The 115,351-nt window shown below is 30.7% G+C and overlaps 7 protein-coding genes and 2 long non-coding RNA genes across 13 annotated transcripts; 5 read left to right on the forward strand and 4 right to left on the reverse strand.

Moving 5' to 3' along the window:
• Window positions 1–13,335: 13,335 nt before the first annotated feature.
• Window positions 13,336–23,873, forward strand: LOC106768156 (RNA polymerase II C-terminal domain phosphatase-like 1). The gene is made up of 17 exons (XM_014653137.2): window positions 13,336–14,130; window positions 14,791–15,261; window positions 15,630–15,840; window positions 16,049–16,206; window positions 16,314–16,384; window positions 16,609–16,714; window positions 16,842–16,931; window positions 17,041–17,622; window positions 17,722–17,785; window positions 19,138–19,268; window positions 19,374–19,427; window positions 19,861–19,957; window positions 20,650–20,885; window positions 20,968–21,057; window positions 22,439–22,504; window positions 22,615–22,688; window positions 23,047–23,873. The coding sequence occupies exons 1-17, from the start codon at window positions 13,876–13,878 to the stop codon at window positions 23,153–23,155; spliced, it is 2,865 nt and encodes a 954-aa protein (XP_014508623.1). The 5' UTR covers window positions 13,336–13,875; the 3' UTR covers window positions 23,156–23,873.
• Window positions 23,874–24,811: 938 nt separating this feature from the next.
• Window positions 24,812–29,955, forward strand: LOC106765615 (pentatricopeptide repeat-containing protein At5g14770, mitochondrial). The gene is made up of 2 exons (XM_014650297.2): window positions 24,812–28,640; window positions 29,039–29,955. Exon 1 carries the CDS (start codon window positions 25,033–25,035, stop codon window positions 28,120–28,122), a length of 3,090 nt encoding a protein of 1,029 aa, XP_014505783.1. The 5' UTR covers window positions 24,812–25,032; the 3' UTR covers window positions 28,123–28,640; window positions 29,039–29,955.
• Window positions 29,956–32,093: 2,138 nt separating this feature from the next.
• Window positions 32,094–34,741, forward strand: LOC106766833 (clathrin light chain 1). The gene is made up of 3 exons (XM_014651596.2): window positions 32,094–32,549; window positions 33,851–34,004; window positions 34,091–34,741. Exons 1-3 carry the CDS (start codon window positions 32,218–32,220, stop codon window positions 34,520–34,522), a joined length of 918 nt encoding a protein of 305 aa, XP_014507082.1. The 5' UTR covers window positions 32,094–32,217; the 3' UTR covers window positions 34,523–34,741.
• Window positions 34,742–35,395: 654 nt separating this feature from the next.
• On the reverse strand, window positions 35,396–40,530 carry LOC106767226 (cold-responsive protein kinase 1). 2 transcript variants are annotated; one of them, XM_014652068.2, is made up of 7 exons: window positions 40,220–40,530; window positions 39,472–39,575; window positions 38,846–38,958; window positions 37,795–38,005; window positions 37,454–37,691; window positions 35,956–36,106; window positions 35,396–35,874 (listed from the first exon to the last, which is right to left on the reverse strand). In XM_014652068.2, exons 2-7 carry the CDS (start codon window positions 39,545–39,547, stop codon window positions 35,560–35,562), a joined length of 1,104 nt encoding a protein of 367 aa, XP_014507554.1. In that variant the 5' UTR covers window positions 39,548–39,575; window positions 40,220–40,530; the 3' UTR covers window positions 35,396–35,559. The 2 variants fall into 2 exon arrangements, with proteins under 2 accessions (XP_014507554.1, XP_014507555.1); XM_014652069.2 differs by having other exon boundaries at window positions 39,472–39,580.
• A 16,090-nt stretch (window positions 40,531–56,620) lies between these two features.
• LOC106765864 (bifunctional 3-dehydroquinate dehydratase/shikimate dehydrogenase, chloroplastic) lies at window positions 56,621–64,703 on the reverse strand. 4 transcript variants are annotated; one of them, XM_014650631.2, is made up of 12 exons: window positions 64,584–64,679; window positions 64,283–64,500; window positions 60,056–60,161; window positions 59,716–59,943; window positions 59,237–59,583; window positions 59,091–59,154; window positions 58,890–58,998; window positions 58,644–58,787; window positions 57,796–57,944; window positions 57,402–57,564; window positions 57,255–57,299; window positions 56,621–57,097 (listed from the first exon to the last, which is right to left on the reverse strand). In XM_014650631.2, exons 1-11 carry the CDS (start codon window positions 64,602–64,604, stop codon window positions 57,259–57,261), a joined length of 1,590 nt encoding a protein of 529 aa, XP_014506117.1. In that variant the 5' UTR covers window positions 64,605–64,679; the 3' UTR covers window positions 56,621–57,097; window positions 57,255–57,258. The 4 variants fall into 4 exon arrangements, with proteins under 4 accessions (XP_014506117.1, XP_022639303.1, XP_022639302.1 ...); XM_022783582.1 differs by having other exon boundaries at window positions 64,590–64,677; XM_022783581.1 differs by having other exon boundaries at window positions 59,725–59,943; window positions 64,283–64,703.
• Window positions 64,704–75,543: 10,840 nt separating this feature from the next.
• LOC106768233 (mediator of RNA polymerase II transcription subunit 16) lies at window positions 75,544–92,690 on the forward strand. Its single transcript, XM_022783583.1, has 18 exons — window positions 75,544–75,697; window positions 76,050–76,347; window positions 76,833–76,901; window positions 77,964–78,052; window positions 81,165–81,277; window positions 81,618–81,719; window positions 82,092–82,182; window positions 82,968–83,561; window positions 84,144–84,762; window positions 84,929–85,008; window positions 85,143–85,225; window positions 85,981–86,217; window positions 88,059–88,230; window positions 89,446–89,939; window positions 90,059–90,235; window positions 90,605–90,979; window positions 91,386–91,833; window positions 92,304–92,690. Exons 2-17 carry the CDS (start codon window positions 76,061–76,063, stop codon window positions 91,530–91,532), a joined length of 3,729 nt encoding a protein of 1,242 aa, XP_022639304.1. The 5' UTR covers window positions 75,544–75,697; window positions 76,050–76,060; the 3' UTR covers window positions 91,533–91,833; window positions 92,304–92,690.
• A 1,489-nt stretch (window positions 92,691–94,179) lies between these two features.
• Window positions 94,180–95,640, reverse strand: LOC111242068. Its single transcript, XR_002668685.1, has 2 exons — window positions 94,763–95,640; window positions 94,180–94,629 (listed from the first exon to the last, which is right to left on the reverse strand). It is a non-coding gene; the product is annotated as an uncharacterized LOC111242068 (long non-coding RNA).
• A 1,127-nt stretch (window positions 95,641–96,767) lies between these two features.
• LOC111242067 lies at window positions 96,768–97,871 on the reverse strand. The gene is made up of 2 exons (XR_002668684.1): window positions 97,616–97,871; window positions 96,768–97,208 (listed from the first exon to the last, which is right to left on the reverse strand). It is a non-coding gene; the product is annotated as an uncharacterized LOC111242067 (long non-coding RNA).
• Window positions 97,872–98,060: 189 nt separating this feature from the next.
• Window positions 98,061–104,723, forward strand: LOC106765407 (trafficking protein particle complex subunit 13). The gene is made up of 12 exons (XM_014650016.2): window positions 98,061–98,545; window positions 98,643–98,727; window positions 99,707–99,837; window positions 99,966–100,068; window positions 100,220–100,234; window positions 101,857–102,002; window positions 102,092–102,287; window positions 103,098–103,172; window positions 103,423–103,539; window positions 103,716–103,760; window positions 104,052–104,150; window positions 104,295–104,723. The coding sequence occupies exons 1-12, from the start codon at window positions 98,256–98,258 to the stop codon at window positions 104,313–104,315; spliced, it is 1,323 nt and encodes a 440-aa protein (XP_014505502.1). The 5' UTR covers window positions 98,061–98,255; the 3' UTR covers window positions 104,316–104,723.
• Window positions 104,724–115,351: the final 10,628 nt, after the last annotated feature.

Genomic DNA, 115,351 nt, shown 5'->3' on the forward strand with positions numbered 1-115,351 from the left:
AGTCGTTGTTAATTTATTTTTTACTTATATTTATTTTGTCACATGTGTATAAAATTATTTTACTCTTTTATTCAATTATTTTATTTTTAAACTAATTTTTCTTAAAAATTTCATCACCAAATCTAGAAAATAGAGTATTAAAGTTGATAGGTGTTTTAAATTAATTAAATAAAAATATTTTAATGTTAAAATAATCTGATAATATAAATATAATTTTATAAATGTGTCTCATTATTTAAAACATTTACTATCTCTCTAAAACTTTTTCTCTAAACTTCCTCTCTCTTCTCTATAAGCTTTTTAACTCCTGAGTTATCTCTTTGACGATCAAGAGATGCCTAGGAGATCACGACAGTGAGGTATATAACTTCATCTGATCAATTTCTCTAAAAGAGTATGTTAGTTTCCATTCTTTTCTTTGGTTAGTTTTGTTTTCCTTGCATGCTAACTCTTGTTGTTTGCATGTGAATTCCTAGTCTTGTATAAATCTCTATGCTGATAAGTGGTTCTAATGGTATACCTTGATCATATTTTTGTGAGTTATTGTGCAGATAGAGTTCCTTGAGTTGGTGGAGTCGTTTTAGCTTTTGTAAAGTAGTTGGATCCTTTGTAAGGGAAGGGAAGCTAATATTTGCTTTATTTTGTGTTAATAAGCATGAATTTATGTTTGATCATATTGTGAAATTGATGTTTGAGTTAATAGGTGATTGTTTGAGATGAGTATTTAGTAATTGTACTATATGAAATATACCGATCTGAGATAATAATCATTTATAGGCAGTTAGCAGATATATTAGCAGGTATTAATGGGTCAGATTAAATTATGCTTTACAAATATACGATATTAATAATTGATTATTGGGTTTGATTGCTTAAAACTATACTACATTAATGGTTAATCAAGGGGTTTGACTGCCACAAGTCCTATAAATATACAATTGATGTTCAGGTAAAGACATCTTTTTCTATCCTAATAAAATAGTGACCTATTTATGAAACATATCTAACTTGAGTGTCAGAGTGTCTTCTACAGGTTAACAACCCATCGAAGTGGATTGCGTTCTCGGAGAAGATTGGACGATCGAAGCATAAAGCAGAGTAAGGAAGAACCACTGACCCTCGGACCAATTCAACTGAAACAGTAATAGTCATGGTTTGATGTTTGAAATTGGATTATTAAAGAATTATTGATGTGAATGATTGTGAATTTTTACTTGTATGATCATTTGAATGTTGTTATTTTTTAGTGTAAATTGTATAAAATTGATGTAGTATTAGGACGTAAAGAGTAGGTTAAGTTATATGTTGGTTTTTGGTTTAGAAAGGAGATTTTGATAGGCGAGAAGTTAAGTTGATGGTGAAATGGAGAAACTGAGTTTTTGGGTCTGTTTTATGGTCATTTGAAACTTGTTTAAGCTTTGAGATAAATAAAATATGATGTAAAACTGGTTGATAGTTAATATGTTGAGTTTTATATGGTTTTTTATTCATTTTTTGGGTTTTGACTGGTGAGATTCTCAAGTAAAGGGTTTGTGTTAAAGTAGAGGGTTTTGGGTCTCTTCTTGGGTCAATTCTAACTTGTTTAGACTCCTAGGTTGCCAAGCTCTGTGTTAGAAAGTGTGGGATTGAGTTTACGCACTTTTAAGTGGTTTAGTTGGTTTAGTGCACCTAGCTTCTGGTCTAATGAGCAAAGTGATACTTCATTTTAACCATAAATATATTACAACATCAACTCTAGTAGTTAAGAAACCTATTTGATTTGTTGGATGAGTCACGGGTGCAACCAAACCATGAAAATCATGTTAAATGTCAAAAAAGATGGGGATAATCGATTATTTCAGTCAGAATGTTGTCTTTTCTACAAAACTCTCTAAAATAATCAATTATCATGTGTGATAATCTATTACTTCAGTTAGAAGGTCGTCTTTGTACGAATTTGTTGGCGTTTTGTTTCTATGTTCTTATATGTTTTCTTTGTTTTGGATTATTTATTTGGGAAAGTTAGTTTATAAATTTCTTATACTTAATTGATTTGAATAAATGGATATTTATGGTTTGTGAACATATTTATGTATATGTTTATGATGGATGAGTGTGGTTGTATGCATGATACTTCATGAAATGAAATATTGAATAAAGAATATGAAAGTTGGAGTTTATAGATGAGAAAGAAAAATAATATCTCCATAAAGGGACATTTTTGTCACTTCATCTCGTCCAATTGCATTCCAAAATTAAAATATTTATTACGTTTCTACTCTTCTATGATAAATGAGCGCTATCTAAAAATGTTTACATAAAATTAACTACAATGACCAAATTGAACATTTTAAAAAAATTGAACGACTAAATTAAACAAAAAATAATAAGGAAACCAAACCAATCAATCATATTACTAAATCACTAATTAAGCCTATAATAACAATATAAATTTTTTATATAATGTTAAACAAGAAAGTTTTGATAGTTACATTCATCCATCTTTTTTCCTAATTCTTTTCCATTTATATTTTCTTTGTCTATTGATCAAGATTTTAAAATAGTTTGGAGAAATTATTCAATCCATAGAGAAGTAGAATTTTATTTGGGCAAGTTGTTTTGAGATAAAGGAAGCAAAATATTTATCATTTTATATATTTTATTTATTTATTTTATTTTAATGTCTTTATTTTTATTTTATTTATGTGTTTATTTTTTTTAACATCGTGATGGTTAATTGTTGATGGTTAGACACTACATACTTAATAAGTTACCTTGCATCAATTTGCGTTTTGTCCATCAATGCCCTTTCACTGGTAGCATTTATCAATTACTTGTCCATGAAATTCAATCCCTCAAAAAAGTATTGAATGAGGAGTTACTCATGTATTTGGTGATGAAGACAAGACTTTCTCTCCCAATACACATAAAGACTTTCTCTTTCTTGTTGCCTTATCCTATAAATTTTCTTAACGAATAGCAACCACCTTAGAAGCTGAGATTTTTATTTTTAAAGAAATAATCTTTTTAGAGTTTCTCAAGTGTTAATGGATCTTAGTATAAGGTACGTATAACCATTCTTTACTATATCTTGTAGTGAAAATGGAAAAGCTTTAAGCTTGATGTATTCCTCAGTCATTGTTGTACGACTCACAGATGAACAACATGGAATTCCTTTAAATGATTTTTCAAGCCTTCTTCTACTAATCCATGGAACTTAGGTAAAAGGTGGATTAACCCAAATTTTAGCTCGTATTCTTCATCTGGGTATTTAATGCACATGTTTAATGTAGTCACATCTAGTGCAACGAATTGTCTCAATGTTTTTTTCGCCATTCTATTTTCTTAAATTTTTAGTTCGAGCGAAGGATCATGAGATATGTTAAGATACTGGTGGTACAGTTTTATTGGTATCTTCGGATGTTGAAGGTGCTCCCTAAGTAGAACACCCAAAATGAAATCTTCTAGGAACTTTATGCAAGTTCCTTTTAATTTTTGGATCATTAATTCACTCGGGTTGGTGAAAGTCATGGATTACATAATTTACTTAGAGTTTTTCTTTGTTTCTTTTATTATTTTTTCTTGTTATTTCTTAAGAAATGTTTCTAGAAAGAAATAAGTTAAAAGGTTGTTAAGTTCACTCTAAGAAAAAAAGGCACATCTAAATATAAAGTCTTTCTTAGTCAAAATATTACCCAACTAGTATGAAATATTTCTAAAAAGAAATTTTGAATGAAAACAAAAACAAAATTTTTTCTAGAAAATTTAAATAAATAAAGACTATATAAAAACACAAACTAAATTAAATACATATGCGTTAAAAGAATTAAATAAAATAAAATAAACTAATTAACTTTTAACTCAAAGAAAATAAATAAGAATCAAAATACTAAAAATACTAATTGTATTTGTCAAATTTGATAAGGTTTCCTTTATACTATCAAATTAATACTACTTGACGAAAGCATGATTAGTCTCAAGCAATTAATTAACAATTTGGATATGGTAAAGTTAATCCTAAGTCATTTTCCAATAAATACAAAATTAATTTTATGAATTTGATTGTTATTAAAACCTACACATATTGTTAAAATAACAAGATACAACTAATAAAAGATAAATATAAAAATCTAACCTGATGCAAATAGTTACTATGAATTATATGCAAAAATATAGAAGATAATATGTCTAAAAATCTATGGAAATGAACTTAAAACAATTGACACACAAATGCTTATGATATGATAACATGAAAGTGTACTTTTATAAAAAAAAATGGAGTTTTGATATGCAAAAAGTAAATGAAAGATTGTAAAAATAATAATAGTAAAATAAGTAAGTTTCACTCTTTTTTTCAAAAATAGATTCGTCGGCTATCTAAAAATTATTGTTAGATTAATTTATTATTATAGATTTACAAATTAATCAATATAAAATCTTAATTAATTTATTGCTATTTTTATTTTTAACTAAAATACACTTTTAACTAAGAATAACAACTTTTAAAATATTTATAGTAATTTCAACCAAAATATATTCTCGTCCATTTTTTATTCTAGTTAGAATTAGAACCGAAATAGAAAATATTCTTTTATTTATAATTTTGCTACCACATCAGTTATTATACCGGATAAATATCAATCAATATAAAAACTCGTTATAAAAAAAATTAAATTTTGTGCTAAGACTCAACTGAAAAAGTAATTAGAGTTACCTTTTCGTTTCATGGCAAAAATTTTATAAGACTAAATTGTAATACTGTTCAAAACATTTATCTTATAATTAAAATCACATATATATTTTTAAAAATTTTATTTAACTTTGTCATTGTTCACAACAATGTTTTTTGAAATTTCATAGTTTTATTTAATTATTATATTCATATTAAAGTTACGATGATGCAATGAACATGATAATTTTATGATTAAAGTTTAGTTTTGTCATTCCTAAAGTATCATTAATTTAATCGACAATTTGTCATTATGTTATGAAAATTGAGCAAAGATAATTAAAATTGAAAAACAAAAACAAAATTATATAATTGACAAATAAGGAAGAATAGTAATTTTCACTTATCGGCATAATTATTCTACATTATTTATATCTAATTAATTACCAGACATTTATTACATATTTTATGATAACAAATTATAAATCATTAAATACATTATCACAAATATAGATATAGTCATTATTGGTTTATATTGAAGATGAAATTTAGTTACTATGATATATTGGTTAATAAAATTTATCGTGAATGAAATGACTATCCTTGTTTTATATTTTTATAAGACTTTTATATTGTTAATTTCTTACTCAAAATAATTTATTTATTTGAAGTAATTTCATTATTACGAAATCTACTTGTAATACATTTGTTTGATCACATTAAAGCTTCATAAGAATATTAAATTTTATAATTAATTTATAACTACCACAAGATTATTATATATACTAGTGGAAGCAATGTGTTAAGTACAAATGTGTTTAAATTTTTTTATGATAACAAAAAATAATAAAATTACAATTATAAAAATAAATATAAATAATATTTTTTAAGTATTTTATAAATAATTTTGTATTATAGATAATTATTTTTGTTTAAAGAATAATTAAATTTAAAAAAGTGTCAAATAAAACAATAATTACATTTTACAACTAGTATCTAGTAACTACTGAATGTTAATTCTATCAGCTACTGCATGACATGTTTATAAACACCATTTGTATATCACATTTAGTTTCTCCAACTCAAGCATGCTTTTCTCTAATATTTTCAATTTTAACATGACATTCTTCAATGGTTGCTACCACATAATCGAATTGAGTTGAAGTGTAGGTATGATTTTCTCCATAACTTCTTTCTCCTTTATATCATGACTATTGTTTTTCATCTTATTGACCTTGTCCAATTATGAAAAATAATCACGAATGCTTTCATATCTTCTTTATTCCATAAGCTCAAATTGATGTTTTAATCCTTCCAATCACTTTGGTTTGGCTGGATCAACACCTTTGTCTCTTTTGAGCAAAATTTCCTTGGCCTTTTTGTTGATTCAGCATGGATTTTATTTTTATTTTTATTTTTTTTTAAGAATAAGCAACTCCACATGTTGGCAAATTAGAAATAAAGCTTTTTCATTCATAAGACTATCTCTCTCAAACTTTGGTGTCAACTTTCTCTTTACATTATTCACTTGGCTAAAAAAAATTTGGTTATTAAACACAACTCCATTAAATTTTTCTACTTGAAAACCTTTCGTTTACTGTTATACTTGAAAATAGTTGTACACGAAAAATCATTTATCTTTTAAAAATATAGATAATCAACCTAAGAAACAAAAAATGCAAAGTCTTTTTTAAAAAATTCCACCCCTCAAATCCAATCATCTCTCTTAGATTTTCTCACTTAAGTCTTATTTTCTTCTTGATTAGAAACTATTTTTACACCATGACGGACTCTACAAGACTTATTGTTTGAAATTTCAAATAGAGTAAGTTTCCTTCTCCGTAGTTTCTAAAAGTTCAATCTGTGTGTTTTAGTTTTATTGCATTTTCTTAGTTGCATGTGGTCCATCTTTGCTAAAATGGACTCTTTGGATGTTGGTGAGTCTAACTCATGTTCAAATAATGTATTTGATTTCATATTTTGTATATGTGTAGTTTTGGTTTTTTGTGGTGCAGTTTTGAGGAACTTTAGAACATCAAACCAAGTGAGGAAAGCTAAACTTTACTTTTTGCATAATGATTTTGTTTGAATGTTTGGTTGTGTGTTGATGTTGTGTTTTAGTAGCTCAAATTGATTTGTTAATTTTGTTCTTTGTGGGTGTGAGATGAAAAATCCCTAATTTCATGTTTAGGTATGCATGAGATTTGAAAATTTTGGAGGTTTTGTTGAATGCATGTGATACGATACATTTGATGGAAATTGAGGTTGTAACGTGGAATTGGAAATGTTTTCAACTTATATGAAACTTAGAATTGGTTTTTTTGGTTCATTTGGATCCGTCAAACGGTAGAATTTGACTTTTTGCATGATGAAGACTCTTTGGACGATCCATATAGCTTATTGGGAAAGTAGCAAGTGCCAAAACTGACTTTGACAGAGAGGAAATCTCGTTGGGCGAGCTGAGTTTTCCTGTTCTGAGTCATCTCGAAAAAATTGGGATTTTCGCTTGGTTAACCATTAGGTCGAGATTAAATTTTTATAGTTGATCCTAAACATATTGTTATGTACTTTGACTGTTCAGATCTTTAATTGAAGGTCTGTAATTAAAGTAGTTTTTCATGTAAGACTCCAGTAGTTTAGGTTGTTGATAACTTTGACCTTTATTGCTTGTTTGGTGCATAAATTTTTCCATTATTACCCAGTTGGGTTGATTCTTTTTGCATTACATTTTTTATTGAATTATATTTAATATGAATCTAAGAACATAATTTTTTGAGTTTTATGAAATCTGCAATTTTGTTTTTAAAGTCTTAAATAGTTTGTATGTGTTGTTAAGTTTGTGCAACATACTTGAGAATCTATGATATGAAGTGTAAAGTATGTATGATGATGATGTACGAACTAATGAGAATGTAAGGGATTGCATGGAGGAAATCTTTTTAATGTATGTTTCTTTAGTGTATGCATTTATGTATGGATCAAACAAGGAGATATTTTGACACTCTAATTAGCATTCACACTCATAAAGTATAGTGAGTTATGTGATCAGAGTGGTAGTGTGTCCTAGTCTAAATGCAGGATAATGGCCTAAGACACAAAGGGGACTAACCTTGTGAGTGACGAAACTATTTGACAATGAATCTGTAAAGCAGTAGAAGCTACCACAAGTGCAAGATTCAATGAATCTGATATCAATGCATGTATCCAAATAATTGAGTCTTATTTTACCTTATTTGTGAAATAAATGTTTTTGAATGTTTAGTGGTTAGTTTAAGATGAATTGTAATAATAATAAGGTAAAATAAGTGCATTATATTGTGATACAACTTTATTCATTAATTTACAATATTTCTTTTGTAATTTAGTTTACCCTCGCATTGTTTGTGGTTTGCGTTATTTGTGTTCTTTTTCTACAATGATCACCATTCTTTAATACGAGTAGATAAGAATACATGGTTAGAAACATCTAAAGAGATGGTGGATCAACTAGTTAGGCATTAATATAGAAGTTTTGAACTTTGTAACCTTTTTGAAAAACTATTTTCTTGGAGTTGTAATTTTGGTACTTGTTTTATTGTTATGGTTATATTTTGGAACTACTGCAATAGAATTTTCTAATGTATAAATAAAGTATTCGTCCTAAACAATTAAATGTGATATTTTATTTTAATAGACATGTTTTTTTCTAATGTATAAATAAAGTATTCGTCCTGAAATGTGATATTTTATTTTAATAAACATGTTTTATTAAGATGAGGTTAAAGTAAATGTTGAATTTGATTTGCACCTATACTTGCTACCATTTTGGTATAACTAGATCTTAATACTAGATCTTGGCAAAAAGTAATTGCCTTGTTGAAATTGATATTCTATATACACTAAAATTTGGCAAAGCTTTTCTTTTAACTTTCTACCTCTTAATTGTTATAATTACAAATTGACATATAAATAAGGCAATTTGTAGTCTTTTATAAGTTTATTTTACTAAATATATAAACAACTTTTAATAATAACTAGTATTCTTGGATTTTTTTGTCTCAAAATCCAAATTAATTTTATATCTCACTTTGAATAGTTTTGTAGGAACCTTGCACTATTGTTATCATATTAATATGTCTTCTAGTTATAGAGAAATATAAGTTTAACATCTAACAAGATCCAATTTATTACTACAGATAGAAAATTAATTAAAAAATGAAAATACAACATATTAAAATTGTTTTTAATATACAATGAAATTAAAGTATGCAGAAAATGTGTCATACATTTTAAAATCATAATAATTTCTAAAAAAAACTCAACTAAAGAAGTCAATAATGGTTTTGTTTCATTGAAAATTTTTATATGACTAAATTGTAATTTAGGATTGAAACATTTATCCTATATTTAAAATAACATATACATTTTTTTAAATCTTTGTCTTTAAAGACAAGATGGTCTAAGTAAATCTTGTTTTGAAGTTTAACAATTTATATCTAAAACGAAATAATGAGTAATTGTTTAGGATAATATGCTAGAAACGTTATATGTTACTCTTTAAATGTTTAAATGATACAATAATATCTAATAACTAAGAGTGTCTCTTATTGTATTTTCATGTTATTTGAATATTTCATGGAGTGCTAATTCTCTATGGTTGATTATCCTGTAATTTCTTAATTGGATTCCGATGTTAGATGAATAAACTTGTTTGTTCTTTTGGTTCTTGTTGTGATTTATTTTTATCTATGTTTTTTATTACTTAATCAAGTAAAAGTAAAGACGTTTACATTATAGCAAGTTAGCATGGTCTTAAATCTAAATAACATATCAAACATATGAGTCCAAAGATTTTTATTTTTAATTAAGAATTTACTTTGATTAAAGTTAGAAACTTTCATGTAATTAAATGAGTTTTTACCAATAATTGAGAACGTACTTTGATTAGTGGTAAAAACCTAAACAAGAATTAATCAAGAATTTAATTTGGTTAATTAACTTTTTACTTGATATAAAAGGTAAAAGTATAGACATGATTAGGCATAATAATATTTAATTGAGAATGTACTTTGATTAAATTTATTATGATTAATATATAAAGTTATTGCTTTTAATTGAGAATGTAATAGTGGAGTGAGAATGCTAACAAATTAATTGAAAATTTACATTGATTAATTTGAAAATCTAAGACAATAATTAATTTAACAATAATATTTAGATAACTAATGATGAATCGTATCTTGAAAAAACAATGAAATCAACATATTTTCTTTGTCATTGTTTTTATCTTTTTATAAATTTATTTCTTTTCATTTTTTTTATTTTGTTATTTAATCTTTTATTGATTTTTATCTTTATTGTTTTTGTTTTACTAACCCTTTTGTATAGTTTTTATAAGAACTAATTTGTTAGGAATCAATTCCATATTCATTGGGAGACGACTTGGGGTTGAATTTACCCGTTTCATTTGGTTTGATACTATCGTATAGTTTGATAGTATTAATTTGATTGCGTCAACGACAACCTTATCACTTCACCTTAAAGGCTATATCCCTAAAAGAAAGTTAAAATCTCTGCGTAACAGATCTTTTTTGAAGAAGTCTATATAAAGGAGTTTGCATGAAGAGAAGAAAAAAACTTTTGTTATCAATAATATTGTTATAAGCTCTTTGCTCTCTTTCTTTGAGCTCTTAAGACTTATCTTTGAAAAGATATTCTTACAAGTTTTTAGAAGTTCATTATATAGATTTTATTCCTTTTTATGAGAATAATCTTTTGTTTTGTAAGATTTCAAAAATACTTAGTTGTTTTAAATTCAAAAGTAAATTTAAACCCTTGTAAAGTTTAAACCAGTGAAATTAAAAATTCTAGAGAGTTGGTCTAGTGTTTTTATTAGGAGTGGTGAAAATCGTCTAACTAATTTAGTTAGCTTGTAAACTAAGAGTGGTTAAATTCATTTTTATTGAAACTCTTTAAATGATTTTAAAGGAGAATTGAATATAATTAGGTTTAGAACGAATTAGTATAAAATATATTTTTTACTTTTATGTTTAAATAAATTTTTCATTTAAAACCTTTTCTTAAACCTAAGTGTTTAACTACTATTAACAATAAACATTATTTATAAAATGAATTTAAAACACTATTTAAATTCTCCTTGTATTTTTCTATGTTTCCTTACTATTTTGAACATGTTTTGAAATTTCTTAACTTTATTTAATTATATTCATATTAAAGTTTCCATGTAATGGAAGTTGTCATTCGTATGGTATCATTAGTTTTATCATTATGAAAATTTGTCATTTAAATATTTCTGTATGTACAAGAGAGTAAGATAATAATAAGATTCACTATGTTATGAAGGTGAGAATTGAGATAAGATAATTAAAATTGAAAAAAACAACAATACAATCATGACATATAAGAAAAACTGGTAATTTTGATTTATCAACCTAACTATTCTACATTAATTATATCTAATTAATTACCAAACATTTATTACATATTTTATAATAACAATTTGTAAATCATTAACTACATTGTATCCAAAATTATTAGTTCATATTGAAGATAAAATTTAGTTACTATGAGAACATATTATCTATACACAACAAATCAAAGTAGGTTTGTCTTTAATGCATATCATAATTTGTTGATTTTTTTATTTATTATAAAACATAACTTTTGTTGTTATTGTGTTTGATTAAATTTGGTTAATAGAATTTCTTGTGCCTCGAAAAGAGGAAACTTAGTTATAAATGAAATGACTATCATTTTTTATATTTTTATAAGACTTTTATATTGTTAATTTCTTATTCGAAATAACTTCCTTATTTGAAGTAATTTTGTTATTATAAAATCTACTTGTAATACATTTGTTTGATTACATTAAAGAATTTCATAAGAAAATTAAAATTTATAATTAATCTATAACTACCGACAAGATTATTATATATATACATATATTAGGGGAAGCAATGTGTTAAGTATAAATGTGTGTTTATTTTTTTCATAAAAAAATAATAAAAATATAATTATTAAAATAAGTATAAATAATTTTTGCTTAATTTATAGATATATATTTTATTATTGATAATTATTTTAGTTTTAAAAAATAATTAAATTTAAAAAAGAGTGAAATAAAATACAATTAAATTTTAAATAATAAGATAATCATTTTAATTTTAAAAAAGTATAATAAAATTAAAAAATGAAATATCTATATCGATATATAGACACATTTATTTTATAATTTTACCTTTTAAATAAATACTTTTTATATTAAATAATTATTTTTCCAATTTTATTTGTCGAGTGACTATTCTTTTTTTAAATTTAAATTATTTTTAATTTGATCTTTTTTAAAATTAATTTCTTTTTAAATAAAACAATCATCTACAAAATAAATAAAAAAAATTTACAATAAAATTGTGAAAATTATTTATATTTAATTTTATAATTATAATAATAACAATACCAATAATTTTCTTATTTATTATTTTCATAATCAAATAGAAAACAAAATGAACGTAATATTTATTTTCAATCGTATAGATTAAAAAAAATAAATCTCCTTTATATATATATATATATATATATATATATATATATATATATATATATATATATAAAATTTGGTAATATAAGGGTTTTTTAGTTAGTACATCTTACAAATTTTAGATTAATTTTTTTTATTAAAATAAAAACTAATTTTAAATTCAAGAATATTTTAATAATTTTAAAATTTAATTTAAAATAAAAATAAAAGATAGTTATATATTATATATTTTTTAAATGACAGTTATTTTTAAAAATAAAAAATAAAATAAAAGGTAATAATTATTTTTTATTTTATTTTTTAAATTAAATTTTAAAATTATTAAAATATTTTTGAATTTAAAATTAGTTTTAATTTTAATAATTTTTTTTTATAATATAAAACTTGATATATTTTACTAAAATGTGCTACTTAAAAAAATTCTGTGAATTAACAAATCTTTGTATATATTATATTTCCATCTTATCTTATAACTACATTTTCAAATTACAATATCTTAAATATTTATCAATTTAATATATATGCAACAAATAAAAAAAAATAGTAACCATAAAAATATCCACATTCAAAAGACCGTATGTACTGCTACTTCAATTTTAATAGAGTTCTATTTTTTTTCCCTGTTTATAGCAAATCTTTGATTTATATCGTTGTTTCTTTTATCACTATTTTTCACGTGAATTATAAATTACGTATATACATATAGAAAATAATAAATATGCAAAATAAAAATAATTTAAATATGATATTTTAACTTAAGATAAGATGTATATGTAATTCCGTGTGTTTCCGCTAATTCACTGTAAAAGTATTTATTTAGCCACTTTACTTAATGAAACAACATTTTTTTTATTATTCATAATTTGAAAATATGATTTATTTTTGTGTTAATAATAACTTGTTATACGTGGATAGTTAATTTAAAATTACAGTAATTTGTGGAGAATAAAAAAAAAATTGCAATATTTGGATAAAAAGGTCTTCTCTTGATGTTACATAGTACAAGCATGATTAATTAGTAACATCATTAATTAAGCAGATTATTATGATATAAAAGAGGATGCGCCTGGTCAAATAGAAAAAAAATATATATATAGAGTTTATCTGTAATTAATCATTTATGAAATTAGAAAAAGAAGGATATACTAATTTTTTATTGCTGTGTTATTTATTGGGAGTGGCTTATGCATTAGGAACCCCAAGTACAGTTTTTGACCTTTCGTTTTCCGGATCTAGGGTTTCCCTCTGTGATCATCATCATCTTCCACGCGCACACCCATCATCAAACCCTAGCTACCACCGAAACAATCGCATTTCTCACGCGCAAAGAAACCTTTTGCCGGCCTCCGCGTCGGAGATTCACGATCCACACAACCCAGCCAGAGTCGCGATTCGATTTTTTGGAATATTATTTTTTATCTGCCATCACCTTCAATCACGGATCTAAAACTTTCTCCTGAAACAAAACGCCCTAATTTTCATTTTTGTGTTATTTTATATGTACATTCCCTTTCTGGTAATGCAAAAATCAGACGAATCTTTAAAGCGTTGTTGACACGGCCATGATGACGGTGATGATGATGATGTTGTTGATGAATACTTTTTCCCTTACTTACACGGAATCTTGACAGAATTTTCAAAGACTTTTTGTGTGTTGTGGTGATTTGATTTGAAGGAACAAAAAAAGAGAATGTATAAATCGGTGGTGTACCAGGGGGAGTTGGTGTTGGGTGAGGTAGAGGTATACCCGGAAGAGAACAACTACAAGAACTTCCATGTGAAGGAAATCAGAATAAGCCACTTCTCGCAACCAAGTGAGAGGTGTCCCCCACTTGCTGTGCTTCACACTGTTACCTCATGTGGTGTTTGCTTCAAAATGGAGTCAAAGACTCAGCAGCAGGACGGCCTCTTTCACTTGCACTCCTTGTGTATCAGAGAGAACAAGGTATATAGTAACACTTCAAACAATTAAGAGGGCACAAAATAAATTAACTATTAAAGCACTATCTTCCATGACAATTTGACTCTGGACTTAATTAATCTCAGAGGACTGCACTCAAATCTTTGGATAACCCACTTATGACTTGTGTGTTAATTTTGTAATAATTTGCCTGGACTTAATGAATCTGCTGTTTTGAACCCAGATGATGAAGGAACTGGCTAATTGGTTCCTTAACAGGGACCCAGGATTAACATTACTTCTGAATTGAACTGAGTTTCATGGTATTCAATGAGACTCTTTTATGAAAGACTATTGTTTCTGGTTAATCTTATGACAATTGCTGCTAGGGTTGGTTGTCAAGAAATGTATGTTAACATGGTGAAATGTAGTATCTATGCTGACTTGGGTTTTAGTTGAAGAAAGGATCTTAAAATCTTTGAAGATTACTATTGTGGTCTAGAGTGTATAAAGATGACCTTTATATTTTGAACAGAGTTGCGAATATGTTAATGCACCATTAATTAAGATGATATGTAGTTTTCTTTTTCTTTTTGTGAACATTGTCCATTTATCTCTTAAATATGCCAGGTTACCAGTTGTATATTTTTGTTTCCTACTAGTTCTCTCTGGATTTTAACTATGTTATGATGTTGGACCCTGCAGACTGCTGTAATTCCACTAGGTGGGGAAGAAATACATTTGGTTGCTATGCATTCACGAAATGATGATAGACCATGCTTTTGGGGATTTATTGTTGCTTTGGGACTTTATGATTCATGCCTCGTTATGCTAAATCTTAGATGTTTGGGTATAGTGTTTGATCTGGATGAAACACTTATCGTAGCAAACACAATGCGGTCATTTGAGGATAGAATTGATGCACTCCAGAGAAAAATAAATTCTGAGGTAGATCCACAACGAATTTCTGGCATGCAGGCAGAGGTCAAGCGGTACTTAGATGATAAGAATATATTGAAGCAATATGCGGAAAATGATCAAGTTGTTGATAATGGGAGAGTGATAAAAGTTCAATCTGAGATTGTCCCGGCATTATCTGACAATCATCAGCCTATAGTTCGGCCACTTATACGGTTACATGATAAAAACATTATTCTGACACGCATCAATCCACAGGTATTTATTATTGTACCCACTACTTTTGTTGTATCTATTGCCAAATACTAGGGTTTTGTATTTTCCTGTTAGATTTATTATTATCCTTCAGACCTATTTTAAAATGTTTTTTCTAGACATTAACTGATTTCATTATTGGTTCAAGTAAACACTTGATTGAGACACTTTCTCGTTTTTAAGACTGCTGCCTGGTTTGGATGAGTAACGTGATTTTCACATCAGAGTGCATTCATTATGCTATCATATGCCCAGATGTTTAATTCTATGATATAGACATAGATGATCTGTTTTTATGTATTTTGTTTAACTTATTCAAGCTGATAGATTTGTCAGGATCATCAAACTAACAAAATTTTGTGTTTGAAAAGATTCGAGATACAAGTGTTCTTGTGAGGTTGAGACCTGCATGGGAAGATCTTCGGAGCTACCTGACTGCAAGGGGGCGCAAGCGTTTTGAGGTTTATGTGTGCACAATGGCTGAAAGGGACTATGCACTAGAAATGTGGAGACTTCTTGATCCAGATTCAAATTTGATAAATTCTAAAGAACTGTTAGGTCGCATTGTATGTGTTAAGTCTGGTAAGTTGCCTTGCATGGCTGTTTTCTGTACTATTAATTTTGTTTTCAATGACAAGCTGCATATTTGTAATGAAGCACCTAAAAGAAGAAAACTGTGAAAATGAGGACAGCTTGTATGTAAAAGTTCACATATCTGTGCAGATTTAATTCCCCGCTGTTTCATTTACTTGTAATACTTCTAATATGGTGTTTCTATAATGCAATATAGGTTTGAAGAAGTCATTGTTTAATGTCTTCCAAGATGGTTTATGCCATCCAAAGATGGCGTTGGTAATTGATGATCGCTTGAAAGTGTGGGATGAGAAGGATCAACCCCGAGTGCATGTTGTCCCTGCATTTGCTCCATATTATGCTCCTCAAGCGGAAGTAAGTTTTCTTTCTTGTGTAGTTGGAAGCCTAATATCTTCAATTGCATCAATGGAATTTTGCCCTTTTTTCACTATATGAACTTATTCAACCTGTTTGTCTTGTAGGCAAGCAATACTATCCCTGTCCTGTGTGTTGCAAGAAATGTTGCTTGCAATGTTAGGGGTGGCTTCTTTAAGTAAGTTAGAGTGTTAAACCTTAAGAAGTAATTTTGACTTGTTATCTCTACACCTTTAAGAAAGAGATTTGCACAGATTGACCATTTTTCTTTACCTATCTGGGGGACAACTCTGTTTAATGGTTATAGGTTGCCCTCAGAGTAGTTTACTTATCTTAAATCAGTATAAAAGTAAATACGCAACTGGATTTTTGAACCTAATTAAGTCTTATGATTTGGTGCAGAGATTTTGATGATGGTCTTTTACAAAAGATTCCTCAAGTTGCCTATGAAGATGATATCAAAGATATACCTACTCCTCCTGATGTGAGCAATTATCTAGTCTCAGAGGTTAGTGTATATTGATGTACAGATATACATATTTGTTGCCTCTTATCAGTTGGGCTACTTGTTGATGTCGAAGTAATATTTGTATCATTTCATCGTGTTTTACTGTTTATGTTTTACTTGAACTCAGGATGATGGTTCTAGTGCCATTTCCAATGGAAACAGAGATCCATTCTTGTTTGATGGCATGGCAGATGCTGAGGTAGAAAGAAAATTGAAGGTATCAACCCCAAACTCTGAATGAATATATGAGAACTGTGATATATTTATGATTGAACTTGAAGCTTGTCTCATTATTTATTTATTTATTTAATTGTTCTTGCTGCTAGGATGCACTATCAGCAGCTTCAACTATACCTGTGACAACTGCTAACCTAGACCCCAGACTCACTTCTCTTCAGTACACAATGTCTTCTGGTTCAGTTCCTCCTCCAACAGCACAGGCATCTATGTTGCCATTTACCCATGTACAGTTTCCTCAACCTGCAGCACTAGTAAAGCCAATGGGTCAAGCTGCCCCTTCTGAATCTAGCTTGCATGGCTCTCCCGCCAGAGAAGAAGGTGAAGTACCTGAATCCGAATTAGATCCAGATACAAGGCGAAGGCTTCTCATATTGCAACATGGACAAGATACCAGGGATCATGCATCTACTGAGCCTACGTACCCTATCAGACATCCCATGCCAGTCTCTGCACCTCGTGTGTCATCACGAGGGGGATGGTTTCCTGCAGAAGAGGATATTGGTTCGCAGCCACTAAACCGGGTAGTGCCTAAGGAATTTTCTGTAGATTCTGGTCCATTGGGTATTGAAAAGCACCGGCCTCATCATCCGTCCTTTTTCTCTAAGGTTGAAAGTTCCATTTCATCTGATAGAATTCTCCATGATAGCCACCAAAGATTACCAAAGGAGGTAATGGCTGCGTTTTTGGTCTATCATTGAGGTTTTACAGTAGGATTAGACTTTTGGCTTATTTAGTCAATTAATTGTATTAAGATAATTTTTGTGCAGATGTATCATAGAGATGATCGCCCAAGATCAAACCATATGCTCTCAAGTTATCGATCTTTATCTGGTAAGCTGTAGTACTTGCTGTTACATTTATGATTGTTTCTTTCTAGTCTGCCCCTCTCGTATTCTCTTGTAAGGATCAGTTTTTGGATGCAGTTATTTGGATATCCCGAAATGTAATTTAGAACTTGAGTATGTTTAATTTGGTTCTTTGAGCTAACCTGTACACACACACACACATATATATGCATAAGTTTGTTTTTATTATTAATGTTTCATAGATTTGTTTTTTTTTTCTTCCATTAAGTATCTCGAGAGGATTGCCTGTCTTCATTCATTTTCTATTTAACTGGACATAGTAAGCATTCAAAATGCATTATATGAATTTCAAAATGTTTTATTTGGAGTTGTCTGTCTCAAGATATATGTTTATATTCCCAAGATCACTATAGGCAGGAATGTTATGACTGAACACCAATGGATATTTTAGAGAAGAGTAATATTAAATCACATAGAAGACGCAAATAAAGCAGAATTTTCTGTCCGGAGTTATGGACTCTGTAGAGAGGAGTTTTCTGTCCAAATTACTCAAAAATACGACACACATACCCCCATTCATTGTTACACATTTTTCAAAATATACAATCGCTCCTAACTTTCTGCCGTAGGCTGGCAACATGACATTTGTAATGGATTTACACAAATCAGTAAATATAAGTCAGTTGGTTGGTTTTTTAAAGTTATAACTAATGTGCCAATTTTATCATTGTTAATTATCATTAATGTGAAGACATCTGAAAGTACCACTGTCAATAAAGGAAAACAGAGAAGATATAATAAATGCTTCTTAGCAATTGTAAAATTCGTTATAAAAATGATCATTGATATCTTCTAAATGGTGCCTTGTATTAAGAGTGAAGGGAGGGTACAAATACTAATGACATTTATGATTTATTACACCTATTTAATATCTAACTACTACTAGTTTCTGCCAATAACTACCTCTGATTCTCTGTCGCACTTATGTTATTATTGGGTAAATTACAAACTATGGGTTAGCATTTAATGTTCCAGAAATGTTTTCCTATTTTGGTTAGTCAAAACAAAAAGGATAATTTGGTAGATGGAAATAGGGAGTTGAAGTTAATGGTTGTTGGGTTTCAGAGTGACTTCTGTTCCCCTAGAAAGTAATATGTCTAGTGGGAGTAAAATGCTAGTAAAACATAGGCATAGCATAATGATCATGCATACCAACCATATTTTGCTACTTTTATTGGAGTTTTCCTACAAAACTTGAAACAAACATGCCTTCATTTTGCTTTTTGTTTTGGTATGAGGTTTATACAATTTTTTTTTCCTGTTCTATTTGTTTTAGTTCTAACATTAGAATTACATAATTTTATTGTTGTTGTGAAGGTGATGAACTCCCTTTTAGTAGATCATCTTCCAGCCACAGGGATCTTGACTCTGAATCTGGCAATTCTGGTTTTCATGCGGATCCTCCAGTTGTAGTGTTACAGGAAATTGCACTGAAGTGTGGAACTAAGGTGAGTACAAATGTGTTTATTTGCTAGTAAATAATTAGAGGGCATCATTGGATATAGTAATTTCTCTGTGTGATGTTTCAAGTTTCTAAGGTTTAATGTGGACAGGTGGAATTTATGTCATCTTTGGTTGCAAGTGCAGAACTACAGTTCTCCATCGAGGTATCTCTCATAGTGACTATGATTCCCTTGTTGACTATTATATTTGCATGCATTTTTCCGTTTTATATTTTCTCCAGGGATTCCTATGTATGATTCATTAGATATAATTTTTAGAATTGGTTACTGCGTGGGATTTCTATTTTCCCCTATTCTTTAATTACAAGACAAAATTGATTTTGCATGCAAAGTGTATGCATACCAATCTTTTGAAGTTTATGTATAAAACACAAGGTTGGCTAACCTTGATGAATGGATGTTGTTTCTTCTAGAAACAAGTTTACAAATTTAATGTGATCTTTAGGTTAGAGACTTAAAGCTGATTTCACGTTGCTTGTTGTAGAGTGAAGTCACTTGTTGAATTATGTTTTTGGTTCTATTTTATCAGGATTTGTTGATTTGTCTGTGTACTCATAATTGTCATTTTTATTTCTAGGCATGGTTTTCTGGAAAAAAAATTGGTCATGGATTTGGAAGAACTAGAAAGGAAGCCCAACATAAGGCTGCTGAGGATTCTATCAAGCATCTGGCGGGTAAGATGTTCTAGTTTTTTTATTGACTTTATCAAAAAAATTTCTTGCATTGTATTTTTGGCGACCCCCACCACTGCAAAATTGAAAGAAGAGCCTGCCTTCTTAACGGGTGTTTAGCTTGATATTGACCAACTCAATGGTGTATTAAGCTCATCCATGGCCCTGCTATCAATAAAAGTTCAGCGTAAATCATGTCAGAGACAAATCATTTTAGGGTCTCCTCCTTTCAGTTTGTGAGTGTTGATCTTTTGAACCAAATGGTCAAAATAAGCCGTGTTGCCTGTTCTTTATTATTAACTTAAAATTCAGTATAAGGTATGGTGGGCCTATGCAGTATCCATGCTTCAAGCTTAGAAGGCTCTTGGATTAGGATATATTTAGTGATCTAAAATGGTAAAACCATTGTCCCTTCCAATAATTAAATCTTTTATAACAGTTGGTTCAAAAGATATTGTGTGAACAATCGTTTTATTTTTTATGAAAGAAAGTTAGTTGGTTGCAGTACATGAATAAAAAACTATGATTTATAATTTGATTCACAAATTTTAATCAGGTTCTAAACCGCCTAAAATCTCTTGCTAGATCCCAATGTCAGAAAAATAATAGCTGATAATGATTATACAAGTTTTTTTCCTTTTTTCTCAATTTTGTTTTCATAATGTATATTTTGATCACTTTGGCTGTTTTTGTAGATATATATTTGTCTAGTGCTAAGGATGAGCCTGGTTCTACATATGGGGATGTGGGTGGGTTTCCTAATTCAAATGATAATGGTTACATGGTTATCGCCAGCTCTCTTAGTAATCAGTCATTGGCTAAAGAGGATTCAGCTTCCTTTTCAATTGCATCTGATGCATCAAGGGTTTTAGATCCTAGGTTGGAGGTCTCTAAGAGGCCAATGGGTTCAATCTCTGCCCTAAAAGAATTGGTAAGATTTTTTAAATTGACCTACCTATAGTTAAGTGTTTGTGTTATTGATATGCTATAACTTGTGCACTCAATTTCTTCAGTGCATGATGGAAGGTCTTGGTGTCAATTTTCTATCTGCACCTGCTCCAGTGTCAACAAATTCACTTCAGAAAGACGAAGTACATGCACAGGTTTGTAATAAAATACTTCAGTGGTCTGAACCAGTTGAGTTAAAATTATTGGCTTCATTCCATTGCAAAAGGTTATACTTTGTTTCTGAACTGTCTTATTTATTTATGTTTTAGTTCTTTGTTGTTTTTTTTTTATTTTTTTGTCAGCAAAAAATTAATTAATTAAAGTAGAAGGTAATGACAAGGGTTGGAAAGTATATGAAAAGGAGAAGAAAGATAGGAGGGAAGTGAGGCCGAACGGTATTGACCGTAAAGGCCGAACGGTGGAAGGTGTGGAGAGGTCTAGCCGATCAGTGGAAGGCGGTGAAGAGCTGGGGCCAAATGGTAGGAGGTAGGGGAAAGCAAGTCGAACAGTGGAAGGTGGTGAAGAGTTGGAGCCAATCGGTAGGAGGCAGGCAGAAGACCAAGCCGAATGGTGGAAAGTAGGGAGAGAGGCCAGACCGAACAGTGGAAGGCAGGGAGAGATAAGGCCGAACGATGGAAGACGGTGAGGAGTTGAGCCGAACGACCCAGGGTGGCGAGAGCTTGAGCGGAGCAATGGGAAGCAATGAAGAGTTGGAGTCGATCGGTTGAGGAGTGACTATCCTAACTGGGACAACAATTAGGATGGGCGGGAAATAATTATAGTAAATAAGAATATATCCTAGGGAAATATTCAGTATAAGATAATTACCGTAAATAAGGATGTATCTTAGGAAAATATTCAATATAAGATATTTATAATTAAAGATATATGTTAGAGAAAATATGAGGGATATTTATATTAAATATAGATATATTTTAGGGAAATATTTAGTATAAGATGGGCGAGAAATATTTTAGTATAAATAGAGCTAGGGTCTATTGTTAGGGTTATGATTTGGATTATTAAGTTTGTTGACAGCGGTTACGTCGTGTGAGGGAGGTTATGCTCCCAAGTAATTGAAAGAGGTTATGCTCCCAATTACCCCTTGTTTACTTTTGTTTATCCACATATTACCATCAATAAAAGAGATTCATTTATCCACTATCATTCGTTCATTGTTCTGTTATGTGTTGTGAGTGTGTGAGAGGTTGTTTTGGTTAGGTTTGGTACTCAGGTACCTAACACTGACACTTGATGTTTTTAAAGAGATAGTTCAAGAAGAGAGACATTATGCTGCTGGTGTTTTGGCCATTTTAGTGTCCCCAGGATGAAATATCAGAAATAGTCACTTTCATTCTATTTATGTGGTTTATTCTTATACTTTCAAGGGAAGTTGAAGGATGTGTTCTGTAGTATTCTGAACATTTCTGTCACGTTGTTTATTCCTGCATTTTGACTTTTCCTCTTTAATTCCGGCATTTTTTTAAGATAGAAAAGCTCAGGCAGTATCTGAATATTTCGTTTTTCATATTTTAGGTGGAAATAGATGGCAAGGTCTTTGGTAAAGGTATCGGATTAACATGGGATGAAGCTAAAATGCAGGTCTGACAATTTTTTTAATTATGAAATAATATTTATGAATATATTTGTGTTCTTCCATTAACTTCTTAACATATGGTGTTGGAGCACTAAAGATGCATTCTTTTGTTTAGGCTGCCGAGAAGGCACTAGGAAGTCTAAGGTCAAAGCTTGGCCAAAGCATTCAGAAACGTCAGAGCTCTCCCAGGTCCGTTAGTTTATATTTAATATTCTTTACATTTTCTATTTCATAACGTTTTAGAGTTGTTCAGCTTTCTTGATCTGGCTGGTTGTTTGCACCCATTTGATTTTTGGGGCTGGCTGCATCTTTACAAGCTACAATTGGTAATGAAAAACCTCTTATGGTGCAGTGCGAGATGTCTTCTCTGCTTTTGGTCAAAACCATAAATAAAATAAAAGAAATAGACAGATCAAATACATATGGAATTGGTCCCCATGTTCTAACAATGTGTTGGTTTTCAAAATTTGTTCTTTCTTACCCCCCTTTCTGCGCTCCTTTTAATAACTTTTTCTTACATCACGTAATTTTTGTTTTTGTGAATCAGGTCACATCAAGGATTTTCAAATAAACGTTTGAAGCAAGAATACCCTAGAACAATGCAGCGGATTCCCTCTTCAACTCGATATCCCAGGAATGCTCCACCAATTCCTTGAAAAGAGTACTGGACTTAGATCCTGATATGACTGTTGTTGGGGCATGTGTATATGTTACTGATTCAACAATACGGAGAATGGTTGTTGGGTTGGACCATTTCCATTTAAGTGGGTGCTTGGCCTCAGTCATTATGATACTGAGCCCAAAGCCAAAATAGAAGGCCCACTTTTTGTACCAATAGAAGTTCCTCACTGAAGTGGGGTGCTATACTGGTCAAAGATGTTGTAAGATTCTCTCATCTTGGTCCCTCCCAAATCCCAAGCAATGCAGTATTGGTTGTGTATCCTGGAAATGCTATGAGACCGGTTTCACAAGACGAGATGATGAGGCAAGTCCCATGGTTACTTGCATTTTTGTGGTTTATATACATGATGCAGCATACTCAGACAGAGTAGTAACCTTATTGAAATTGAGAATTGATTCACCTTTTTTCTAACTGAAGTAATGGTACAATGATTTAGTACAGGTCTTTTTTTCTTTTCTTAATGCATGGAAGTCGGTTTTCGCTAACCTATCCGGCAAATAGTTTTCATTGCACTAATTCTGTCACCATTCGCTCCTCCGAGGATTCTGTTATTTGCGGAGTCTGAGGTTGGCGAATTTGCATAGTTTTGTAACTCACTGACGATGTAATACACTTAACAATTGTGATTATCTGTGAATTTTATTCCCACTCATTTGAGGAGAGTTGTGCTGCTATAAAGATCTTTTTTAAAAGAAAAGTGTTATATATACAACACAGAATAGAAATGGGGAAAGGTTTGTTATATGATGAGTCCTAGGATAAAGGGAGACATATGTTTCATAAATGACAGTTCATTGAAAGAAAACAGAGATATGTGTGTGAGCTATCTTAATGGGATAATAAAGTATGCTTAGATGTTTGACCAATTCGTAATTTTTAAGTCTTTGTTTATTTGTATGGCAATAAGAGCTTAAGTATTGAAAACACCAATTTAAATTTAAAAACTAGCTAACAGTAATGGAGAGTATCTATTTGATTTCACAAGACATATATCAGTTTCCTATCATTGTCGAATTTTACAACATTATCAGATCATGTACTCATCACACGCTCTTTAATTTTGTGTCTGTTCTCTTTCTACTACTAATTTATCCGTCTTTTCTTTCTTTCATTTTACTGGAACACGCTTATTGATGCTTTAGCAAATTCTAGATGATAAACTTTTTTATTTAACAAATACTTGATGTGGATCAATGTTTATTTCAACATAAAATGTAATAGCCATGAGAAAAATTCTTTACAGAGAAATTTCTTATTGAATTTTTCTCTTCGATCCTTCACTCAACATATAATACAGTTATTTATTAAAAAGAAATCAATAACTACTATTATGGAAAAAAAATGCATAAAGTCAGTTACAATCTTAGTCATAGATTTTTAGTTCCACTATAAGTATATTGATTTCACTTATTTATATATTTATACTATTACTTAAAATATTTTACAACTTATTTTGGTTTTTAATTAGATAAATTTATTTTTTAATAAATATAAAACAATTTCTTTATTTAATAAATTAAGAAATTCAATAATTTTGTTTAAATAACCATTAATATTATTTTAACAATATATATATATGAAATATCTATTTTAAATAAATTTGGGAAATAAAAATGTCCAAACATAGTCTGTAACATATGATACAGTCCATTGTTGTTGGTTTCCTGGTAGCAAGCCCTAGGAAATTGAGGATTAATACAAAAATGCAGAAAACATAATAATAACGCGGTAACAATCTGTTTCTCCTTCGTGTTCTCTCATAGTCCACTTGATTGCAGTGCAGCAACTTGAATTGAGATTCTGAGACACCACCATGTTCTTGAGTGCTTGAAGTAACTACGTCGTGCAGAGATGATGCACCTCAAGAGCCTGCAAAGCAAGGCCCTTGTGTTCGTTTTCTCATCCTATAGAACTCTCCACCCTCCTCACTGCAGTCCCCACTACCCTCTGATCCGCGTCAGAAGATTCTTCTCCCTCTTCCCCAAAGATTCGATTTTGATTCCCCCCATGAAGACCCATCTCTACGCTTCCTTCTTCTGCACACTCATTCGGCTCTACTTGGCTTGTGGCAGGTTCTGCATTGCCTCTCACGCTTTCTCTCGCATGCGTGCCCTTTCTCTCGTTCCCTCCTTGCCCTTGTGGAATGACCTTTTGTATGAATTCAATGCCTGTGGCTTGGTTTCCCAGGTAAAAGTGCTGTATTCTGAGATGGTTTTTTGTGGGGTTGTGCCTAATGTTTTCAGTGTTAACGTGTTAGTTCATTCGTTATGTAAAGTGGGGGACTTGGGTTTGGCTTTAAGGTATCTCAGGAACAACAGTGTTTTTGATCATGTTACTTATAATACTGTTCTTTGGGGATTCTGTAAGCATGAATTGGCTGATCAGGGTTTTGGATTGTTGTCCGAAATGGTTAAGAAGGGTGTGTGTTTTGATTCAGTTACTTGTAATATACTTGTTAAGGGGTATTGTCAAGTTGGATTGGTTCACTATGCTGAGTGGATTATGGACAACTTGGTTAGAGGGGGGGTTCCACTAGATGTTACAGGTTTGAACACCTTGGTTGACGGGTACTGTGAAGCGGGGTTGATGAGTCGTGCGTTAGCATTGGTGGAGGATAGTTGGAAGAATGGTGTCAAGCCTGATATTGTTACTTATAATACTTTGCTTAATGCTTTTTGTAAGAACGGGGATCTTGCGAAGGCGGAGTCTCTTATCAATGATATTTTGGGCTTTAAGAGGGGTGAGGAATCTGGTGTATTAAATGACTGTGGTGTTGAAAGACTGGATGAGATAAGAGATTTGCAGCCAACAGTTGTTACGTGGACAACCTTAATTTCTGCTTACTGTAAGCATCGCGGATATGAAGAATTCCTTTCTCTGTATGAGCGGATGATTATGAGTGGAATCATGCCTGATGTGGTTACTTGTAGTTCTATTCTTTATGGACTTTGCAGGTATGGTAAATTACCTGAAGCGGCAGTATTGCTGAGAGAGATGTATAAAATGGATTTAGATCCTAATCATGTTTCATACACTACAATTATTGATGCTTTATTAAAATCTGGGAGGGTGATGGAGGCTTTTAGTTTTCAAAGTCAAATGATGGTTCGAGGTATTTCTTTTGATCTAGTTTTGTGCACAACTATAATGGATGGACTTTTCAAAGTTGGAAAATCTAAAGATGCTGAGGAAATGTTCGAAAGTGTTTTAAAGCTCAACCTTGTCCCAAACTGTGTCACATATTCAGCATTGCTAGATGGTCATTCTAAGTTAGGAGACATGGAATCTGCAGAGTTGGTGTTGCAAAAAATGGAGAAAGAACATGTTCTTCCAAATGCTGTCACCTTTTCTTCTATTATAAGTGGATACGCCAAAAAAGGAATGCTAAATAAAGCAGTTGAAGTGTTAAGGAAGATGGTCCAAATGAATATTATGCCAAATGCTTTTATTTATGCTATTTTGATGGATGGCTATTTTAGGGCAGGTCAACATGAGGCTGCTGCTGGTTTTTATAAGGAAATGAAATCATGGGGATTGGAGGACAACAATATTATACTAGATATTTTTTTGAACAATTTGAAAAGATCTGGAAGCATGAAGGAAGCTAATTCATTAATTAAAGACATTTGCTCCAAGGGTATTTACCTAGACATTTTTAACTACACTTCTCTAATAGATGGCTACTTTAAAGAAGGAAATGATTCTGCTGCTCTTTCCTTAGTTCAGGAATTGAGAGACAAAAACATTCAGTTTGATGTTGTTGCTTGCAATGCTTTGATTAAGGGGCTCTTAAGGCCAGGAAAATATGAACCAAATTCCGTGTTTTCAGGAATGATGGAATTGGGTCTGACTCCAGACTGTGTTACATATAACACTGTGATTAATACGTACTTCATACAAGGTAAAAAGGAAAATGCCCTGGATGTACTGAATGAGATGAAGAGCTATGGAGTAATGCCAAATATGGTCACTTATAATATTCTTATTGGTGGTCTTTGTAAAACAGGTGCAATTGAAAAAGCAATGGATGTTTTGGATGAAATGTTGCTTATGGGGTATATTCCTACGCCAATTATTCACAAGTTTCTGCTTAAAGCATATTCAAGGGATAGAAAAGCAGATGCAATTTTTCAAATTCACAATAAGCTTTTAGCTATGGGCCTCAAGCTTGACCAGATAGTGTATAACACGCTAATCACAGTATTATGCAGATTAGGGATGACTAAAAAAGCAAATGTGGTGCTCAGGGAAATGGTCACGAAAGGAATTTCAGCTGACGTTGTTACTTATAATGCCCTTATTTGTGGTTATTGTACAGGCAGCCATGTGGAGAAGGCTATTGATACTTATTCACAGATGTTGGCAGATGGAATCTCTCCTAATATTTCTACTTACAATATCCTTTTAGAAGGTTTTTCAACTGCTGGTTTGATGAAAGATGCAGATAAATTAATTAGTGAGATGAGGGAAAGAGGACTTGTCCCAAATGCCAGTACTTATAACATACTGGTTTCTGGCCATGGTAGGAATGGAAATAGACGAGATTCTATAAAACTATATTGTGAAATGGTAACCAAAGGTTTTATTCCTACAACAGGAACCTATAATGTGCTTATTCAAGATTATGCAAAAGTAGGAAAGATGCACCAAGCTAAAGAACTTTTGAACGAGATGTTCACAAGAGGAAGAATTCCTAACTCTTCAACATATGACATTCTAATCTGTGGATGGTGCAAATTATCTTGTGAGCCAGAGATGGACAGGGCACTTAAATTGTCATATCAGAATGAGGCAAAAAAATTGCTGAGAGATATGTGTGAAAAAGGACATGTGCCATCTGAGACCACTCTCTTATATGTCAGTTCAAATTTTTCCATGCCAGGAAAAAGGGCTGATGCCAAGAGGTTATTGAAGGTATTTACCCAGAAGAAGAACTTGTAATAAATGGTCTAATGGATGATGAGATGATACAAAAACTCAAACTCTGACCAATCCTATAAAAAGTGACTCTTCATGTCTTACAAAGTCCAATTGGGATGAGGAAATTAGTGGACTGTAACCATCTTCTTTGTTTGGAAATGAAGGTTATGGTGTTTTAAGCAATAACACATAAGTTTAACAAAGACAATCCGCATCTTTATATGATAACTACTGTCTTGTGATGCTAAACTTATGTGATTGGAATTGGAAATTATGGGTGAAGTACTCATGGTAACAAATCCATTACATCACTGAAAGATTGGAACTCATGAGAAAAATCAAGGGTGAGATGGATCAACAATGAATTTATGTGATGGCCGTGGTCAACTGCTACTTCTTTGCCAAGAATATATTGATGTAGCATACTCAATATGATCAAGTCATTGACAAACCCATCAATCTCAGACAGTCATTGGGATATATACACCAGCTGAAGTAAGGGAGAAAAGAACACAATTCTTCTATGAACAGTTTTTTAGGTATGTAACCTTCATCCATGTATTTGATTGTAATATTGTATATGCACTGGGATATCTGGAGGATTCTGTACCTTCTCCTGGAGTTATTATCCTAGGTTGATGTTGGTTTCTCTTAAATCATATACGATTAGTTATTTCTTTATTTAGTGTAGGAAATATGTTTCAGTCTTTAGTTTCTTTTAGTGCAAAGTATGGCTTTATGGTTGTTCAGAAGCAGAGACTAGCCGAGCAGAGTGTTATTTCCATAATAGTTCTTTGTTGTCTTGTAATGACTTATTAATGTTTTCATAATAGTTCTTTGCTATTTCCTTGATGTCTGGTTAGATGTTGTAAATGATTTTATTTCTATCTGATTTCTTGACACTGACCTTTCTGCTTTTTGCTTATTATTTGTTCAGGTACTTTTATGAGGCCAATTCTGGCATGGAAATAAATGCTATAAGTAGATAAGGTTTATTTTATTCAAGTTACAGAAAGCGAGCTTTCGCCAGAAACTTAAGCATCTTTAAGCTCAATTCTAATAGAAGTTACAAGGAAATTTCAGATAAAATTGTTGTGTCTAGTGTGGTGGTAAGTGGTGTTCCTATTTTACCATCTCTTTTTCCTTTGATGGAGCAAAAAAGTCATTGTTTAAAACCAGAAACAGATAATTAGTGTTAACTTCCTCTCAGTTATAAACAAAATTACAGGCCTATGAAATCATTGTCATCACATTAAAAATATTTAAAATAATAGAAGGGCTCTAATCTAAGATCTAAAGCAATATTCTTATATAATATTAGAATGTGAACTTGAGACCGCGTCAGTTCGTACCTTAACCATTCTGCCTCTATTTACAACCATAACTATCATAAATTTGATACATCTTTTGGATACATTTATATTAGTTAGTGTTATTAAAAGGTTAAAACCACTTAGGCGTCCCTGTTTTCGTAAGGTCTTCCCATTTTGGTCCTGTTCTTATAAAACTTTCCAATTGGGTCTTTAAAAGTGCCAATTTCGTTGAAATTAACCCCTGCCGTTAAAATTGAGTAACGGTGTTAAATCTGGGTAGAGTTGGATGGAGGACGTGTCAACCATTAAAACGTGGCAGAATAACTGAGTGGTACGTGACGTGATTAATTGATAAATTGAAATTAAAAAGGGGATTAGGGTTAGTTAATTAAAAAAGGGGATCAGGGTTAATCTTCTTCTCCATCCAGAAAGAGAGAAAGCCTAGGGTTCCCTCTCATCATCTGCGGCAATCATCTGCACTCAAAAAGGTGATGGAATCTTAGATTTTGAAGAGAGTGTTGTTTCCNTATCGTTGTCTTCGGACCCAGCTTCCAGTTCCAGTCTNAGACCTTCCCTTTCAATTCACTCCAAATCAAATTCATTTTCATCATTCGATCAGACCCTTCTTTTTCCACCAAGCCAATCCATGAGTTTCCATTGACCCACGTCTCCGTCACCTGCCAAATCCAACCCCGCTTCGCAAAATGGTGGAGACCTCCACGTTAGGGCGCTTCCACCACCAAAGGCTCGACCTTCGTCGCTGGCTCCCCGCCTTCCTCACCTCGCACAAAACCCTCTTCACCGTGATCTGGATCCCCGCCTTCCGCTGCCGGCAACACTGGTCGTGCCTCTCTTTTCCTTTTTCAGTTCTTTTTTCTCTGCTCATCAAAAGCTCGTGTCTTTTGCAATTGTTACTGTTCAGTTTCACAAACATTCACATAATTCATTCATTCCCTCGTTACCCATCAATATTTGCTCTGTTAGCATGTCTCAGACTATCTGGGAAGCTATCTTCCCTTTCTTTTTCTTTTCCCCCCAAACCTTGGGTGATAGATCTGTGATCCCTAAAAATTATTTTTTTTAATCCAAAAGAAAAAGAAATTCCTTGTGGATGGTGGTGTTGCAGGGACCTTTGAATTTGATTTTAATTGGTAGGTTTTGTGTTGCAGGTTTGAATCAAAGGTCAAAAACCAAGGTTCCCGTGGTCGAAACTGTAACTTTGAATCTGGCTGAATCTGCATTGTAGTTGATCAAAAGGATTTTGATTTAAACATTCTTATTACAATTTTTGTTGGTTGTTTTCGTAATCAATATTTGTGTTTGTTATTTTTGTGTTCATCTTNTCTCTCTGGTGTGTCTCTCTNGGAAGANAAGATTTCTGGGTATGATGTCTGGGTATGATTTCTGGGTAGGATTTCTCTGTGGTGTTTCTAATGGAGGATGATTTTCTTTTTACATTTTTAATCAAATATTTTCAAGTCAGAAAATTCCACCTAACACCCAACTTATGCCACGTTTTAAAAAATTGACACATCATCCAATCACCTCTGCAAAAATTTAACACCGTTAACAATTTTTAACGACAGAGATTAATTTGTTTAAAATTAGCACTTATAAGGACTCAATTGGGAAGATTTAAAAGAAGGGGACCAAAATGGAAAGACCTTACGAAAATAGGGACGCCTAAGTGGTTTTAACCTTATTAAAATGAGTTAAAACTCGTGAGTGAACCCCGTTCATCATAGATTCGACGAGATTGGGTTGAAAGTAAAATTAAATTTTGATACGCTAGTGAGAATCTAACTTATCAAAATTGAGTTAAGTTAACTAACCAATCCACTTAACTTTATTTTTTGTGTTTGTTTTTAAATTATATTTGAAATTTAAGATTATTTTGAATTATATTATATATTTTTTTTTTTATTTTGAATTGATTTTTAAGTTTAACATTATTTTACATTAAAATTTATTTAGATTTCAATTAGAAAAATATTATTATTATTTTTAATTAAAAAAGATTATAATTAAGTGAGTTAATTCAAATAACCAATTTATTAAGTCAATTAGATTGACTTAATAAGTAATATCTCATAATTTTTTTATTTTCCAAGGAGGTGATCGCATTTTAACGTGTATATTTCTCTCTAGTCTTTGCATTGGAAACTATTTTCTTAAATTAAACAAATTATAGAAACTCAATGGACTTTTTTAAAGGATTTGAGCTAACTATTTGTTTTACACGTAACAAATGATATTAACTTTCATATGCTTTCAACTTAATTTTTCAATATTTCATACTATAAATCGAAATGTATTTTAATTAATTATTTTTTAAGATTTAAAAAAGGGAAGATAATTATCTTTACTTTTTAAAGTTATGCTCATATTAAAGTATTGTTGTCGTGTCCATTCACGCTCTATTGAATAGGAGATTAGGAAATTCAATTTCATGTAAACTAATATAAATTTTAAGTATGATTATAAAGATTAATAAATTCATTAAATAAGAATTTATAATTAAACAATAGTAAAAAAAAATAAGTCACACTTACTGTTAGTATATATAGATTAATAATCCGTGTAATTGAACTAAAATATAACTGATAAAAGAGATTTCAATTAAATTCCACATTATGGCAGATATTTTGAATACTTTTCTTTTCTCCGTTAATTATTTGAAAAGTCAAGCAAAAGTAACAAAAGTGTTTGCTTCTCACTGATCTCTCTGTATTTCGTTCAAAGCGCTTCACAGAACGGAGAAAACGAAAATACCCATTTCTTCAGAGAGAAAAATCCACGAGACATGTCTTCCACCTTCGACGTTTTCACCGTCGACGACGACCACTTCGCCGCCCCTGCCGCTGCAGACACCTTCTCCGGCTACGGCGACTTCTCCACCTTCCCCGCCGAAGACGTCCCCATCGACCATGTGGCGGCGGCTTCGCCGGAGATCTTCGGCTTCACCGATCCCGATCCAGGCTACACTCAGTCTCCCTTCGACGTAGTCGAGAATGGGAACGAAAATGGCTCCGAAAACGGCTATAGCAACGGCGTCTTTGTCTCCGACGGACCGGTGCTGCCGCCACCGGGAGAAATGGAGCCGGAGGAAGGCTACGTCCTTCGGGAGTGGCGCCGGTAACTCTCTCTCTCTGTCTAAACCTGTTTTAAGTTTTAAGAGTTCGGTTCGTTTTGTGAATTTCTCAGATCTTGTTTGCGTTCGCTTAGATCTATTCGGTTAGGATTAGGGATAGGAAGAAGCAAATTGATGTAGTTGTTTAGTCCAATTTCACTTGGAACGGTTACTTGAGTGATTGATTTGCATGATTCCTCTTAGTATAATTTTTTGCTTTGGTGGGAGTAAATGATTTACATTCACCAGTTTTTATCTGGCATGGTCCCTTACCGGTAATGTGGACGTTGGATCCAAGTGGTTAGTGTTTTTGAGAGTAAAATTTGTTGCATTAAAATATAAGGTGTTGGATGCTGTACTTCAGTCAGAGCTGATTCTACAGTTTGGTTGATCTGAATGGTGAGCTCATTTTCTTGCATTAATAAAATAGTGGAAGGATCGAGTATCATTGTTGAGCGGTTGAAGTGAGATGATCGTATTCCAGTTCACTACCTTGAGTGTTCCATTTTCCGTTATCGTCTCTTCCCCAGGGAAACAATTTACAAATGACCTGATCTGATGATGATCAAACCAGTGTACATAAGATTCATCTTGTATGAACTTTGATACTTACGTAACATTGACACTGATTCTATCTATTTATAAGTGTGGTACATTATTTTGCATTTCTAATGTCTGATTTCTCTCTTTAGGTCATGCATTGAGCGTCTACTGTAGTGTCAACGAATATAAACTAGCGATTTTTTGATTCATAAACTGCAGAATTCAAGTTTACCTTTAATGTTAAGTAGCCGGTGGTGAAATTAGGATTCTAATTTAATACGAAATATTCATATTTGCGTTAATTTTTATGTGGTGAATAACTTCATACGCGACTAAGGTTGGGGGTTCTTTTTCTAAAATTTATTTCATAAACTGCTGTCATTTCAATTTCGTATAATTTCAAGTTCATATTCGTAAATAACCTGAATTTGAAGTTGGTAATTACTGAAGAAACTCAGAGAACCAGACAATTGTTAACAATACAATTTTTCTTTTATGAATATTGGTATCGAATGTGTTTTATTTTGCATGGTGCATCCTGGAAGATGATAAACAAATATAATGCATAAAAAGGAATTTTAAAATATAATTATGTTATTAATTAAAAATGTTAAATGTGTCGATTATTGTTTGATTTTTTGACGAAAAATATTCTTGAATCTACGGTAACACTGTCTTGCTTGCACTTTGATATTTTCCAGTTAATATTTAAGATCTATTGCATGTTTGCCGAAATCGGTTAACAAAAGTGAATTCATTGCAGTCAAAATGCCATTCAGCTTGAGGAGAAGGAGAAAAGGGAAAAGGAGTCGAGAATAAAGATTATTGAGGAAGCCGAGGAGTATAAGGTGGGTTTCTATGAGAAAAGGAAGCTTAATGTTGAAACCAACAAGGTTCAAAACAGAGAAAGGGAAAAGGTAATTTCTACACCCAACACATATAATATATATTCGCAATTCTCTTTTTATGTTCCTATAACTTGAGAAATAAACTTATGGAGCAGTTATACCTGGCTAATCAAGAGAACTTCCACAAAGAGGCTGACAAAAATTACTGGAAAGCTATAGGGGAGATAATTCCTCGTGAGGTTCCCAACATTGAGAAGAAAAGAGGCAAAAAGGATCAGGATAAGAAGCCATCAATCACAGTTGTCCAAGGCCCAAAGCCTGGCAAACCCACAGATCTTTCTAGGTTGAGGCAGATATTGTTGAAGCTTAAGCATACACCACCACCTCACATGATTCCCCCTCCCCCTGCACCACCCAAAGACTCCAAAGATGGGAAAGATAAAAAAGAAACAGCACCTAAAACAAATGGATCTGCACCAGAAGCTACACCTGAATCACAACCGAAGGATGCCACCACTAATAACGCTTCTGCGGATTTACCCCAGAAAGAAGCTTCATTACCCCCTGAGGATCAGGCTTCTACATAAGCCTGATTTTGCACTACAGCCCTAACAATCTTTCTTTTGCTATCCTTATTCATCTGGCAATTCGTTTCGGATCCTTGTCATGCTTCTGTGGCTTTTTTGGTGTGCAATTTGTTTTCAACTTTGAGGTTTTGTATCTTTTATTGACCATTATTTGACATTGGAAATTCATATCTTGATGGGGTCATTGAAAAATAAATAGTATTTTTTCTCTTCTATGATTATTGCTTTGTATTCTTATTTTTCATTGTTTGTGTGTTTGATCCCTATCTCTCTATATTTTATTCTCGAGCTTAGATATATTTTTATTATCTTAGTTCTTCGTAGATCGTAAACAAATTTGACGAATATATTATATAGATCAGCATTTGTTCTATGAGGAATATTATCGTGTTTGACTTCTATTGTCATGTGAAATTTAATGGCAGAATTCACAATTTGGTTAGTCTAATTCTGGTTTCACAATCGATTCGACCTTTCACAACTGAGCTTGACATTGTTTATAGCTTGAATATGATATAGCTTTGGAAAATGTTCTCCAGTCAAAAGAAGTAATAAGTTTTTAAATTAATTAAACCAAACACTTAAAAAAGGCCGGCCTTCAATTAAAAATACAGGAAATTTGTTCTTTTAAGAAAATTGTTTTAATTATATATATATATATATATATATATATATATATATATATATATATATATATATATATATATATNATATATATATATATATATATATATATATATATATATATATATATATATATATATATATATATATTTTTCGTCAGTCAAAAAGGGCAATTACTTCGAAAAATCTATTATTACAAGAAAATAAAAATCATAAAACCCTATTTTCAAAAAAGAAAACTTATCCAAGCCCACCTTATAAATTAAAATACATTTATAAAAAATAATATACAAAAAAGAGAAAAATGTAAAATAAAAAAAGACAATCCCTCTTTGTTCTCTTTCTCTCTCACTTTCTTTCCTACTATTTTTTAACTATGCAGCAATTCACACATCAGACGTTTAGTTTACGGTTCAACGTGGGGCCAACTGCGTAATACTGGAAGGGTTAGAGCTAAACTGATAGCTGGTGGATTCAAAGGATGACTTCTTCTGAGAAGATGTTCCTGAATCCTGGAAAAATCCTGGTGCACTTAGTTCCTTTTCATTCAGCCTCGTGTTCTTGGACAGCATATTCACAACTTGAGACATCATTGGCCTTCTACTTGCTGCAGCTTGTGTGCAGAAAAAAGCAACCTTCATGTATCTAACTACCTCTTCCTCAGGGAATTCAACCATGTCTGGATCCACAAGTTCCAATAGTTTCCCATTTTCATATAGTTGCCAGGCCTGTGTTGTTGCCACACCAACTCACATTCAGAAGAATTTACACATAGGTTGCATATATGTGGGAACATGAAATATACATACCCATTCCAAGAGGAATTTGTTGGACCCTCCCCAGTTTGTCCTTGCACTGCTTTTGCCACTGATTATTTCAAGAATAAGAACACCAAAACTATATACATCAGCCTTCAGGGTTAACTGCCCACCCATTGCATATTCTGGTGCTAAGTAACCACTGCATTTTCAAACCAAAGCAGGTCAGAACACTATTCATATCCACTGTCCAAGTATAGGTTGAACAATTTTGAAAATGCAGCTAACTGTCTTTTTTGGTTCTTTGTGAGAATTGTAGAACATATAAACATAAAAATTGATGTTGTAGAGGATATGTGGAGGAACCAGTGAGCAGTAATGCTCAGGTCTAGGAATGTTTTGACCTACATTTCCTTATAACTGTGAAGAAATTGGATATGCTACCAGAGTTTCTTGCCATTAATACCATCCAAGTTTTAGTTAATTCAAACAAATGAGGTTGTGAAGCTCTTCACTTTTCATAAAAAATACAAATAAATTTTTCCATGATCATATCTTTTGAGATACAAGATCCTGTAAGGTTTAGGATAAAATCTTTGTATATATTCAGACTATATTTATAAGGTTTAATTATATTTTAATCCCTGAAAGTTGGGATAAATCCTTATTTAGTCCCTCAAATTAAAATATAACTAATTTAAGCCCTCAAATTTAGTAAAGTATATTTTTAGTCCCTAAACACTAAATTAAGATACTAAAAACAGTATTTAAAAAATTCATTCTAGTCTCTTATTTAGTGTTCAGGACTGAAATCATATTTTTTCCATTTTGAAAGACTAAAATGAACTTTTTAAATTTGGATGACCAAAATCAAAATTATCCAAAATTTCAAGAACTAGAAACATAATTAAATCTATTTATAATAATTAGGATTTATTTTTTATACCTTTTGTCTTACCCTTAATAGGTTTAGCCTATTCATACTTTCAATCTTTCCCTTAATAAGTTTAGCCAATTCATACTTTCTATCCTTCCTTTAATAATTTAGCTTTTAAACACGGATTAGAGCTTGTATTGAGAAATCAACTAAAAATATTTAGTTCTTCTCTTTTCCAGTTCCAGCTTTCAGTTCAGTGACTGATGTCAAGAATACAACATAGGCATCCAAGATCCATACTAACTTTATAGAACATGTGCCACTTGAATATTGTTTGAGTCATCTGCAACTAAATTCAACTGACTTACGAACATTCTATAACAAAAAATGGCACCTAGTAACGTTCAGAAAACATTAATTCAGATATCCTGATAGACCCTGAAGTTTTATCACTAACATATTGCTAATTCTGCTGTCATAGCCAGATGGTGACTGGTGAAGAATCACCAAATATGAAGAGTTTTTTCTACTTCTAATATCTTACTAATTAATATTATCTCCAGAAAACTAGATAGTAGCAAACAGAGAGAAAGAAAACTAGGTGCAAATCTTCCAATGCAACAGAAAATTAAAAACCATGAAATATAACCATGAATTTGAAATACAACATACGTTGTTCCAGCAATCCTTGTGCTAATATGAGTGATGTCATCTGGAAATAATTTAGCCAATCCGAAATCTCCTATTTTTGGCTTGAAATGTTTGTCAAGTAGTATGTTGCTTGCCTTTATATCTCTATGCACAATGTGTGGCACAAGTTCTTCATGAAGAAATGCAAGACCTCTAGCAGTGCCCATGCAAATATCAGATCTTTTTCTCCAGTCTAATCTGATATTCGAACCTCTTGCACCTACATAAAGTAGAATAAAAGAAAAACAAAAAGGTTATCGTTTCATTCTATCATCTGCACATTAGTGATTCCATAATTCACACCAAAGCATTTGGAAATTTACCAAGTAATGCACGATCAAGGCTGTTATTTTCCACATATTCATACACTAATATGCGATTAGTTTCTTGAACGCAGCAACCAACCAATTCAACAAGGTTTGGATGTTTAACATTTGATATAGTTTTAATTTCAGATAAAAATTCACGAACTCCCTGCTTTGACCCAGCAGAAAGTGTCTTCACTGCTACTTGTCTTCCATTTTTTAAGGTTCCCTGGCAAATTTCAACATGGCTATTTAGTACAGGCTTAACAACCAAGAGGAGAATAAAATAATAAAAATGTGATATTATTTCTTGGTTCCTCAGCTTAACTAAGCTAAACCAGTAAAGAACCCTAATAAATTCTAAATTTGTCTTTCTATGACAAAGGAGGTTTCATAAGGCTTCCGATGAGGGAAAGGGTAAGATGAAGAAAAAGTATTTCTTTTGTACCCAATAAAAGAGTGGTAAGGTTTACGATTTAATGCTAAAGTAATATGTATTTATGTTGAGTAAGCACAAAATAGAAGCATTGTTTCTACCCACATCAGAAAGCCTCTCTCACTGTCTCAAGGAAAATTGACAGTGCTCAAATCTTATAACTCATAATACAAAGCATTGAAGCAAGATTCTATGATGTCAATAATGGGGTACAAGAAAGTAATATGATGCAATGTGTGCCCTAGTAAGCGGAGCATGTCAAGTGAGAGGAGCAAACAATTCCATTTGATCATGTGTGCGAGTTCAATGTAAGACACAAGTCACATGAATAGTAATGAATATCTAGATCATGGAAATAGGGTTTTGAACTCCATGATGGTTTTACTGCAACAAGAACAATTAGTAATGTCTTCCTTTGGATAATACCCAATTGGTCTAAGATTGGCACTTGTATAACAAACGAAATCTTATTTCAACATCACAGAAAGATATAAGTGAAAGGAGAAAATCACAATAGCCCTCTTGTACCACAGACACCTCAGAAAGAATATTTTGGGTAATGTTACAACTTATGAACAGGCATATTAACTCGCATAATGTTACAACTTATACTAGAGTCTGTGACTTAAATACCTGGTAAACAGTTCCAAAACCTCCTCGTCCTAGCTTTTTGCTTGGATGATAGTTATCAGTGGCCAGTCTCAGGTCTTTATCAGAAAAATTCTTAACATTATCAAGCGGAAAGCCTGAGAAACAAAAGATTATGTATATCCCAATCAAAATGGTGATGAATATAGAAAAAAAAAAAGTAGTTATAAAAGTATTCTTAAAAACATACCAGAACTCTTTTAAACATCATTATTTTACCACATATCAAAACCAACCAAACTAGTAAAAATCCCCAAATTATGCCTGTGTTCCAACTTCTGATTATTTTGGACCTATGTATGAACTAAATGGACACATCTATCTTTTGAAGTCTACAACTTAAAGAACTGTTGCTCTTGTCAGACCTGCCTATCATAGTGACCAAAACGTAACTATGCAAGATGGCTTGATTAATAAAACTCAAGTCGAACCAATATTCAATGTATCACTGTTCTATACATTAATGATAAAGGTAAATTGCCAGTCAGAAAGTGCAGGCTCATTGGTAAAGATAAAGCCAATAAAAGGAACATGAAACTTGCAATCAATAGTGTCTAGTCTTATTGAAAGGCTGCAGAATATCGAAACAAGTAATCAACAACCACCCTCACCATCAATCTCATTAGCAGTATGAGAAGGATTGCTTTTCTTCTTGAGAGTTGAGGCTCCAAAGCAGCCACAACTCATAATGATCCTGGGATGTGACTGCTGCACTCTGCACTATTTACCATATTTCAACGTAAGTGAAAAGTGCCAACTATACATTTTAATTGCAAACACTATAGATATAGCAATGCAAAGGCATGGAAAAAAAGCACACACTTTAACAAGCTAGAAAAAATAACATGCTCAACTGAAATGATTCACGACTTTGTCCAACAACCTGACACCGATTGCTGAACTTGGTAAATATCACGAATAGGAATATTAAAATTCTCACAAACCGAACCGAATTGCATGGACTCAATAACAGAAATTTCAATAAAAATCAATTGTTTCAATTTTCATATCAATCGTTTCATTCTTATATTTCTTTGCTGCTGAATCGGTGAGCAAACTTAGATCCTTCAGACGACTCTATACAAACAAAAAACACCAAACTATACTGAAGGATAATCCCAAGTTTGCAAAATTTTCCAATTTCAGCAACCCAAAAAAAGAAAGAAAAACAGAAGAGAGAATGAAGTCCCAAGACAAAACCCCATTTCCAGATCAGCTCATAATCGCAATCTGACTTGAGCATTGAGCTTATCATCCAGAAAGACTGCAGCTTTAACATGTAAAACACAGGAACTCCATTTGGGACAAGAACCCCTTTTGGGAAACAAGAAAGAAAAGTAAAAGAAAAAGTATGATCACCTTTGGGAGCGAAGAGAAAAGGCTAAAGTCTAAGGAGAGTTAGGTAGTTAAATAGGAAGGAGTTGAAAATGAAAAAGATAGAGGGGAAAGAATGGTATTAAAAAGAAGTGGTTTCTGTTGTGTGCTTGGTCTTGCGGCTATAGCGAGTAATGCGCGTTTGTTTGTTCATGGTTCTTTTCTTTTTCATGGTTGCGTTGTTGTGTTATTGTATTCTCACTTGCTTTGGTCCAAACGACCGTTTCTTCTTTCGGTTCCACCAGGCTGCCAAAGACTCTCTCCAACTAACACCAATCACTCTTTTCTTTCTTTGCATCCAAATAAATGTGTTATTCAATGCATTCCTTCTAGTATTCTATGTGGTCCTTTTTTAAGGATTTCTCCATGTCAAGAAGTCTTATGTTGCTTAAAAATGCTTAACTGAATAATCTAATTAAGGTCTGAAATCGGTACCCTCAAACATTTATGGATAATCATACTTAGGCAACATTTATTTGCTTTTTTATCATTCATTCTTATTACTATTTATTTTTTAAAAATATTATTAAGACTGTTGCAGTTACGGGGTATGAGACTGAACTCTCCAAACTTCCTTCGATTTCCCGATCTTCTAACTAGTACGTTAAAGGTTTCCACTGAAATGCCGATGGTGATCTGCAGGGAAACACTCTGACGCTCAAGTCAGCTAGATCACAAGAAGATAAAAGTGAATATGATTAGACCAAAAGTAGTTTACCTGGTGATTAACTCTGTATTTATAGGCACTAGGCTCAATAATTAACATTAATTACCTGTAGATATTGTATCTTCCCTTTTTCTTTTATAAATATTATATCTTCAGTTTTTTCTTATAGAATATTCATCCATTAAGACCATTAATTTTCCTTTGACGTTGTTATAGAAGAAAAATTGTCTCATTAGATAAAGTTTTCCTATTGGGTAATATTTAAAGTCATACAAACCTTTTTATTTAGTTTCTAATTTAAAAGTTGTTCTTTTTATTGCCATGCTACTATTTTATCCTCTTTTAATCATTCTAATTAATATATATATATATATATATATATATATATATTAACAAAAAAAAAATATATCATGAAAGTGGGTAGTTAAATAGGTGTATTTTATTTTAAAAAGAAAAAACTAAAGAGGTCAATCTTATTCAACTATATGACTAATTAAGTAACATTTTTTTTTTGTTTTATAAATAGTGATAATAAAACAAGATTTTTGAAGAAAAAAATGAGTTTATATATATAAATTAAAAATAGGGTTTTAGACAAGTTAATTTGAAAACGGCTGTATTGTATCAATTGAATGATATATAAATTAATTTAATGATTGAGAAAAAAAAAAGTTTTTAGTAAGTCCGCGTAAAGAAAATTATTAACAGGTCTTAACTTTTAAAAGGGTTATTAGACTCAAAACTTGCATTCCTAAAAAGGATACTCGAAACTTGTTACATGTCAAACATATAAAATCTTATCTTAGTTTACTTCACCAAACTCTGTCAACTCTTTGAAATTATTTAAATTGCTATACAATTTCACCTTTCTTATACTCTTCTTTTTTCTTTTAACAAGGTAAAAATGATTAGCAAGATTTCGTATGTTAGTTAAGTAAACGAAGACAAAACAGTCTTAACTAACTAGCTGTTAAATACTCTATTGTAAAACAATATTAACTTTTGCTGAAAAAAAATATTAATTAAAAATAAGAACTAATATTCCATAAACATAAAAAAGAATCCAAAAAGTTATTGTTTAATAGTTTGAATTGTGCTTATATAATATTCCAGAAGAGTTTAAAGTTATTTCATTAAGTAAACACTTACATTCATTCTTAAAAAAGTAATGGCCGAAATTTAAGAATGTAAAATTATTAATTTTAAGTCATTAGACATTTACCGTTGTTAGGTTATAAGTGATGAAATTACTCGCAAAATTCGATTCAAGTTAAATATTTAAGTAAACCACGTTTAATTTAGAGAAATTAAGGAAAAATATATTTTGTTGGGTTAGTAAAATAATCACAAAAAGAAAATACAAACAATAAGAATAAAAAAAATAATTGTATCATAACAAAATGTTATACATAGAATATGTTTTCATATAATGTTTCTTTTATATATATATATATATATATATATATATATATATATATATATATATATATATATATATAAAAGAAATAATCTAAAACTCTAAACATTATCTAATAGAGATAATAGACGATAGATAATTTAACTAATAAAATATTGTTTGATATGTTTTATTAGATTCTTTCTTCATAGTTCATAGTGATATATGGTTAATGCATTACTATTATTCATCTTAATTTTAAATTATGAGAAAATTTTCTTATAATTTTTTTATCTTTAAATGAACATTTAATTTGTTCCAACGATGTTTGAATCTCGATTTTGGTGAAGTCTTTATAAATGATTCTCCTTCTAAGTTATCTTCATAATTATAACTTTTCTATATACAACATCTCTAATGAAATATAATCTAACATTAATGTGTTTAGTTCCTTCATCATATATCTATCTAATGATCAACTAAAAGTATGATATTCTGGCTATCGCAAAAAGTAGTCATGTATGCTTAATTCTCCTGTCACCAGAGTCTCCTTCACTATTCTGAGCATGACATGCCCAATTTGAGTAGTGAGTAAAGCCACCATTGATTGCAAACTAGCTTTTTCAACAAATTGTAGTTTCAAACCAAAAAACCTTTTTATAACTTCTTCATTATTGGTATATAGTCTTACTCCAATCTAAATGATAATATTGTTTCATTCAAATATCTTAACACCTACTTCATAGCCTCTCCATGAGCACTTCCAAAATCTACCATGATTTATTAACCACACTAACATGTGTCACATATGGTTTGCTTCACATATTCCATATATACATGATGCTCATTACTCCATTATATAGAATATGAAATAGTCTTCATTTTTCACCTTTCTTGATGCGATCTCAATACAAGAGGAGCTTGTATCACCAAAAGGAGGAAGGGTTCAAGAAAGAATAAATAACAATAAGTCACAAAATATTATCAAGATTATGAAAGAAGATATATAAAGAAAATATACAAAAACTTTAGGAAGACACTAAAAGTATTTTTCTTAACATTTTTTGTATTTTTCTTATAAATAAAAATATAGTTTGATTGGCAACATAGGAAAACCAACCAAAGAAGGCTTGGACTCTTCATTGTAAAGGCCTTGTTTGGAGGGGATAAGACAACAACCAAAATGCAATATAGGCTTTATATTTCATGGTTATGCTTATATAAGCATGCAACACTCTCACTTTAACACAACTTACATAAATGGAATAGATCATGACCTTTCTCTCTTTTTGTGAATTTAAGAGGTAATTCATCAATCTTAAAATCTTATATTTAGTTTTTAAATTCAAATGGTGATCGTCTTATGTCACTCAACTTTCTCTTTAGAAAGTGAGGTCTTTTCATCTTTTTATCTCTTTGGATAAAACATCTTTAAGACTCCAAGAGACTTATAAAATGGCATACCTTACTACAAAATTAGCATATTCTCTTTTGAGATGAGAGTTTATATCCCTCTCATTCCTCACTTTCTCTAAACATTCTACCTTATAATGACATCTCTTATGGTTATATAGTACTCACGCTTTTTTTCACCATATTGTTTTATGAATGCTTTGATTTCTTCCTTTGAACATTCCTTTTATTCATATTCTTTGACTTTGAAACATTCAAACTCAAATTTTATCATTTATCTTAGATTACTGAAGCTTATGAAGCTCCTTAATTTGTGGGTTATACCACATCTAAACTAATTACCTTTTCCTTCCTAGACAATATAACATTTTTAAAATGACAAAGCTTCTTAGGCAAGACATTAAGAAGAAGTAAAGACTTATCTTCTTCTTTGAATTTCGCTTCAATGTTCTCAAGATTGTCTATTCTTGTTAAAATTTGTCAGTTGTTTTATCTCTAATTGCACTTTTGACTTTGTGATCATGTCAGTCTTCTCTTTTTGAGACAAAGACATTGGCATGTTTGTCTCATCCTTTTACATAAACACATCATTACTTATCAAAAGAGATCATCCATAATTTGGAGTGATTCTTACTAGAAAACTTCTCAATATCAAACTTAGTATCATATACTTAAATCTTACTCTTTCTTACTATCATTCTCTTGTCTCGACAAAAAAATGTCAATTAAGATTCACATACCAATAATAAGAACAAAAATAAATGAGAATAATTTTGTTATAATAGAAGACTCTATAGGGTGTGAGTTTTAATACAATGTATATCACTTGCTCAAAAAGTTTTACATGTTCTCTATATATAGAACTAAGGAAAAGGAATAACACATTAAGATAATTAATAAAACATCATCTAATACAAGTAGTAAACTATAAATGATTACTTAAACTTAACATTATTAAATGTTTTTTAATAAACTATTTTTTGTACTCTTCATATTACAAACATAATTTAAATTCAACACATCACATATTCTAATATTAATATTGAGTAATATTGCTTAAAATTATTAATTATACATGAAATTGTAAAATCTAAAAAATTAAAATAAATGATTTATTTAAATAATAATGTATTATGATTTTTTAATAATATTAGTTCTTTTAAAAAACTTACAAATTAATGAGTTTTGTCGATTATTACTACTGAAATAAAAAAATACGAATAATTTTTTTTTGTTTTTAATTACTTTCTTCTAATTTAACAGTTTGTTCTATTTTTTTTCTTATTAAAAAGATTTAATAATTGAAAATATTTATGATTAAAATAATTTGGGAAAAATATATTTTAAGATATTTTATTTGATATTGTCAAGTAATGACCTTATTTAACTGTATCAATAAATATTGAAAGATAATATTTACCAATTTTTTTTAATTTAGCATATATCTTCTCAAATATTTTTAGATTTCTACAACAATCAAATATATTTTGAAGATATTGGATTATTTAGAAGATAATTGGACGATATTACATTATGAGAAAAAAGATTACAACAACAGAAATGCATGAAACAAAGTCCAATCCAATTTCTATATAAAGAGACTTACGGAAACATGTTAAGGAGCTTAAAAACCCTTTGGGGGCTTCAAATTTCGTCCACCCTCTCTTCTTCTATTTCATGTTATTTTAACATTTCATGGAGTGTTAAGCCTCTAGGGTTGATTGTGTTGTAATTTCTTAAATGGATTCTAAGGTTAGATGAATAAATTTGTTTGTTCTTTTGATTCTTGCTTTGATTTATTTATCTATGTCTTTTGCTTCTTAATCAAGTAAAAATAATGATTTTTACATTATAGCAATTTAGCATGGTGTCAAATCTACATAATATATCAATCATATGAGTTTAATGGTTTTTAATTGAGAATTTACTTTGACTAAAGTTAGAAACTTTGATATGATTGGATAAATTTTTGCCAATAATTGAGAATGTACTTTGATTAATGGTAAAAACTTTAGGAAGAATTAATCAAGAATGTATTTTAGTTAATTAGTTTTTTACTTGGTATAAGAGGTAAATAGACATGATTAGGCATGGTAATATTTAATTGATAATGTACTTTAGTTAAATTTAATATGATTAATCTACAAAGTTATTGCTTTTAATTGAGAATGTACTTTGGTTAAGAGTGAGAACGTCAAAAAATTAATCGAGAATTTACATTGATTAATTTGTAAGTTAATTGAACAATAATCTTTAGATAACCAATGACGAATCCTATTTTCAAAAAGCAGTGAAATCAACTTATTTTCTTTATCATTGTCTTTTTTCTTTTTAAATATCTTTATAATTTTTTTCTTTCTATCTTTTGTTACTTCATTCTTTAATCTTTTCTTTATCTTCTTTGTTATTTTACTAATTCTTTCGTATAGTTTTTATAGGAACTAATTTGTTAAGAATCAATTTCATGTTCATTAGGAGACGAATTAAGGTTGAATTTACCCTTTCTATTTTGTTGGCTACTATCTTAGCAATACTGAAGTTGCTATAGTTTAGTAGTATTGATTTGATTGTGTCAACAACAACGTTATCACACACCATGCAAGCATAGATCAATGAGTTACACCGCATAAGAACCAGAGCATATCTACAATCTGATAAACACCTCCTACACAGACTTGCCGCGTGACTCATGTATAAATTGTATTTCAATCGCACCTCACATGACATAACAACACGAAGATTTGAAGTATGCCAACACAATGCAATCCATTGTGAGCATTCATTGAGCCACGTGAACACCAACTATGAACTCCTCTACGGATCTAAGAGCACACTTGCCATCAAATGCGACCTCCACTACAAATCCAACACAATTCACCATCCTTGTAGCTCGTCGAACCTCCCTGAACCCCGCTGCAACAATATTCCTTCAAACAAATTTCTCTATGTCACATTTGATAGCACTTTCAAATTTCATTGCAACTTTAATAACTAAGGATGATTCTCCAAAAACAAGAAATTAATCTTTTCTTATGTGGAAAATTCAGACTAAATTGCAATCATAAAGCATATTAAGAATATCCTATTAAATCATGAGCTCTTAATACCACTCTGATGGGAAAAAATGTGTCATCATGAAGAACATCAACGTGTTTAATTACCCTTGAGAAATAAGATCAAAATAATCAACACAATAATATAACGTGGAAACTATAAAAGTGGAAAGAAACCACAGTCGTTGTATAATGACAGTTGGATAATAACACTGTGAAAATTTATACAACAAAGTGTCTTTGACTTGTGACGACTAAAACTATGAATTTAAAGTGCATTATATAGTCACTAACACCCACTCCATTACTTATCCTATGTGATGTGAAACTTTTCAAGATGTATTATTTTCATTAACTCAACATGTTGGGGGTCGCTTTTCATCTTCTTAGAGGTCGTTCTTGTTAACTTTGAACCTTAATTTGTTTATTGGTATATATTGTGTTTCTTAGGACAATATTACATTGTGTTTATTGTATTTACTATGTCGAAACCAGAATTCCATGATGAAGAAGTACATAATGATAGTGGTATTTAAGACGAAGAAAGGAACTCTGAAAAACCAAAACCTTGTCGATGTGAACAAAGAGGCAGAGAAAGTGGAGTAAGAAGTGAATGACAACCGTAGTAAACATGAAATCAAGATAAAGCATGTTGTTTATGATAGAATTAAAGTTTTATAAAGAATTTGGAAATGAAATTATAATGAAATTGCACGTACCAATTATAATATAATCGACATATAAGGTAAAAACTTTACATATATTAATAATTTTTAGTTATATATTCTCATGTATATTAATATACTTTTTATTTATCTTTTAAACTACATTAATCATAAATTCCGTTATTTGGATATTTCCTGATTGTTTTTTATGTATTGCATATATCAGGAAATAAAAGGTGTTATAAAAATAGTTAGACGAAAAATATTTAGTAAAATTAGCTTCAAATTAAAAATAAATAAATAAATAAATATATAATAAATTATTTAATAAAATTTAATTACACATTTTCAATAGCTAAGAATATATAAATTCAATTTTAAGTAATATTTGTGTAAAGTTTTTCTTACAATACATCGGTTACATTTTAAAATATTATAAATACTTGTAGATACAATTATATTCTAATTACATTCATTTTAACCATTGATTTTATTAAATTTAATAATTCAAATGAGTTCATTTAAAAGCAAGATTAAGAGAGGATGGTGGATATTTTATATATATTTTTTTAAGGGAACCAATTAAAGTATTAAATTTGAGAAAATTAATAGTTGAGAAGTCTTAGGTAGATTCTGACAAATATTAAATTTAATATTTTGCATATTAAATTATTGTGAGAATGTGTTAGTTCATTAATTAATTAAGATGTGTCTAAAATTAGAATATATGTCATGTTGGTCTTAATTTAAAGCATTTGGTTGTGAAGAGTGGAAAATCAATGGAAGTTTGAACGAAGGTGATGTCAGCATGACGCATATGCATCCAATAGTCATGGTCGGACAAAATCTAGAAGCTTGAATTCCTACGTATGGGAATCTTAAAATCTAAATAGGAATACATTTCTTCAAAAATTGACCAATTATATTTTATTACTTCATCATAATATCAATTACTATTGAACATGAATTAATTAACATAAACGTTTTTTAGTTTAATCAAAGATCTCCAATTTAAATATATTAATTTTGTATCAAATAGTTTTATCTAACTTTAACATTTTATAGTCATTGGATAACATAAATACGAGTAAAAAAACTTATATTTTAAAAGAAATAAAATTTAATATAAAACTGTTATTATATAAATTATACGTAAAAAATAAACAAATTATAATTACATAATTTTCAAAAAATTTGTTTAGTTTTAAATATATGATAAATTTAAATATTTTTAATTACGTTTTTATTATTTTTTATTGAGTTCATACTATTTAAATCTAATTAATATAAAACGATATTGAGATTAATATAAAATAATATGTGATTTGTATTTTTATAACCCAAAAGTGTTGAATATTGATAATGGTGATAATAAAGATAATCATTTGATTCTTATAAATGATAATCATAAAATAATATAATAATTTCATTATTTAATATATTTTCAATTAAAAAAATAAAAACTATTTACTATTTTAGATTAACTGTGATATAATTTTATATTAATCACGTAATTTTATATTTCTTAATATTTGATAAGAGGTAAAAAAATGACGATATGAAATAATAATCACGTCACTCTGTTAATAAAAAATTAAACATGAACACAATTAAAAGTATAAAGATTTTAAACACTTAATAAATGAACAAAATTTAATAAAAACTCAATTTTTTTTTAATTTATTATAATTTAAAGCTTAATTATACCAATATAAAAATAAAACATGAAATGAACTAAAGTTATTTTAATTTAAAACCAGAATAAATATTATGATACAATCAATTTGTATAATCATCATAGTTACCTATTTATTGGCAACCATGATTTATAAAAAAAAAAAAAATCCATTGAATTGATTTTTCCATATTAAAGTCATTCAAAATTTGATTATATTCACTGAGTCAATTATCTGTATGTGGACAGCAGATAATTCTGGACAATACGTAATTTCCAAATTGAAAAGAGACGGCAAAGATAATTAAAGCTTCTTAACTTCTAATTAAGAATGTTTAATATATACTATTAAACATGACTTTTGCTGCCACGTGTCAACATAATTACACTTTGTCACCAAGTGAAAACTATAACTAATAATAATCTAACAATCATGCTTTTCTACCCGAATAACTATTGGTATCAATGCATTGTTGTTTAGTTTAAATAAATTACTTAATAAATATTATTTACAGATAAAGAAGATAAAGTAAAAATAGATAAATTTCTTTGCAAAGTAATTAGAGTTGTCAAAATGGGTTACAACTCGTGGGTCAATTCGGTTTAGATTGTATTTTTTTTATGCGGGTAAGATTTTAATCCGGTTCATGCAGGTTAAACCCGTAGTGGGTCAGGTTGGTCCACCGATCCACCTACCTAATTTTATTTTATAAAAATTTAATTTTAATTTTATAAAAAAATTTATTATTATTTTTTGTTTGAAAAAATTATTTAAGTTCCCTATTTTCAAAATTAACTAAACATCAGAGTGAAATTTGGGAGTGATATTTGTTTAGATTTGAATTATAAAAAATTTGTAATTTCTTTTATTTAAAAAATGTAATTAAGTGGATAAGTGAATCAACATGTTTATCCACCAATCCGTGGTAGGTCAGGCCGGGTTCGATTTTTTCTGACTCGTTAATAAATAAGTCAGATTGAGTTGACTCACTAAATGACCAACCCATAATGGGCCGGATCGGATCGGACCGGGTTGTCCTTTTGACAACTCTAAAAATAATTTTTATCCATATACTAATTTTTAATAATCTTTATACTTTTAATATATTAATATATATATATATATATATATATACTACTACTACTACCATATTTTATAATACTTTTAATTCCGATATTCTGACATGTATGAAGATCTTGAATTAGTTAAATTATTACTCACTAAACCCATAATCAAGGTTCAATTTTGGCAAAATAAAATCAATCTTCTATAATCTAATTATTTATAGTTTAATTTAGTAAATTAGTTTTTTTATTGATGGTTATTATTCACTTTGATTTTCTTTTATTTTTTTTAGTCAACGTTTTAATATTAGTTAAATATAAATCAATTTGGTCCTTTTGTTAAATTGACCTTAGCCTGGTTTAAAAATTAACTGACGTCAAAGTTTTAGTTATTCTATATTTTAAATCTATTTTATATTTTTACGACCAAAGATATCTTATAAAAAAATTTCTTTCACGTATTGTCTTTCTCATTATTCGATACTCATTGTTTAATATTTAATATATATTATTTACTATTCTAAATAGGATTATAAAAGATCTTCTCATCTTTTGCAGGATTTCTTCTTTACATCGTATTTAGAATAGTAAAAGATAAATCAGAAAATAAGTGTGGAAGAATGAAAAAAAATATTTATAAAATAAATCTTTACAGGATATATTCAATCTTAAAAAACACTTTCATTTTTTTTTTTTTCACTTTCATTCACAAAAAGACATTCAACTCAATCCAAGTTTAGACAATAATCCCTTGATCACAAAAATCTTAAAAAGAGAAAATGAGAAAAGAAGGTAAAATGAAAATAGAGATGTGAGGGCAGGCAGGTAGTGGAAAAGAGAGAGAAAAAGGATGGTGGAAAAATGGAGGTGGAGGGAATGGAGAAAGATAGAGGAAGGTACTAGAGAGGCAGGGGAAGTAGAGGAAGGTAGAAGGTGGTGAGAGGTAGAGGATATAGGAAGAAAAAAAATTCTAAAATAAAAGATAATATGTGTTAATCAATTTAACATAAAGAAAGAGATCAAATTAATTTTATTTAACAAATATTTGAATTAGATTGAGTAAAAATATATATTAAAACGAAATTATTTGTCTAAATATAAAAATCAAAATTATTTATAATTTTTTTCATTAATCCTTTTAAGAAACAAGGACTGGATATTTTTAAAAACAATTAATTTATAAATGATTAAAGTAAAGAAAATAAATTTTGTTAATTTTATTTAAAGTCCGTTATTATTGGATAATTGAATTGGCGAACGTTTTCAACAATTTTTATATAATTAATAATAAATAAAATATTTTTTATTTTGTTTTTTGTTTTAGATATTTAAAATGGTTATTAATTTAACTGCACGATTAAGTTAATTTTTCTCTTAATAAACAAATAGATATTTGAGTTACTAAAAAATAAGCATCTATTCAATCATATTAACAATATACAAAATTCAAAACAAAACTAATGAAACTAAAAATTTTATATTAATACTGTAATATTTTTATCATACTAAAAAAAATATATTAATATTTAATATACTAAATTAGTTATTTAATTTTTATTTATTTTGCATATGAAAATTAAAAATAATGTATAAACGAACAATTTTTGTGGAGGTGCATTAACACGTGGTTAAGGGATTATCTAAAAGTTAGACTTTCTATTAAGTTTGACTTTCCATTGTAAGAAAAGTTGTGTACATCGAATTAGAATCCTTGAAGTGTTAAGCCATTAAGAAATTTAAGTCTTAATTTCACTTATGTTAACATGCCATATTGGTATTTAAGGGTTCGTCAAATATTAAAAGACATTTATTTGAAGTATTAAATATTTTATTCAAAATAACAATCATAATAAGGTTTAATTTTATGTTTAACTACTCATTTATCATCTAGATTTTCTACATGTATTTTCATAATTTTTTTTTATAATTTTCCTATTGATTAAATATTTAACAACGTGTCAACTGTTACGGTAAAAAAAAGTGTTAACAAAAAAAAAAAACTTTATTTTATTACATAATGTTTATCTAAACAATGTTTTGGTATATTTTTTTAACACCTATTGAATATTTAACAAATTAGTAAAATCTGCGAAATAAAATGGAAAATGTGCTAAAAAATTTAAATAATCAATTGTAAAATAATTAATTAGTTGAATTGAAAATGTGTAATTAATTACTTTATGTAGTTGTGGAAATGGTTGAATGATGTTTTTCTATATTGGTTGTTTAGTTTTTGAAGTTTCTTTTTAGTAGTCTTTGTCTTAAAACAATCAAAATGGTTGTCATTATAAGGTAGTTATTTGGATGATTTGAAGGATGAGAAATAAGGAGTTAGTGTCTATGATCGGAAATAAACTTAAAAGTATATGAGTAATATTATCTTTAATTTTTTTGTATTAAAAATTTTCAATATACAAACTAGGAAGGATAGAGTGATTTTACTTAAGGATGTAATATGAAAGTTTCATCTGCTAATGGCTCAAGGCGAAATACTCTTGTTGCATTTATGGGTTATCTTGATTTAGCTTAATGTGTTGGTATCTTTAGAGGAAATCGGGATGAATATGTTGGTAATTTTTCAACTTTTTTAGGAGTACAAACTATTTATGCTGAATTTATAAGAGTCATTTATGTTTTGGAGCATGTTTAGAGAGATGATTTTCATAGACTTTGGTTAAACAATAATTCTTCTTTACTTTGTCAGAATTTTTTGGTTCAATCAGTGATTTCTTTAAAATAATGTCGATACTTACATTTTTAATAAACATATATAGTTCAAAGTTTTTTATATTTTTTTGTGAGGAATCATTGTATAAGTTAATTAATTTATCTTTAATTCATAAATAACAATACAAATGGTTTAATGTTTTATTTCCATTTATTTATTTATATTTTTTTTTTTGTAATAGATACATTTTGCCTATGTTTCATCAAGTAATTTTATTATGAATTTGATAAGATCCTCATGTTTTGAATTCTTTTACAGTTTTTAATAAATTTTATATAATAATAAATGATGACTAACATTATCTTCTTTATAATTAAAAAATGTGTAATCATATATAATGATAGCACAAATTTTATAATTTCAATTAATTAAATGTTGTTTCAAATATGACTCTTGAAATAAATTATTAAAAAGAAAAATAAACGTATTTTATATCACAACTTATTTGAAATGTATATTTTGAAGTAATAAAAATTAATTTTAATCTTAATAAGTAAATAATTGTATATATTAAATGATGATATATTCAATCATATTACATTGAATTAGTTTTATATTTAATTCGCACGCGTAATCTCCTTCTTTTTCACTACGTGTTTGGTAAAAACTAATATACATGCCAATTATAAATTGAAATGATTAAAAGTTAATTAAATTTGAAAATTTGCAAGTTAGTTGATTGAATTAAAAGAATAATTGATACAAGATTTTTCCAATTGACTATTATAACATATAAAAAGAGTCCTAAAATTGTCAATTTCACACCAATACAAAACTAAAGTTTCCAACCTATGAAATGTCTTCTGGTATAGACGCAAGAAAATTCTATTCAGTTGTGAGGAAATTGGATGTGATCCATAAAATAATATGTATGAATAATTAGATTTATAAAATAAAAACATTTAAACTAATATTGAAATATTTAAGTTAGATAAGTATGTGAAGTGTGAAAATAAATTTAATTTCATATTGACAAAATTAATAAATATGGTAAAGTAGGTTTGTTATTGTCTCGGTCATTGTCACCACTTTCTTTCTGGTTTTTGAGCAAACAAACTGAAAAAATAAGGATATAATATTTTAATAATTTTTTTACGAGAAGATACGTGTTAGCGTGTTAGCATTTTATTCTGTTTGAATTTATTTTAAAAAAATATCCGAAATAAATTAATTATAAATTATCACGTATTTGTCAAAAAATTGTAAAAAAATTGTTAAAATTTTTTTTTCTAAAAAATAATTCACTTGATAGTATTTTCTTTCTGATTTTTGAGAAAACTAACTAAAAAGTAATGAACTTTTCTTAAACAAAAAATAAAGGTTTTGTTGTTTGACATGGTCATGCCAAATTCCAAACGAGTGAAGGAGTTTTCAAACAGTAAGAAAGACCAAACAGATTAATTACATGATTAATAATGTATTTAAAAAAACAACACTTTAGACATTAATGTTGGCTCTTCATTTTTAACTAGTATTTAACGTGAGAAGGGGTGATCAAGGTCAATTATTTCTTTTTCTTTTCTCTTTCACATTTCAATTTCTTTTTCTTCATCGTATATGGTCCTACATAAACCGACAATATTTTCTAATTTTAGTCTCCATGTATAATCATTTTCAAGAATATATTTTTTTAGTTAAAAGATAATGGAATATAAAACACGCCAATACTGATAGTTACCATATTCAGTTCGTATGTACAATGTTCTTGCAATATATTACAAGGATTAGAAATTAAGATGGATGTCCGGAAAGATATTTGACGTTCAAGTAAATAATAAATGCATCGTATATATTAAATGTAAGAATGAACATTTTTAATTCCTCATTTATATTTATTTTGTGGATTTTTATCTGAGTTTTAAGCCTGATATAGGAGTATTTAGGACGTCTTAATCTCATGGCAATTGCTTCATGTAGCCCATTATTGATGTGAAGTTTCAATAGTAATTTTATGGATTATTTACTTTAACCCTATTTTTCTTACATACCTTCCTTTATTCTCTGCCTTCCTAGTGAGCATTCTGTTTTTGGCTTCAACTATGGTACACATTGTTTTCTGCGTTCAATAGATGGGAATGTATGCGGAGTAATGTAGAGTAAGCTTGAGACTACATTTTAGGTAAGCCTGTATTATTTAGTTGAAAAAGCCACTAAAATGAAAATCCGAAATGGGGAGGTGTTTGAAATTGATGACATACCTTATAATTATGATTAAGTATTTAAAGTAGAGTTGAAGTTATTTATGGAAGATGGACCCAAACCCAAAACTTTCTCTCTTGAACCATTTTAGATCATCATAGAGTTTCTAGAATAGAAATAATTTTGGATCTTGTATTTTGATCCAAATAATGTCAGGTTTTTAGTTAATTTAAGTCAACAAAGGCTAAGGTCCAATGTTAATCCAAGTGGATGTCCATGAGATAGGTTGATCAAGAGATCAAAGTTTTCAATCTAGCTTGGTGAGCAAGAGATTGGACAGTCTAACCTTTGTGAGAATGGTCATGTGTCATATTTATATTGGAGAAAATTTTCCATAGGTAGTTGCAACATGTCATCCTTTTTATCTTGCTCTCCAAGTTAGCCAAGTTGAGTTTTTAGGTCTTGCTTCTACAATTTAAAGACACCATTAGTCTATAAATACATGTGTTTCTTCATCTTCTTTGAATTTTGAATAAAGTTATGTTGTCATTTTTGTGTCATAATACTCACCTTATAGGTCATCAAAGACTATAGCATCACATACGGTCTCCATTAGTCATCTTTCTCTAAAGTTGATCTAACATCTCTAAGAGCATCAAGGCTATAAGCCTAACCTACCAACATCCACCTTGATTCAAAAATGAAACACTGAAATCCAAAACCTAATTCGAAAATCTAGAAAAAGAGAATAGAGACCCTGATTCAAAAATGAAACACCGAAATCCCCAATTTAGATTCCCAAATTCACAAGATCAGAAACCAAAAGTAGAACCCCAATTCGGAGTCCTAAAATGAAGCACAATGCTCCTCCCATCCTCTACCACCGCAAAGACGTTGGATGACGTAGGTCTCATCGTCGCAGAGACGTCGAAAATGAAACCCTCGCGTCATAGGAACGCCTCACCTAAGCCACCTGAAACTTGCCTCTTCTTTCCTGTGATAACCAAGCCAGACCAAAGAAAGGGGAAAAGGAAACAACATTCCATTACTACGAAAAGAACTAAAACCATAAAAACAATGGGAGAAGAAAGGTTCCCTACTGGTCGAACCAACACACAAAAGGAGGAAGAGGAGCACCTCCCCTCTCTACCAAAATGGACTCGAACCAACACATGGGTTTGTCCGTGAGAAAGAACCAGAAGGTGGGGAAGACAAAAATGATAAGGGTTCTTAAAAGGAAATCAGACATTTGGGAAAAATTAATTAGGGTTGAATTGTAATGCACTTAATTAGGATTTAAAAATAATTAGGAATTAACATTTAACACTAGTTAACTAATAGTAATTGCCACTGTCGTTTGACCTTATCTTGTCATGTATTTTAAAAATTGACAGCTCATTAAATATTGACTAAGATAAACATTACGCCGTTAGTGAGTTAAACATCTTTAGTAAAAATGATCAAATCGAACAATTTTTACAAAGTAATAAACCACTTTGCTAAAATAACTTGAGAACCATTTTAAACAAAAGTGAATATAAAAACCAAGTATTAAACCAATATTATTCTATTTTTTTAATGGATATACTTAATGTATTGACGACCATGAAATTTCATAAAAACATACAATATAATTCACTAATGAAATTGGTTCTCAAAAGAAAGACCAAAAGGGACAAAGAAATTAAATGAGAGAGAAGATAAATGCCAACCACTCTTCCATCTCTCACTAAACTCTTATTACATTAATACTAGAGAATACTCTACTCATCGCCCTTCAAGTTTGTGCTTATGCTATTGGATCATGTGCCTTTCCTCTCATCTTGCTTTGCATGTCTTCCACCACGTGTCCATCTGTGGTTGTTCCCTTTAATCCCACTCGTAAGTCAACTTCCTGGGCTGTTGGATCCATTTTCCTTACAAATAACCGTATTATTTTTCGGTATCCCACAACGTGTCTCAATTGCACAAACCGTCACCACCTCTCCTCCAGTAGGAATGGAATTAAAAGAAATAATGAAGTGTACGAAGAAATCGATGGGGTAGGAAGCAATTGCCTAACCTGAATGTTAATCTCATTATTACTTTAACAACATTATTCTTAATTATGGTCGAGATTATGTCTAACGAATGGGATGCCAACATATTATTCCTTACATATACAATCAAATAAATACAAGATTTAAAATTCAATTGGATAAGGATAATGACTCGCAAACCTCATTAATAGTCTTTCATAATTTGTCTGAAGAGCTTCTTTGGTGCTGCAAATTCAAAATACCATCAAAGAAATACAAGATTTCAAAATCAATCGGATCAATTAATACATGAAACTCTCTTCAATTAAATTTTTACATTCAGCTTACCAGGCAATCCAGTGAAATTCTCAAACTGCCCATATGCTTGCCCTATGAACATCTCAAATCCTGTCACAATGGTGACTCCTGCTTCTTCTGCTTCTTTCAACAGTCTAGTCATCTTGGGTGTGTACACAGCATCAAAAACTATGGAGTAATGTTTCAAAGCATGCTGCATAAAAAACAAAAGGGAAGTTATCATACTGGTCCTAATTTGTGTGAGATCAAGAAATGAAATAAGCATTTTCAGACACCAATAAACATATTTCATCTGAATAGAAAACCAACTTCTTCAGCAAATGGAAGAAGATATGATTGGCAATAACATATCAAATTGAAAACTTACACCAGCAATATTTCAAGGTCCTAATTGGTATGGCACATCTACATTAAAGGAGCAAACCTTAGAAATAGGTGTCTCGTCAACTTTTGGAATCATTCCAATTGATGATGTGTTTGCAAGAATCATACCATCCTCCGAATGGAAATTATCCAAATCAGCAAGGGGCAAAGCTTCTCCTCCAATTGCATCAGCAAGTTCTCTGGCTCGATCTGTATATAAACAGTGCAGTACATATGTAATATGTCATTAAATATGTTTCAAATTGACAGGAAATAATAGTTGTGATTGTTTCTGCTAAAAGAGCTACACATTGAATGTAATGTAAGTACTGATGTTGGAAGCTTATAAAAAAGTAAACAATGTTGTGATTGTTTCTGCTAAAAAAGCTACACATTCTTGTTAGAGGACCAAGCAACACCACACCATAAACAATGTTGTTTCGGAAGTACTGATGTTTGAAGGTTATCCACACGTAAAATGAAAATTTGGGACCATAGAAAATACCATTTGAAGAAAGGAACTCTGAAAGGAAAAAGCACAATAGTGTATACAGCGTAAACAAAAGAGGAAAACTGAAACAGGTTTGACATTACCATTAACTAAATCCAAGTTTTCTTAAACTCGTTATCAAGATATCAGGAGAAATATAACCCAAAAGAAAAACAACTGAGATGCTTCAAACCGCTGATTTTGTACCCAAAACTTGAACACCATATAACTTTTTACTAAAATTATTGTTCTCTTCTGAACCCAGAGACATTTCTCATCCAAAACATCAATATTACGAACTGAGCACATTATCAGTTATCTCCTACATAGGATGTTTTGTCAGAAACATCCGAGAAGTAACTTTGAAAGTTTAACACGCTTTAACTTCAAGAAAGAAAAAAGCAAATCATGAAGTTTACCGTAGGTACGATTCGCAATCACAACCCTTGCTCCTTTCTCTTTCGCACCATAAGCAACTGCTTTCCCAGCACCACCAGCCCCAATTACAACAAACAGCTTACCGGCTAATGGAGAAACAGTTGTGCTACTACCATTATGGTTACCTGGCCAAGAAATAATTGAAGCACACGCACACAACATCTTCAGAATAACAGTTACCAACAACAATGATTGAACATTGGTTAGCCACTGAAGATGACAACTACCTCGTAACCCATCCTCAATTGCAGAAATAGCACCAACGTAGTCTGTGTTATACCCAATTAATTTCCCATCAGTTGGTCTTCTGATAATGCAATTCACAGCCCCTATAGACTGTGCTCACAACCAATCGGAAGAATTTAGATAAACGAAATAAAATCATTTCCAATTATCGATCCCAAATTGTGAATAGTAAATCATTTTACCTTAGCCACTGGATCAACCTCATCACACAACTTAACTGCCGTCTCCTTGTGAGGAAGGGTAACACTGATATACAAATGCTAAATATCAATTTCAGTTTCGAAATTTCCTTACATAAATTGAAAATTTCTTATAAGAAAGTTGGAACCTGAATCCCATAAAATCCGTAGAAGAGTAAGTCCTGAGAAAATTGGCAATGTCATCCACCAATAGAATTATATAAACACCGTTAAAACCAACTGACTTGAAGGCTTCATTCAATAACGTGGGTGATTTACTCTGACTGACAGGCTTTCCAATAAGCCCATATACTTTTGTATCAGGTGCTAGTGCTCTGAAATTGTATAGATGCAATAGATCCTTAAGTGAAGGTTGACCAGGAGCTGAAACTACTCCTGACTCAAGGGTGCCAAATGTCAGATACCCACCAAATTTCGCACAAAGTACACGAGAAATCAACCCCCTATCACCCATAACAATTCCAATCAACGGAACCTGTAAATTGGAACAGTAGTTATCTTTACAATAACACAAGTTAAAGTCAGTGATGGATAAGATCAACAATGGGTATAGAAAAGTTGAATAAAAAGTTAAAACTTCTTGTTAAATTTCCGTTTCTAGACCTACATTCCTTACTTGAGAATGCACCGTTATTTGAAACATGCGTGCTACATCAGCAATGTCCACAGCAGTTGTTGCAATTTTCACAATGTCTGCTCCCGTTGCTTGTATTCTTGCTACAAGGTTGCCCAGATCCTCAGTTGAAGGAGTAAGTTCAAAGTTGTGAGATGAAACAATGACCCTGGTTTGATTGTATGTCTTCCCACGTATAGAGTCATAGAATTGAGGCGCCACCTTTAGAGATATATGACATAGGAAATGTTTCATCTAAGTTTCGGAGTTCAAGCATTATATAATCTGGATTTCATCAAATGGGGCAAAACATTAAACGGAAGCGAAAAACAACCTTAAGTTCAACGTCGATGTAATCAGCTCCCAACTCCATTGCTATCCTTAGTGCGTCCAACCGTTTGTTTTCGTCACCATCATACATACCACCCTCCCATTTGGGCCTTAGAAAAGCATTGAATTTTCGTCATTCAAAGAGATAAAATCTTCCGATTTCAAATCACATCATAGCTAATGATCAACAGATTAAAATATTTGAGTCTGATAGCTTTTAATATCACAATAAGAATCTTTTTTTTTTTTCTTTTTACTTCACATTTCATCAACCCGAAGCATTTCTTGGGTGAGGCTGACCATAGTCTCTTTGCTAAACTAGTAACAGGTATAATAATAATTCATATAGAGACAGATGATTCAGAAATAAAATAATTTCAGTGTTTCTTGAGAAAAAATAAAACTAAATCATTTACAAAAGAGAAAACATTTATTATTCAAGAAGCTCATTTATACCATTTTATATACATGATGATATTTTGACAACACTTTTTTACAACATATTTGATAACAGAATATGTGTCATCATTTTCTTGGTCTATTTAAATTTACATTTAAAAAAATATTTAAAACGGTGTCATATATACATTATCAAAAAGTTATTAAAAAAGTATTGTTAAAAATACTTTTCCTTTTATATAAGAAGATATATACACCTTTTTATAAGTATTTATTATTTTTAATTAAATAATTTTATCTTTTACTAAACAAAAGTATTTCTTTTATTTAATAAAATATGTAGTCCTTCAACTTCATAACTTCTTTATTTCAAGATAATTTATATAACTTTTTTACATAAAAAAAAAAAAAAGAAGAACCGCATACATATTTTTAAACTTTTTTACAAAATTATATATTTTGTTAAAGCTGTATTATTTAAATATAATAAAAATGTGGATAAACAGTAAACCGTAAACATCTTTATTTCATAGGTCATGACACAGACCTTTTCATTGATAAATAAAATGAAAAACAATATAAAACTCTCTAATAAGCATTCTGTGGTTGAAATTATTGTGTATTAATATTTATTAAAAATATTTTTCCTTTAAATTTATATAATAAATACTTGTATTAGAAAAGTATAACAAGTTTTATGACGTTTTGTGATACATGCTATGATAATACATATTAAAGAGTAATAATAAAATTTACTATAAGAGTAAAAAAAGAAAGTGTGTTTTAAAATTGATAATGTATTTAAAATTATAAGATGTAATTATTTTAATATAAAATTTTAAAATATAAATATAGATTTTATAAACGAATTTCATTATTTAAAAATATATATTTTAAAAAAAAATCTTTTTCTTAAAACTTTTTTTCTTTTTTTTAGGTTTTTTTACCTTTTGGTTTTTTGTCTTTTTTTTTGGTCTGAATGTTCTTTTTCTGTGTGAATCATCTTAGTTTGTATGTAGTGTTTGAATACTCTATACGAATATATGGTGATAAGTGTTCCTAGGTATAGATATGACATTTTATGAGTCCGAAGGGATTTGAGATTCATTAAAGCAATTGTATTTGTCTTTTAGGGAAACTAATTGCACAATTTTTATGTGATTGATACCTTGTGATTGCTAATTGTATGATTGTACGATGATTTGCTTGTATGATTGAGCTCTGAGATGAAATATGATAGGTTGAACTGAGATTTGGGTTTTGATTTGGCTTACTTGTATTGTATGATGAAATTGGGAATGTTGCCTATTTGGTATAGCAAATCATATTGTTTGAACTAGTGAAGGTATGTATAATTCGAATTTGGTAATGTTTTGACATATGTGTTTACTGTTGGACTAAATTTGTAGGGTTGGAATGACGTAAATTTGTAAAATTATGTTCTACATAATTATGCAGACTTGTTGGAAGAGAATATACTCACTGGACGAAGCTATAATCAAAGAGCTACTAAGTTTGTGGTCGTTGAGCGGACAAAGTTAAAGTCAAAGAGCTACCGACTTGGTAGTCATTGGGTGGAAATATACTAGTGGAGCGAAACCAAAGTCAGAAAGTTCATTGACTTGATAATAGTTGAGCAGGACAAGTCTTACTAGGCAACTTTTGAAAAAATTTAAGTTTATTAGTTTTAGTGATTATTTCAATAGGCAAACTATCTGGTCGTTGGAAGAGTGAACTTTTAGGCATTACTCACTGAGTATATATTCTTGCTAAGCGAAAATATGTTATATTTTGATAAGTTTAATGCATGATATTATGAATCTTAAAAATTATAGTTGGTTTATGATGTTTATATGAGAATGGTTGATAGATATATGAATAAATATGCATACGAATAATGATGTATGAAATGGTGATGATGACGAGTTTGTTGATGGATATAAGCATTCTCTTTTATTTAGTGTAATTTCAGGGATATCACAAGGATATTTTATGATGACATTTCTTTAGTGTATATATTGATATATGGATTTAGTATTGAGAGTTTTCTTGTCGCTTTAATAACCATTCAATCTCGAATAGAGAAGGGTAGAGTATGTGGTGAGAGGTGCATGAGGACCTAGTGTAGGAGTTTTATCTTGACCAGAGATGTTAACAAATTAATTTTATGTGTGGTAGGGTGAAACTCATTGACAATGACTTTGTAGAGCAATAATTACCACCACAAGTGCATAACTCACCTGAATCTGATATCAATACATTAAATCGTTGAGTTTAGTTTGAGTCTTTATATCTGATATGATTGTTGTTATGAATGAGTTATTTGTGATAACATCTTTATTCCTATTTTATTAATACTCATTTTACACATTAGTTTTCCCTTTATTCTATGTTGGTTTGTTTATATTTCTTTCTTTTGCAATGATCGCTGTAAATAGTGCTGTAGATGATGAGGTAGTGGTTGATCTCATGTAGGATTAAGGTCATGCATCAGTTTGTTTGCTAAGTGGATCTAATTGTATTTAGTCTTTTTAAAGAACTTTATTGTTTTTTTTTTTTTATATCTTTTAGTTGTATAAAAGCATTGTATATAATTTTGATATTTTAACTATATTTTCGATAAATGTAATAGTATTTTATATTTTAAATGATCTATTATTAAATATTAAATATATGATATTTATTTAAGTAGTTATATGCTATTAAATAGAATTTGAAATTTATTACATCTTTTAAATAACAACATGTAGTAAAATTCAGGTTTCTTAGATAATTTTTCATAAATAATTAAAAAAAGTAAATCAAATTTTTCATAAGCTAAACTTCTTTTATGTATTTCTAGAAATTCTCTTATGTAACGTTTATATGTTTTTATTTTTAAACTATATATAAGTTAAGTTTAATTTCACTTCGTTTTTTCCTTTTATAAATACTGGTGAAAAACTTGTTGGAAAAATCATATATTCTAGAGATTTTGTTAAAACTAAAATTTTAAAAATATCTTAACCAAAATTATTGTAATTTAATTCTAAAATACTCTTGCTGCACAATAGACATTTTAATTTTAATTTTCTTTTGCTGTTAAATAAAGTAAAAATGGGATCCAAAGTTAAAATTAATGTGGGTTCAAGCACAAATTGTTAGGAGGGTGCAATTATTCAAGCATAATAATTTTAAAGTAAAAATTTGATTTTCTTATATTTCCAATAAAAAATTATATTGTTTTAGTTTTATATAAAATTCATATTTCTTTTATTTTTAGGTGTCATTTATCCCCTTATTTTTTATTTAATAATAACATATTTATTAAAATACAAATAAAAAAGATAAGAGTAATGTTTTAAATTATTAAAAGATAAATATATTTGTATGCATCAAAGCTTGCATTATTTATTTTAAAGTCTCCAAGTTAATTAGTAATCTGATTAGTATTCATTACGATATTTTGTCTTAAAATAAGCATTTATGTTTCTTCTATTATTAATAAAAATATTTTTATACTCTTATTTATTTATTTTTATTTTTATTTTTATATTTACATTTATCCTTTTTAAATTATATTTGCTTGTTTATCATATGGAATAATAAAAGTAGTCAATTTATTAATTTATTTTTATAAGACAAATTATAATTAAATATAACATCATTTTATAATATTATAAGCGACGTGAACAGTAAAAATAGTTTATTCAAAAAAAATAAAACCTATTTAAGTCTCATTTTATAAACAGATACATAATTAATGCAAAATTTCCTTTTTCTTCTTGCTTGAACTAACATGCAGAAATTGGGAATGATGAGAGAACACAAAGAGAAAGAGAGGAATTTCAACCTGTACGTGAACAACAATGGTAGTAGACGGTGGCGAATGAGAATGTTAATATCTTGAAAGGGATTGAAGGTGTTCAAGGAGTCCAATCGAAGTTCGACGAGGTCTACACCTTCAGCTTTGGCTTTGTGCATATCTATCTTCATTTTTTCAACTGATTCCGCTATTACAGGGACGCAGATTAAGGTTACATTCTTCCTACCTACTGATGGCGCCGTGATCTGAAGAATGCAAAAACAAACAAAAATTAGGGTTGAATTTGAAGCAGTGGAAGAGAAACGAGGAAGATAAGAGAGTGAGTTACGACAACGTTTGGAGAATCCATCTGAAAAATTGAGGTGAGAATTGAATTTTGGAAGAGTTATTTTGTTTGTAATAGTTTTGTTCTTGTTAGGATAAACTTCACAGCACATGTGTTAATGTATTTAGCCAATCAAACTCATCTATTTATCCCTTTATTTTTTTAGAGAAAAAATTATTTATCACATGTCTACACAATATTTTTCACTTTCTTATTATAAAAAATCATGCATGTAAAATGAGTGTACATGTATCAACAAACATTAAAGATATTTGTTGACTCATGAATAAATTGGATGAAAATATTGATTGCTGGAAAGTTTTATAGTACAATGCATTCAGTAATATAGTCCTTTTGCATTCCTGATTGAAATGCTTGGACAAGATTAACCAGTAAGAATATGATCCATATTTATATTCATTCAATATACATTAATAATTATAAAAAATTAAAATTTTATCTATATTTTTTTAAAAAATAATACCAATGTAAAAATATATATATTTATCCTTTTACAGAAAATATGTGTGGTTAAACATCATCATATATGAATATGACATATATAAAAGTTATCACTGTATTAATAAAGAAGTCAATTATAATTGTTGCATAATCAAATTATGGCCCTTTATATAGTTTATGTTGTTGTGTATAAATAAATGATTTAAAATTCTGTTTGAATAATAAGTTCTGGTTATGATTTATATACATTATAAGATTAATTTATGTTATTCATTTATTTATTTTGTCACTCATTTTAAGTATTGTTTTCAACATGTCTGATATTGTCAAAGATTTGGATTTCAGAAAATACTAATCTATGAGAAATGATGGTGCCCATACTTTTTAAGAGTTTAGATTAATTGTTCTTGAATGCATGAAGAAGGTAAATATGCTAACGTACATGTCCCCACGTTATGAATATTTTTATCAACCCTAATTAGCATTTATTTTACTATTAATTTAATAAATTACATATCTAGGAGTATATTTTATTTATTAAACAAATCTACATAATTAATAATATTTTTTATGAAAGTTCTTTTTTCAAAAGAAAACAAATTAATTAAGTTAAAATCTTTTTATTCTAATATACATTCCATAATATAAAATAAGTAATAATTCTACAGTCATATTTTTGCTTCCATTATCACTTATAGAATCATTTATTCTAGTATATGAATATACAATCATGAGAAAAACCACAATAAAACAAAAAAGAAAAAGATAACCTATTGAAAATTTAGTAATACTATATAAATCAATAATATAATTAAAGAATAACTAATAGTTCAATCCATTACATATTATCAAATATAAGTCAAAATCTTACCTTATTTATCATATCTCCTCGTCTCCATCATAATTATAATTTTAACAACAACAAAATTATAACCCATAATTATGTTTTATTCTTGACTTTAAAGCAATAATGTTTAAAACCAAATGTCTAATGTAATTCAATACTCATGGCTCAACCCAAAACATAAGTATTTGACTATATTTCTAAAAGACTAGTATATTGAGCAAATTTCGAGACTTGGCACTCATCATAACTCACTTCTACCTCTCAAGAGTTATAGCTATAGGTTTACATAGGGACATTATTCCCTTTAGAGTATGATCAGGGTAAATTTCTTATATCTACAAGGACTGATCCTTTTCATATTGACGGTTCAGATTGTAGGAACCTCATTCAATTCCCATAACTAAATATCTTCCTCTACATGAGTAAGATATTAATAGATTTAGGATAACATCTACAAAATCTCTCTCGGTATACTACCACTAGTGCAAAAGCAGCGTATAACGTCACGCTTTTAACGTTGAACCACTCAATAGCCAACGTTAAAAATGACCGGTGACATTTTTGTAAATAAATGCAATTATTAAACATCGTTTAAAATTGTAATTCGACGTAAAAGATATAAAACGTCCAATGTCCCAGCGTTAGACGTCAAAAGGTTAGTGAATTTAATAAAAATTTGAGCAGTATAGATTGAAAATTCATTCACTTTATCTTAGTGCGCGAGACTCTATTCTCTGCTCAAACTTTTCTCAAATGAAGTTTAACGGCCATCACATGTAATCTTTCTTTCATTTGATACAAATGCATGTTAATTAACTACTTTGGATATGATTTTCGTTTGTTTTCACCGATTATTTTCGTGTTCTTGTTCTTCATAGGCGCATTTTGCTTAGTGACAACATTTTATTCTGATGAACCCACCTTTTGACCATCACATTTTGTTCGTGTTCGTTTTCGTTTTGAAGAACTTATTTGTTGAACTTATTTGTTATTTTTATTTGTTGAACTTGCTTGTTTTTGTTGTTTGGTTGAACTTGTTTGTTGTTATTGTTTGATTGAACTTGTTTGTTGTTTGATTGAACTTGTTTGTTATTGTTCTTTGTTGTTGATCCTATATTACTATTCATAGTCCATGCTTTATAAAATACCAAAAACTGAAATTTGTTGTTTTTCTTATTTTTAGGTCTCGCAGATTTGTAAAAAGGATCACAATTAATTAAAAATAAATAAAAAAATTTGATTAATGTCGTATATTGACAAAATTCAACGTTAAATTAACGTCGTGTATTGAAAAAATTTGACTTTAAATTAACGTCCAATATTTTACATTCAACGTCAATTTAATGTCTCCCAATATGACGTCGTTCTCGAATTCGACGTGAAAGGTCAAAAATATTCGACGTTGTACGTTGTTTTTGTACTAGTGTACCTAACACCATATCACATCAATGTAATATTCCCTCCCTAGGAGCCACTACATTCACAACATCACATTTATAATATAATCTTAAATCATCAAATGATGTTATAAATATATATGTTACCTCAGCCCAAACTCATCACATAGCATAAATCACCTACTATCTATTTCAAATTACATGTCAATAATTCATCATTTAGTTTCTCTTACATTTACATAACATTCAATTACAATTTTTTTGTTAATTATACCAAAATTGTGAAAATCATTTCTCTAATCACAAACTTCCAATCAAAGATCCTAATGGTCAAAATGAAGAATCGTGTGTCTTAAGCCAGTGATCAAAATTTCAATCCAATCTAATGGCTAATGAAGCGAGATACTTGATTTTACAAAGCTTAGTAAAAAAAAATCAAGGTGGCTCCGAATGCTCAAAATGTTGCATTCTAACACCAAAACCCCTGAAGCTTATTGACTTTTGTGTGCTCAGTGGTCCCAAAGTTGTGTCTGATGCTCTAAATCACTAGAACTCATTGTTTTGGGTTCTTCGTTTGGTGCCTACGGGTTCTACAGTATAGCTCAAGACTATGACAGATATAAAAGAGTTTTAACAAGTTTTAAATTGGTCCATTGAGTCTTTTTAAGTTATTTCAAGGCTTTCTTATGTCATATAGGCTCATTCCTCTTTAAAAATGTATCAAATATACCAATGCACCAATTTGAAACATGTCAAAAATAAATCATCCATTTTTCCCAATCTCATTTCTTTATAAAAATTGCACCCCAATTACTAAATTCAATATAAGAAAAAATATTCAATAAAACAACCCATAAATCATGTCATCAAGGTGCAATCACAGCATAAACAATCACAAATAGTTACCACAACCTTTTCATCATCACCATAAATGAAAGAAATCAAATTATGTATTCTAGCATGAATAAATAAAAAAATATCTAAAAATAGAAACCAAACAATCAAACAAAATCCAAAGGTTCTTATCACAAACATTTCAATGTTATCAAAACTTTAAAGCAATTGTACTTGAGAATACTTACTAGTCTCTCTTACCTCAAAAACAACTTATTCTCAAACAAATCTTTAAACTAGTGAAATTGAGTTGCCTTCAATTAGTGACTTATACCTAAGTGTCCAAACAAAACCAAAATTCAGTATATATAATAGGTTATGATGAGAGAATCACTTCTCTAAACTATCCCTACTTAGATTGATGGTTAAAACATTATCAAAACTAACAAAAAATGATTTAATAGAATAAATATAAACTCACTCTATACTAAAAACCATTCAGTTCAAAATACTCTTTAGGCTTCCATTTTTTTGTGGTGTGATTAATTTATAAAAATAGATGAAGTTGGAAGATGCTTGTGAGTGAAAAGAGAGGAATAATAGGATGGTGCAGGCACAGAAGGAGAAAAGAAGAAACAAGTTGTGGGCCTAGGTTATGCTTTTTATTCTTATCTTTTAGTCCTTATTTATGATGTTATATAATTTACCTCTTTATTCACATATTACATTTTTCAACTAGGATAACAAAAATTACTTCCATTTTAGAAATGAGAGTGTATAAAGAGTTAAATATGTTCTTAGTCCTTAAATTTTGATTAGAAATTGAAATATGTTCTTATATCAAATTTTCATATAATTTTGTCCTCAAACTTTAAAAATAAACATAAATAGTGTTCTTAATTCAATTGAGTTAATTTTTTTAAGATGTTAAATAGTGTTCGAGATTAGCGTTTGAACTTTTATACCATTTGATATGATTTAATTCAAGGAAAATGATATTTTAACACCAATTTTTGACACCATTTTGACACTGTACACGTGTCAAAATGTGGTTGGACGATTTCAAATTAAAAAAACTGAGGTAAGAGCATATTTGGAAGAGAAAAACCAAAATTATTTTTTTAATTTGAAATCGTCCAACCACATTTTGACACGTGTGCAGTGTCAAAATGGTGTCAAAAAATTGGTGTTAAAATATCATTTTCCTTAATTCAAATGTAAACCTAAAATGTTATATAACATACAAAATAAATTTAATATATTTATGTTAAGGTATCATATCCATTCATTTTTTGAGTTAGATAACTAAATATCAAATTTTGAGACATAGACAAAATTTAATTTCGTTTTCAAATTGAGAAATTAAAAAAAATATATATTTAACCCATCTATCAATAAATAAATAATATATAAATGGGAAAGAAGAAAATAACTTCCTTGATTTGAGCATAAAAGTGAGATTAGAGAAGTGATTAAATATGAAAATGTTTGCTAGAATTTGGAACAATTGTGAATTATTTGAAGACAACACACGAGTTAAGTTACTCTAGAATTAGGAGTAAAAAAATTATTCAATAAATGTCGAATGAAACACAGTAAAAAGGATGAAATAACAACGCAGAAAATGCTCCAAACAAAATTATGGATAAATAGTAATTGAGACTTAGTTTTATTAGAATTTGATAAATAATGCTTCTTTTATCTATAAAATATTTTGATATAGTATTAAATTTTAATTACAAGTTTAAAACATTTTTTTTCATTGTCATTTTTTACTTTATCATTTTTTTTTCATTTCATTTCAACATTTTTATTTCTCTTTCTGGCTTTTTGTTTTTTCATTTTTCTTTACATTTTCTGAACTAATAATTTAATATATAAAAGGCAATGTCATTCTTTTGATTAAGAGAGTTGCCTCTTTAGGACAATTTAAGAGAATAAATATTTTCTCTCATTTTTAAAGCTCAAATTTGATAGTAAAAGACTATTATTCCATTGTTTTGGATAAAGAGAGACAATAAAATTATTATTACTCAGTAACAAACTAAAATGAGAAATAATCAAATTTAAATTATTATTACTATTGTATAAAACTTTATTATTTTTTTCAAACATTGATTATTAAAAGAAATATAATTTATAGTAAGCTTATTTTAAAAATTTATATTGTTGGAATGGAATGAAATGAATTATATACTTAAAAAAAATACAAAAAATATAGCAATTTTAATATTAAGAATGACAATGCAGACTATATTAATATAGTCCGTCTCACATTATCATTCACAAAAGAAGAATTGTTAATTTTTAAAGTTGTAATATAAATACAAATTTTAATTATAAATTAAGTCAAATATTTAAATATTGTGTTTATACTAAGGATGAAATTTAACACAGTAATTAATCACTTTCAGAAGTTTTAAGAATCAACATAATGATTTTGGTAAATAATTTTTTAAATAAAATTATCATATACACAATTTTAATTATAAACAAGATAATTCATATTTTTTAAAATTATTATAGAATTTTAATTATCAAACAAGTATAAAATTAGTATGATAAATAATATTTTTTAATAAAAAGTTAAGGATTAAATATGTTTTTAGTTTATAAATTTTGATATGTTAAAGTTAAATTAATATAATCCATTTAACTTAATATTATTATTTTGTTGTTCGTGTTAAATGATGATTGACATTTGAGTTAAATGTGTTAAATACTGTAACATCTTGAGTGTTAACATTATTTAGTGGAGGTTATAAAAATCCTCCACAAATTAACATTATCTAAGATGATTATAATGAGTTGTTAGAAAAATAATAATATTGGGGTTTTATTTGTTTTTTGAAGAGGTTTATAACCTCCACAAATTAAGATACACTTTTCACCATTTATCTTCCCTTGTACCCTTAAATTTCTCCAAACCTTTCCTCTTACACTTAAAACTTTCCCACAAGCAACATTTTTCCTATTTTCCCAAAATACACTTTTCACCATTTTCCTATTATGAGAATTTGCTCCAAGAACTCATTAAGAAGACCGTGGTGATTTATCTTTGAAGAGGTTCTTTGAAGGAGAAAGATTTTTGTGCTTATTGGTTGATCATACTTTGCACATTGCGGTACACGTCTGCTGATCAAGATTTCTCTCAATCTTTGGAAAAGATTGTGGTTGTTATCCTGCTGGGATTACAGGGGGTTGACTCGTGGAGTCTGTACACTTCGAGGATTGTTCAAAGTAAGTTGAAGATTGCAGAAGAGAGGATATCTTGTTTGCAGATCTTGTTGTGTGTAGTGCCTATATTTTGGTTAGAGGGTTAGAGATGTGTTTTATATTTTTGACGTGGAGGTCTTATAAAAGCCTTATTGTAAAAACCTTGACCATTATTTGCTTTCGAATTGTGGAAGGACACTAGATGTAGGTATTGAGGCCGAACCAGTATAAAAATTTGCATTTGATTTCTTTATCCCTACACTTTTACATTAAGTTGACTTTACTGTTTTCATAGTCAACTTTGTATTTTCCGTTGCACTTAGAATTTTCATTCCTTGTGATTCAAGAAACTTTGTAAAGGTTTATACTTTGTGAAAAAAAATTTAAAAAGACTCTGATTTTGAAACCACACCAATTCACCCCCTCTTGGTGTTGAAACGAAACCAACCTTTTTCCAACAGAATATTGTTTTCTTTTTTCATGTGTTAATGTATTTTATGAATTATCATACTATTATTTTGTTTAGGATATTTTTGAATGGATAAATCTCGGATTCCTAACTCTCAAAATATAGTTGAATACTCAATTAGTTTAGAAAAATTCTTAGATTTTACATTTGAGAATGAAGTTGTTGGAGATAGAATTCAATGTCCATGTTCCAAATGTGGGTTTATGAAATGGAAAACTAAAGGCATACTTAAGGAACACTTGATTTTAAAAAATATATAAAAAATATGTCAGTTGGAATCTTCATGTGAGAAACAAATAAAAGATATTTCTAGAAATGAAGATGATATATACAAGATATTTCATTTTGAAAATCCAATAAAACAATAATAAATGAAGCATTTGGGCATTATAGACAATAAAATGCTAATATAAGCATATCACAACCATTGTAGATGATGTTTTGAATGAAAGGGAGAATTATAATGAATTTATTGAGCTTTTCAAGTATGGAAATCAAATCTTGTGTGACGGGAGCAAGTACATAAAATTAGAGTTTTCAATAAAACTATATCATATCAAGGTTTTAGGTGGATTAAGTGGCAATGCAATGACTATGATCATGGATTTGTTAAAAAATGCATTTAGTGAAGCAAAGTTGTCTCTTTCTTTTTATGAGGTTAAGAAAATCATAAACAAACTTGGTCTTAACTATACCAAAATATATGCATGTTCAGACGATTGCATGTTATATTTAAGAGATGATGAAAAATATATGCAAACATGCACACATTATGGTACATTTAGATGGAATCCAAAAAAGGAAAAAAAAAAAAAAACAACTTGCAAAAGTTTTGTGTTACTTTTCATTAAAACCAATATTGTAAATATTATTTATGTGTTGTAAGACTACAAAGCATGTGAGATTGCATTCTTTAGAGAGCAAGGACGAGTTTATAAGGCATCCAAGAGATGGTGAGGCATAGAAGACGTTTAGTTTAATGCATCTTGATTTTGCTTCAGATCCTCAAAATGTTCGCTTAGGCCTTGCTATTGATGATTTTAATCCTTTTGGCACTATGAGTTATACTTAGAGTATTTGATCAATGTTTTTAATTCCATAAAATCTTCCACCTTGGATATGTATGAAACACACTTCATTGATCCATGATCATTCTAGGCAAGCAAATGCCTAAAAATAATATTGATGTGTACTTACAATCATAGTAAGCAGTTATGTTATATAAGACATAGTCGCCTTCCTCATAGTAACCTTGATGTAGAACCTTGTCGTCTTCCTCATAGTAAGAAGTTATGTTATATAAGACATAGTCGCCTTTTAAGTAGAAACCATAAATTTAGATTGAATCGTGTTCACTTTGATGGAAGCACTAAAGAACGAAATCCGCCACTAAAATTATCAGGATTTGACATTTTTANGCAAGTGGAAAATATTAATGTTACACCGAAGAGGAATACATTTGGGTGGTAGAGGAAACATATGCAGACAAGAAGTTAAACAACTGAATAAAAGAAACATTGTCTTTAAACTTCTATATTGGGAGTCTAATTTGTTGTGCCACAATTTATATTTTATGTATATTGAAAAAAATGTATTTGACAATATGATGTATACTTTGTTTAATGAAAAGCCTAAATCTAAAGACAATCTTGATGTTAGGAAATATTTAAAGGAAATAGACATAAGACAGGATCTTGTTAGACAATAATGGAAGATACCACCTTGTTTTGTTTTCATTGACTCGTGATACCAAAATGTTGTTTCTCAAAACTTTGAAAAATGTTTTAGTACTAGATGGTTCCTCAAGTAACATTTATAGATGTGTTGATGAGATGTAACATAAAATATGAAGACTAAAAAGTCATGATTACTATATTATTATGGAACAATTACTACCATTGGCAATATGTAATTTGTTACTAAACCATGTCATTGCAATCTTGGTAGAGTTTTGCTCGTTCTTTAAAGTCCTTTGTAGTAAAAGCTTAAATCTACTATAACTTGAAATGTTTCAAGATCGCATTGTGGTTAAATTTTGCGACTTAAAGATGTTATTCCTATCATCATTTTTCACAGTTATGGTTTACTTAACTATTTATCTAGTAAAGGAAGCAAATTTTGGAGGTCCATTTCATTATCAATATATGTATCCTATAGAGAGGTAATGTTGAGTACTTTTAGTTTAAAGTATCATATTATATATATTGAAGTTGTATAACGTAATTATTTCTTATTATTTAGGGAATTAGGTCATTTAAAGACCTTTGTACCAAACAAGGCACAAGTAGAAGTTTTTATATTCAAGGAATACTTACTTGAAAAGTCTTTTACCTTTTGTTCTAAATACATTGAAGATATATAGAAACAAAGTTCAATAGACCATAATATGTTTGTGATAACTCAGATGTAACAATTATAAGCTCATCCATATGTGTTTTTAAATTATGCATTAGACACATCGAAAATTGAAAAAAAAAAACCTTTACTAAATAACAAACTTTTTGTAGTATGAAATGTCACTTAACATGGTCAAAAAATAACTCAAACTCCAACCCGTCACTTGACACATCAAAAAAATTTGACACAATAAAATTAGAAGTACTATATTAATTCATTTTTAAAATTCGAAGACTCAATCGTATTAAAGTTTCAATAATAAATTCTAATTTCACGATAAAATTTAGAATTAAAAACATTTTTAACCAAAAATTTAAATATAATAATCATCTAAGTATATAATTACTTTCTAAAAACAATAATCATTCACGTTAAATTCAAACAACTTTTTCAATCATTGTTTTTATTATTTATGATTACTATGAAGACATAATTAATATTTTTTCAAGAAAAAAAAGACATGGTTTTCAATTGTCCACTCACTCCAAAATTACATCATTTATCTCTCCATACAATCCGAGAGAAAAGATAACTAAATAAAAGAAAACACACCAATTTTTCCAACTAAAAAAAGTAAAGCATAATACACATCTCACATTTTATCGCCACTGTTTGAACTAAATCCTATTTCTTTAATTAAAAATTTTGATTGTTTAATTTTTAATTTATTTTGGTTCATATAATTATTTTTACTCAATTGAAATATTTAATTAGTAATTTAATTCTAATATTTTTTTGACTCAATTCAGTTTTTGTATTTTTTATATGAAAACAATGTGATAACTTTTCATTAACATCCCTCTACAAATCTTACAAATCTTAAGAACGAATATAAAAAACCCAATCAATTTTATATATTTATCTTTGACGATATAGTAAATAAGAATGAAGATTTTGAGTATGTGATATTAATATGAAGTAGACTATATGAGATTTAAAGGAGACGATCTCAATGAATTACTAAATTTATTGATAAACAAATATATCAATAATAAAAATTAATAATTACTCATGAATATTATCCATAAAATCTAATTTATTGACGTACAATAAATTCATTATCAACAAATATTTTTGTTAACTCATAAAATTCTAAACTGTTTTTAATAAAATTCATCAATAAATTAGCTTTTATTCACAAATTTGTTTTCATAAGTAAAAGTTCATTGATAATTATAAAAATTGGTGTAATGTTTATTTTAAAATTAAACGACAAGAAATTCAAGAAATCATCCTTCCAAATGTTTGAAAAATATAACTAAACTCACTGGTATAAAAATGAAAAAGAAATTCAGAGAGATTATCTCATCAGATTCAAAAGTCCAGAAATAAAGTATAGGAACAAGAAACCCTGAGTTTCTAAAATTTCTGGAATTTTCTTTGTTGAAGAGAAACTCACTCTTTTAAGAGCAGCCACACACAGCAGCATCATAAACATCTCATTCCATCGTAGTTTATCTCACAACAGAGACAACCTCAATCAACACCCGAAAAGGTAAAAAAGCAAAAAGTTGCCGCCACCATAACTCTGAAGAAAAAACAAAAGAGAAACAATTTCTTTCTTTCTTGCTTTCTTTGTTACTCTGTAGAATCACCGGTTTTGCTTTGTCCACCACATGCCCAGCACAAAAACCCTAACCCCAGATCACTCACCCTATCACAATCTCCCTTTATTAAACAAATCAAATTCCCAAACTCTCTTCCTCTGTTTCTCTCCCTTTTCCCACTAACCCCACTCTCTCCACATTTCTCTCTCTACATTTCCAACAGTGCTATCTGTCGCCTTCAATTGCGACTTTCTACCACTAACCCATCTCTCATTTCTTTCTCTCTCATATAAAAATTAGGGCTTTTCCAAATGAATCAAATTCCTGGGACAAAGGACCCAGAGGCCGAGCCCGTCGCTCAGTCTCTGCCCCAACCCCAAGACACGCCCAAGCCTCCCGACAAAACTGATTCCGCTGCCGTGGTCGTCGCTGCTACCACCACCACCGAAGAGCAAGAGGTTGGACAAGAGGAAAAACGACCGGTCCCCATGGAGGAAGATTCGCTCAACCCCGCCACCGTTTTCTCCATCAGGCTTAAGCAACCTAGGTCAAATTTGCTGCATAAGATGAGCGTTCCTGAACTGTGTCGCAATTTTAGGTCAGTGATTCGAAATTCAACTGCTTTTAGTTCAAATTAGTGTTTCTGTTGATTCTTTTTTTTTTTTGGCTAGGGGATGCTGTGAATGGGAGGCTTATTTTTTTAGTGTGATAGTGATCTGTATGCACTTGTGAGAAATGAAAAATAACGACGATGTATTGACTGAACTTCTCCCACAATCAACTTTAAGAGAATTATATGAGTGGTTCTATGAAAGTTAATTGCGTAAGTTGATTTTAGTTTCCGGGGAAATTTAATTTGCTCTACCTTCAATTTCCTCCTGAGAGTGATCGTGGAGATTTTTTTTTTTTTTCAAACGTAGTACATGTAGGGAGTTGGGGGAAAAACACGGTTGCTGATGTAGCTCGTAGTCACCTCTTATGTTGATTTTTTCATGCATGTGCTGATGGATGGGCCGTGGGCGTATTATATCACAACATCCTTGTGCTAACATTTTTTCTTTTTTCTTGCTTGTTTTTCTGCAGTGCTGTTTCCTGGTGTGGAAAACTTAATGCTATAGCTTGTGCAGCAGAAACGTGTGCAAGAATTCCAAGGTTTCTTGATTTTTTCCCTCATATGAACATGTTAAATCATTGGGTGTGTTCTATACGTTTAATCAAGGACAGGACTTTCTGTTCATATGGATGACAGCTGAAGAATCAATATAATTGATTAGATTGCGAGACTTGTTTTGGAGATTTATTTTATTGTGAAAGTCAACCAGACTTAGCGTGTGGGTAAATAGCTTAGTTAAAGTACTTATTGAATAAGTAGTTAGCATAAAAGCACTTAGGTATATAATTTGTTTTAATAATAAGAGGAATTATGGTTAAACTGTTTTCATTGAAGTTGTAAACGTTTTATTGTAAGCTGGAGCTTATTGAAAAATATGCTGAAAACAATGTATAAGCATATCATAAGTTCTCTAGTATTTCTATCTTACAACAAGTCTGAATAAGTTGTAATAAGTACATTAGTTTAGCTGACAGACATCTGAAAACTTTCTGATCTACTTGTTTCTTAGTTGATTATGGATACCTAAATGATGTACTGAACAGATGTATTCTGAATTTATCTTTTAACATTTTTAACAGTGTCCTTGAACATGTTTCTTTAGTGGGCATATTTATCTTTCTCCGCTCATCCAGTTTCCTTATTTGTTGGCTGGCAAATTTGGCAATGAATGACTGGAAAAATTCACAGCTAACATTTAATGAAGACTCCAAATGCAATAAAAATACTAAATTTCTAAAATTGCATTATTGAAAAAAAAAATGAAAAAATAGGCTTCATAAACCATAGCTTGTAATAAGCATACACAATTAGTAGAAGAAAAAAAGCTCTGAACAGACCATTTTGTTTAAATGACCTGTATTTCGAATGTACCCTGAAATGCATGTCTCATTCAAGTTCTTGGTTAGGTTAACTTAATTTTCCCATGTTCATCTATATTTTTCCTAAGCTCAAACATAACTTTATATTTACAAACTAGAACAGATGTTCTCTTGCCTGCTTATTCATGAATTTTTTGCTCATTTCATAGGTTTGCTGGCACTTGTGTGTTTGGTTTTATTGCTAATTTGTAATGCTTATTAGTGGTTTTCTTTTTAATGTAGTTCAACGGCTAATCCACCATTTTGGATCCCTATACATATTGTGATCCCAGAGAGACCGACTGAATGTGCAGTGTTCAATGTTATAGCAGGTATTTTGATGTCATTGCTTCATTTGGTAACCTTGGATCCTTCAGCTTTGCCGTATGATGTATCTAATACCAAAGCAGCCTGAGCAATTGTTAAGTCTTAGACTGGTGAATTTTTTGAAGTTCTTGTGCTTTCCTAGCATATAGCTTATACTATACAAGGCTATCCAACACCATTATTTGGCGTCAACTAATAGTAACACAATTTTATTTTGATTTATACAGTTTGAGTTCAGATCGTCATGTTTACCTCTCATAAAATTTAGTTATTGTAGTACTTTAATAAGTGAAATTGAACCAGTTAAGGGAGATCCTTGATCTGGATAATCTTTTCAAAGTCACTTTTTTTTGACATTTGATCACTCTTTTAATTTTCTCGCGGTTGTAATAGTTATTAATGGCTAGTCTCTGAAATTGTCTCTCTCTGTTGTCACAAGATACCGTTTTAGGAGTATTATGTAATATACTGTATGACATGTCCTTCCAGTTTGCTGCACATGTCCAAATCACCTTAGCCAACTTTCTATGATCTTTTCTTCAATTAGTTTCATTCTTCTTTTCCTTCCATTTTTTTTCTCTCTTGACTCTGAGGTCCAGCGTTCACTACCATGGAGTATGGGTTGAGCATATTGTAATATGATAAAATTTTCCATTAAGCTTAATTGTCACTTTATGATAACAAATAAATCCTATCTTTTCCCCATAATTTTGTATTATTAACCATAGATATTAAGCTGAGAAAACAATGCTATGACATCTTTTCCCATTTGTACTTCCATTTTCCTCATGTTGCTTGCTAGAATGGCAATGCATGTACTCTGTTATCCTCCTAGTCAAGTTAAACTCTTTGGTTTCAAAGTTTATATCCATGGCTAGTATTTGGAGTGAATTTCATCTCCTGACTCCTCAATTAAAATTATCTATACTTCTATACTATTATATAAAGGGGATTCACCCTTTGGTGTGCATATTGCGTTTTTCAATTTTACCCTTAATAACTATTTTTATTTTTAAATTAAAGTGATAACCTTACCCATTTTACCCTTTAAGTGAATGTTTCTAAAATTTAGCCGTTTTTTTATTTGACTTTTTTTTTAACTTAACCATTTTTTAAAACTAAAAGAACTATTTATAATAAAAAAATGCTTATGAAATAAATAAAAATTATTTTTCATAATAATAATAATTATTTGCATTTACTTTTATAACACGTGTTTTAACAATATGTTTGTAAAAGGAATGCAGTTAGGAATAATGTTTGAGATATGAATTGATTGTGTTAGAAATATGATTTAGTTACTCTAAATAGGGAGATATGATAGTACCCATCACATGAAATGCGTTATATTCCTTCTCAGTTTCTCTCTTCTCAACATGGTACCAAAGAGATATCATCCTCTGTGATTTGTTCTTACTAATTCTCTCAACATTGTATCAATAACCTAACAAGAAAGTGCTTCCCCTATGCGCCCAATGCTCATAGGAGTATATTTTTAGAAACTAGGTATGTTTTATGCGTTCTGTCATTTTCCTTGCCTTCCTTTGATTGAGCCTACTCAATACCAAGAAAGTATTTTAGGCAACTAAGATCTTTGGTTTGAAATTGGTTGAATACATGCATTTCCAATTATGAAATTTTATTAGCATCATTCCTTGTATGTCATTAACATAAACAACTAGGTAGACACATTGCCTGGGAGAAGTATGACAATAGAACATTGAATGATTTGCTTCACTTTGTCTTGGCCCAAAATCTGTACTACATGACTAAACTTCCCAAACAAAGCTCGAGGAAATTTTTTGAGGTCATGGAGAGATCTTCACAATTTGCAATCTAAGCGAGATTCCCCTTGAGCAACAACAGAGGAGGTTTCTCCATGTAAATATCCTCTAAAATCTTTCCATAAAGAAAGACATTTTTAATGTCAAGTTGATAGAATGGCTAGTGACGAATGTCAATCATAGCAATAAAAGCTAAAGAATGGTGATTTTGTTCACAGGATAGAACCTATCTCCATAATCAAGGCCAAAGATTTGAGTGCATCCCTTAGCCCGCAACCTAGCTTGAGAGGATCAACTTCATGATTAGGTGCAACTTTAATGGTTTAAACGCATTGACAAAATATGATTGATTGTGAGGAGGAAGAGGAGCTAGATCCTAAGTACCACTGTGCTCAAGAGCTTGTATTTCATGAATCATGGCTTGTTGCCATCTAGGATGATGAAGTGATGCCTTCACCTTTATAGCCACCATAAGGTTTATAGCCAACATTATCATTACTAGGCTTTACAGTAAGGTTGTCTAATGGTGAAGGACATTATCAAGGAGAGTCTGTAGGTGCTAGAATAGGTTCATAGTAGGCTTAGTAGAATAGCTTCAAAGTATGCTTGTAAGCTTTATTCAAAAGCTGTTTTTTAGTACCTGTATGTACCTAGGACTAGTCTTTTACTCTTTCCATTCTCATTATTCTGTCACAGATGTGCTGTATATAAATGAACCACCTAAGGAAGACCTTTTCAAGCTCTCAATATATTTTCTCTTGTTCATTATTTTCTTAAGTGTTGGATCATTTCTCTGTATCTGTAGTTGAGCTATACTAGGGAAGGGGATGGAACAACTGCAGGAGGACTACTTGTAGGAGAATTAAGTTGATTTTCTTCTGGGGTGTATAACACAAATTGGAAAGAAGGAACATGTAGCACCTTCTGGAGGGAGACAACTTCTTGTGTGGAGGTAAAGAAGAAAGGAGGCTCTTCAAAAAGAGCCAACATTAACAAACATGAGATACCTTATGGACTTTGGAGAGTAACATTTATAGCCTTTCTGAAGATGGGAGTATCCTTAGAAAATATATTTAATAGCTCTAGCACATAACTTATCCATGCTTGGGGGAATACGGAATAGCTGTTCATTAGGAAAAATAATGGAGTGTGGGATTTGATTGATAAGCGAACAAGATTTTGGCAGGATTTGAAAATCAGTGTGTCCTCACACACACCTCACTGATCTTTTTACGCACACACATGAGGAATTGAAAATACAACTCTGAGAATGTGATCTTTTTGCTTCTATTTCTTTTGTAATGTTAATTAATTGTATTTATGACTTCTGCAGATTCGCCTCGTGATTCTGTCCAGTTCATCGAATGGTCCCCAACCTCTTGTTCCCGTGCATTGCTGATTGCAAATTTCCACGGGAGGGTAACTATTTGGACTCAACCTTCTCAAGTAAGTGAGCTTTATCCTAGGGCTTCTCAATGTATGTGCCTATCATGCAATCTTGAGTATTTTACTCCTCTAAAGTGGGAAAGTTTGGGAGTATCCACCACTGATTTGGAGTGGGGTAATTTTGCAAGGTACTTCGGCTATAATCAATTGTGGATACACTTTTACTTTCTTACTTTACCCACTTTCTCACTTTGGAGATGTTGAGTCCTATTTTAGCACCTCTTTTAATTTATTATATGTCATCAGTCATTTGCCCACCTCTGCCCGTTCATTATTTCTCTATTTTTTCACATATTTGCTTATGTTGGATATTTGTTCATCACATTGTTTTTCCATTCAGGGGCCAGCTAATCTTGTCCACGATACTAGCTGTTGGCAACGTGAGCATGAGTGGCGGCAAGATATTGCAGTTGTAACAAAGTGGTTATCAGGGGTGTCTCCGGTATAATGTTAGCTAGTCTTCTACTGATATGTTCAAATTCCATGTACATTTCTTTTGATAAAGTCTACTTCTAATTTTATCCTCAAATTTATGTAGATATTCAAAGGATAGGGATTCTCTCTGTCTATCTTTCTGGTTTGGTTGTTTTCAAACATGGTTTTTCAATGATTGAACTTCTGAGCAAGTTGTTTCCATATGTGTCTGCTATCATTTTTCAGTAAGATAGACCATAGTTTCAAATTATAACATGGATCCATTTTTTTTTCACAAAGAACTCAAGCATTGTTTGTCAGACTATTAGAACCATGCCCGTTCAATTTATTATTGGTTACTTCATTTTTAATCTGAATCATTTACTTTTTGAATTAATAGTATAGGTGGCTATCATCTAAATCAAGTGCTCCTGCCAATGCGAAGTCGACATTTGAGGAAAAGTTTCTTTCACAGCAATCTCAAACTTCAGGTCAGTTATTCTCTTTACGTTCTATTCCGTTTACCTTCTCTTGTATACATTGGAGGTCTAAGCACACGAGTAGGGGGATAGGGGGATAGTTGCTCTGTTAGATTGTTGAACTGTTGACATCATGCCCAAGCCACACAATTCAGGCTGTTTCCAATTGAGCTACAGGCTTATTGGCTCAGATTGATTTTTTGTTTTTTCTTTTGGTTTTTTTCCAGAACAATTTTGTTAGTTGCTAGTGGTAAAATACACACACACACATATATAGTTAGATAGATAGATAGATGTAGCTTTTTCATATTCTTTGACTTTTTGCCAAAAGGTTTTCCTTGCTTAGTGATAGAATTGAAATATGAAATTGAGAATGGGGGAGAGAGAGAGAAAAGGTAATCTGTCGTCATGAGAAGTTGTTACTAACTGTTACAGGAGGCCCTTATGTAGACCTCACAGAAACAGCTGTCTTAGTTACTGATGTACTGGTCTAACTACTTAATAATGACTAAAGTAATACACTCTAGTATGCGAGTGAAGCTTGGTGAAAATATCAGCTCATTGAACTTATGCAGAGACACTCTTCTCAAAGAGATGTTTAGATAGAACTTACTTTCTCACAAACAAAAAGGAAATCAATTTCCATATGCTGTGTTCAGGCATGGAAGAAAGGATTGTGAGCAAGTCTTCCATATTTGTTGCTCATTCATTTGATATTTTTTTAAATTATTGTAAGATATATGTATTAAATAGTCCTATGCTTATGCAACTAATGTGTGCTATTGTTTTTTCCCCAGCTAGATGGCCCAATTTTCTGTGTGTTTGTTCAGTGTTCTCATCGGGCTCAGTTCAACTTCATTGGTCCCAGTGGCCTCCTAGTAAGAATGACACTACACCAAAGTGGTTTTGCACTAGTAAAGGACTTTTGGGTTGTGGGCCCAGTGGGATTATGGCTGGTGATGCTATCATTACAGACAGTGGTGCCATGCATGTAGCAGGTGTACCAATTGTTAATCCGTCCACCATAGTAGTTTGGGAGGTCACACCTGGGCCTGGAAATGGTTTCCAGGTAGCTCCAAAGACAAGTACCACTTGTGCGGTCCCACCTCTTAGCCCACCCAACTGGGCTGGTTTTGCACCTTTAGCTGCATATTTATTTAGCTGGCAGGACTATCTATTATCTGAAGCTAAGCAAGGGAAAAAACAGACAGACCAAAACCTTCTTGACGCTGTACCTCTCTATTGCTCCCCAGTTTCAAATTTTTCAGCATATGTGAGTCCTGAAGCTGCAGCTCAATCTGCAGCAACTACTACATGGGGTTCTGGTGTAACAGCAGTAGCCTTTGATCCAACTCGTGCTGGTTCAGTGATAGCTGTTGTGATAGTTGAGGGTATGAAGATGATTCTGCTGTTAATATATACAATGTTAATGTTTCAATCCCTTATATTTCTGTTGTATACTTTGTGGTTTAAGATTTCCTTTCAATAATATTGTGGTCTTTGTTCAAGTTAAAATCCTTACTCTATGCATTTTAAAGATCACAGTTGTTTGACCAAGTCAGCTCTTACAGTGTGGGATTTGTAAGTAAAGCGCATTTATGTTTTCTTTGATTGTCGTTAAAGTCATATTTTGTTATTTAAAATGTACTTAATCTGGTGTGAATCAAAATAAGCATCCCCAGTTTAAAAGAAAAAAAAATGTTATATAAAATGATAATGGACTGGATAAAGCATTATCAAGTTTCTTCCTTCTTCTAACAGTGTTTCCAATGTTTCATTGTTCATGCCTGAGCAACCTTAGCATAGATCCGCCTAAAATTGCACCCTATACCTGTCTTACCTTCTTGGTCCTCTATGGTGTGACAATACTGGCTGTGATTGAAAAGTTTGTCAGGATTTTACACTATGGGTTTTATGTGCTGCTTAGATAATTGAACTGAAAAATTGATGTATATCTGATTTTACCTGTACAGGGCAATACATGTCCCCATATGATCCAGACGAGGGCCCATCAATTACAGGGTGGAGAGTGCAACGTTGGGAATCATCTCTACAGCATGTTGTTCTCCACCCTATATTTGGAAACCCTACTTCTAGTATGGGTGGTCAATCACCTATGCAAACTGTTTGGCAGTCCAAAGTGGACCTGAGCATAACTCCAACAAATGATTTCAAGAGCCATCAATCACCTGCAACCGGAATGACTTCTGATGTGCAAAAGGTGTCTGAGTCTGGTTCTGACAAATCTAAAAGGGTGAATTTTGATCCGTTTGATCTTCCAAGTGATGTCAGGACACTTGCCCGGGTTGTTTACTCTGCTCACGGTGGTGAAATTGCTATTGCTTTTCTTCGTGGTGGTGTCCATGTTTTTTCTGGTCCAAATTTTACACCTGTAGACAACTATCAGATTAACGTTGGTTCTGCAATTGCTGCTCCGGCTTTTTCTTCAACGAGCTGTTGTTCAGCTTCTGTTTGGCACGACTCTAGCAAAAATTGTACAATATTGAGAATAATAAGAGTTCTCCCTCCTTCTATTCCCATCAGTCAAGTAAAAGCCAATTCATCAACTTGGGAACGTGCAATTGCTGAAAGGTTATTTCCTCAATCCCTTCTAGTATATGATATATTAACTTTTTCTTAATATTCTTATAAAGTTGCAGCGGCTTCAATTATTAATACTGTGTCTGGTTGTGGAAGTTGTGATTTTTTGTCAATGTTTTACATGATTGCCTGGTGCTAATATCTGTTACAAAAACAGGTTTTGGTGGAGCCTTTTAGTAGGAGTTGATTGGTGGGATGCTGTGGGCTGCACCCAGAGTGCTGCTGAAGATGGTATTGGTAAGGCAGCTCTCCTTGTCAAGATCTTTTGCTATTTTTTGGTCTAGCTTTTGCCAGAGATAGGAGAATATAGCTTACTGTTTTATATTTGTACTCTATTAGCAAGTGATCCTTTTCTTTTTACCTGGTTTCAGTTTCACTTAACAGCGTTATTGCAGTTTTGGATGCGGATTTCCATTCTCTCCCTTCTATTCAGCACAGGCAGCAGTATGGTCCTGTATGTTACTGTTGAACCATCACCTTTTCAACATTTTTGAGATTGGTTTTAATTGTTTAACTTCAATTTCCTCTTTGAATTTATCTTTTTTAGTTTCAGAGGGGTTTCATTCTTTTCCAATTAACTGTAGTGAGAGAGAAATTGTTCCATATTAACTGTGGGTGGAATCTTTCTGGGATACAACGTAAAATGGAATTTTGGACCTAGTAGCAAGTGTTTGGTAGTAGCAATTTTGTATTTCATGTTGAAACTTTGACTTCTATCATTTATTCGGCTTAACCTTTATATGCGAAGATCATACGTTGACTTGTCAATGAGAAAATGCTGGTGTTGAAAGGGTTGGTTCACTGTCATAAATTTAAATTTTTGATTGTCCATGTTGATTTCAGTCTGAATGATTTTTAAGCTTCCTAAAATTCTGCTATGGATCCCCTTTTACTTGTCAATGAGAAAATGCTGGTGTTGAAAGGGTTGGTTCACTGTCATAAATTTAAATTTTTGATTGTCCATGTTGATTTCAGTCTGAATGATTTTTAAGCTTCCTAAAATTCTGCTATGGATCCCCTTTTACTGTGTTTAATATGGGAGAATTATTATTATTATAATCTAAACAATATTGACTTTTTTTTTTTTATTTATTTATTTATTTTTTTTAACTCCCGTCTCTCTATTGTATTGTTTTTTTACTTCTATGTGACAGTATCCCTGTTACTGATTTTTTTTGGGTAAATGAACTTTATCCTAAACGACTGCAGAGTCTAGACAGGATAAAGTGTAGGCTGCTGGAAGGATCAAATGCCCAAGAGGTGAGGGCAATGGTTCTGGATATGCAAGCTAGGTTGTTATTGGATATGCTTGGTAAAGGAATAGAGTCTGCCTTGATAAATTCTTCAGCTTTAGTTCCTGAGCCGTGGCAAGCATCAGGTGAAACATTATCCAGCATTGACCCTGAAACAATGGCTGTTGAACCTGCACTAATTCCTAGTATTCAGGTATGCTTTAGTTACAACTTGGAACTTGCTTGATTTTCTTCATCATATTATGTAGTTTGTAATTTGGTTGTGCTTCTCTAGTCTTTTTGCACACATCATTTTGCTATGCTTGGTCTTTGCTAGGTTTGTTGATTCTTTATAGTGTTGCTGAATACCCAACCTTGAAGATGCTAGTAGGATATACATTTTGCACAACACAATTATGAATGCTTATAAACCAAAAATAATACTACAAAGTTATAAGGCATATCATTGGTAATAAAGAAAGTCACAGTCTTGACATACAATAATCATCAATATGGCACAATTAACTAGTCAATAATCATGAGAACTTACTGAAACGGAGGCTGTGATCAAGGAGGTGTTCTGTTTGGTTAACTGTGACTGAGATGATGCCATAGTAGTACCAAAGAGGGGTTGAATTGATTATCAGCAGCAGAATGAGCCAGAACACCAGAAAATATGATGTATCTCACAGCAAACAAAAAGGATGGTTATAGGAACTGAAATTTACTATAGAACTGAGAGGGATTCTAGGAACTAGCCTTGTTTGCAGCAGCTAATTGTAGCAAAAAAATAACCATAAATGAGAAGGGAAAGTTAAAAAAAAAACTGTCCTGTGGCAACAGCCATCCAACAATTCCCTAGACATTGCATACCCTCCCTCATTCACCCTCCCCTCCCATATTGCTGCCCATATCTCGATTCTTATATCTCCCTTTTCCCTCTTCTGCTGACATGTTTCATATGTTATGACCCTGCATAACAGGATCCCCTCCATCAGTTACTTGCTTCTATTCTCTGCTCTCTTCTACACAATTTGTTGGACCATCAAATGGAATCATGGAAGGAGCAGCAGCAAAAAGGATGGATGTAACTGGGAGTTTGAACTATCAACATAGAGTCTAGAAGAAGCAGACTCAACATAGATTATGTGAGTGTAGAAAACGGTGTTTGGCTGTTGGAAAAGCAGGGGCTTTACTGGAAAAGGCATTTACTGTTTGAGATGGATGGTTCAAAGGAAGAAAGCGCTAACCATATATGTCACTCATTGAAGAATTAGGGGGCTTGATCGTCATCTTCATTTTGACATGGGAAAAGTTATGAAAATTTAAGTTACTTAAAAAATCTGAGTAATGCAGAAGAGTGGCTAAATGGGGATTTAATTGTCTTCTGCAATAGTGCAAATTGTCTGATTTCTGCATATGAATCAAGCTGATCACCCGCAGAAAAAGTTTATCGTGTCAGTTGAAGCTATAGCATGCTATTAGTTGCTCTTGTGATAGCCATGTGTACTATCATGTTGTCACACACTAGCACAAATGCTTGCATATAATTGTGCATCTTCTAGAGGTGCTTGCCAACCTACTTGAACGTGTCTGTATACGATTTTCTTAGTCTTGCTCTTCTTTCAGATGTTATTCTTTCATATCTATGACAATTAATGATGAAGATTAGTTTTTGTAACTGCTTTTTTCATGTACTTATTTTTTTTACCTCTTTTATCCTTCGTAACCTTGTATTAGTTAAACTACTTTTTTCATGCTGAAAGATTGAAAGTGTTTTTATGGTACAAATATAACAATTAGTAATAAGTAAATTATTTTTGTAACATTTTTTGTGTACATATTTTATTACAATTTTAATTTTTATATTTGAGAAATTATTTTTCATTGTACTAACAGTTATATCAAATTTTTTAATTGTATTCATTATTTCTTATTTTTAATAAAAATATGGACATACAAGGGTGATAGTGCCAGTATTTCCACTAGATTTTATGAATTTGAATGTATTTATTTCTATAAATCTGTTTTCTTATATCTTTCAATCCTTTGCAGGCTTATGTGGATTCAGTTCTAGATTTGGCTTCACATTTTATTACCCGATTGAGACGTTACGCTAGTTTCTGTCGCACATTGGCAAGTCATGCTGTGACTGCAGGCACTGGGAGCAACCGAAATATGGTTGCTAGTCCTACCCAAAGTTCGGCAACACCTGCAACAAGTCAGGGTCAGTGTGCACTTATAAATTGATAATTTTGTGTTTAAATTGATCTGCAGATCCATTTGTATTTATGAATCTTAAAATTGGTTCTCATGATTTAAAAACTATGAAGCACTCCTGTAGATTCATTATTTTTAATTTTCAGCTTATTCTCTGATTGATAAAGTTTTTAAAATATAGGGACTAACAGTTTTTCTAACTTTGACGATAGAAATAAATATTCTTTTCTAATTTTGTTTTTGAGTGAGCATACCTCGGGGCTGGTTATCTATATATGATAATGATGATTTCAAAGGTACTAAATAGCTACTATTTATAACTATTAAAATATCACTATTTCCTTTAACTTATCCAAACACAGTAGCTAAGCTACTTAATCATTGAATGCTCCTATTTCCAGCAAAACTATGATGACTGTTTACAAAATCACAAAACATACAAGGATCAATATATCAATTTAAACTTTCTTATGCTAAAATTTTCTTTTATTTAGTTTGCTTTATTAGTTATTGTGCCTCCATATAGATATTTTGTTATCAGTTATGCGTGTTAAGTAACCTCCTTCAGCGGAGAGGTGGAAAGAACTTTTAGGCAACCCTCTTGGTTGTTTTTGCTCAACCTCTGGGTTGTTTGCTTACCAAGATTGCTATGGTGCATTTGGAGTAACGTATTCTTACTGCTTATTCAATTAACTGAAAAAATGTATAGATCCGTACTTGTATATTTTAAGCTAGTTCAATGTGGCGTAATTATGGATCTACTTTAGAAGTGGTGAAATTATGGTGGTTTTGGTATTGAGGGAGGAAAATGAGAGCTTATAAACTATTCGCTGTGTATTAATGTGATCTAAGCTGATAGAAAAGACAACACTATTTCATATTTATACTCATTCTAGATTCTATATTCCTAAATGAAATCCACTAGAGAAACAAATTAAGGAATATATATATATATATATATATATATATATATATATATATATATGGAAACTATTATGAATTAATCCTAGGTATTCTAAATTAATCTGCGGAAGCAGTCTGGATATAATTGGATATTTTTCGTACATTCTAAGAAGAAGCATAGGTTCTGTGCTTATCTTCAAATGGTTATAGAATATGATCAACTATACTACCCTGACATGCTTTAAAAAAATTTCCACTTGGTTGATCATTGTTGTTTTGCATTTTGTGTTTCGAACTGAAATAAATAAAATATTTTCAGGAGGTCAAAATGGAACCAGCAGCTCTATGGGAAGTGCCCAGTTGCAAACCTGGGTGCAAGGGGCTATTGCCAAGATTAGCAACACAACTGAGGGAGGTTCCAATCCAACTCCCAATCCCATCAGTGGCCCTTCAACATTTATGCCTATTAGCATCAATACAGGAACATTTCCTGGAACACCGGCAGTTAGACTTATTGGGGATTGTCATTTCCTTCACAGACTATGCCAACTTTTGCTCTTCTGCTTTTTCTTTCGTCGAACACAACTTCCTCGTTATATGGGGTCTGCAAATAGAACTTCTGATGCAAATGCACAAAAGCCTCAATCTAATACTCCTGCTCCTGGCAAGGTGGAGGAGATTGCAAAACCTGCTGTTGTGAAGTCTGATGATGGTCAGAGTGGTCGAGCTGGGGCAAAAGGAGCTGAAGAAGTACCTTCTGGTCGTTCCAGATTGGGTAGTGGGAATGCTGGCCAGGGATATACGTTTGAAGAGGTATAGATTAATAAACATTGCAACTTGTATGAAGACTCCTGTCTGTGTGTAATTTTGTGCCTTACACAATGTTTATTCATAGGTTATTATTTTATTTTTCTGATGCATGTACTGTGCAGGTCAAGGTGCTTTTTATGATGCTTATGGATCTATGCCGCAGAACAGCTGGGCTGCAACACCCATTGCCAGTCTCTCAAGTGGGGAGCAACAACATTCAGGTTCGGCTGCATTATATTGATGGAAACTATACTGTACTGCCAGAGGTTGTGGAAGCATCCCTTGGTCCTCATATGCAGGTACATGATGGTTTTCTGTTTCTTCTAAATTTCTAATTTCTCCGGGACAATGTAAGCTAGTTATACTTGATATATCATGAAGTAACCTCATTCTTTTTATGCTACTTAATGAATTTCTTTGACAATATAAAAGTTAATAACTAAGTTGGGCTTCGATGTGGCATTGCTACCTTATTTTACACGAGGATTCCTGTATAGAATGAAATTTTATAACTGATTTACTGATAAAGCTAAGTTTGTTAGAGTATGTAGGTACTGTTGATTATCAGAAGTTAATCTTTTATATCTTGATCCTTTTTTTTTTATTTCTTTTGCATGAATTGTAACCTTTCTGCCTATGGTCCCTGAAAAAAAAAATGTAATTTGCAGAATATGCCCCGTCCTAGAGGTGCTGATGCTGCTGGTCTTCTTCTACGCGAACTAGAACTCCACCCTCCAGCAGAAGAGTGGCATAGACGGAATATGTTTGGTGGACCTTGGTCTGATCAGGAAGATGTAGATTGTGCAAATGATGCACCTAAACTCGTTAATTCTGACCCACTTGATTTCAGTTCAATGGAGCATTCTGATGTCTACTATGGAACTCATCGTTTATGGCCTAGGAAGCGTAGAATGTCTGAAAGAGATGCGGCTTTTGGCTTGAATACTTCTGTGGGCCTGGGAGGTTATCTTGGCATAATGGGATCACGAAGAGATGTTGTTACTGCTACATGGAAGACTGGCCTTGAAGGGGTCTGGTACAAGGTTGGGAAATAAATCTTGTTCATTTGTTGTTATGGTTTCTCTCTAATGCGTATAAAGGTTACATAACTTATAAATGCTTGTTATTTGGGCGGTTTGTGTTTTATATAGGCCCAAGAAAATTTCTTCTAAAATCTTGGATCAATTAAGGAATACAAAGATTATTGCATTAATTTTTATGTGAATTAAAAGATTGAGAATTCATTATTGTTAGAAGTGTGTTGTTCATATATTCCATGCTACAATACATTTAATGTTCATGCATGTGCCTAAGACATTACGATGATTATCATAATCCCCTACAGAATGGTCTCCTCAAAGTCTATCTATCAACTCTAAAGTTCTTCTACCTGGTCTTTCATTTTTTCTTCATCTTCTATTCGTGATTTTGTTTACTTACGTGGTGCAGTGTGTGAGATGTCAGCGGCAGACCTCTGCTTTTTCTTCACCAGATGCTCCTCCTTCTCTTAGTCCAACTGACCGGGAGGTTTGGTGGATCAGCCGCTGGGTACATGGCTGTCCAATGTGTGGTGGAACATGGGCTCGGGTTGTATAAATGGCGTACAGGATACATTTGTGGCTAACTATGAAATGGATCAGATAGTATGCTTACGGGAGTTGTACAGGAAGAAAGGAGTAGATTTGCGTAGTTTGACATGGTGGTTTTCAGCATTTGTTATCATCGGCATGACCATACTATCTTGGACTTGACTTGTTATACTTCTGATCACTCGGCTGGTTTTCCATTTTTTTAAGAATCAGTTTCTGATCTCTTTTTTGGGGGTGATTTATTGTCTAGTCACTCCACAAACAGGTGTTAGTTTGTCCATGGAGTGTTAATAGTTAACTCCTTGCAGGTATGTAATATCTCATTTAGTCTTTTGTACTTTAAATAACTGTAGTGTCCCATCACGAATGCATTTGGAATTTTACATTTTTCTTTTAAGAAAAAAATTCCACTCAGTGGAAAATTGTTCAACAACAACATTAATAGCCATGTCTCATTTGGTGAAGTTGACATGGATCATGCGATACCATGTGATTCACTTAAAACATATTTTTATGTATATTATTTGCTATAGGATCCCTTTTAATAATTTCATCTCATTTTTTCTTAGTTTCCTTGTACCTTTTATCGTAGGGCTAAAGGTCACGTGATATATTCTCCTCACTAATTTCCCCAATTGTTTTCTTTGCATTTCTATTTTTTTCTTCAACTTCTATTATTTATTATTATTTTTTCATATTAGGAGTCTCTAAATTTTCTTGCAACCTGCTCCTTACCAAATAACAATGGCTTTTATAAACTATTCATTTGATAATGCAGATTGTCCATCCTCTGTAAAAACTATCCTGCTTGCTGTTTCATGCATGCATGCTGATGTTGATGCCTTGGCTATAAGAATGAGTGAGAAGTTGCTGCTGATGAATCAGAGATTAAGAGCCTATATTAGTTGTCAGTCATTAAGTCTGCATAAATTTCTTCGACTGTCTTCAATTGTATGTTGTAAATGTTGCTCCCGATGACATGCTCAACGCTAGTGAGCAAGTGGAGTCGTTTGTCCATCTGCCCAACACCAGCCATGTAATAGTTAGATTAGCTTAATTATCCTCTCATGATCCCTGTAAATTGATGAACTTTTGATATTTTATATTGTGATGCATCAAACGAATATATATATATATATATAATTCAATGTACTGGACTGATCTATATTTAGTCTGAATTTATTCTAGTCCTTGGGGGTCTCTTCAACATTATCCCTGTCTTGTACATAACTAAGAATGTGATACTCACCTGTCCGTACAGAGAACCAAACATGTTACTCCATGAACTTGCTTATCGCCAAACCATCCTTCGAGTCAAACATGTTTCGTTTTTCTGCTTCTATAGTTTGAGTTCTACTTAAATGACATAGTGAGGGTTAAGTTGATTGATTCTTGGTTATATTATTCCTCAGAAAATATATAGTATTGTTTTAATCAATTTGAAATGACCATCTATTTTAATATCTGGTTGGGATGTTCTAGTACTGTTATCTTTCACTTGATGTGAATCTTTTTTGGATGTCTACCTACAAGCAAAAAACATAATAACTACTGGCATTTCCACAATATTAATGCAATCTTTAACAATGGTGTGCCTTAATATTGGCAATTAATTTCTCGAATGTACTATACCTTTTTTTTTTAACATTGCCCACTGAATTTGTTGTCTAGATATTTTAGGTAGGCTATTAGTTCATTTCAGTGTATGAAAACTGAACAAAAATGGTGTCTGAGCATTTTTTAGGGTGAATAACAGTGAGCAGAAATCGCTTTTGAATATACTGCTTCCCAAAAAGTAGTACATAATGTTAGTGAAATATCTATAAATTTCTTTCCCATATCATGCTTCATATTTTAATATAGCCTCTCCACCCTTAGCATCCAAAAACATCTTTGAATCTTATCCCACATTCGCCTTCATGTAAACCATTTCCTGCTTCAGAAGGTAATTTTTCATTGCAACACATGTTCAACCATGTGGAAAAAGCAATGGAAACTATGTAAATTACCAAAAAAATTGTAATAGTATGAAAATAATGAAGAGTAAATATGTAAATCAAAATTTTTCTATTCATAAACCGAGATGATATCACTAAACAATAGGTTTAATATCTCAGTTTCTTAAAACATTAACTAGAAGATATGATAATTACGCATAAAGACTCATTGTGCATTTAATCTAGGTTCATTAAATTAAAAATCGATAAGAGTTTTATAAATAAAACATTAATCAAGTATGTAATTATTATTATAATGAAATCTCAAGGAACTTGAATATTATAATAAATGTTTCGAGTGAAATTAGATAGAAAGCATGTGAACGAATCTGTATCTTATATAGATATTTTGGTTCTTCACATTCTCCTTCTAAACCAAACATATTTTTTTTATTATAAATTTCTCTTCATTTTCTGGTATTTTAGTTCTATTTTCTTCAACTAAATATTTTCTTTATTTTATTTCCTTTTCTTTTCAATTCAACTCTCTCACCTAAACTAAACTAGTGAGTATTTTGCATGATCTCATCTTTATCGCTTACCTAAAGTGTATTGTATTTAACATCAGTGTTATAATTTGGTGAAAAAGATACATAAGTTTAATCGATTTTAAGTTGTTCCTATGTAAATTAATTCAAGAATCACACACACAAAATATGAATAATTCCTCATAATGGTATTAAGAAAGGAATATAAGAGACAAAATTCTCAGAGTCAGAAAAGAAAATATTACAACCATCCCCCTTTCTTTCTCCACTCAAATACAGCCAGCTTACAATTGGTTATTTTAGGCATATCGCTACACCCTTTTGTTTAAATGCTTGTGTGTCCCTTTTCTTTGGTCCCATTATTCTCTTGAATCAACCTCTTTGCAGCTACGTTTGTTACATTAACTTCTCCTTCAAAAGAAACCTTGTCATCAAGGTTGAATTTCGGAAAAGCCTGCATTATGGTAGTGACATCCTCCCAAGTTGCTTGACTATCTTCCAAACCTTCCCACTTGATTAAATGTTATTGCACTTGTTGATTCCTGATATGGCTTTGTATCTGAATTTGTAATGGGAAATGGTACATATGGCTGAGCATGATCACCCTTACCAATTTGAGCTGTTGTGAACGATGAAAGACTTGATGAATTTTTGCAGACGAAGGTAAGAGAAGTTTATAAGATACTTCTCCAATCATCTCAATTATAGGAAAAGGTCCAAAAAATAGCATAGGGCTAAAGTTTTACGAGTACCATATCACCAATCTCTAACTGCATCAGCTTTCTTTTTTTTATCTGCCTCTTTCTTCATGTGCTGTTGTAGCTTTTACAAATTTAACTCCAGCCTGTTGATTGTTGCATCCCTTTGGATAAGTTGTTCCTGCACACACTCAAGAGGTCTTCGCTGCTGCTAGTATATTTAATTTTTGTGGGGGCTCTCTACCATAAACAACTTTGAAATGTGTCATGCCTGTACTATGATAGAAGGAAGAATTGTACCAAAATTCTACCCATGGCAACAATCTAGACCAGCCCTTCGGATTATCATAAGTAAAGGACCGTAAATACATTTCAATGCACTTGCTCAATACCTCAAATTGACCATCTGTTAGTGAGTGGTGTGCAATGCTTAAATTCGAAGTAGTACCACTAACTTGAACAGGTGTTGCCAAAATTGGCTCGTGTACACCTTTGGAAAGCCATGCAACTTGACTATGTTCTTCACAAACAATTAAGCCACTTGCTTACTATTAAACTAGCCAAATGTGCATATTTGGAAAGCCTATCAATGACCACTATAATAACAGTGTGCCCATTTGAAAAGGGAATGCCGGTAATGAAATTCATGGCTATATCTTCCCATATTTGTTGGGGGAATTGGCAATGGTTGGAGTAAACCAGACAACTTTGTATTTTTCAATCTGAAATTTGCCATTAGTAGGGTTGGGCATAGTTCAATGAACTATACTGTAACTACAATTAACCGTACTATAATATATCTAAAAAAACTAAACTTCTTTGAACTTAAAACTAATTAAACTATTCTATACTTCAGTAAATATAATTGAACTTTACATTAGTTCAGTACTAGTTCGGTGCAGTTAACTGTGAAACACGTATTTCTTTTCCTAACTAAGAATTTAACCCCAAATTGAAAATCCTCGAACTAGGGTTCAAGAGGATTGAGAGAAAGGCGAGGAGAGTTCCATGGTTCCTTCGAGAAAATGCATTAAGAGGCTCGATTCAACGGATCAGAGGCTACCTACAAAGGATTGATGCTACAAGGGGTTGATTGAGGGGCGCAGACAAAATCCTTTGTTAAAGCTGGTGCGCAGTCACTCGAAGAGGAGCTGGGTTTTTCTTTCCCTTCCTTTAGTTTTTCTATAAAAAAGGTTGTATAATAGTTTTTCTATGGGGTTAGTTTTGGTTACTTTAGGTTATTTTCAGTTTGAGGGTGATCAGTAGATGATAGTTTTGGTTAAATCACAAGTTAGCTGAAGCTTCTTCTAGCTTTTCTCCCTGTACTAACGCATTTTTTTATCCTGTTTACAATGCTTTTAGATTCGTAGTTGTTGAGTTAGACTCAGGTGGCAGCTTTGAGCTGTATACTGTGAACGGAGATCAACAGTGTATTTATTTTCTGATATTAATCATCAAAAGTGGTTTATTTTCTCACATTACCTCAATATGGTAGTTATATATTTCACAAATTTGAAACACCAACCTCCCTATTGCACTAGTAACGTGAAAATTAACTCAATTAAAGGATAAATTCAATATTGTAATTTTTTGGCTTTGGAAAAAGGCACAACAGCCACTCAGACTTAAACCAACCAAACGAAGTGTTTGACAAGAATAATCCGGATGCATGATTCTTAAAATCAAAATTATCATGTTAACTCACTGGTCATCATCCAACCTTAAAAAGTCGTCATGTTACAAACCAACAAGTAATCCATTTTTCAATTTTGCAGCTTAAATACAATTTTTCATTTCCCAACATGTGAAAAGAAACACTGAAATGCCATACAACCAAATCCATGATCAAAATTAAGTAGGATGCACTACTCACTATCGTATCAAAACAAGCACTAAGGCCACAAACAATAACAAATCATCCCCTCTGGCCTTTTAAGGATGGAGAAGTAAAAACTTAATAAAATTAAGAATATGTAATTAAACGACAAAGGTTCAATTATTTATTAGGTTTGGCTCCTAAATTACTACATTGTTGATCTCCGTTCACAGTATACAGCTCAAAGCTGTCACCTGAGTCTAACTCAACAACTATGAATCTAAAAGCATTGCAAACAGGATAAAAAAATGCGTTAGTACAGGGAGAAAAGCTAGAAGAAGCTTCAGCTAACTTGTGATTTAACCAAAACTATCATCTCCTGATCACCCTCAAACTGAAAATAACCTAAAGTAACCAAAACTAACCCCATAGAAAAACTATTATACAACCTTTTTTATAGAAAAACTAAAGGAAGGAAAAAGGAAGTGAAAGAAAAACCCAGCTCCTCTTCGAGTGACTGCACACCAGCTTTAACAAAGGATTTTGTCCGCGCCCCTCAATCAACCCCTTTTGTAGCATCAATCCTTTGTAGGCAGCCTCTGATCCGTTGAATCGAGCCTCTTAGTGCATTTTCTCGAAGGAACCATGGAACTCTCCTTGCCTTTCTCTCAATCCTCTTGAACCCTAATTCGAGGGTTTTCAATTTGGGGTTAAATTCTCAGTTAGGAAAAGAAATATGTGTTTCACAGTTAACTACATCGAACTCGAACCGGTACTGAACTAATGTAAAGTTCAATTTTCAAAGAAGTTTAGTTTTTTTAGATATATTATAGTACGGTTAATTGTAGTTACAGTATAGTTCATTGAAGTATGCCCAGCCCTAATCCCAATCCACTCCATGGAGCTTTGGGAGCAGGAGCTTTTGAAAAGCTTCCAAATATGTGGATCAAAAAAATGGAACCTAACCCTAAAATTTTTTTTGGAGCTGTGGGAGCATGAACTTAATTTTTGGAGTATATTTTTCTTCATAGAGCTTGGCCGATTGAGTTTCAGATCCGTCAACGAGGAAAATCCAGCTTCACATTTCTCACCTGAAATGGTGGGTGGTTCGTATTGTCGCCACCGGAGCTAGATGCTTGGCCATTTTGATGGAGGTTTCTTCCAGCACTCCCGATTCTGCTTTAGCAAGACATCCACCGTATTTTCTGATCTCGGAGTGTGTTCTATTTGCTTCTCTATTCTCTGCCATGTTCGCCGCACTAGAGCCCCAATGTAACAGTAATAGCATTCAGGAAACACACACAAAATATGAATGGTAGAATGTTTTCTTATGTTTTATTCCTGATATATATTGATTTTTCTTTTAATAAATTCTTTTATTTTATTTGTGTCACCTAAACCTTCACTGTTGGAAGTATTATCTAAAGTAATTTAAAAAAATTAAAAGAGTTAATTTTTATAAAGGAAAAAATTCGATAATTTAATACGGTAAAAAAATGTAAACTTGATAAAAAAAATATATTTTATATTAAAACCACGGAGTGAGTGAGAGTGTAAGGAAAGAAACAGAGTGTAAGGTAGGGAAAAGGGGTAGCCATGCCCAACCAGCATAGCAGAGTCAATCGTTGTGATCTGATTTGAAGCCTTTGAATTGAAATTGAATGAACGGTGGAATTGAAGTGAAGAATCTTTCTGCATTTTGGAAGTGAAGAAGAAGAAGAAGAAGAAGAGATGAGTCAGGGTCAAGGTCAGGGCCAGGGAGGAGGATCACATTCCCTTGCGTTTCGTGTGATGCGTCTCTGCCGCCCTTCCTTCAACGTCGACCCTCCCCTCCGCCTCGACCTCACCGACATCTTCGTCGGCGAGGACCTTTTCGACGATCCTTCCGCCGCCCCCGCCCCCTCTCTTTACGCCGGCGCCAACGACAACTCCGATCCCAACTACCGCGACCGCTTCCTCCTCCACCACTTCTCAGACGCCATGGGCCTCTCTGGCCTCCTCGTTCTGCCTCAGTCATTCGGGTACTCTCTCTCCTTCTTTCTCTCTCTCTCTCTCTCTACGTCTTCAATTCAACTCGATCCAGTCATTATTGCTCACTCATACTCCCCCCATTTGTAGAGCTATTTATTTGGGAGAGACTTTCTGCAGCTATATAAGTATTAACAACAGCTCCAATTTTGAAGTCAGAGAAGTCATTATCAAGGTCCTCTTTCTAAATCTTCAATTCTTCTACTCCACTGCTATTCATGAATCAATTTTGTCACTCCCTGAGCTTACTGGAACTCCCTTGACACAAGTTTTAATGTTTGTTATATTGCAATATGTTACCACCGTAGGAGGTTAATTAAAGCGTTCTAAGGAATGTGGAAAGGAGATGGAATGTTCGTGTGATGCTTGAGAATCTCTCCATGTGTTGTTTAGCTCTCTTTCTCTAGTTCCAAGCCCCAGTTACTCTGTTTGATTAGCTGATATTATATAAATGAACTCTCTAACGATAACAGCTAAAAAACTCTCAGTCCTTCATAGATATCACTATGGGAAGACTTTGTAATACATGTCTTCTTTTACTTTCTCATTCTGGAATGATCTTTCACTTGTACATTCTCTGCTGATTATACCCTCCCATGGAATGCTTTAGCACAAGGCTGAAGGACATTGAGTGGGGTATTCGTTAGTTTAAAAACAGGTAACCTTTTAGAGAGAGAAGGAAGGGGAGGAGGGTGCCGGGGGGATGTATTAAAATTCTTTCTCCCTCTGATTCTGTTTTCTCTGCTCTTTTGTTGGATTTCCTTCATGCACTTGTAGACAGTGCAGGAATTAAATAAAATAAAATTCCTGAGCTCCCATAATTTCCATTCCTAGCTAGAAATATTTTCTCTGCTTCGTCACTATGCCATTGATATAACAATCATTCCAAGCTGATAGGCATTTATATGCATATGAGAGATTGATTTGCAGCAGAGTTTTATGTGTTAATTTCTGGGTATCATATCCACATCTTTTTTATGTTTAATTTTATCTATGTTGCATGGATGGATTCGAAGAAGATTCTCTTACAGGCGTTGTAGTTGAATTTGAGCACAAAAATGTAAATGTATTCATAATAGTTATAGTGCTGAATTTGTTTTTTAATCCTTTGAGAAATTAATTTAATTAGTTATTCAAAACTTTGTAACTGACAGGCTGAAATTCAAACAGAAAGACAGAGAATACTTCTTTTAGACACATCAAAATCACCAGTTGAATCTATCCGTGCTGGTGGGCGTTATGATTTTATTGTAGAACATGATGTGAAAGAGCTTGGGCCTCACACGTAAGTTGTGACCCTCTATGTGCTTGTTTCAGTATGTTCATGCTTCCATGCAGTTTTATTTGGATTTACTAAGTTTCTTTTTTGTCTCATTTTTAATTTCTTACAATTTTGTGTGCAAATGCCCTTAGGCTTGTCTGCACTGCATTGTATAATGATGGTGATGGTGAGCGTAAATATCTTCCCCAATTTTTCAAGTTCATTGTTGCTAATCCACTTTCCGTTAGAACAAAGGTATTATTCTCTTTGACAATGATATTTGTTGAATTTGAAGTAAATTATGTTCTCCAATAAAACAATTATCGAGTACCTGGTTTACTAATGCTCACTATATGATCTTTCAATATTGGTATGACTTACATGTGTGTTGAAAACTTTTTTGCAGGTCCGTGTTATCAAGGTATGTCAATGATTTGTATATACTATTCAAGTGTAAGTAGATACTGTTTTCCTGGATAAGCATGCTGTCAATGCAGTGAAATGATCTAATCATGTTCATTGTGTAGTATATTTTTGTTAATGTTCAAAATTTTCGGATTACACCATTTAAAATATTGGGATTAGTATTATTTATTTGTCTATCGAAGGAAAGCATGATGAAACTTCTCTTTCTACAACTCGTTAGTATTAAAACAAACAATAAAATCCTTAATAGCATTGTAGATGCAGTTCCCTTGCCGATAAAAAAAAAAAAAAATAGATGCAGTTTCCTTTTTAATTTTGGGTTTGTTTCAAGTACATTGTCATCCAATATACTTGATATCAGTTAGAAATTAAGAATCAATTAAAAGAAAATAGGCAATAAGGAATGAGTATAATCTGGATGTTCGTTTCATTTCATTTTTGTACTCTTTTAAACAATCAATTTCTGAAGTCAATTGCTTGTCCTATTTACATTTTTTTAGATGCTATCAGCAATGAATCTATAGCCAATCATAAAACAACATGAACTTACTATCTAAAGTCCTATCCATTTATAATATATCCTTTACATTTTAGAAAAACCATTGGTAAATCATTACTACATACTTGTTATAGGAAAAGAAGAAACATTGAGCTGAAACCTTGTGTTTGAAACATGTACTTTGTTTATATTGAGAAAAAAGAATCAACACTATAAGTAGAGATTTGATATCCTCTGATAATAAAGATATGCTACGAGACTAAATGAAAACATTCCTAATAATACATATATAATCTAGATATTCTTAATTATATAGGATCTACTCCTTATTTCTATAATTATAACGATACTCTTGGTTATTACAAAAAGTTATTGTCTCTCTTTGTAAGGTGGAGAAGGAATCTAGTAATCCTATAGCACTCTTTCGTGAAGAGCAATGATGAAGAAAAGCCTACAAACCTTAAAATCTAATTATTTTTGCTTTTTGTGATTTTTTATTTATTGATACATGATTGATCTTGTGTTACGAATTTTTTTATTATTTTATATGAAAAAATCCACACATAATTTGATTATTTGATCACTCAAGTTAAGTTTTTAACTTACAAAATTTCTTGAACATAATTTATGTGTTCATTTGTTGAAAGCCTTAAGGCTGTCAAGGTTCTAGTCCTCAATATTGGATTGATGTCTAATCATCCCTACTCTTTTTAAGCAAATCTTCATAATCAATAAAAATATCATCCATCAGGATGATTGGTTTTGTTTTTATTTTTTCATTTTCAATTGATGTAATTTTACTAACAATTACACAAAAAAAAAAAAAAAAAAACCAACTACGTTTTGTTTTACAGTGTGAAAAAATTGTGAAGGAGATTGTAGAATCTACATTCTGTTGTTTTCATTTCATTTCCTTCACAGATTGCTGAAAAAATAGTAAATAAAATGAAAAACAAAAAAGAAAAAAGTGACATTTTTAAAGTTATCAATGAACAAACAGTAATAAAAAATGAGAATGGAAACTAACCAACCACCTTCTAAGTTCTTCAATCTTTATGCTTGAAGAAATTGTCTTATGCTCTAATTCAATGTTGTGCGTCAATCTTAATCTGTTTCAGGAAACTACCTTTCTGGAAGCTTGTATTGAAAACCATACAAAATCAAACCTTTTCATGGACCAAGTTGATTTTGAACCTGCTCAGCATTATAGCGCAACAGTTCTTAAAGGTGATGGGCACCATTCTGAGAAAGATAGTCCTACAAGGTTAGTGCCGTAGCATTTCTTTAGGGGTGAAATGCCAAACTAATGCATTTTATTATTGCTATTGATTATAAACCAAATTAAATTTTCAGGGAGACATTTAAGCCACCAATACTGATTAGATCTGGTGGAGGAATTTACAACTATCTCTATCAACTGACAACACCATCAGATGGTTTGGCTCAAACAAAAGCTGAAGGAAGTAACGTTCTTGGTAAACTCCAGATAACATGGCGAACAAATTTGGGTGAACCTGGTCGCCTGCAAACCCAACAAATATTGGGGACTGTAAGTGTTGTTTGTTCAATAATGATTACTGTTGGGAGTCTCACATTAATTAGTGATAAGACTAATTTAAAGTATATAAGTAGATACAAACTTCACCTTATAAGTCAGTTTTGTGGGTTTAAAGTCCATTTCTTAAATTGATAACAGAGCAAGTTAGAGCTTATCCTAGTAAGATTTGTGGTTGTTAAACATATTATTCTACCTGTTATCGGATTACCTATTAATATCAAGTCTCATGCTCAAGATGTATATATATATTGGCATGAGGGGGTGCGTTAAAAATCTCACATCAACTAGAGATAAGGTCAATTTAGAGTACATAAGTGAGTACAAACTTCACGTTACAAGTTGGTTTTGTGGGATTGAATTAGACTTAAAATTCACTTCTTAACAATTAGTTAATAAATGAAGTACCTATCTGGTTTGTTGTATGTTAAATTTCACTTAACATGACAAAGTTGATGACCGAACCACTTTGTTATAACATGCATACGAATCTAGCATGACATGTTTACTTTATCCCTCTCACTTTTCAAAAATAATAATTGATGATAACATTATAGTCTTCAAATACGGCTAGATAGTGTTCAAATACTGTTGGATGCATGGTAAATTGTTAAATTAGTAATTTTAATGCTTTAAAATTATGATCATTTAGTTTTCTGAATAAATTATGCTTCTGCTTCATTTTTCTGAATTATGCTTTCAAATTTAATATTCATGTTTAATGCTTTTCCTTCAGTTTTCTGAATTATGGTAATTTAATTTTCTCATACACCGATATTTTTGTCTGGAAAATTTTCTTTGCAGCCAGCAACAAAGAAGGAAATTGAGTTGCAGGTTGTAGAGGTTCCATCTATAATTAACCTTCAAGAACCGTTTAGGGTAATTCTTTTTATCTTATGCAGATCTCATGCTCATTATAAACTTGAAGCTGCATTTTTAATAGCCTAGGTTTCTTCTGGGCTATGGGTCATTTAAACCCTATGTAGCAGGCTAGCAGTTGGTGGTGGTCTATATACTAAGGGAATAGGATAGCTATTTCTAATTCCGTTGTACTTTTAATCGTTGAGTTTATTGTTCTAGAAGGGACAAACAAAAATTTGGAAGCTAAAGTTTTGTGTGTTGTTTGCAGATAAAGCTGAATCTTACAAATCAGACTGATAAAGAGCTGGGTCCATTTGAAGTAAACTTATCTCAAAATGGTTCGTATGGGGAGAGAGTAGTTACGATTAGTGGCCTTCAATCAATGGTAATACCTTTATCTGGATGTTCTGTGTTAGATTGTCAGCCTTTATTTTTCCCTGGTACATGGTGCCCCTTTATAAAAATTTATGATTTGGAGTATGATATTGTCATTGTGCACAATTCTAGTGCTTGAACTTTTCTTGCCGTTAACTGACCTAAGATGTTGGAAACCATGTACAGGTTTTATCTCAGATTCAGGCTTTAGGATCAACAGATTTCCACCTGGTATGACTTTAAGAATTCTTGTGTAGTATTTTTGGTAGTGGAGTCGAAATTTTGGAATCATTTACTTGACGAAATTTAGTCAGCTCCCATCTTACTTAATAAAGTCATTCATTTATAATCATCAGTTTTCTTCACATGTGATAAATAATGTTTTAAATGTAATACAATATATTTAAAGAGTAGTAATAAAAAAGTAGTGGTGAACGATACTATGAAGAAGAAAAGTAAAGTTTTAAATTAAAATTAAGTGCATGGCATGGATTAATCTCACTACTTTTTACAAATATGCAGAATCTCATAGCTACTAAACCTGGAATTCAGAGAATATCGGGAATTACTGTTTTTGATACTAGGGAGATGAAATCTTATGAACCACTTCCTGATTTAGAGGTTAGTTCAAGCTGTATGATTTGCTTCTGTTTCATGGGAAGCTACATGTTCCTTGTATCAAATTTCTATATCACACTTGAAGTGTTCTTTGCCCTTCACACCCCAAAAGTTAGTGCAACATTCTGACTTGTTTAGTTAATGCAGATTTTTGTGGACACGGATTAAATTGTGGCTATTCCAGTTTGGTCAGAAGTGGTTAACAGTAACTTTGGTCCGAGTAATGCGCCTAATATCAGACCTACCAAGTTCCCAATTGGCGATTCTCTTCCAGTTAGGGCCAATGAATCCTTCATGATCATCAAAGCTTTATTGGACTAATTACAAGGTGCTGTAACTAAATTGGAGTAGTGAGTGGTTGATTATTTGATGAGAGAATCACCAAGTCCGTATTTTTATTGGTTCAAGAGGCTCGGTTATTTTGATTATTATTGAAAACCAATCCATTGTTACGATGCAGTTATCCAACATCATTTCCTGTAGATGGTCTACTTTGCAGTTTTATACTAATGTATCTTAAGTACTGTGAATTATGCTAATTATTAAAAGACTAAAATTTATTATGGAACTGCATTACTCTTTTTTGCAAAGCTGAAGGGTGGATAACTGTATAATGCCTAGATAAAAATATACTATTGTCCTTTTGTACGTTGATTAAGATAAAGCACACAAAGCAATTTATCATTTAGTTCTATGATGACATAATTTTAATTGACTAAATACTATAGTGGACACTTATTATTCATTATTATTGCATTCACTTTTTACCCTTGAAAAAACTAATACATATTTTTATTTATATTTTTAATTCATAAATACGAGTCAAATTAGAAATTGTAGGAACGAATATATAATATAACATATATGTGGTCACTTTTCTTTTCTTTTCTTTTTTTTTTAAAAAAAAAAGTTGCTTTTGGTATATGATGAATAACTTAAAATTGAACAAGATATAGCATGGAATTTTGAGTAATTTGTATAGGACTTTAAATTCAAATTTCATTGCAACCATTCTATATAAAACAACGTATTTACTTTTTCTGAGTTATATAGACCAATATTATATATATTTTAACTATGGTTCCTTGTGAATTCTTTTCGACACATGAACTATATAAAGATAACAAATTACTTAATGAGACAAAATTCGAAATTACTTGTTTTCAACTTTCAATAATACAAGTTACAAAGAATACAAAAGAAGGTTTAATATATTAATTTTTGTTGGATTGTTATTAGTTTCATTTCATTTTATTAATTAGATTTTTTACTATATGGTAACAAGGCGACCTTTTGGTTAAATTGACCATGAATCGTGAGTTCCAAAATGAGAAATACGGTAACATTCTTTAGCAGAATATATATTAATGACTAATTTTTAAAATGTAAATAATTCTATTATTCTAATTTCTAAAAAAAATATTTTAGTTTGACAACGATATTGTTTGATTGTGATTGGAAAAGTGAGGGATTTAGTGTTTGCATTGTGTGATGAGTGTATTGGTATGGTTTTGTAGTGAAGTGACTGTCAATTTCATAATTTCATTATTCTGTTTTTGTTGAGGTCAATAGTGCCATCCTTTTGAAATTTTGTAGATAAATCTTTTTTCAAAAGTTGTGTTTATTTTTAAGGGTATATTTGAGGAAGAGTGATAGAGTAGATTTTAAAATATTGGAAGGTAAAATTTGTGTTGTTTATTTTAATGGATTTGAAGATGAAAATAAAAATATTTGAAGATAAAGATTGTAAAAATTTGTAAAAAATACGGTGATAAAAGAAATATATTTTAATGTATTATAATATAAAATTATTATTTTGTCTTTATTATTATTTCAAAAGTGACATTAATATCTTATTGAAAGAGTAATCTATGATTAAAACTAACACACCTCTCATTTTTTAAAAAGATATATAGACATTAAAAGTAAACAATATGATCATTCGCTTATCCAAATGAACACAGCAAAACAGATTCTTAAGAGAGAAATAATAATAATAATAATAATAAAAATCACATCCATAAAATCGTAATAATTTAGAAAAATAAAGATAACTTCAAACAAATATTGTACTTCTCGTATGTCTGGGTGTTACATAATCAAATCACTTTCGTTGCTCTTGAAGGAAATTTAATACAAGAGATGTTTCTTTTAAAAATAGTCAAATTAAAAGATTTTTAGAAAGTGAGATAAAATTGAGAATAACCTTATATTATCATCTTTTTAATGCTCAGGTCATCATGGTTTACTAAATAATTTATAATTTAATTTAAAAAAATAACTTTTTTATAATTGTTTGAAAAAAATATTTAACTTAATATAACTTACTCAAATTTTTATATTATCAGTTCATAGAAATTAAAATTAAAAAACTCTTGCATATAAGCATGAGTTGTAGTTGAGAATGACATTATTGTAATAACACAAACGAAAATTATAAATCATAAGGAATTACTTTTAAGGAGATTTCCTCAAGTCAAATTATAAATTGTTAGTTTAAGCCTAACTCAACCCCTCAAAACCAGCTTGTAGGGTAAGGTTTGCACTCACTTATATACACTTAGATGACTTTATCTCTAGTCGATATGGGACTTCCAACATAAATTACCAATTTTGCAACAGAAAGAGGACAAACTTTACATACCAATAAGGAATTGTGCAAATAATTTACCAGCAGTTGTTGGATACATTAAGATAAAGAGAGAAGGATAAATATATAGAAAGGAGAGTAATATGTTATTGTAACACATAAAACGTTAAGAAATTAAATTAACTTAATTTTACAAAATTCGTTGGAAAAATAAAATTTGTATTTATTTGGTTTTATCTTATTGACGTGTAACTTCTGATACATTTTTTTATACTAAAATATATATATCTTGAACATAAGATTAAACATTAATGAGTAATTTAATAAGAATCCATAATGAATAAAACGATAGATTTAAAAGACAACAAACTTCACTATAATATATAGATTCTAATTTGTAACTTTAGTATCATGTAAGATAAAAGGAAAAATATACATACATACATAGAAAGAAGAATAATATTATGTAATAGATATAACAAACTACATATCTTTATATACTAACAAGGTGTTACATTTTCTTAGTAATATCTAAATTTGCACATGTAGAGAAATTCGGAAAAAGATTTACTAATGAAGTGAAAATTGTTCTATCTTTCATGTCACATATAACAAATCAAAAATGCCTTCAAGTTCTTTGAGGACCTAATTAGCTAGGTGTGATCCCGCCATTGTTCAATTAATTTTTAGATCCAATCAAATCTACTAATTAACTTGAATAGTTTAAGTATTTGTCTCGTATATAACCAAAACTAAATGTATATCAATTATTAATGAATTGGAAAAAAAATACGTATTTCTTGAACAAGATTAGTAAACTTATTTCGGGTGTAGGGTCAAACGTCCTCTTTAAAAAACATTCCTGATTGTGCGTTCCAATGTTATCATCTCCATGCTAAAGTAATATGTTCACCAACCTATCAAGTGATACTAGCTAAATGTGCTCCAATGCCAAAGTCAACTCAGGTTTGATTGGTTAAAGTAGTTAATGCTACAATAAATGAGTAATAAAAGCTCCAACAATCATACATTTCATCTATATTTATAGTTTTATCTATAAGCTTTTGATGAGGGTCGGCCAAATTACAACCAAATTCTCTTTAAAGCTTATTATTGATATATATATATATATATATATGTGTGTGTGTGTGTTAATTAGATGTTTTTCTGATTCTACTTCGATTAATATTCTCCATGCTGGAGTGATTAAGTATGTATCATGGTCAGTATGTAACGATCAATACATATAGTACATAGGTTCGCCAAGCCTTAAGTGTGGGTGAAGACCAAATGCGAAAACGGTTTGTTGACGCTTCGTTCTACCTTTAAAAATATAATCGTTGGTGATAAGTGGGTGTGTCACCTTGTGAACCATGTTGACGTCTCGTAAATTGAATTATCAACATTGACATCGAATATGTAACGTCGTGTTCCATCAGCCACTGAATAGTGCTAGACTTTATGCTTGTAGTGGTGCCACATGGACTTTTGACAAAGACCAACTCGATCAAAATTTGATTAAGACTCACTCGTTAAATATTAACGATGTCTGAATCTGTCAATTTTGATTGAATGTGACTTTGCCAAATTCCAACCAACTCAACCAAATTTAGTTCAAACAATGTATCCGAATTTCAGTTAACCCAACTTGGTAGAATTTTGGGTCAAGAAAGACTAATTGACCTTTTATAAGGGATAACTTAGGCTTACCTTCAATTAGGAATCTTAGTCATATCTTGATTTTAGATTTTAAAATAAAAAATAATATAATTTAAATCAATCCAAATAAAATTAAATTTATTAAATTTTAGATTTTTTAAATCTAAACAATTATTCAATTCAAATCCAAATAGATTGAATTTAAAATTTAAAAATATGAATTTGAATTTAAAATAAATCTATTTAAATGGAGGAAATGTAATAGATTTGAATTATTATGGATTGGATGTTTTATTTTACAAGTGAAACCCTCTTCTTTCAAAGTAACATATGGTGTCATTGTACTGATGGAAAATGCTTGAAGCCCCAGAGCCTAACCAAAGTGATCAATTTAATTGATAAATATGTCTTAAGCTTACTTTTTTTTTTTTAATTCATTCTTGTTAATATTTCTGTATACAGTTTTTAAATATTTGTCTTGTCAATACAACTTTTTAGTGCTTTTAATTAATGTTAGATAAAAGCTGAATTTGAGGAGGCTGAATTGAATTATGAAATTTTTTTGATAAATGAATGATGATTTTCTTTTCTAAATTAGATTTTTTAGAAGAAAACAAATCTTAATAAATAGTGTATTGTTGCAAAAGTGTCTGCGATAGAAGGCAAAGTTTAATTTGGCTTCTGAAAATGGAAAGAAAATTTGACATGAAAGTTTGAATAAAATGATAAAGGTAACAAAGACTAGTGCCAAATTTGCTTTAAAGTTATCGAGTAGTGCAAAATAGACTTTAGGTAGGGTTTTTTTTTTTTTTTTCTGAATAATTTGTTAAGAAAATGATGATGGGATGAAAACCAAAATGACTATGGTATTTTCATCTTGTTAGGGAATTTCAACACTATCATAATTTATTTTTTATGAGATTTTTGTGGAAAGTTTATCTACAAATTCAACAATTATAAGTTTTTAATCAAATTGAAATAAAGAGATTAACGCGATTTTTTATTTTAAATCTTAAGAAATTAAGTTTTTTTTGTATGTTATTTAACATTTTTATATTATTGAATATTAGATCTTGATTTACTTTTAAATTTCTTTAATAGTTTTCATTTTAAATCAATAGTAGTTGTTGATATTTTATTTATTAAGAAAATTGAATTTATTATCTCTTACATTCTCTTTTCAACTTTTACCATTAAGTTAATTTTATATCTCTATATAAAATTTCTTAGTGGTTAATCGTTGAATTCACTGTAAGTTTGTTCTCAACTCTTAATGTATGCGAAGGGTTTCAAAGTTTAACTTTAATATATTTGGTTACTCATCTTATTTAAAATCTGATTTGTTATTTGTTGATATTCAAAAAAATATAAAGATAATTTTTTTTATATTTGTGTAGGTATATATTTTCATATTTTATTATTTAAAAAATTTAAATAAAAGTATTTAAAAACAAATCGTTAAAATATAAAGATAGAATAAAACATGTAAAAACCTATAAAATAGAGTATTAGAATAGATACGTGTATTAGAATAATGAGATCGATTATTTTATTTTAAAATAATCTTATAATATAAATAGAATTTTATAATCATGTGTCATTACTTTAAGAACACTTTATCTCTCTAAAAATTGTTTCTCTTCGTTTCTCTCACTTCTCTCTACAAATTCTAACATTTGGATCATTTATTTGACGGTCAGGAGATGTCTAGACGATCACAGCGTCAAGGCCTACATGTCTATCCGATCAGATTTTTTATAAGAGCAAGTAAGTTTCGTTTCCTTTTCTTAAATTTTTCCTCAAATCTGTGAGCATGTAAAGAGAATCCGTTTTTTTGCATGTGAAGAGAGTTCTTCTTTCTTGATTCTTAGTTCAATTTAGGTTTTAAGGTTGAAATCTCCTCACCAATCGATGAATTGTAGGTTTTCTAAACATTCCTTTCGGTGCAAGTCTCGGTTAGGGTAATTCTTGAACTGTATAAAATTATAGAGGTAAGGGAAGCTGGATTCTTTCTTTATTTAGTGAATGATTTCGTGCATGTGTGAAGAGTATGCTAGTATTAGATGCATTGAGTTGAAACTTTGTTTTTGAATGGTAGAATTAATGTGTGCAATGTGGTTGTTTTAAGTGTTCATGAATGAACTTCAAATACGAACTATATTGTATGATTTTTGAATTGTTTTGAATGTATAGAATGTGGTATTTTTTGGTTAAGTAGTGGCTGACTGAGAATAGATGCAAATGGTCTTGGTTTAGGGTTCTTTTAGAGGAAGTGGGATGGTGAAAAATTGATTTAGAGATTAGATATTGATTTGGTCTATTGGGACAGCTTGAGTAAGTCAAATGTGACTTGTTTGAGTCCCCAAATTGCTTAAAAATATGTCAAAAATAGTAGAATGAGATTTGGGTCCCTAGGTTAAGAAATTTGGTGTTTTGAAGGGGGAATTGGTTAGTAATCACTTTAGAATGAGGCTAGAAAGGTTTAAACACTCTTGTTCAAGTCTAATTAGGTGCATAACACAATTTAGGAGGGTTAAAAGTTGGGAAAAATAATTGGAATTGGTAAATTTGGTGTAGGTTGCATAATTTTGCAGATTTGATGCTACAGATTATGCAGACTCGCTAAGCGAGTGGATTTGCTCAGTGAGTGGTTGTAGAGGTTGGTCATCTGTATGAGGATTTTCGCTCATCGAGAGGGTGTGCTAAGTGAGTGGTTGGGGGCCTGGGAACAATGTCAATTTTATTCGGATAGCGAATAGGTGCTCTGAGCGAGTGAGTTGAGGGTTTGGTCCACTATCTAGAGGGTGTCGCTTAGCCATATATGTCTGAGAAACCTCTGTGAGTTTCTTGTTGTGCGAGAAACCTCTAGATTCACTCAACAAGAGCGACTAGTGCAAGTTTTAGTTTACTCTTTTCTTAATTATTCTTGCTTGATTTGAATGATATGGTGACTTATTTTGGATTATTTATGCATGTGTATTGAGTTATATAAGTATCAAAGATTTGAGTTGTGATTTAAATGAGAATAAAGTATGATCTCAAAGTGGTGTGGTAAGTTTCAATGTAAAATCTCTTAGTGACATTCAAGTATATTTATAATGAATGCAAGAACTCAGTCTTGGGGGTTATCCTGAAACTCCAATGGTCTTTCATTCTCAAGTAGAGAGGATTGAACCATGTCGTGAGGAGTAGCAGGAGGTCTTAGTCTTAGGGGCTTCCACTATGCCTCAAGATTCGGAACAGACTAACCATGTGAGTGTGGTAGGGTGAAACCCGTTGGCAATGGCTTTGCAAAGCAGTAGATGCTACCACAAGTGCACAACCCGCAATGGCTCGACAATCATTCTAAACCTGGACAATCAAGTCTAGATCATAACATGTTAAGATGTTTGAACTAGTTTATCTTGTATGAATACTTATGTGTATGTTGTATGTTATATTAATGCATGAATTCTTTTATATCTAGCTTACCCTTCTACTTGTGATTGTGATTTGTATGTGTAATGTTTTTCTTTTACAATGATCATCATGTGGGTGTGAGTAAAGGGAGAAGATGTTTCTCTAAAGCAGGCTTTGAACGGAGGTGATGTAACAACATATACTAGTTATATTAACATTGTATATAATTTTGTATTAGACTAGTTGTTTATAAAGTTTAAATTTTATGATTTTTTTGAATGACTGTAAGATTATATTTTATATTTTAACCTTTAAGTATTCTATCTTATCATACATGTGATAACTCTTTTATACAATTATTATTTTTACTTATTTTTTTTAGTATTCATAAAAAAAACTGTAAATATCCATGCATACAAATTTTTTATCATATATAATCAATGCTATGTAAATTTTAAAATTTATTAATTATTTTTTCACAACGTCTTTAAAACAATAACATCAATAACATGTACATTTACGTATTAAATAAGGCTATTTTAAAGTTTAACACAATAACAATCTATACTTATTAAATATAATCTTAAATTACATGTACAACATCAATAATTTTATAATGTGAAGGAGTAAGTATTTAGTCGATTAATCCAATCATTAATCATTCATCTCAAATTATTAAGCCTCTCTGTGTTATAATCAATTCCAATTAACAAAAAAGTTAGTAATTATAAATGTAATGGAACTAGGTAAGTGGTTGATTGTTGGGTGTTGCAGCAACAAAATCATGGGATCAATTTTCAGTTATTCATACATAGTATTTTACAAAAACAACATAGAAAAAAATGAAAAGGTGGTGGCTCTGTTCTATCATGAATGATAAATCTTAATTACTGGCAGAGAAAGAAAGGATGGTAGATCTGAATGTAGTTGCAACTGCAGCTATGCATTTATGAACAATTAATTTATTACAATATAAAGCCCTTTTTGTGGTCCCTTACAAAATGAAAAACTTACACATTTATTACTCTTTTAAAACAATATCAATACTAACTTCATTTTTAGTGTAACCCCAGAATTGTAAATAATAAGGTTTCTTTCATTTTCCATCACTAATTTATATTTATTACTTTTGTACACTTTTATTTAATTATTTTTTTTATCAAAATTCTGTTGCAGATTTTTGTTTTATTTAATATATGTTTAGTCTTTTTCCTCTTACCTTTTTAGGTAGGAATTTTTAAATATTTACTTGAATTGGTACATCTTTAGGTTCAATGCGTCCCCAAAACTCAATAGTATAAATAAACTATACTAAAATCTAAGAAAGTAACAAGTAAGAGTATTTAAAGAAATTGTTGTGATTCTCACTAAAAAGAAAAAGTGACAAGATTTTTAAAATATTTATTACAAAAAGTTAGCAAATTTATCACACATGATTAATTCGTTTGGAGTTAATTGAAAGTAGAAAAAAGTTTTATGCTGTTAATACATAAAATTATTTTGTCATTTGAAAACCGTCGAATTTTATTCAAAACTTAAAATCAACACTATATAACTATTATGAGTACGTATGAGTTAATTTTTTCGTAAACACTTTTTAAAATAAGAAAATATGAAAAATATTAATGAGTTTTTATAAATTAATAGTAATTTACATATAAGCAAAAAACTAAAATTAAAGCTAAATGAGAGAGATTGTATAAATTAATTTATACATAAATTAAACTTATTTTGGTAGAGAATTGATTTCTTTTTATCTTTTTTCTTATGATGGAAAATTGAAGTATGATAAAAGAAAAAATCCATTACATAAACTTAAATTGATTGAGCCCTAAGAATGACAAAAATTCTTATATTCATTCACTTTTAGTTTATTTATAAAAAGGGAATGAGATGGGAAAAACAAATATTGTCTCATTTGGTGAAGGATAAATATAAATAATAGTATAAAGTATTTTCTTCTTACCATTTTGACTTTCTTTTATTTTTTTTCATTTTCCTCTAAAATGTAAGGTTTTTTTTTTATTATTTTCAATTCTCTCTTTTCTTTTCTCATACGACTTTAACATATTTATTGTCACAATATGATTAGAAAATTGGACATTTAAATAAAATAGAAAGATGGATTATACTTAATTCTAAAGCTTCTGTCCTTCATTATATATAGTTGACATTATTAAATGAATGATGAAGAAAAAATGATTTAAAAATGGCTGAAAAAGATGCTATGAACTATAGTATGGTATTACTCTATTGTGAATATTCTTTCTTCTCTCCGAATAGTTATTAAATAAGGTGTTGGATAGTTTTGATGAAGTCATACATACCTACTACACTAATAAAGAGAATCATAACTTTAGTTTATCATGCATATTTCCCCTATTCAAAGTATTAGGTAATAACCTAACATCTTTGCCTTTTACTTTTAGGGTAAATTCAAAATAGTATCAAAATTTTTTATAATATATATTAAGATTTATTGAATGACATAATATTATGTATTTATTAATAGATTTTTTCCTATTTTTATGTTTAAAATATTTGTTTTCATCATAAAAAAGTATGTTAGATGTAATGTCCCGACAACTTACAAGGAATATTGACTGTCTCCACGTATCAATATGAGCTTAATCATGGAGTTTTTATGGGTTAGGCAACCAAAAAACAAATGCATTTCTTGATATGAGTAGTCAAATCAATTCCTTTAAGCTATTATTTAACTATATAATCCTATACCTATACAGTCTCTAGATCCCTCTCATCCCGATGTATATTCGATTTTTCCATCTGTCCTTCCCACTGGAAACCTGTCAGGAGTCGTTCTTTATTTGTGTCACTTCATATCTTTTGCACTGATGATCACTCTCTGCCCTTGTCAATGTATCTGGTCACATTAGAAATTTTATATCAAATAAAAATATAATTAAATTACAATACATAAAGTTTATAATCCAATAATGAAGGAGTAGTATGTAATTGAAGGTATCACGTAAACTTTAATAGTTGTTATATGATTAAGATAGTATAAATTGAGTTAACATATCACAATCGAATTAATAAAGTACAAATAAAAGTTACATACTATAGCCAAGCAACAATTAATATTATTACGTTAGAGTAAAGGAAATTGCCGTATTCTATTTAAGTATAATCTTCCAAAATAATTATATCCCATACTTTCTTCCTACTATAACATTTAAACATCTCTTGCTTACAAGATATCAACAACTAATTCCATCTTCTACGATAATTATTATAATGTTTTTTCTAATTATTAAATATGTTTTTAGATAAATACTTATGTTAAAATTTATAATCATTTATTTGAACATAATTAAATTGATATAAATGTGGAAGTGGAGCCACTCACCCCCAAAAGCGCGTGCGTGGAGGCAAAGCTACCAAAAACATGAAATGTAAAGTGGCAAACAAAACATTGAAAGAGAGAGAAAGAGGTGCAAATTTGGATAAGGCTTTCTCTCTCTCATAATTTCTTTCATCAAATAAATAATCACTTTTAGCATAATTTTAAACTTTCACATTATTTCTTTTTAAT

The sequence above is a fragment of the Vigna radiata genome, chromosome 7 (assembly GCF_000741045.1).
Source record: "Vigna radiata var. radiata cultivar VC1973A chromosome 7, Vradiata_ver6, whole genome shotgun sequence".
Lineage (NCBI taxonomy): Eukaryota > Viridiplantae > Streptophyta > Magnoliopsida > Fabales > Fabaceae > Vigna > Vigna radiata.

Coding starts and splice junctions, on each gene's coding strand:
- LOC106768156 (XM_014653137.2), top strand. CDS start 13,876: ATGTATAAATCGGTGGTGTACCAGGGGGAGTTGGTGTTGGGTGAGGTA. Junction 16,207..16,313: donor ATTATGCTCCTCAAGCGGAA/GTAAGTTTTCTT, acceptor TTTGTCTTGTAG/GCAAGCAATACTATCCCTGT. Junction 16,385..16,608: donor GTTAGGGGTGGCTTCTTTAA/GTAAGTTAGAGT, acceptor GATTTGGTGCAG/AGATTTTGATGATGGTCTTT.
- LOC106765615 (XM_014650297.2), top strand. CDS start 25,033: ATGATGCACCTCAAGAGCCTGCAAAGCAAGGCCCTTGTGTTCGTTTTC.
- LOC106766833 (XM_014651596.2), top strand. CDS start 32,218: ATGTCTTCCACCTTCGACGTTTTCACCGTCGACGACGACCACTTCGCC. Junction 32,550..33,850: donor GTCCTTCGGGAGTGGCGCCG/GTAACTCTCTCT, acceptor AATTCATTGCAG/TCAAAATGCCATTCAGCTTG. Junction 34,005..34,090: donor AAAACAGAGAAAGGGAAAAG/GTAATTTCTACA, acceptor CTTATGGAGCAG/TTATACCTGGCTAATCAAGA.
- LOC106767226 (XM_014652068.2), bottom strand. CDS start 39,547: ATGAGTTGTGGCTGCTTTGGAGCCTCAACTCTCAAGAAGAAAAGCAAT. Junction 38,959..39,471: donor TACTGCTAATGAGATTGATG/GTGAGGGTGGTT, acceptor TTTGTTTCTCAG/GCTTTCCGCTTGATAATGTT. Junction 37,692..37,794: donor CCTTGATCGTGCATTACTTG/GTAAATTTCCAA, acceptor TACTTTATGTAG/GTGCAAGAGGTTCGAATATC.
- LOC106765864 (XM_022783580.1), bottom strand. CDS start 64,692: ATGTGCTGTGAAGTTTATCCTAACAAGAACAAAACTATTACAAACAAA. Junction 60,162..64,282: donor CCATTGTTGTTCACGTACAG/GTTGAAATTCCT, acceptor TGCTTTTCTAAG/GCCCAAATGGGAGGGTGGTA. Junction 57,945..58,643: donor GATTGCGAATCGTACCTACG/GTAAACTTCATG, acceptor GTTTATATACAG/ATCGAGCCAGAGAACTTGCT.
- LOC106768233 (XM_022783583.1), top strand. CDS start 76,061: ATGAATCAAATTCCTGGGACAAAGGACCCAGAGGCCGAGCCCGTCGCT. Junction 81,278..81,617: donor TTTGGACTCAACCTTCTCAA/GTAAGTGAGCTT, acceptor TTTTCCATTCAG/GGGCCAGCTAATCTTGTCCA. Junction 90,236..90,604: donor CCCTTGGTCCTCATATGCAG/GTACATGATGGT, acceptor TGTAATTTGCAG/AATATGCCCCGTCCTAGAGG.
- LOC106765407 (XM_014650016.2), top strand. CDS start 98,256: ATGAGTCAGGGTCAAGGTCAGGGCCAGGGAGGAGGATCACATTCCCTT. Junction 98,728..99,706: donor TCAGAGAAGTCATTATCAAG/GTCCTCTTTCTA, acceptor TGTAACTGACAG/GCTGAAATTCAAACAGAAAG. Junction 102,288..103,097: donor CCCAACAAATATTGGGGACT/GTAAGTGTTGTT, acceptor TTTTCTTTGCAG/CCAGCAACAAAGAAGGAAAT.